The following is a 102,782-nucleotide window of genomic DNA, read 5'->3' as shown; positions in this document are numbered from 1 at the left end:
ATAAACCCTAAACGGGAAACCCTAAAACCCTAAACCCTAAACCCTAAAAGCTAAACCCTAAACCCTAAACCCTAAAACCCTAAACCCTAAACCCTAAACCCTAAACCCTAAAACCCTAAAACCCTAAACCCTAAACCCTAAACCCTAAACCCTAAACCCTAAACCCTAAACCCTAAACCCTAAACCCTAAACCCTAAACCCTAAACCCTAAACCCTAAACCCTAAACCCTAAACCCTTAACCCTAAACCCTAAACCCTAAACCACGGTAAACAGTGACTTACTTGCTTCAAGGCGATCTCTTGCCTTGGACTGGGAGGTGCTGACGGAGCTGCGGACGGACCGGCCAAAGATGCCGATGGAACTGCAGGTTGATCGGCTAAGGTTGCCGATGGGACGATATCGATTGAAAGAAGACAAGAAAGGTTATGAGACTAAATGAGAATGAGTTCATCGGCAACGGTATTGTTAAAGTATGTTACCTGGAGGAGAAACAACGGTTGTCTGAATCGGGAGAGCCGCCGGTGATATAATTGGACCCACCGGACCAGTTGCTTGTTCACCCACATCGACTGATGTACTTTCTGTTTGAGGCTCTTCCTGCTGGGATTCTTCCATCTGTGGTGCATCCTGCATTGGTTGGGGAGATGGCACTTGCTGTGTCTGGACTTCTGGAGAAGGAGAAGACTCTACTGGGATTAGAGATACCGGAGGAGGAGGGGGAGCTGCCACTTTTTGGCGTTTCGTTTCGGCCCTGGTGCTCTTGACACCTTTCCTCTTTGGCTGGCTGGACTGGGTGGCATCGGCACCTTGAAGTGTGACCTTTGCCGATGCACTGGTTTGCTGCAATAACGAACAAGGGTTTGTAAGTATAAATAAAGCCGATATAAAGATAGTCAGCGTAAAAGATAAAGATTTGACAAATTGCCTTGAAAGCCCGTGCCAGAGTAGGAGCAGCTACCGTTGGTGATGTCTGGGTTCTCCTGGTAGTAACTTTCCTGAGGCGCGCACCCCGATGCACGATGGAAGCCAGAGTGGGAGCATTGTGGCCGATTGAGGAAATCGGGCCTGATGGAAACAAGTCAATCGGCTTGCCACTCCTGCTAACCAATGGAGGAATATTGTCAACCTGCAAAAGGAATACAAGGGTAAGCTGCCGATAGAAGTAATAGTGAGAAAATGAAACGGTAGTTTGAGTTACTTACAGTGTCATCGGGAACTTCGTATTCGGGGTCAATCATGCCGCGGTATGAAAGTGCCGATCTGCAGAATAGATGCTCTTTCCATTCTGCCCACCATAACTTGTATGCCTGAGTGATAAAAGCAGCCGGAACCCATTCTGACAGATCTACATCTACATCGGCATTTGGTGGTAGTTGGGCTACTCGAGTCCACTCAAGAAGGTTGTTGATGGTTTCTCTGGGTTTTATTACATCGGCATAAGGAAGTGCAATCGGCAACTGGCCGAAAGCTAACTGGCGAGCTAATGCCGATGGATTGTAAAATTCGTAAGTCTGGGGAGAAGTTTTCGTGCTACCGAAGAAATTCACTGGAATGGCTCTGGGAGTCACAATTGCCATCATCGCCTCATTGTCCCTGTCGAGAGCTTCATCAAATGGATTGAAGGTCAGAGGGAGCATGCTATCTGGGTCATCATAAGCCAGCCATGGTCGTTCATCTCTGGCCAGACCCTCATACAGAGTCTCGAAGAATCGGCCGATCTGATCCGGATTGTTCCCTGAACCGGGTAAGACTATAACGGCTTCGCCAAAGTTCAAGGGGGCACGCGTTGCCGATTCCTCTTCACCCAACACATGATTTTCGGCTATATCTCTTGGGAAGTGCTGTGAGAACAAGTTGAAATCAAGGCGCTTATGCAGGTGCAGATTGAGCCACATATTAATAAACCACCAGGGGCCTCCCAAGTTGCCGATGGATTGGCCAAGCAGGAGTTTTTGGGCTACCTGATGAAGAAGGTGGTAAACAGCGCTGAGCAAATATCGGCCGAGAGGAAATTGGCCACCGTTAGCCAGTCTTTCTGCTGCCGATAGATAGACAGAAGTCGGTCCTGCCGATCGGCCACAGAATACAAACTTGTCCAGCCACATGTTCAGAAAGGTGGTTTGCTCCTTTATGGTGACAGGCCCTCTCCCGCGGTACTTCTGGATGTACCCTGACCAACCGCCGATAGCGCGAGTCTCTACTTTGGCACTGGGGGCAGTATCAAAAAAGTGGGTGGTATCGGCAGAAGATATATCTAGCCCAGTGAGCATGGCTACATCGGCAAGGGTAGGAGAAGCAGGGCCGTGGCCAAAAACAAAAGCATTGAGAGTGTCTGACCAAAAGTAGGATGCAGCTATCAGCAGTGACTCGTTCCTGTGCATATCGGCAATGGATAGCCTAATGCATTGGGCTAGCTTCCTCTCACTCCACTGGACTTCATAAGAATTGCTGACCCTCAAGAACCAGTCTTTCCACCCTACGGTAGGGCTGGGCCAAGAGCGAAAAGTGTCTTTCCATAGATCTACAGAAAAGTTTTCAGCCCTAAAGGGGATCCTATTGGTTTCTGCGTTGATAAGATTGGTTGGATCTGAATCCCCTAGAGGACCGAGACATTGAAGGTGTGGTTGATCAGTGGGGATGACAATTTTATTGGACAACTCCTAGTAATTTTGGGGGAATAAAAATACAAAGAAAAAGGAAAAGGGGAATATTCAGTAAGATGAATCGCGGATGAATAGGAATATACACAGAAGATGAGATGGAAGTCTGACCTCAGGGACGACGAAGCCAATGGCCATCTTGTCGTGAAGAGGACGTTGGAGGGCACCGGAGTTGATGAAGAGGAGTGCTTGTCGGAGATCTTGAAGGTTGTAAATGGCGCCGCCGCTGGAAAAGCAAAGTTGGATAGTAGAATGGTGTGATGGGGGAGGAGTACCCAAGAAGGAACTATTTATAGGACAAGATGGGCAAGGGCAAATCCGACTTATCTCTTTGCCGCATTCGAGAAGCCCGAGGGTACTCAGGTGGATATGGTAACTGTTCGCACGGTAATCCAGGGATTGTGCAGGTGATTTGACGGGAAGCGGTCATTATCTGAAGATATTTTACTGTGCGAGATCTCCTGGTCGGTCCATCGGTGATATTCTATAACGGTCATCTTGCCGATGGGCGGATAGAGGGGAGGTAACCGTTTTTGCGAATATCCTGGTCAGAGCATCGGCAGATCTTTGTAACGGTATTGTTGCCGATGTACGACCAAGAAAGATGCCCGTTTAGGAAGTTGGGGATTTCGAGGAATCTGCGGAGGATTAGGATCAGAGTTGTCCAGATTGAGGTTGTCGGTTACCAGATTAGGAGCATTAATTGCGGAGAAGGCATCATTTCTGCAGAGAATTTCGGAGCATTAATAGTTTTATACTCCGAAACTGGGGGGCATGTGTTGACACCATTTTTGGGCACGTGTCTAGGATGGCAGGATAGGGTGGCGGTACGATGCGGGTTGCTGATGAGGATGGTTGCCGATGAGGGAGAGGTTGAATGTGACTAAGTCCACAGGCAGTAATATGGTGCCGATGGCTGGATAAAAAGGTCTGCCGATGACTATGGCAAGGGGATTGCCGATGATGCGAAGGAGGAGTCCGGAAGCTGCCAGTTGTCATGTGGAGGAGTTTCGGTTTGTCACGAAGGATAGTTTTATTATTTCCTTAATTATTTGCATCGTTTTGTATACGGATTCCGTGTAATTTGGAATTCGAATTCTAATCGTGTCTGGTTGTAGCTCTTTGAGCAGGGTATAAATATAAACCCTAGGACCTTGTAATAATCAATCAAGAAATCAATCAAACACACGTTTTTACTCATATTCCAGCATCTACTTTTCGACGACTTCGTCATACTTTTTTCTTTTTATTACGAGTTCTTAGGAATTCGTCGACTTAAGCTCGGCGTGTTCTCGAGTTCCGCGTGAGTACCTCTTAGCCGTGACATCCGGGCGCATCGCTGTTGTCAGGACTAAAGTATTCGAGTTATCACCTTTGCCGATAGCAAGGTCAAATCGGCTGGCACGCCTTAACGTTTGAATCGGGTATTAGCCCTTTGTGTTTGCAGATCGGTTTTGCATCAACAAGATAAGTAGTAGTAATAGAAGGGAGAAAGAATAGAAGGCCCATTTAACAGCCCACTTTAGCCCAACTCTCTCATCTCCGCGTCGCCCCCGTGACTCCCCGTCTCCCGCAAGCCGCGACTCGCGACGCGACTCTGCCCGCCGCCGCCGCCGCCGCCCTCTCCCGCTGCTCCCTCTCTCTGCGCACGCCGTCGGCCGCGCTGCTCCTCCCCGCCAGCGACTGTCTCCTCCTCTCGCCCGCGCCCGCCGTGCTCGCCGCCGTCTGCGCACGTCCGAAGCTCCACCGGATGCTCTCCACCCCCACCGGCGCCGCCGCCGCCGCCTAGGTTCCGCCTACCCCCATAGGCGAGGCGGGGAGCTCCGATTCGCGACTAGTCGCGCCTAGGCGAGCGCCTAGCGGAACTATGATTTCAGTGATAAGTTGTTTTAACCTTATGCTATGTATTGCAGTTCACTTTCAGAGTTTGCTGTTCTTGGGTTTGAATTGGGTTACTCCATGGAGAACCCTAACTCATTGGTTCTTTGGGAAGCACAATTTGGCGATTTTGCCAATGGTGCACAAGTGATGTTCGACCAGTTTTTGAGCAGCGGCGAGGCAAAATGGTTGCGGCAAACCGGCCTTGTTGTTCTGCTGCCTCATGGTTATGATGGCCAAGGTCCTGAGCATTCCAGTGCCCGCTTGGAGCGCTTCCTTCAGGTAATTCACAGGAGGCATGTTTTTGTTATTGCTGTTGTTCAGCCATCACATCAGTGGTGACCAGTCCTTTTTTTTGCATCCTTGTTCTATATATTTTAGTTGTTTTTTATCCAACTATTTTGAAAGAAACCATGTAATTTTTGTGCATCCATACAAATCATGTTTGGTAAACTCATCCCATGTGGGTCTACAGTATTATAAATTCTCTAATGTGAGATGTTTGTTCTTCTCTTGAAACCATTTTTATAAAAAAAGATGCAGTTTTAATTAAACTTTTAATGCATCCGCGCAATTCTTTTTTGTGTGGCAATCAATAGTCATGTCATGCAAGTGTACAGTAAATTCATTTCCTTTTGGTAATGATTCAGATCTTCTGCTTGTCTGGAGACTAGAACTTGAGTTTAACTGCTTACTTGAGACTGCTATAATGATTGTTTTCCGCAGATGAGTGATGATAATCCTTTTGTCATACCTGAGATGGAACCAACACTTCGCAAGCAGATACAAGAGTGTAACTGGCAGGTTGTGAATGTAACAACTCCTGCAAATTATTTTCATTTGTTGCGTCGGCAGGTCAGCTTATCTTATTGTGCAGTTTGTTTTTCTGATTCTAGCGTTTGGTTTGCAGTTTGCTCACATGTTATTATTCCTTCTATTGTTGGCTACTATTGGTGTGGGGCTGTAGATACATAGGGAGTTCCGGAAGCCACTGATTGTAACAGCTCCTAAGAACCTGCTTAGGCACAAGGATTGCAAGTCAAATCTTTCAGAGTTTGATGATGTTGAAGGCCATCTAGGATTTGATAAGCAGGGAACACGTTTCAAGCGACTGATAAAGGACCGTAATGATCACAAGCAAGTCGAGGAGGGTATCAACCGTCTTATCTTATGTTCTGGGAAAGTAAGTATGCGTGTTTCTGAATTAAATCAAACAAATTAGTGGTTGGGGACAATATGAACCATTTTGTTGCGTTGCAGGTTTACTATGAACTTGACGAAGAGCGCAAGAAGTCCAAGCGTGGTGATGTTGCAATTTGCAGAGTTGAGCAACTTTGCCCATTCCCATATGACCTTATCCAAAGAGAGCTTAAGAGATACCCAAGTACGTGAGATTTTCCTTTAGTTTAAAATATTTTCCCTAAATGATAGTTTCCATTACCAAAGATGTTATGGAGCTCTGTTTATTCTGAGCACATTTTGAACTGTTCTTGACTGTCATGTTTGAACGATGTAGATGCGGAGATTGTGTGGTGCCAGGAGGAGCCCATGAACATGGGTGCATACAGCTACATCTCTCCTCGGCTGTTTACTGCCATGAAGGCTCTTGGGCGGGGTTCGTTTGAAGACATCAAGTATGTGGGCAGAGCACCTTCAGCTGCTACAGCAACAGGCTTCCTGTCGGTTCATGTGCAGGAGCAGTCAGAGCTAGTGAAGAAGGCACTGCCGCCAAAGCCGATCAAATTCCCCTGATGCTATGCACCTGCATACAAAACAACATGCGAAATAACAGAACCCCGACTTGCCTGTTTGCAGGAAGCTCAACATGCCAAACCTGCGGTTTTCTAAAGTTTTGCCCTGTAGGAGCTTTTTTCGAGTTCCAGTTTTGAGGCTTTTCTGCGTTGGAACCAATGACGCGTTATGAAGAAATGGATAGGTGTAAGAACCATAAATCCTTTGTTTTGCAAACTTCGCTGTTCATTCTGGCTTGTTTGTGTTATTCCGATGTTGCACACATCTTAAGATGTTTTTTTTTTGGGTGCTCTCGTGCATGTAATGTTCCGTCTGGTGTTCGTAAGGATAAGCATGTCAGTTAGGCCGTTCTCAGTGGTCAATTTTATTTCACTATTTCAATAGTGCCGCCATGTCTATATTTGTGTAAGGTGATAAAATAGAACACCCTCGATACGTGGACGCGTTTCATCAATATGGAACGAAACATTTCTAATGGAGTTTCTTGGTAAGTCATGACGCAAAGTCAATTTTCTCACAACTGACGGGCCCGATCGTTGACCCTTGGCTGAATTTGTTGCCACCACTCAACGAATTAGACACTAGGTAATCAAGATAATAAAACAAGTGAGACCAACAGAGCAACGAAGCAGCTGATAAACTTGCTAAACAGGCAACACAAACGGCAAGACGGACAAACTGGCAACACAGGAGGCTTCTGACCCTTAATAGATATTATTATGCACAAAGGTTACAGAACTTTGACTGCAGTATTCTTCCGGGTAAAAAAATACACAAAAATTGGCCTGCAGCGCACATCAGCCCCAGGCTCGACAAACAACTTTTGGCCAAAAGCCTCTTCACGATGATGCAAAAACGTAAAACCCCACATATGCACAGCGCCCACATAACCACAAATATACACATATATCAACGGGTGACACGGTACAGTGCAACGCAAGATCAACTAAGTGCAATTAAATTGGAAATTGTTACAAGCAATATGCCAGGAGCGCCAGGCCAGGAACCTGTACATACCAGGTGCTTTGAATAAACACATGCTTCCTTCATCTGTCTTTTTCTGGAATACACAGAAGAGCTGCTTATCATTGCATTTAGCGCTTCCTTCATCTGTCTCGTGACTGCTCCACTCACTGAGACTGTGCTGCATTTGCATCCATTGTGTTGTAGGTATAGTCGCTCGTGTTCAAGCCATACTGGATGGGGATGGCAGCAAAAATGTGTGAGTTAGTTACTAGTCCATCAGAATAGATAGAGACAAAGATAATCATTTTCCGGCCAAGCAATAATTTTCTGTAGTCCGTGAAAAGAGAAATTGAGTGTAACACCTCAGGTCTAACAAATTATCTTTGGACATCATAGCATTTTCATTGGCTAGTGATAGAGTGGATATACAGTCCAACACAGGTAAAGTAACACCAAGGGAATGATAACAAACTGCACGCGACAAGTCACAGTAGTAGTGCAACCACAGACCAATCGTCAATAAAATTCTTCTGCAAAAGAAGCTGGGAGTATGCTTACTTAAAAAAAAAGGGGGGGGGGGGGGGGAGAGTGTGGGACGGAGTTCTTCCCTCCCCCACTCTGCCATCCCTGCCTCACCGCCACAAAAAAGGAGAGGGAGGATGTAAGAGAGGGTGGGGATGAAAATCAGCATTGTGTCCAAAACAGCTATTTAATCATCCCAGTGATTGTACAACTTCATCCACCGATGAAATTCTATCTACCCCCACCTTTACTCAAATGTTACTATGTCTCACTAGGAATCTGCCCAGCCCTGTGAAGCTGCAGATCAAGTTCTACGATGGGTGCACTCTATCGTGGTGCTGTGTGTCAGTGTGTTTAAACTGCAGTATTTAACATGGTCATAGAGTTAGACAAACCAATAAACTGATGCCCTGTAGAGAAGCAAGAGCACTTTGACTGCAAAGATAAGCTTGACTTCTTGTTCTATTTTTATTTTGTATCCCATGCTAATAATGACCAGTAGGGTAGACATCTAGTCAATAATGGAGGTGGATGATAAGGAAACTTTTGTAGTTCGGAGATATAGAGATTTGAAGAGCGGATAAATTGAATGTGAACTGTCATAGATAATGACGTGGAGCTACTTCTTTAGCTTGAGAAAAAAAGAACTTGCAGAATACAACTATGATTTATAAACTCCTCATCAAACTTGAGACATCTAGTTGATAAAGAATTCTCAGAACCGTATAGAAAATCAACAACGTTGTTTATCAAAGGACAACTAAGGCCAACAACTATAACTACGTCAAGAAAATGAGGATTAAGATGTCGTGTGCAACAGCTGTTAGATTATTATGTGGTTACTAGTAGATTAGTTTCCATACATCTATTGACTTGATTAGAGATGAGCTAGCCTCTTTCACTATGTTCAAGGATTATTTGGTTGTTAGGTATGCTCTATATATAGTCTGCCGTGGAACAATGAAGCGAAATGAATTAGCCAGAGTCGTCAAGCTTCTCCAAGTCAGTGTGGTGGGACGATACTAGATGACAAGGCGATGTTCAGCTTGTGGCGTCTCTGGTGTCAGTAAATTCGTGTTTCTGTTGTATATATAGTCCAAAAGATAGTGTTGAAGTGGGAGACAGTTGTCACCTTGTGTCTCAATGTTGAGCTCCAGAGGTCAGGACGGGCACCTCTGGCATCAACGGTGGTAGGGAGGTAAGGTGCAGGAGCTTGGGTAACCAGGAGTGGCCTCCGTATAACCACAAAGTCTTCATCGCTGTCGTAGTCCACGATCCGGGCAGACAGCATGGCCCGTAAAATCATAGCCAGGAGAAGTGAGAGTGCCTGAAGAGGAATGAAACATATGATTTGTAATTACAAAACATGCTGACATATAGTAAAATGCAACAAGAGCATGCATTCAGTAGTGACTAGTGAGCATGAATGGTAATAGGAATACTCTCATATTATATAATAATAAAGTGGAAGAATCTAGCTGAAAGAGAATGATTGAAGGGGATGAGGTGACCTGCGTGGCGAAGATGGCAAGAGCAGCCCATTTGCATAGGTCGAGGTTATTATGGATGAAGGAGAGTAAGTTGTGGAGCTCTCCTGTGCGGTCCTCTGGCAGGTCCTGATCGATGAGGAGTATAAGTATTAGAGTATACATAAGCAAGTAAGAAAAAAAGAATTGAAATTTGTTAAAAAGAAAAAAGAAATCGAATGACTGGAACCTGAACCCAGTGCTCGTTGAGCGCGAGATGGGCGGCGAGAGCGGCTTCGAGCAGCATCATAGCCATGGCCGGGATGGTGTACTGTCGAGGGGTGTTTCCAATTCCAAACCCAAAAAAAGTAATAACATAAATAAATAGCCAAAGTAAGTAAATAAATAATAAAAATGAGAGAAGAAGAAAGTATACGTACGAAGCAGAGGCAACATCCGGTGTTGATCTCGGCTGCCAGGTAACCCGCGAGGAGCAGGAGGCAGTAGAAGAGCCCCGCCGCCATGACGAGCGACGAGAACCAGAGGTCCGGGCTTAGGAGGTCGCTGAGGTGGAGCTGGTGGTGGCGCGCCCAGCGCGAGAACATCCATGCGGCGTAGAGGAGGACGGAGACGGCGGCGAAGGCCTGGAGGAAGGCGAGCAGCTTGAGCAGGAAGCCGAGGCAGCACGCAGGCCAACCCAGGCTCAGGCTCCGGCCTCGGCCACTTTCTCTGCTCCGGCGACGCACCATCGGATCTGATGCCGCGATATCGGCGGTGTCGCTGCAAACTCCCCTCGCCGCCGTTACCCAAGCAGCAGCGGATCTGGATAGAATCGGGCTCGGGCGGCTGCTCTGCCTCTGCCTACGCTTGCTGTGCTCGTCCTCGTCCTGTCCGTCCAGGTCGGGACCAGGATGCGTTGACTTGACTGGCGTTCTGCTCGTTCGTTCCCGGCCCAGCCCGGCCCATAAACAATCCAGCCCAGGGAGGATCAGTGCAAGTGTCCGTCCTAGGGATGAAAACGGGTCGGATACGAACGGATATCGTCGATACCACATTTGTTTTCATATTTTTAGTGGAATTCAGATTTAAATACAGATAATGTCGATTTTGTCGGATAAGATATGATTGGATGTCGACATCATAAATATACGATTTAAGTATTCGGATACGGATACGGTATCAGATGTTGAATATTCGGATTCGGATACGGACAGATCTAAACCTCTCTAAACAAATTCGATCTTAAATACGGTCAGAAAATAACGTGATCCGTCCGTGAAGTCTCGCTCGGCCAAACCGGCTACCACTAACCAGCACGTGCTCCTTTAATTCCTCTCCTCGATGGAGATGCATCTGATCTGATCCATCGATCTGATCTGATCAGATCATGTTGCTTTGCTGTAGCGCCGCCGTCCAAATCCAAGGCCGGCGCCGCGCAATCCACCGTTCCATGCAAATGCACCGCACCAAATTATAAACCGAGAGATCGAGCACTGACAGTCTCTTTACGTACGTCTCTCGAGCCGGTGCCAGCCGCCTCCTCGCTCTCGGCCGGTAGTAGTCTCCACCGCCTCCAATGCAGCCGCCGGCGAATAGCCACCACCGGGGCCGGGCGGTGGCCATGCTGTGCCTTGAGGCGCAGCAGGTGGCCGGCCTGCCACACGCCGCGGAGGGCCGCCGCATCCAGCTGAGCCTGAGTACCACCTCCTCTGCTCCTGCTCCTGCTGCGGCAGTGTGCAGGGCGGGCGTGGCAGACTTCCACCATCAGGTGCTACTCCTGCACTGCGCACCCATCAACAGCATCGAAGCCGTCGCGGTCACGGTCACCTGCAGCGACCAGCAAGACCCCGCCGCCGCTCGTATTATTGCCAGTGTCACTCTCGACCTGGCAGAGCAGCTGCGGCGACGTCCCTTTCCCTCTCCGAGCGTCCTCACCTTCGTGCTCGGCGTCGGCGTCGGCTGCACTACCACTGCTGCAACAGCCGCCGCCGCCGGTGCCGTGCTCTCTCTCACCCTGCACCACAGGCTGCTGGTCACCACCACAGCGACAGGCTGCAGCAGCAGCCTGCTGCGCAACTGCCTGCGAGTAGTGCCCCTCGCCGCCGGCTGCTGCCCACCAGTGCTGCGGATCACGAAGACGACGAAGCAGAATCGTCAGCATCATCATCAGGGCCAAGAAGCGGCTGAGGCTGCGGACGACGGCGACTCCTTGTCCTCTGGCTTCATCACCATCGAGAAGGGCACCATCTCCAGGCGGCGCCCGCCGTCCGACTACCTGCTCACCACCACCGACGACGACGAGGTGGACGGCAAGCGGACGCCGGGGCCCCCCACCACGACCACCACTTGCTGCTGGTCCTTGTCGTCCTTGGACGACGACACCAAGGTGGAGAATGATTTCCTGGCCATGCTAATGCTGGAAGACGACGACCACCACTTGGACCTGGACGCGCTCATCAAGGACGCTGAGGCCGACTTCCCTCTCCCTGCCATATGGCCAAGCCGCGGATGATTGACGATCGAGAGGAGCTCCAACAGCTAGCTAGCTGCCTCCGTCCACGTGCCACGTACGTGTGCCTACATATGATCAATCAATAATCCCTTCATAGTTCCCCATTCCCAACAGCTAGCTAGCAAGAGTTTATCTATCCGATCCTACTCGCTCCTAAAAACCAACACAGGCACAGCAACGACGCAAAGCTCGCTCCTCGATTGAAGGAGCGAGAAAATGGTAAAAAGGAGTAGCTAGCATTCCACGTACGTGTCTCAACAATCTAGAACTGAATCGGATGATGTGATCGGAGTAGGAGTGTACTATATATTACAATTATTACTCCCTACGTCTTAAATTATAAGACGAGTTTGACCACTCGTCTTATTCAAAGAATTTATACAATTATAATCAAATTTAAGTCATTTTTTAAAGAAAACTTTTATTAATAAACTAAGCTATGATAAAGGAAATGATATTCTGCATATATTTTTGAATAGGACGGGTGATAAATTTGATGTCAGAAAAGTCAAACGCCTTATAATTTGAGATGGATTGAGTAGTATACTATATCATTCCATCCCATTACCCCATGCAGAGATGTGATACAAGCAGATCGAGGTGGCAATAGATTAATTAGTATCTAAATCCAAATGAAAACACCACAATCGGTGTGTGTTTCTACATGGTTTCTCCTATCTTTTTGTCAAGTCCTGTTACTTATATTGCTAGAGAAGAACTTTATGATTAGGCTTGGGCTAGGGCTAGAGACATTTCCTTCTTCCTCGACCTTGTGATATATTCTAGATAGCAGAAAATTGGAGATTTATTATGTAAACATGATTTGAAATATATTTTTGTGGGGATATGTGTTGTGGCTTGTGGGAGTGTTTGTGAGGGCTCCTGTCCATTTTCATTCATTCTTAATATGATTTTATGATACACAAGTCTCATGTGTGATCAAGAAAAAATGATATAGATTCAAATACTAGAGGTTCATCGTGTGGGGCTAACTGATTATTAGTTTGCTTTTATCTAGATTCATTTTCTTGTCAAGGACTTCTCCCCAAGCCAATGCATTTGCTTACCTAGTACCATGGCATCCAAAGCAACTCCCCGTCATGGGTGAAACTTGACTCATGCTGATGAAAGATAAGAAAGATGGAGTGGGACCACTTGTTGGAAACCTAGTGCACCACCGACTCATCACCATTGATGTTGTTGCTTACCCCATACCTAGTGAGCTTCATTGCCTAACTTGTCCCAATTGTTGTTGAGGTAATATCTACACATCAAAATTATGAGCCAGGGCATCAGGTGAATCAAAGAGCATAGATCTTTACGTGTGGCCAACACTGGACCCGGATCAACGGCTAGTCTATAAGCACACACACAAATCTCCTGCTTCGGAGAAAGGACAAAATGACAAAATTCCATCATGGTAATACACACAAGCGTGAGGATGAGAATTGTTGGGTAGTGCAGCGGCGAAAACAAGAGTGGCGACAGTGGGTTGAGTAGTTGGAGGTTGTGCGTGTTATTTATTCATTTATTTATATATGTGTCTCGATCTTTTTTATCTAGAATTGACCGAGACACAAAGGATTTTAATGAAATTTTAAAAGAATAAATTTCAATGAAAATGAATCACATCAAAAATGTTATATTGAAGGAAAATCAAGTTCCTTCCTAGAGGAAAGAAAATCAGAGTAGTGCAAAATGTAGAAAATAAAGAAATATTTGTTCTCTCTCTCTCTCTATGTTTGCCCATTCCTTTATTTTTTCCCTTAATTCCACACATCTCAAAGTAGCAATTTCTATATTTTAGAATCCTATATAGTTTTTCACTATTAACTCTATCTTATTTCTATATATATTTTTTCTATTCCTCTCTTTTGCATTTTTTTTCCAAACAGATCCAAAGATTATCAACTCATGGAGGCCCTAAGTTTATGCACAGATGTAAATGCAGAATTTTTATACTGAAGAAGGACCAAAACGTAATTTGTGTGGGTAACGGGTGAGCACGAGCAGGAATGGAGGCTGTTACTGTGTTTCCAATTCCAATTCCATGTTCGGGTTCGGCGATGCAGCTCATCAATTCCATTTCCAGCTCCAGATCGGAGTAAATCTGCTTCTGATCGGATTCGATTGGATTTGATTCCGGCTGTGTCGAACCCTAGCTTCCATCTCGATCCAATCCCAGTTCCGCTTCTTCTTCTTCTTCCTCCTCCCCGGCAGCAGAGGCGGCCGTCGTCGAATGAGTTGAAGATGACGGCATACTCCTCGTCCTCCTAGGAAAGGTCAGGGAAAGGAAGGATTCGAGGGAAGAGAGGAGGCTGTTGGGCTCCTCCTCCATGGAGGGCGAGGCGGACGGCGGCGGCGACTCCTTCGTGCTGCGCTCCGGCGTCCGCGCGGGCCTCAAGCGCGAATTCGCCTTCGCCATCGCCTCGCAGGCCGCCCTTTCGTCCTCATCCGCACCCCTCGGCCGCACCCGCCGCTCATCCCGCACGCTCAACTCATCGGCCGCTTCGACCTCCTCCGCCGCCGCCTCGACATCCTCCTTCTCAACTCACGACACCAAGCCAAAGGCCAAGCGCCCGCGCCCACCGGATCCTCCCCCTCCACCAGAGGATGCCCCCGCGCCCGGAGAAGATCATGAAGGGGCCGCTGTCGAGCTGCCCGGCCCCGTGCTCGCCTTGATGGCTGCCGCTGGGCCCAGCCCTCCGCCGACGCCTTCGACTCCGCAACCCCATGCCGGCGCGGATGCGGATCCGGCACACCGCGACAACATCATCATCCCGCCGGAGTCGTCGCCCAGGCGCATCACGCGCTCCATGCTCCAGCCCAAGTCTCCCCCTCCCACCGCTGCTCGTTCTCCTGACAATGTGGCTCCGCTCAAACCCAAACCGGAACCGCCGGAGGAAGAGGAGCCCGTTCCAGCGTTGAGGCGCTTCACCAGATCACTCTTGGTCAAGGATAAGGACAGCAACGACGACGACCTCTCAGGCACCACCACCGCCAGCAATGCCTCCTCCTCCCCTCCACTCAACACCACCACTACCACCACAAGTACCAGCAGCAACAAGAGGAATAAGAATACAAACAAGATTCCCACCAACCTCAGGGAGCTGCTCGCCACCGGCCTGCTTGAAGGTCAGCCCGTCAAGTATATCATGAGGAAAGGCAAGGTATGTATGTCGCCATACTTTCTCTATTTACTGACCCAATGTTAAATCATAAATCTGTTCCCTTCACTCTTCTTTCTTACTAAGAAATGTGAGCAAAAATAAATTCCAATGAAAAAATAATCTAAAATAGATTGCATGTTTCTTAATGATTTCATTTCATACACTTGTCAAGGTGTCAGATGCACCAAAGTAATAAGACACAATGCTGGATAGGTTAGTACTACCTTCGTTCCAAATTGTAAGCTGTTCCTGCTTTTCTGGATACATAGTTTTTGCAATTTGGAACGGATGGAGTATAAAATAACAAAACAAAACAAGTGCTTCGTCACTTCTGTGATATGAGCATGGCCTACTGCACCTGTATTGTCTTTTCGGCAAAGAAAAGAAAAGAAAAGAAAAGAAAAACATGACGCATTATGGTGAATGTAAGATGTGATCTCTATTTTCTGCTTTGGATTGGATGCTAAGATATCATACCATGCACTTGCGTTTTCCATGTCTTATTCTGTGGGCAGTATCGTGGGTACTGTAATTTTGACCAGGGATCTATTTCTCATCTTATTTCAGCGAGCAGTACTCCGTGGAGTTATCAAACGCATCGGCATACTGTGCTCATGCTCTTCATGCAAAGGCCGAAAAGTGAGTTTTCTCCTCTTCTCCAAAATCACCACCTATTTATCCCTGCTTTGAGAATTGAAGCAATGGAACATGAGTTGCAGGTTGTTTCACCTTACTACTTTGAGGTGCATGCTGGGAGTACGAAAAAGCACCCATCCGATTACATTTTCCTGGAAAATGGAAATAATCTGCATGATGTATTGAGGGCATGCACAAATGTTACGTTAGACATGCTGGAGTCTGCAGTACGGAAGGCAATAGGCCCAGCACCTCAGAAGAGAACATTCAGATGCAAAGGCTGCAAAAGTTTGTTGTTCCTCCCCCCATCCCTACGTTGCTTGGCTTTGTTAATTGCTCAGATGTTGATATATATATATATATATATAACATTTCAGGTTCATTCAGCACACTCTGCAGTGGGAAATTTGCTTTGTTTTGTGACTCATGTCTTGAGTCCAAGGGTGCTAAGAATAATAGCAGGTAACCTTTGTAACAGATGTGTCCATTCCATTTTTCATCACATTGAAATATTTTCCTGGGGTTCCAAACCATTGGTTGCTTGCCTGCTTTTATTTTAGGTCGTCCAAAGTTGGACGAAGTCCAACTTCATCTGCCAAGGTATATAAGAGTGCCTCACCAGGAGCAAAGTCTTCAAGTGTAGGAAGGCTTACAAGAAAGTAGGCATTGTCGTTTATGATAAGCATCCTTATCCTTGAATTTCTCAACTCTCATTGATCCCCTTTTTGTTATTTTATGAAAAAAAGGGATAAGGGGATGCATAAGGTTGTTTTCATGAGTGGCGTTTTACAAGAGGGCACTGATGTTGGCTACTATGTTGGTGGAAAGGTCATTTTCTTATTTTCTCTCAAATTACTGTTTTCAGCCGGTACAAATGTTTTTTTATTGACACTTGAAGTGAAATCTCTAGAGGTTACTGGATGGATATATAAAGGCATTTGGGATCTACTGTCATTGCTGCAGCACAGTGGTACGTTGGTAGTCCAGTTCAATGGAATGTAACACAACTGATAAGTCAGCCTAGTCTAATTCAATCTGTTTAATTCAATGAACAGGTTAGTCCTTCACAGTTTGAAGCTCATGCTGGTCGAGCTGCTCGACGGAAACCGTGAGTTTATTCTTGCTGTTTATTTTTTGCAGTTTATTGTTACTGTTGTTTTTTGTAAAGAGTACAATTCAAACTCTAATACCTTCCACAAACACTATTGTAGTTACCACAACATATATATGTCGAACGGCGTATCACTACATGAGCTGTCAATTTCACTCTTGAAAGGTCAAAAGATGTCAAACAGACAAAGTGATGACTTGTGCAGCATTTGTTCAGATGGTGGGCAACTACTGCTTTGTGATACCTGTCCAAGAGCTTTTCACAGAGGTAATGATGTTATGCATAGTCAATATGAGATGGTGCCTCTTTGCTTCCTGCTTAATTAAGCTACCTTTTGTTTAGGATACTGTTTAAATATATGTTCTCTTGTGGAATAGCTGAATTATTGTATATAGCGATTTTACTAATGCTTAAAATCCAGGTTTCAGACCTGAAACTTAGGCCTTGTTTAGTTGAGGAGGTGAAAAGATTTTGGGTACTGTAGCATTTTGTTTTTATTTGGCAATTATTGTCCAACCATGGATTAACTAGACTCAAAAGATTCGTCTCGCAAATTACAGGCAAACTGCGCAAGTAGTTATTTTTTATCTATATTTAATGTTCTATGCATGTGCCGCAAGATTCGATGTGACGGGGAATCTTGAAAAGTTTTTGGGTTTTGGGTGTAACTAAACATGGCCTTGCCAAAATCATGTCATAACTCATAACACTAAGTTGGATTTGTAGTCTACATGGGGGTTTCTTGTTGTATTATATTTTTCTTTAAGGGGCCATTTGAATCCTTTCATTTTGGAGGAATTGGAATCTACTTAATAGATTAGGCTATTTGGCTTGGAATTTGACATTCCACAACTTTTCCATGTTCACATAAACCTATCTCAAATTCATAGGGTGAGAGATAGAAATCGATTCTATGGATCATCATGCTATGTTTCTACTCTCCAACTTATACCATGCTCTTCAATTTGCTTCCGTATAGTAGAAATGCAACATATAAGTATCTCCCTTGTATGGCTAACAATAATATACAAATATATTTTATATAGAACAATATTAGCGTAATTAATTTGTGCCTAAATTATAATTATTAGAATGAATTCAATTCCAAAGATTCAAACGGGACAATTCTGCATTTTTATTTTTACACTTGTGCTTAAGCTCAACTGTTTCTTATTGTCGTCTTGCAGTTCTTACTTCTAACCTCTGGCGTTTAATCAAGAACTCTGTTTCACACATTTCTTTTGGTGAACTCCTTTGAACAGGGTCGCATTTCTTAGTTTTCATTAATGTGTGCTGTATTCCCTCCCTATTTATCTCTTGTAGAATGTGTTAGCTTATCTTCTGCCCCGAAGGGAACTTGGTGTTGCCGATATTGTGAGAATAGACAACAGAGGGAAAGTTGTTTGGCATATAACAACAATGCAATAGCTGCTGGGAGGGTTGAAGGAGTTGATGCCTTGGAACAAATATTTACACGGTCAATACGTATTGCTACAACACCTGAGACTGGATTTGGTGGTTGCGCACTGTGCAAGTAAGTGTTCTTCCATGGCACGGTGCTTGTATATCCACTCTGGCCTACTTTTCTTTTACACTAATCATAAAATACATGTACTTCCAATCTTAACTAAAACATTTCGTATGCCAGCAGAGCAAATTTGCCAAACTTCTCATCAAGTAGTGGTATTTGTTGTATAGGCTGGTTAAGGAAGCTAAAGCTCAGCGTCCAAGTGCTTAATCTTAAGGATGGGGACGGCCCTCCAAATGGATACCCGCGGTTCTTCTCTAGTGTAATTTAATGAACTAAATAGATAATTTCTTTCCTCATTTTTTTCACTTAGTTCATTTAGTTACAGTAGAGAAGAACCGCGGGTATCCGTTTGGAGCACCGTCCCCATCCTTACTTAATCTCTTTACTCGTTTTGAACTCTCTGATTACTTTGGCATAAATGTTACTTTCATTAATCTTGCTTTAATCTTTATTTGCCCTAGTTAATTCTGTGTTAGCACTAGTCATGGTCGTTTATGAATGTTTGGCGCTAAGTATTTACCAGTTTGTGAAAGTTGTATCATTGGTACTTTTTTTTATCAAATTTACAACTTTTGTTTTCCCCCTTGTTATTTATATATGCTTCTATTCGATGCTCTGAAGTTCCCAATTGTCTTTCCTTTCACAAATATATATAATCCATGGAGATTTTCTGTTTGAATTATTTGGCAGGCTCCATGATTTCAGCAAAAAGAAATTCAGTACCCGGACCGTGCTGCTTTGTGACCAAGTACGTTTCTGAATCATATAGTGTTGTATAAACCATGGTTTGCCTCTGTCAGTGCTGATAGTAGTGCCCTTCCATGGTTTATGTACAGTGTAACTCCTGCTGTTTCTGTGTTCTGCTTCTTAGGAGGCAGCAGTGACAGTTTGGTTTTGTAAGATAAGTCATTCATGTGTCTTTTTTGATGACCAGTGTGGTAGAGAATATCATGTTGGTTGCCTCAAGGAACATAATATGGCTGATCTGACGGTGATATTTCTAACCTGAGACATCTAGCAGAGTTTGTACCCGAAAACTAGCACCATACTAATGATTAACTTGTGCAGGCATTGCCTGAGGGAGCATGGTATTGTTCTACGGACTGTGTGCGGATTAACCAGACACTGCAAGATTTACTTAACCATGGAGGAGAACCTGTTCCTACCATGGATTTAGATGTTATTAAGAAGAAACGAGAAGTGAAAGGTTTTAATGAGGATGCTGACCTTGATGTTAGATGGAGAGTTTTAAAGGACAAGAGCTCGGATGATAGTAAACTAGTGCTCTCCAAAGCAGTTGCCATTTTCCATGTGAGTTTCTGTTGCTTCATACTGTATGTTAATTTTTTATGACAGTTGCCCATTGATTCTTTGTCAAAACTTGGTAGAATTTTCAATAAGCTATGGTCAGTTATTGTGGCTCATTATGAATAGATGACCGTGGGCCAGGACAGCCCACACAGGCTGGCAGCAGTGGACCCAGCCAAACCCTGCCGTGTGTCAAGGTGGCAACCAGGCCACTGCCCGTGTCCACATCAAGTATAGGGTTTTCCGGAGTCGGATTATTAGGAAGTGACCTGGTGAATCCCTCCTATCACCTAGCTCTCACCTGTCTCCCTGGTTGCTGTCCACGCGAGCAGTACTTGCCTCCCTGCTTCCTCTCTGCCTCGCTTGTGTTCTCTAGATCCTTGCCCATAACACCAGGATATTGTGAAATCTACATTATGTTATTAAGAAAAGAAAGGGAAACCATTATTATGCAGGATTGTGTGGAGCATATTTTTTTTTTATAAGAGGAATTGAAACATAGCCGAAATCTTGTTTTGCACATTCCCAATGGGAGAATATCTGGTGCAAACTCTCAGTGGAATAGTGAAAACCCACTCAAAATACATAGAAGTTTAAAAAATTTCTCCAAAACTCCATAGATGTAGATGAGATGGTAACATGTAACAGACATGTATATAAAATTTCAAGAATAAACTTCATGTTCATATATTGGCAGGACTTGCATTCTACCAAGTAGGGGCTTTGCATTGAACATCTCCCTATTCACCATTTCATGAGTAACTTTGAAGGCCTGCCAGTTTATTTAAGCAATTAAGCTACTATATAAATCAACAAAAAAAGTCTGACAGAATAAATCAGGCCCAACTTATAGAAGATGAAATGATTGCAGATTCTGCTTAGCAGGCATAAATTTTGTTTGTTTGTTTACAATACCTGAGATGCATCCTTTTATCTATTTAGTAGTCAGTTTTTTTGATTGTCACTTTAATGTACTATATATTGCACTTTTCTGCAGGAAACTTTTGATCCCATTATCCAGGTTTCAACTGGGCGGGACCTCATTCCAGCCATGGTTTATGGGTATGGACTAGTATCGGCCTCTTTTATTTCTGTCAGACAAATCAAAATTGTGGCAATTATATACTTTTGTTTCCAGGAGGAGTGCAAGGGATCAAGATTACACAGGAATGTATTGTGCTGTGTTAACTGTGAAGTAAGTTTTTGTCTCAGATTGTGTCTTGCTGAAAATTAATGATATTGTCAATCAAATGTTTTTTTGTTACACAGCTTGAATTTTAATATTTTTATGCAGCAATACTGTAGTTTCCGCGGGTCTTTTCCGCATCATGGGTAATGAAATTGCTGAGCTTCCGTTGGTTGCTACAAGTAGGGATAGCCAAGGTTTGGTAAGTTCGTCAAGCTATCGGATGTATTATGATTCAAGTTTTCATTGAACCATGAAGAATGAATATTTTGAGCATATGGAGTCTGAACTAAACAAGCTCCATGGATCATGCATATGTGCCCATACATAGTTGCTCCAACACCACATACGATCTGCAAACATGCTGTATTTTCTTCATAACTGCTTAACCTTTGGCTTAAAAAAAACTTGCTTAGCCTTCGAAAGATGTTTTGGATTGGTAGATATATCATACTTGATGTTTTAGTTATTGGGGAAGCGATTAGTAATTGGATTATTAATTTGAATGTAACTGCACAGTTGGGGCTTTCCTTGTTGAAAAGTCATGTGCTGTTGCTGAGACAAGATCTGAGGTATCGCAACATTGATCTTTCTTTCCTTCTGTGAACTGAGCAGGGGTATTTCCAAGCACTTTTTTCCTGCATAGAACGGCTGTTGGCATCTTTGGAGGTGAAACATTTTGTGCTACCAGCTGCAGAGGAAGCAGAGTCTATCTGGACAGAACGTTTTGGGTTCACAAAGATAAGCCAGGATGAGGTCTGTATATGTTCCTAGGTTCAACTTTCTAGCATGCCTGAGGATGATGAATTAACTTGAGGTTGTAATGATGTAAAATTGTTGAATGCTGCAGCTGCGTGAATACCTCAAGGGTGGGCGAACAACTGTGTTTCAGGGGACGTCAAACCTACACAAGCTGGTTGCGAAAGTTGAATGCTAGTTATGTGCATGGGAGGAAGAGCAAGGACATGAAGCTAAGAAGCAGCTGAATGTTTGCGTGCCTCTGGGATTGACGCAGTAGGAAAGGCGCACCCTGATCCCTTTCTTCTAAATGTTGGCGAGCATGGTGGTATTGGCATCTTGATCTGTTTCCATAGCTAAAGGTGAAGAAGATTGTGTAAGATACAAGGGACAAGCTGCAAAGGCAAAAGCCAAAGCTGAGTGAATTTCAGGCACCTTATTGGGTGGCGGTATGCGCGTTGTGGGACGCTGTGTTTGTTGAGTAGGTGTTAGCTGGGGCTGGAGTGAGATGGCGAGTTGGTGACTACATTTGTGTTCTGTTGGTGGGTTTTTCACTGCTAAGGTGACTGTTGTATCTGTTGATATCTTTCTGTTTTATGATAGTGGCAGTGATACCAGGCTGTTAGGAGTGGGGTGGGGAGGTTTCAAATTCAACGTACGTCATGAACATGTGATTCCTCTTTATTGGCCTGACTCACCCATGGATGTTAGTGTGGATGCAATGTAGACATGTAGTACAGCTGTTGTAATGTAACATAAGTATTGCTTTCCCCGCCTATTTAACATATTTAATTTGCTGCGAATTCCTAGAGGCTGGTGCAGCTTAGTGAATCGTCAAATATAATCGGTTGTGATGGATACCAGACCAGTTTGGGTTTGTTTGGCTGCTCTCCTATTCACCTCAATTTACATTCAATCCATGTATGTTGAGGTGAATTAGTGTGGAATTTAAACTTATACTTCAATCCACTTTAGAATATGATCACCTGCCAAACAAAAAGGATTCACCTCAACATACATGGATCCTAATTCGGTACCTCAACATACATGGATTGAATAGGAGCACAGCCAAACAAGTTCTTTGGTGTCTTATACATGTAGTTGTATTTTCTCTGGAAATCATCCACATGCTGCTGTGCTCTATAATGTGGAGAACTTGCAGCTCATTTGAAAGTAGTTAAGAAATCTTCGTACTTTTATGTTTGTAAATATGCTTAGCTCGTCGATGGCAGCAGGTGCTGCTGCTTCTTCCAAAAAGTATGGACGGACGGAGCATGCTATCTTCTATCTTCTATTATGCAAAATTTGAACTTGTGCAAGTAGAAACGAAGGGAGAATCAGCCTTGTACTTCTCGTTTTTGTAGGAATCTTTCTGTAATAATGTATTATTCATGTTTTCATGACAATAGGCTTTATAGGCCTGCCGATAGTTCCAAAATCTAAAAGCTAATTTACCCACAGAATACGGTTTTGCGCAAAACTTTTTTAGACATACGGTACTACAATGGACTTAGAGCACGGAATTCAAGGTACAATTATCCACTAACAGTGCAAGATACCGCTGAGGTCCTATTAGTGTTTGATCAGTATGTTCATTTGAGCTCAAATCTGTCAGTCATTCAACAATATCAGTATGGTAGCTTGAGCTCGAATATGTCAGTCATTCAGCAGTGTTTTTCTCTCAAAAAAAATCGGCGAACAATACTTACAGCCATGCTTATTAGCCAAGCCAGGCGAACAGACAGGTAGAACGAGATACCGGTTGCTTCCTGTAATCCGAAACCAGGCTATACCTAACCATGGTCAGGCCAACATTCTCTTATCAAATAGCTCAAAATGTCCACAGGGAACCATCCTAGGATGAATGCTCGAGTCAAGAGAGAGAATTAATCAAGGACGTAGCAAAAGAATACTTGCAGAGGGAACCATCCTAGGATGCACGCTGAACAATGGTTCTTGCACTTTGTTCCTGAAGGTGAAGAATTACTGGATTTTATTTTAGGAATTTTCAGGAAAGATCGTCTGAATGAATTTCAGGAAGCGCTCCGAGTAGAAATTGGGTTCCACGACAGATATTGACAATGAGTTATATTGGATGGACTTGTAAGCATGCTCAATCTTCTTCCTTATGTTGTACTCCTGCAAGATATCAATTATTCCCAGGTAGAGCACCACATCGTACACCTGACCATTGGCCTCACTGTCGTTATCCAGAACCATCTGTTCTGCCCTCGCTGGCATGTTAACCCCAAGTTGGATCTGGAGCCTGATAAAATTGATAATTTCTTGTCAACCTTACACTGTGCTGGCATTTAACATACAACAAATCATGGGAGCATGTATATAATGACAGTATACTTGCCTTGCGGTGCCTGGAAGCAAGAGATCTACTTCCTCAAAACTTGCACTTGATGATCGAAGACGAGCTCCCCTTATATGAGAACCAATGACCACATCATTTTGATCACTAGCTCGCTGAACCAAAACCAGTCCTTCAGGACTGTTCAAAGCATCCTCCTTCAGAGCACCTATATTGCTTCATACAATGTTAATAATAGGTAAAAGAAACATTACTGGAGGAAAAGGCTTTTGCAAAAAAAAGTTTTTTTTGGGGGATAGGAGTGCACATAGGATTAATTACATTACAAAGCAAAGTTACGCAGTCAGACTGTTTACATAGATAACATGGGTTTTGATGTTGAGTGGACTTGATGGCAAAAGGTTCCTCAATGTCGCATACTAAAAATTTCCGGGAGGACCCTAGGTGATAAAGGGCCCTTCCTGTACAGCTGTGTTTCTGTATCTATAAGATGGAGAAGATTGTACATGTCCAAATGTTTTATTGTGTTACATGGAATCAACACTACCAGCATGCTTTTCCAGGAAAACTCCAGAGCAATCATGTTGTTGTAGAAGACTAGAGGCATAGTGAGCCAGTCATCAGTGCAAGATCAAGCTCAGAGGGAAGAAATGAAGAGGTGATCGAGCGGTACAGTGGTAGTGAGGGGGTTATGTTTCAATAGCACTACCATGTCAGGAAAAAGGTTATCATATTCATGGGCCAAAGGGTAAAATGTACATGTAAAGATAGGCCAGCCAAATACCTAAATGCTCCTAGCTACTACGTAGGCTAGGCAACTAAAATAGCTAAGCACAAGGGTAAGGTATGTCCTAACCTCATGTATTAATCTTACTGAGAAAAAGATTAAGTACCTTCTTCCGAAAGAACAGCCAGCCTATCTGGTAGGATTGTTTGATGAAAGGATGCCTGTGTCCGTAGGCTTTGAGGAGCCCGAAAATGAACGCCAAGAAGCAAGCTATAATCCATTATTGCGTGATGCTTTAGAAATTTGCTATCAGTCTCAATTTGCCTACAGATAAAAAGATGATTACACTAAAGGCCCAAACACCCAATGATTCAATGAATACTGCCGCAATAGCATATAATTCTCAAGATAGAATGCAAAGAAATAGTAGCAATTTTTTACAAAGTTTCCTTTCTAGTTGGAATTGTCTTCTCAGGATAAGTTGTAATCGTACAGCCTCACAATATAATATTGAAATTGCAGAGAAACTTTACATCAAATGACATTTTGGGTTAACCAGTGTCAAAATTTATCAGACTTTTGGTAAGCGTAGCTGATAAAAAATGACAGCACTGGACATCTGTAGGTATGAATGAACATGACATAGTTCAGCTAGCATCTCTGGAATACAAGTTTGCAACATATTGTACAGTGACGGTGAAATTCCTAGCTACAAAGGATGTGCCTACTGGTAGAACAGTAACTACTTTGAGGTGCAATTTTCCTTGAATAACGACACAAAAATATTTATATAACAGTTACAAAGTCATATTTGAATGAAAGAACCATAAAATAGCCCTTCATGGCTATGTTAAAAGTTGCTAAAAGGGTAAAGAATCCCAGTTAAATTGTGATACATAGCTCTCCTGTGTGTTCGAGAAAAGAAAAAAAAAGGTTAAAAGTTTCTTACGCAAGCAAAGTCTCCCGCCAAGAAGGCTCGAGATAAAATGAATAGTTTAGATCCAAATCTTTCAGTGTTGTGTTCTCGTCAATTTTTACTTTGTCTGTTGAGCGGCCTAAGGATGAACCTTTCAAGTCAAACCTCCGGTGAATTCTGAGTTCAGTGCAAAACATGTTTCCCATCACTACAAATCGGAACTGCAAACACAAACAACAACAACAACAACAACATGCATTATTTTAGGATAAATGGATGGCTACAATTTAAATCAGATCATAAACTGCTCTGACTGTTTAGGAAATGAAAACATGACACTAGATAAGGAATGGTCACCAAAATGACCTTTACTGTTACTGGCTTACTGCCCATTGGGGATGTTAGCAAACCCAAAAGAAAGGAAACTTATCATATATTTTTTTTAAAAAACTGGAAAGTATTCATATTATGAAAACACATTTCGTTAAAATCTCATAGTCTTTGTGTACACCAATGTTATAAGATTTTCTAGAACATAGTTATGTCTTATGTGAACAAATTGTAAAACTTCATTTCTCATGTATCAAGTGAAGTAGCAAGGATGCATGTGATAACCTTTTGACCGCTGGACGGTTTAACCCTGTGGAGGCCAAAAAACTTAGTTATGAGTGTGTTCTCATAGGTACGGACATGGTAATAATACTCTGGAAGCATTCGTAGAAGAACCTGCAAGAATTTTTTGATAGTTTAGAACTGTTATGAACTGTCAAACAATTTATCCATAAAAAAGTTTGAAAATATTACTCCATGACAACAAGTTGAGTAACAAGGGTCATACTACATTTTGTTATGAAACAAGTTGAGCACCAGGGCCAGATAAGCTAAAAATTCTGGATCATTGAATATATCCAAGTTTTTATCAATAAATAGGAATTTGGTAGAAGATGGAACCATGGTCTATATGCTTGGTCCCATTTCTGTTTACCAAAACCATATGATCCATACAATTTACCAACTCACATAATCTAATAGGATATATTTTCCAAAACATATTAATAGGATATAATGGTATAGCTTGGGATAAGAAAATTTGGCAGGAGGCATTGCCGCATAGAAAACTTCTAAAACCATTAAATAGATATGAAAACCTGCACTTCAGACTTTCGTAGAGTCTTGATCATAAATCGATCATCCTGAGATAGGAAGAAGACACTTCCACTCTTTCCAGGAGAAGATAGCTCCCTAAGTGCATCACTTCCACAAATGGAAATCATATAATCCGCTGCATCGATCTTGAACATCTCCCTCAAATTTCTACACAGATACACAAGTAGATCTTATTAAGTTCTGAAATACAAAGCAGTACAGGTAGAGTCACTTATCAGGTGCCCAAACAAGGAAAATTTCTCATTGTTATGGTCCTAACTAAGTTACTTCAATTGTTTTTCTAAGCATGATCACTATAAGTTATTCTCATATGATCTGTAGAGCCGCATGTTCTTTTCACTGAAGTTGCTTAGGTTCGCAACCTTGATAATAGCATACCACGCAACAAACCTGAACACCATTGGGCAGTAGTCTTTCCATTTAAAATTATCAGCATGATGTGAAGGAGTAGGCCGCGATCCATTTTTGGGGAAGTTCATCCAGAAACTTGCTCTGGGACCATAATCAGAAGCTCGCACTTCACGTCTCTGAATAGGTGTAATCTTTCCAACTGTATACCTGAGTATAAATGTATAATCACATTAAACCTTCAGTGATCACAAAATCGTTCAGTTGGATATTTCAATAAGACAATGCCCTGTTGATAATAAATATATTAGAACATTCTTATACATTTTCTATACCATCGAGAAACAAACTCCAGAATGTCAAAGTTTCCATTAACAGTGAAATTTTGTAAGACTTGGAGCTTCCCTTAGTGCTTTAATTGCCCTTACTATAACCAACTATACGGTTAACCATCATTCCAATTCCTATTATGAACTCCATCTAAAAAATCACATTCTGAACAGAATTGCACTTCAAGAACTATAGAAATGTATTGCTCTTCTTCATTTTTTTCTCAAACACACAGGTGATCTTTGTTATCATTTCCTTAAGAAGAAAGGAAAAGTACATAGGGGAGGAAGAAAAGAACTCCCCACCTCCAATGCACACTGTGAGCAAGACACACAATGACACAACCAACACACCCAGAACCAGACTATCAGCCAGCAAACAAAGAAGGGGACCAGAAAAGACTACAGAAAAGAACAGAGGATCAAATATCCACTGTGAGCAACCTTACAAGGAACTCCTGGAGATCTTTGGCTCCAGACGAGCACCACAGATTGCATCACCTTCATGACACTTGGCTTGCTCTTCCACTACATTCTGACATGCAAACATGAACAAGATAATTGACACTGTTTTGTATTATGTAGCACTTGCTCTGTTAAAGCTTGTGATAAAAATGTCTGAAGTCATAACTTCTGATCAACTATCAAGTTTTCATTCCATATGTAAACCTCTCACTCCAGCACTGCTAATCTTAAGTAAAAGTTATGGGTTTATGGACCACCCAATGGAAAGACTTAGCTGTCCAGAAGAAAAGACTTAGTTGTCCAGAAGAAAGTTGTTACCTAAACTGTCAGTTATGCTCTACAATTACTTTTAGATGACAGATACTAATTTGTGCAAGGTAGAGGCATCCTTAGCATTTTGTTAACACTGCAAAGACAAATTATTCATAACTATTTTGGTAAATGGAGGTAGATACATGCAGTTCATGCACAGTAGGTGGCTTATGATATACATTCTGGAACCCTGCATATGGGTTAATACTATTTCAAGCATTTAACAACATATAATGGAGAACAATGATGAGTGAAATAGAAGTGAAGACATTCAAATATCAGTTCTCTTGGTGTCTCATTATATGCATTACCTGATTCCAAGCTGCAGACTGAGCATCAGATCATAACTCCTATGTCCTTTAATTATTGTCTGCCCAGGTTTCTTTATATCCTTCACCATTTTCTTCTGGCGACGTGATGCCTTTTTTAATGGATCCGAGAAGCTTTTATCCACCACAACCTCACTGATGAGAACACCTTGCATATATTCCCGTTCCAGTATAGGAAGGTTGGAATCAGCCTTATTCTCACAGCTTTCAATTGCAGAACTTTCATTTGTTTCACGACCAATGAATTTTTCAATGGCCGCTCCAAGGCTCCACCTTCTTTCCAGTGATACATTTCTCGAGCGAGTTTTCCCAAAACTCAAGCTTCTAACAGATGAAATACCTACAGAGTCCTGATTTCTGCTAGCCATCATGTTTGCCATGTCAAATGAGGCAGAGTGAAGGATACGAGAACCATGAATCTGACTTTCAGCACCAGGCAGTACACCTCTGTTTCTTAGACCATCGATGTATAGCTCATCGGTAACTGGAATTCCACGACATTTTGGATAAAATGTACCTTTTCCATCCTTCAACCCCCTTGTCCAGGTTCCTACATAGTAGCCAGAGTCCTTCCATGTGTAGACTCCATACCCATGCATGACACCATCTAGCCAGTTCCCTTCAAATGAATCTCCATTGTTCCATGTGAGGATTCCTTTGCCTAACATGACCCCATTTTTCATGGTGCCAACATAAGTGTTGCCATCTGCCCAGGTATAAGTGCCATGCCCTTGTATTTCTCCATGCACCCAAGAACCTTCAAAAATGTCTCCATTGGGAAATGTCTGTAAACCAAGGCCATGCTTAAGATTAAGCTTCCAGCCTCCCTTGTAAGTGGAGTTGTTTAGCCCAGTATACGTTCCTTGACCATAAATGTAGCCACCGGAGTAGTCACCTGTGTAGGAAGCCCCTGTCGGCCACAGCGTCTTGCCTTGCCCATGCCTGAGGCCTCTCCTCCAGTCACCCTCATAAACACAACCATCTGACCAGATATAACAACCTGAGCCATGTGGCATGTTGCCCGATAATGCGCCACGATAAATATCCCCATTGGGCAGTATAAGTTCTCCATCTCTAGAGTCAGAGTTTGTTTGAGAAGCATCTGAATGTTGAGCAGGCTGCAAGGAGCCCTTGTGAAGATTGTAAGGAGGCTGGGTTGTTCCAGGAATTAAGATACCAGCATCTTGAAGCTCATCATGGAGAAGAGTCGCGGGGGTGGCCATGCATACAGCTCACAGCTCGGCACAGGCTGCGGCAAGAAGATAGATGCTAGAACAGGCTGCACAAGAAGATGAAAGAAAGGGATTAGATGAGTTACAGTTGCAAGTGGTGGAAGAAAACAAAGTCGGCGAGATCAGCTTGGGTCTTGGCAGGGAGGGCAGACTATCCTTTTGTAATGAAGGAATTGCGTATATATATATATATATATATATATATATATATATATATATATATATATATATATATATATATATATATATATATATATATATATATATATATATATATATATATATATATATATATATATACAGCAAACAAGCTGTTAAGTTTAGCGACGTTAGTGTGTGTCTGCTACTAGACTAGATTGGTCCATAGGAGTAAAGTTAGGGTCATAGGAGTCTTTTCCACTCGTTGTCCTCCCATTGGTTTGGATTGAAACAGGCTGAAAAGGCTCTTGGGCCAGTTTGGTTTGGGCCCTATTAAAGTGGGCTGAACTGGTTTGGCGGTGGCTCTCGGCAAACCCTTTGCCGAGAGCCCGATGAATAGCTCTCGGCAAAGGCCTCTTTGCCGATAAAAGATGTGCCGATAGGCCTTTGCCGAGAGCTACTCTCGGCAAAGGCTTTGCCGAGAGCAAAACTGCCTTTGCCGAGCGTCTGAGGCTCTCGGCCGGCGCCAGCAAGAAGACTATCATCGGGAAGAAGAAAGACGCCGACAGGAGTGGAATCGGCACAAGGATCACTGGAACTGTCTATTCTTTAACCATTGCTGGGAGCAGAACACCAAGTTACCTACTGATGTTCTTGCAACGAGCCATCGCATGAAAAACTGCCTGTGACAAACTGTCACGAGAGATCAACGCGCTGCAAGAGAAGGAATAGATAGGATATTTATAAGCAAACATAATAGCTAGGGGTGAGAGAACCCTATAGATCGCAAGAATAGATAAGATACGGGCGCGAACGGTATATATATATATATATATGTATATATATATATATATGTGAATCTGATCCCCGTCCCCGTGCCGCCGGAGATGCGAAAAGTAAACGCAGCAGCATGCTGATGAAAAACAAAATCGAAACTATGGGATTATTCCTCGGGTAATGGATTTGAACGGAGCTGGCTGGATACAAGGGGGCCGGGCAGGGCGAGGAAGGAAGGCCGGCGCCGCGGCCGGTGGGGAATCGAAGCAGATTAGTACAGTATCTCCATCCGGGTAATGGTTGCCTCACCTCTGACCTCTGGGCTCCCGGCTGCCAGCTACCTAGCCGGCGTGGTGGTTTCTTCCGCCTCGGCCCTTCCATTGGTGCGGGTGGCTGGGGCAGGTGGACCGCGGGCAGCCGGCGAGTCGTCGGCGACGGCAGAGCGGCTGCCTGCCGGCTGGCTAAGCGCCTAAGCTAGAGAAGAAGAGAGGTTTGGGCTGGACTGGACTTGCCTTTTTTTTTTCTTCTTCCCTTCATTCTCCGGCCATGCATGGGAAAGCTGGATTGGGCTGGCCGGCGGGCTTTAATTTAATTATTTATTTACAAGAGCAAAGTAAAACAACAATCTACGTTATGCATGTGTGTGTCCTCAAAAAGAAAAATGTAATTCTGGATCTGATGGAGTACTCTCCTATATATATATATATATATATATATCTAGTATACATGAGAAAAATAAAATTACAAACTTTTGAAAAAAAAATCAAAATCAAAATCCATGAAGTAATGAAGTCGTATTGCATGTGTTCCATAGAAAATGAAAATGATGACCATGACCACGCGATCGACCATGATAATTGATGAAATGAAGAATGAAAGGGAGAAATTTTTTTTTTAAAAAAAAGATGCATGCATGCCCTTGCGATCTGGGTTGGTGCGTGGTACCGTACGTGTACGTACCGGATTGATTGATACTGGATGGATCGCCGGCCGGAACAGTACCAGCAGCTCGATCGACGATCGGATCGGAGCTAGCTTACAGAAGAGTAACAGCAGCAATAGCTTCCGATCGGTCCATCCAACACCGTACCATTCATGCATGCATGTACACAGGTAGCTTGCTACTACTGCTACTAGCTACTATACTAGTACATACATATACTCGGATACTCCTACATGCATGCATGTATATATTAAACAAATATATGCATGCTTGCGCTACTGGCTAATGCGCTAGCTAGCTGGTAACAGCCTTTTCTTCTTTTTTTTTCTGCTTTACTATCTTTTCTGGATACATATGATCAAGATCAAATAAATATTTCTTCCACTCACAGATGCTTTACGCTTATAACAATATATATAACCAGACTTTAGAATATCTGATGACTAGCTGTGGCCTTGTTTAAGGGAACTTCTTGCAGCTTTTGCTTCTCGAAAAGCTAGGGTGTTGTTTAGATGCACTCAAAAACTCAAAACTTTACAAGATTCCCCATCACATCGAATCTTGCGGCACATGCATGGAACATTAAATATATATAAAAAAGATAACTAATTGCACAGTTTACCTGTAAATCACGAGACGAATCTTTTAAGCGTAGTTACTCCATAATTGGACAATGTTTCTCAAATAAAAACGAAATTGCTACAGTGTCAAAATTTAAAAAAAAATTGGATCTAAACAAGGCCTAGATTTAAGCTTCCCAAATTAATAGGGTAGCTTTTCACATTAACAAAAGCTGCATTTTTTTTATACTAAGACTATCTCCAACAATCATCACCCAAAATACAAGACCCATTTATCCTTTGGTAGCGCTACAGGTAAAAGGTTCTATACCTATTTTTAGTCTTCTCCAGCAACGAGACCTAAAAGAAAACACTCTCTGCAAATGGGTCTCGAGGAGAGAGAATACCCAAATTTGGGTTATGCCTCTCCTGATACCTAAAATGGGTTTTCTGTATGGGTACTCTGTTGGAGGGTATAGGTATTGTGTTGGAGATCCATTTTGGATTTGGGTTCCTAAATGGGTCTCCTATTGGAGACAGCCTAAAAGCAGAAACTCCTTCAGAGTAGCTCTGTGCTCTTAGAAAAGCTACACCTTATACTATCACCACCTCTTAACTATTTAGTTTGAAAACGTTAAATTACGTGCATTTGCATATTTTTATTATTTGTCTTCGAGGACCATTATATTCTGTGTAACTTCACATATTTGTTGGATTTTATAATAAATTCATTATATATGTATATAATAATTCAAAGCATTTCATAAGTTGAGGGTTAAAATCTATTTTGTACTCCCTCCATCCCAAATTGTAAGTCGTTTGACTTTTTTTACCCCAAGTTTGACCACTCGTCTTATTCAAAAAATATGTGCAAATATAGTCAAATTTAAGTCATTCTTGAAGAACTTTTATTAATAGACCAATACACAACAAAAAAGTGAAATTTTGTACAAAACTTTGAATAAGACGAGTGGTCAAACTTGATATTAAAAAAGTCAAACGACTTACAATTTGGGATGGATTGAGTATAATTTTCTCAATCAAAACACACGTTACATTTTAGCTAGGACAGGAGACAGAACATGGGGAATACATTAGGTAGTTATTATAAAATATATACAAGCTTTGCTTTGGGTATGCACCGATACCCCCGGTACCTTTGAAAAAGAGTCACCGAGCGATGGAAAATGCTGGCCACCGGATCGATGGCTTTCCATCAAATCAAACAAATACATGCATCCACCGTACCCCGGCAGCCATCTGTCAAGTAAAAGTGTGGCTAGCTCCATGTGAATAACTAAAAGTCGTCTTTAGTGATGAAAAGTTGATTTTGACACTGAGATCGACTACAACAATTTAAAGAGCCATCTAGGTACGACCAACACCCCCGTAGCAAAGATGACAAAGCTAGTGGGAGAATATATTCATGCATGCATGTACTCCCTCAGTCAAAAAAAAAGATATAATTATAAGATCCATACCGATCAAAGTAACTTAAGTTCGACCGAGTTTATAGTAAATAATATCAGCATTTATATCTTCAAACAAGATTTATTATAAAAATATATTCTATTACTAATCTAACAATACTTATTTTATATCATGAACGATAATAGTTTTGTCAAAGTTCAAATTGTTTGACTTCTTGAAAAATAAGAATTACATTTTTTTCTAGACGGGGGAGTGTGTGTGTATATGAAAATTCTTTTTACTCCCGCTAGTAGTTACTTTCATGTTTATATTTCTAAATTTGGAGTGTTTATGGCCCGACGAAGTGTATATAGACGAAGTATATAATCATATTAAACCATATAGGGTAGTATGTATGTCAAGTATGCAAGTATACATAGAATATGTAGTATTTTAGCAATATATTAAAAAGTATGGGCTCTTTTGAAAAAATTTCACATACTAAGATTTGAAATATCTTAAATTGAGTATATAAACATACTCAAACTGATAAATTGGTATGCATACATACATAATGTGGTTTATTGAAGATTGAAGTAACTACTCCCGGGAGTGTATTTTCCATACTCCCGGGAGTAGTTACTCCTATCTTCAATAAACCACATTGTGTACGTATTCATACTTGTTTATTGGTCTGAGTATGTTTCTATACTCATATTAAGATACTCTAGATCTTACCATACGAAAAAAATCAAAGGAATCCATATTTTTTTAATATATTACTAAAATATCATTACTATAGTATATATAGTAAATATAACCACGTACTCTATATATGCATGATATATATCATCCTACATGATTTAGTATGATTATATACTTCCTCTATATACATTTTGTCCGGTCATATATATACCCTAAATTTAAAGATAGAAACATAAGATTAGTTACTCCTAGAAGTTCGGTCAAAAGTTATTAGTCGGCCAAAAGGTATGTATAGAGCATATATGTATCTAGGGCGGCTACGGATTACTTGAGATACTTAATTACTCCCTGCATTTCAATTTTTTTATAAGTCATTCTAATTTTTTTATTAGAGAGCCAAAGCATCTTATGTGTGACTAAAATTATACAAAAAATTACAAAGATTTATGGCATCAAATAAGTATACTGTAAAAATATAATTAATAAAGAATCTAATGATACTTAATTGGTATCCTAAATTTTATTGTTTTATTATATAAATTTGGTCAAACTTTACTTTGGCTCTCCAAAAAAGTTAGAATAAAAAGTTATGCTAAAGAAAATAAGTAGATACATGTGTTAGGTGTAGAATAATATTATTGTAAACCAAATTATTGTACTAAATAAAATTAAGTACTATTCAACAAATCAAGTGTCAATAGTATTTCGTGGTACTGATGCGTAGTACTGATGGGTACCGAACATGATTCGGTATTATTCAGTATTTTGTTGTCAATTTTGGCTACCAGGTGGAGAATGATATTCTACACCTAGAGTGTAGAACAACATTATCTACAGAGTACTAAATATTTTTATTAAGAGTGAAGGTAGTGTAGTTATTGGTGATGACAAACGGTTTTAGACAAAACCTAGAAGACAATTTATCTCTAAGATATCAAGCTCATAAAATCAAAATACTTCATAACATACCATAGTGTCAAGTAGGTGTAGGGTATTAAATGCTTTATTAAGAGTGAAGATAGCGTAGTTATTAGCGATGATAAACGATTTTAGACCAAATGTATAGAAGACAAGTTATCTCTGAGATGGCAAGCTTCTAAAGTCAAAATAGTTCCTAACATAAGATAGTGTCAACAGTTGATAAGTACAGAGTATACATTTCAAATCTGTGCTCGTGAAATTGAGAGAGACTAAAATCTTGTTTGGATGTATATATATTTATCTCAATTTATATATGTTCCAACACTTGTTGATTAAAAGTGAATACATATACATATAAACAAGGCCTTAGGCGGGAGTGAACAGAGACACTATCACATAGAAGGTAATTTTGGTCAATTTTACGCACATTCACAATTTATTATTAGTAAAAGAATAGAAGGAGTAAATAGAGACAAACATCACATAATTGTTTTATGAATACTTCATACATGTAAAAAAGACATTTTGAATAAGATTTGGTCAAACATCAAAAATATAAAATTATAAATATAACTTTTAAGTTGTTGAGTTTGAAAATGTGAAAACCATATGAATACATTTATCTTGAAAAATCATTTTATACAAATATACATATACCATTTTTTATAAATATTTTTATAAAACTAAGGATTTAAAATTAAAATTTGAAGACTATGTTACTATTCTAAACGATTTTTTTATAGGTATAGAGGGAATAATTATCATGATAATTTATCATTGGTAAAAACGGGAGATGAGAAAGACTGAGGTAGACCGTGGAAGCAACCCGATCTGACCTAAAAGAAGGAAAGCGAGTCAACCCAACCCACCACCACCGCCGAATCCCAAACGGAAGAGAGCACTGGGCGGGGCAGGTGGCGATTCGGCGATTCCCCTGTCACCGTCCGTCGTCCGTCGTCTCCATCCCCTTCCATTTCCGGCGAGGGTCAAAGCAGGCCTCTTGCTCTTGCTCTTGGGGGTGGCTTGAGAGAAGGAGAGGAGATGGCCGCCGCGGCGGTCTTGGCGCTGCTCACGGTGTCGGTTCTGGCGGGGGCAGCGGCCGGCGGTGATATCGTCCACCACGACGACGAGGCACCCAAGATCCCTGGATGCAACAACGATTTCATCCTGGTAAGATGAGAAAAGCGTCGTCTTTCCCCAACCCCCACCCCCACCCCCTAATTGAGCAGCTGCCCCCCACCACTTCAGTTTAGTACTGAATAGATTATCCATTTCTTCGTGCTGTATTTGTAAGGTAAAAGTGCAAAGCTGGGTCAATGGCAAAGAGGATGGCGAGTTTGTTGGTGTCGGTGCTCGCTTTGGTCCAAAAATCGTCTCCAAGGAGAAGCACGCAAACCGAACTAAACTCACGCTGGCTGACCCTATGGACTGCTGCTCGCCTCCAAAACACAAGGTGTTTTTTTTTATCCAACGGCAACTTCAAGTTATTGCAGCCTGTCTTCCAATTGCCCAGCGATTCCATCCGCTAAATGCTTCATTCTCGTTCTAGGTTTCTGGAGATGTTCTTTTAGTTCAAAGGGGCAAGTGCAAATTCACAAAGAAAGCAAAGTTTGCTGAAGCTGCTGGTGCTTCTGCTATAGTAATCATAAACCATGTCCACGGTGCGTTTTGAGCGCTGTCTCATTTCCCTATCTATGACTTGTGGCATTGCTATGTATCATCCTATTGGTTTCACTAATTCTATGATGCATTTACTGAACAGAATTGTACAAGATGGTCTGTGAAAAGAATGAAACCGATCTTGACATAAATATACCTGCAGTTCTCCTGCCAAAAGATGCGGGTTCTGCTTTACATACACTTCTTACAGATGGTAACGCAGGTAAAATGTTAACTCACCGTTATCACCAGCATTTTAATTTCCATGTGGAACATAAGGGTGTTAACAGCCCCCTTCCTTCACCTTTATGTGGACTCGTCGTATTTTGGTTGTTTGTACTATCTAAAATAACTTACCATGTACTGACTTATTCTTGTCTCTTAGTTTCTGTGCAGCTGTACTCTCCAGATCGTCCTGTAGTTGACACTGCAGAGGTGTTTCTATGGCTTATGGCTGTTGGCACAGTGCTTGGTGCTTCCTACTGGTCAGCATGGAGTGCTAGAGAAGCAGTTATTGAACAAGAGAAGCTCCTCAAGGTTCTGATCTCTATGCCGTGACACTTGCTCCAATATAGCTTCAACTAAAAATGATGTACTGACAAATGCACTTATTGTTAAGGATGGCCATGAAAGCCTACTGAATGTTGAGGCCGGAGGTTCTAGTGGCATGGTAGATATCAACGTGGCATCAGCGATAATGTTTGTGGTGGTTGCGTCATGCTTCTTAATAATGCTTTACAAACTGATGTCTTACTGGTTTGTGGAGCTACTGGTGGTAATCTTCTGCATTGGAGGTGTAGAGGTGCATTTCTAACTATCAGTTTACTTATGGAAACATAATTTTGAAATACATGATTATCATATTAGCTGCTCTTAGTCTCTTACTCTCTATTTCATGGTGCAAGTACCTTGAAACAGTCTAACTGGATGGCCTGCAGTTGGTTCACCGAACCAAAACTGCTTTGCTAGTTGATTGCTAAGCGAACTGTTGTTGGAGTTAATCCTTTACTACTTTTCCATTCTTGAGATAAAGCCTTTGTTTTTGTTTATGCAGGGTCTGCAAACATGTTTGGTGGCTCTGTTATCAAGGTACAGTGGATTGTCTTCGGGATTTGTTTCAATCAACCATTCTGTTCAAGACCCTTGACAGCCAAGCTGAATTTTTCCACTAAACAAATACTAATGTTGACTAAATTGTGGAATCTTTCAGATGGTTTAAACCTGCTGCAGAATCTTTTGTGAAAGTACCGTTCCTTGGAGCTGTTTCACATCTTACTCTTGCAGTTTGCCCATTTTGTGTCGCATTTGCTGTTCTGTGGGCTGTTTTTCGCCAGCTTCCCTTTGCTTGGATTGGGCAAGACATTCTGGTGAGTGCCACCATCTGTAGTACTCGATGCCTCCCATTTAGTTGTGACATCAACTGATTCCAGACTCCGCACTTTCAGGGTATTGCACTGATAGTTACAGTCATCCAAATTGTCAGAGTACCTAACCTCAAGGTACTCAAACCACTCTTGAATTTTGTCTTTCTGCTTTCTCTTGCTACGGCCTTTCTTGATAATAGTGGAGGTACGAGTTTTGTTTACCTTGTTGCCATGATCAGGTGGGTTCAGTTCTTCTCAGCTGTGCCTTCCTGTATGACATCTTCTGGGTGTTTATCTCCAAGAGGTGGTTTCATGAGAGTGTGATGATTGTGGTAAGCATGTGAAAGGGGATTCTGATATTTGGTGGGTCGATGGTATCCTGAATTTTGCTGGTTATAACATGTTGGTTTCTTCTGATAGGTTGCACGTGGCGACAAGACTGACGAGGATGGTGTGCCCATGCTGCTAAAAATCCCGCGAATGTTTGATCCATGGGGTGGATACAGCATCATTGGCTTTGGTGATATCCTTCTTCCTGGTCTTTTAGTTGCTTTCGCGCTAAGGTAAGTCTAGTCTGTGACCTGGGCACCTGGCTATTTTTTCATGTGAATTCGAGCGATAAGTTTCCGTTGAATTATTTGCTGTTCAGATACGATTTTTCTGCAAAGAAGGGCTTCCGGTCTGGTTACTTTTTGTGGGCAATGGTGGCCTATGGCTCTGGTAAGTTTGGATGAACGTTAGTCCGCACAGCAGGCAGAGGGATTGAACCATGGTTTTTTTCCCTTGTGGACATTAACTGGTTATTTCTTCTGTGGCCACATAATCAGGACTTTTAATCACATATGTTGCGCTGAACCTGATGGATGGGCATGGCCAACCTGCCCTTCTGTACATCGTGCCTTTCACGCTTGGTAATGAACATGGCTAGCTTGACACTCTAGTGGATGTATATAGTATGTGTAGAATGAACGTCCAAGCAGGCCATCATGTTGCCTGATGTGTATGCGTGGATGTGTTTTGTTGGTACAGGCACCTTGATCGCGCTTGGATGGAAGAGAGGGGAGCTGCCAAACCTGTGGACGAGGGGAGAGCCGGAGAGAGTGTGCACACATATGCATATGCCGCTGTTGCCGACGACCCCAAACTAACCAGAGGCACTGCTGGGTCATAATGCATACCCTGACCCTGCGTCAACGGTCGGTAAAAACCTTAAAGGTGTGCCACTGCCGTGACATCAGCTCCTTCCGGCAAATATACTAGTAACTAGTAACTAAATGTGTTGCCTGCTGGCAATATATATGGTCAGTAAGAAGTGTTTTGGTCGAGACATTTGACTGATTTGTGAATTACTAGTGATTATGTAAGCAAGTTGTTGTATTTAATGGAGATAGTTTGTTAGCTTGGTTTATATATGATCAGTTTGGGTTGCCTGATGTATATATATATATATAATAACTAGTGCAGATGGCAACATGTCTAATGTTTGTTGCCATCTGTACTGTAGCAAGCAGAAGCAGTGATAAGTACATGTACACAATTAGATGTTTTAGTTTTGCTTTAAGTCATCTTAAATTTAATCAAATCTATAGAGATTTGCTAACATTTATGACACCAAATAGTATATAATAATAATAAAACTATGTTGCATGATGAATCCAATGATATTTATTTGGTAAAATGAACATTAATGTTCGAGCGTATAAATTTGATCAAACTTTAGATAGTTTGACTTAGGATAAAACTAAAATGAAGTTTTTGGGGACAGAGGTAGTAATTTATAAATACCAAAAAGTATTATAATTACAGGAGTTAATTATCTTGGCTTCCTCCCTCGTCCCTCCCCATGTCGTCAATTGGAGTCAGCGTACGTCAGCAGCCATGGATATGATCGTTCGGTGGCTAGCTAGCTAGTGGCGAGTCAAAGCATGCATCAGCTGAACTGCTGGTGCATGGCACGGCGGCTTTGCCGGGGATGTCACCTCCTGCTCCGTCGACGGCGCCGGCAGCAGGTTGAGGTCCAGCTCCAGGTTGATGTTGCCCTCCTGCAGCAGCTTGCTACTGTCTTGGTCCCCCGTCGTCCCCGTGGCGGTGACCACGCTCTCGGGCGCCGCCGCGGCCGACGAGCTGGTGGTGAGCGGCCGGTGGCGCCTCATGTGCCCACCGAGCGCCTGCCCGGACGCGAACACCGCGCCGCATGACGAGCACTCGTGCGCCGGCCTCGTCGCCGCTGCAGCTGTGCGCAGGCTAAGCGTGGTGGTGACAGCAGCAGCAGCCGCCTCCTCCGGCCGTCGCGGCGGCGGCGGCTGCTGCTTCTTATCATTGTTGTGGCTGGTGCGGTGGCCGCCGAGGGCCTGGAAGGAGGGGAAGCACTTGTTGCACGTCTTGCACTCGTACGACACGCACACGCCACCTCCGGCCTCAGCGGCGGCTCTGCGGCTCGTGCTCTTTGGCCTGCTGGGGGGTGCCGGTGCCGGCATTACTCTTGCTGGCTCAACGGCGGCGGCGGCGGGGGGGCCCTGGGCGAGGAGGATGAGGCATCTAGCCATGTCCTCGTCTTCCTCCTCCTCTTTCTGTGTGGTGGTGCTGCTACTGTGTGAGGAGGAAGATGAAGCAGCGGGCGACGAGCAGTGGTGTCGACGTCGCTTGCTGTTGCGCTGCGGCTTCAGCTTGGCGACGGAGGCGCAGGAGACGATGATGGCGCCGCCGGTGGAGGTGGAGTAGTCCGGGACCGACATCTATGTACGTGCTTGCAAAATAAAGGTTGGAGAGAGAGAGAGAGAGAGATGCCGGCCGCTATACTAGCTCAGGCCTAGCTCCGATCGATCCACCACCAAAAATAACTCAACTCTGGTTAGTTTATAGGGATCAGGAACTGCATGCATACATGCATGCAGATATAGCAGTGCAATGAATAGGCTTCTGGTCTTCTCTTTTTATAGCAACAACCAAGAATTAACCAGAGAGCGCGCGCGAGCCATTCATTCCAACACAAACGACTACCTTTGACATATCTTAAATTAACGGAATGTTATTGCGCCATATATCACTGAATGAATATAAGTTGCCCATTATTTTTTTTCTCAAATGCGCAGGAGATTTACGTATCATTATATTAAGAAGAAAGAGTTTATAGTGCACATCAAGCATGTTAGGTGGTCAACAACTGAACTGACCTAACAAAAAGTTTCATTGATCGATATTACATAATATGGGTCAACCAATAAGCGCTCGACGTCACGTCCTATAAGTCCTCCCACAAGAGCTCGCACGCGTGCCCGTTGAACATTTGGAACAACGTGTCCAGACCCTCCACCTCACTCGATGACAAGGTCCCAGAACACATGGCGTCAAGTATCCCCCTAGTCGCTTGTTTAGAAGAACCTCGCCCCGCTTGGAGGCCGAAATGTGCATCAACGACTGGGCGGCAACCCGACTGCTCCTGGACCGGATAGGCGGGGGCCTCCCGACAGGCGTCCTTTGCCGAGGTGGGGAGGCGACCAGGGGTGGCTCCCACTGACTCGCACCTCGTCAAGAAACCTTGCAAGACGCCGAGCGGCGTCGATGTCTCGTCCCCAGTCGCGACGTCAGGCTGACCCTCGCGAGGAGGCGTCAACAGCGCCACTCCAGCGCCGATGGCTGAGGCGAGGCGACGGTCTCGCCCGACGTGGGCGTCGTCAGACGTGGCTTGGTCGGTCATCAGACCGTCCACCGGCGGTGTAGAGTCCGCCACGGACGATGATGGAGGCGGATCCGCCGTGCCTGGAGCAACCATCGTTGAAGAAAGAGCAACCTAAAGCGTGATAGCAAACTCCTCTAGCATTGGGCCCATCCACGTGAGTGGTGCCGAGCTCTTTAGTGGCTCCAACCCCGGGGCTCAGGCTCGAGGAAGCCACCGGCCTCGACGACAGTAGCGACGTTGTCGTTGCCGCTAGAGGTGCCCTTGCCGGCTTGCATCGTCATCGTCACTGACGTCGCCGGCTTCCGCCGATGCCCGCCAAGGTACCCTGCACGGCCCCCTCCGCGCATGTCGAGCTGTGGGACGCATGCTGGGGCATTGCAGCATACCTTGGGTCCCTAGCGAGGTGGTGGAAACCGCGGCAGCGTAGGCAGCGCCGAGGTAACCGGCAAGTTGCTACTTGATGAGTAGAGGACAGACAGTTGAAGCATCTCCCAAGAAGCTCCATGGGGATTTTTCGAGGCTACAGGCGCTACAATTGGCCGGTGCGAGACACAGCCGAGGTGACAGTCGGCCCTGTTTGCTATTAGTGAAGTACCTTCCGCCACCCGTTAGCGTCAAGGGCAGAGATCCATCCACGACGATGTTGGCAAGTAGGGGTGCGACCCTCCACAGGCCGCACAGGTAGGCCACACACCAGCTGCGGACGTGGCCGACCGCGCCTTCTCCGCCAACAACCTCGTCGTTGCCTTCTGGGGCCACACCAGCTCGGCCTAAGCCTGAGGCAAGGCAAGCCGTGGCGCTAGCAGAGGGAGCTGAGACCGCCTTCGCCGGACGGCGCGCGGCGTCGAGGTAGCTAGGGGTGGTGGCCGTTGATGGAAGCTTCGCCGTCGTCATCGTCCGCCCATCGACGGTGCGTCGAGCGCTCCCTCGACGCAGGCTAGAAGGGAGCCGCGGCCACCGAGAGGGAGGAGCTTGGAGTGGCTAACCTCCCAAGGCCGTCCCCGGTGAGCAGGGAAGCCACGGCGACAGCAGCCTCCAGGGCATCGCAACCAGGAACCAGCAACGTGGGAAGAGAGGTGGAAGAGGAGGTTGTGGGCCTAGGCAAGACCCCAATGTCGACAACTATGAGGGTGGAAGAAGGGGAAGGCGAGGGGGCAGGAATGGAGGGGAAGGGGGAGGCAGGAGAGGAGGGGGCGACGGCCGCAAACGCTGGGGAGGCAGCCGGCGCCATCGCCGGTGGCGATGTGGGGAGGACGGGGTTGGGGCTGCAAAGAGGTGCCTCTAAGTTGCCCATTATATAAAGACTTAAATCCGTGTAAGGGATCTAACCTTTTTAGTTAAGCTACACTCAGTTCATGAATCCATTTCTACTCGATCACACAATATAAATACTTCCCCATTCCAAACTGTAGAACATTTTGGCTTTTCTTGATATATTTGTTTTGTTATGCATTTAGATCTATACATACACTATATCTAGATCTAAAAAGTGAAAATGTCTTATAATTTGGGTCAGAGAAAGAGTAGACAAGAAACATAAGGCAACAAGCCAATCAAACTACCAAACCCCAATTTCGATTCATATTATGCCTGAAGTAGCTTTGTATAATCATAAATCTTGTCAACTATCAGGCACAACCATCATCTCAAATTCTAAATTGAATAACCATACATAACATTACTCCCTCAGTCCATTTTTAAATGTCGCTATAGTATTCATTCATGCTGTTCAGACTTCTAGAAAACATTTATATCTCTAAATAAGTTTATTATGAAAATAAATTCAACAAACTATCTAATGGTACTAATCATGTACCATAAATTTTAAATATCACCTTGTATATATTTGATCAAAGTAAGTATATAATAATAAAGAAGGTCCGGCCCTGCTTCTTGGGGACGGCTGCAAGCCCGCTGAGTCTGGGCTGTGGCGGCTGCTGGAGATGGCAAAGGACCTCGCCGGAGAGATGATTGACCCAGGCACAATTGGGTCGTCAGTAATACACACATACATGCCCACCCATGCCAGTGCTGAGGTACTGCTGCCAATGTTCAACCATGCATGTATGTAACAGCACTCAACAATAAAAATTAAAGCTCTCAAACAAAATCTATGAGCCCACCCACGCATAGCAGCATAATAAGGATCTAACAAATATCAGTTACAATTCTTCCTTTACTTACTATCAGCAGCGAAATTACAAGAGTCAATACTATTCAGCACCCGAAACCTCAAGGGTACCACAAGATCAATAATAATGTTAATGTTAACATGACTAAACGAATGAATGAATGATGGATTCCAAATTGCTACAGCTGCCTTGCTATCTGGCCGTGGCTGTGGCGGGCTACAATTTTTTGCTACAGCTACCTTGCTATTTCCTGGCAGTGGCTGTGGCAGGCTACAGATTAACGTACAACAACAGCAAATGGATTGTTATTGCTTCTAACCTAACTAAAAGAATCGATTCACAGTGTAAGGGAGCTAAGGCCTAGGTTGGACAGAGTATTATTGGTGCTTTGCACATCATAACAATCCGACGAAACTACGACGTCTTCTAGCTGTTCGATGCGGAACCCTTCTGCTCTCGCGCCACGAGCTACTATCGATCTCGCTATGGCAACTAAGAAGCTTTATTAAGTCTACCCTGGTCTGGGATTTCTCCTGTTGTTTCTTACACTTGTTAGCCTCCACCACTCTGCCCAATCTATCACAAGACGCTGGGGGAGTGTGAGCTCTGGCTCCAGTGCTTGATCTGCAGGTGCCAATGAAAGTTGTCATTTTGGAGATGAGAACAAATATATATATAGAAAGACGCACAAAAGCAACTGAATGTTACGGCGCCCTGCCATGCTAATGGAATATATACTTTTGTGTACCATGTGCATAATCATAAGCATGTGATCAAACAAATGGCAGGATGAAATGGCTACAAGTAATAACGCACATACCTATCCTCATCGTGCTCTGAGCGTGCAAGCAATACAGATTCTTCATTATTTGGATGGCAAGCAGGACAGAAGAAGGTTTCTGGAGGGGGTCCAAGCAAGTTGATGCAATCAAAATGGTACCACTCATCACATTGGTCGCATGCAATCATGGCCTTGTTATCATAGGGCTTACGGCAAATGCAGTAGAGGACACAGCGATCTCTCAGTAACTGCAATGAAATGTTGCAAGTGAGAAAATAACCCATCACCATGCATATACTGAAGAAATAATGAGACCAGTATTATATAGGTGCATGCACCTTTAGTTCCTTCTCAAAATGTACAGAGAGATTTTCCCCTTCAGCTATAAGTCCATACACAAGATCCAGTGCAAGCTCACCAGAATCACATGCAACCTGTATCATGACATAGTCAGGGGAATCAATACTGTTATTTCCATCCTGGGAAACAAATTGTAGAAGAGACCGAAACCTCACCTTCTCTGCTTTAGCCAGCCACTGCAGGGTGGTTTCCTTTATTTTACTAATCTCCAACTTGAAGAAATCCTGATCGCATATTTCTAAATGTGATCCCTGAAAATATCAGTGCAGTCAGACATATATCAGGGAAGATAGATTCATATAAATTGATGGTACAGAAATATACTGTGCTGACAATGATCTCAGGTGAATGTTTGTACCAGATCAGCTATAGGACCAATCTTAAAATGCCAGCTGTTTTTTCCCCCTTGAACAGGTGGAACAAAATTTTAAACAGCATAATTCAATACTTTAATTTCCTCTGCATTTTTTTGATGGAAAATGGCAGGAGCTCTGCCTTGCATTTAAGTAGCAATATAAGGAGAAAAACACAGTCTGATCAAGGCAGAGATGCTGCAGCTATGTACAGAACTACCTTAGCCGAGGATAAGCAAAACAGACTCAACATTAGAAAAACTCGAAAGTCCCCACTACAGGTTTCGAAAAGCACAACACCACTGTTCAATGTCTTCCTTTGCTCATAGCACCACCGTTAAAGGCGTGGACCATTCATGTTGACCTAATATGTTTCCTCTGCATTTTAGTCCTCCACAATGGTATCAGTACTGTATTACTCTCATTGGCGAAGGACCTAAAAGGGAAACTTCCACACTCCCCACAACCCTACACATTACTGAACACCTAGAGATGACCTTAAAAGACAACTCTAGTCTTTACACAAAATAAAAACTGTATTACCTCTTTATCTAGGCACAGTACTTCTTGAATCGATGTCTTTTTACCACCATACAAGAGTTTATGTATTTGTTTCTTCCACAAATATCTGCTCAACACAGACTCAATTCTGCAACTGATATAGTGATCATACAAGCCAGAAGCTGATGTTGCCTACCAAACACAATAGTGAAAAAAATTAGTTACTCATAGTAAACACCAATAGCATATTTAGTAGTTATTTTAACATGGAAATCAATTCACAATTGGAAATGTTTAAAAAAACACTATAGGCACTATGTAGGTGGTTGGGCCTCCACCTTGTGCCTAGGCATTGCAGGGTGTTTGTACTTTTTGTGGGCTGATAAGAGTAATAATACCATAGCGTATCAGAACAGAAAAAAGGAAGATATCAACTTACATCCATAAATAATATGATCCAAGTTTATCTTTCATCATCTATAATTTTTCCAATTTTTAATACATACATCAAGTCCAAAACATCTCTAAGCAGGAAAAAGCTAGACGAAACGCCTGTCAGGCAATGCAATGCAGCACTGCCCAGTGCCTAGGCATCGCCTTTTTAAACAGACCAAGACCAAAAGCTTTTCAAAATGAGAGAAGTTTGATAATGATCACCTTGAGAGCAACTAAAAGAGATTTGAATATGACAGTAAGATCTTCTCCATGATAAGAGTCTGAATCATCCAGAATTTGCATCAAGTAGGCATTCAAGATACGAGCCTTCTCGACAATTTCTTTTAGTAAATTCATTTCCTCAATCCTGTAGAATGAGTTTTAGTCAACCAGAATAAGAAACCTGAATCACAATTAAATGTTAATGTTCAGGAAAAACAAAATTACCCAGTGTATAAACCCTTTGCAGAAGAGATGAGTTCATCAAGTGCGGTAAGTGCAGGACAGTTTCCTTTGAACATCTGTATCATTTACATGAGTATTAGACTATAAGTGAAACCATCACTGTAATGGGAATTATCAAAATAAACAGTTACCTTTACAGGTATTTGGTTCTCTAATTGGTCCTCACTCTGCAAAAGTGAACAAAATGAACACATCCATTCAACTGTCATTTGTGTAATAGCAGGCAGGTTTTCCATGCAAGAATCATGGTACCTGAACAAAGAATCATGTCACCACTTACCAAAAAAGGCAAAACAGACTTGTACAAAAACAAGTGCTAATAAAAAAGATATTAGCTTTGACTAAACTATTCACACTCTTTGACTTAATGCTAGCAACTTGCATCTTTGAGCACTATCTTTTTCCATTTTAAATGATGACTTGAGCGGAGAAAGATCAGTGCTCCTACAATCTTTTTTTCTCTTTTTATGAAATTTATATAGATATATACCACAGTAGCGTTTTCTCTTCAAAAGTAAAAATAATAATAATGGAACATCCACCCAAGCAGCAGGACTTTACCAGTCTTGACAAGTCACACATCTAGATGCGAGCCTATCTCCGATGTCGCATAAGCATAAGGCACATAACCTTTTCTTCATACAATCCTCAGCATATAATGTGCAAACATTATCCAATGATCCTCTTATCTGAAAGGAGAAATAAATTGGTCAACAGTATTTTTCAAGAAAAATAAATGACAGGAAACCTTGAAATAGAAACCAACCTTTACAAGTATGGAGAGCAAAGAACTATTATTTCCATCTAGAAGTAGAGTACAGTGGCACTGATTGAGCCACTCTTCAACCTTTTTAACCTCAGCAACAACTTTATCCATCTCAGGGCAATCAAATGCAACAGACTGGCCATTGTCCTAACAAGATACAGTTTCAAAAAATAAGGACTAGCATGTAAGTGTCTTTGTAAGGCCAAAGTTCACTGTGTGGATGATATATTGCAAATCTAAAGTAACAGCACATACTCTGATACTTCGCAGCCTAGCCCACGACTGGCCTTCAGACAACATGAAAAAGCTGTTACATTGCTCTGTCCATAAACTGAAAGGAGGGAAGATTTACATTACATGAGAAAAGTACAGATGACAACTGTAAATATTTAGTATTTTGGGGTGTTTGCTTTTACTTTTATCAAACTCTTGTAATTTCGTTACTTTCGAGTAATGAAATTCGGCTTTGCCGTTGTGGAAAAAAAAGGAAGAATTTAATGACTCTAAAACATATCTGAACTGACAAGTCACACATACAGAAAGGCTCAAACTTCCATGTTTCTTCCAAAAATTCCGAGATGACTAGCATACACATTTTGGATAAAATTAGCTTACTTATGCTTGTTTACAGCATCCTCCAGCTTGGCAGTCATCATAGGATAAGGAACATCAACCTCCTGAGACAGGAAAACAAATGATAAAATAAATCATAAAATAAGTGCATAGAAAACAGAAAAGCACTAAACTGGATTTTGATGACTAACCTTGGAAAACAGAAAAGTAAGTGCAAAACACTAACCTTGAATTCTGCTAAAATGTTTTCAACATCTTCCAATTTGGATTTTGAAGATGTTCCAGAACCAGGAAGCAAAGTAAGTGCTTTTCTTAGACAAGACAATGCCCTCATCAACAGTGTAACCAAAGAACAATCTGATAAGCAAGCAGGAAGGTGGGCTGCTGCTTCAATTAATCTATCAACATCCTGAAAGATCAAATTTAGCTCTTTGCAAACAAGGACAATACTTGTTTGTGCTTTGCAGATTCATAACACAATTGTGGCTATTGAAAAAGCATGTGTCAAAGCGAGAAACAATCTTGTAAAGATAACACAGCTTAAGACAGCAAACTAAACTTTAAATTTATAGTTAAACTCAAATAATGAGTAAGAATGGGACAGCTATTTTCCCAGAAACTCACGTATAAAAAGTCCTATATTGAATGACAAATTACCTGCAACAAAGGAATCATATAGCACAGAGACAGTGCATCCAATATCCATCTTAGCATCAACAAAGAATCCTTCAGTTCCCCAAGAACCTTGAACTCAAAACCAAGAGATAATCCAATTTCTATTTCTGTGTTCATTTTACCTTGCAGCTCCTCCAATTTTCTTTGAAGTATGTCAACTGTAGAGTCAATACCATTTAAATGAAGTAAGGTTCTAAAATTGTTGAGTAGACTTAGTGAACCGCGTTCCCATTTTTCAACATTGTTGAGAACAGAATTAAGTGCTGAAGTGTCAAGAATGACTTTCAAATTTGCAGGCTGATTGATTAAATCCTGTGATAAAATGAAGAACAAAGGTTAAGTATTCCACTATAAACAATTATTCATATTACTAAGCCAGATTTTGTGAACCTTGATATCTTCAACTTTAAGAAAGTCTTCAAATGCAAGTTTATTGCAGCTTGGTCTCAAATAGGCCTGACATTTGTCTATCCACAATTTAGCAATATTAATCTCTGCTTTCATATCCAGTTTAGACGGAAGGATAACTCTTATTCCCTCTGAACACCTGCAATTCAAGAATATATTTGGTAGGGTGACATTCAATTCAAAAGCACAAGAACATATCAATTCACTTCATGGCTACTAGTACCGCATATGGTCTTCAAACTCAGAGAGAGAAGCTGATTGCTCAAGAATAAGTCTAGCCTTCTCTTCCCAGGCAGTGGCCTCTTTGAGAATCCGAGACAGATCATCAAATGGCTGCTCCTCTTCAATAGTTAGCCTGGAAGGTAAGAAACTTAAGAGCAACAAAGAGCTAGATAATCATTCTAAGAATACTTAAAGGCTAAGAAAACAAGTAAACCTACATTGAAGCTTCTTTTAAAACTTCTTCAACCACCTCCATTGGCATTACTGTTGCAAGTGTCTATTACATGCATGAATGTATGATCAAATTCAAAATCTGTCTAGGCACAAAAACATATGTTCACCCTAGACAATGGTGCAGAAACTACCAAACACACCTCAGATGCTTGCTTCCTACATAAGGACTTCTTTAGTTCTTTCTCCACAATAGGCAATTCGTCAACTGCATACGATAATAGCTCTTGTGAAAATGATCAAAACAACCAAATATCTCAAAGACAACAATATCCCGGGGGGGGGGGGGGGGGGGGGGGTGGTATTTAAGCATGCCTTTTACTCCTAGTAATTCTGCTTCCTTCAGAATGCCTGTCAACTCCTCAACAACATTGTGATAGTCACTCCTAGCATAAAGTTTTCCGAGTATGTTCTTAGCACGATTCACCCAAGAGCAATAATCTGAGTAACGTTGCTTAAGAACGTTCAGCTCTGGAATGCTAAACTTGGCACCATCTGCAGCAAGGAGGAAACCCTCCAGCTCCTGGAGCATTCACAATACAGGAATAGAACATCTAAATTCATCCCAAGATATATATATATAGTAGAAGAAAGGAAAAAGGAAGGAAAGACACCTTTAGATCAGGGAAGTCTTGGAGAAACGATTGACAACGTGTTTGCCATGATTCCGCATCTTTCCACAGCTTTGAAATAAGATCAATCTCTGGGAGTAGAACTCGAAGTTGTATTATCTAGCCAGGTTTAGGAATTGTCAGATATACCAGCTCAGAGTATGAGTTTATGCAGAAACATATGAATGTCAGAGCAAATCAGATGAACTTAAATCAAGCTGACAGCAAGGTTCCTGAAAAGGACAAACCTCTGATTTTAGTTTAATGAGGACATCTATGTCAATAATGCCCAGCTTATTCTGTTCAAGGCAATCCCTTGCTTTCTTCAACCAGGACTACAGCCAAAATAAGATGTAAAAAAGTTAAGACACTTGCTGTTTTCTAAAATGAATGTGGGATAAAATGAAGAGTATGCCTCTTATAATGTAGAAAAATATGAAAGAGATGATCCATTTTTACAACATATACCTTTGCAGAAGATAACTCCCAAAACAAAGTCGATGATTCTGTTAGCTTAACTGGGAATTCTGAAACCCTCGAGTATAATGTTTCCAATTTGTCTACCTAAGGTAACATGACAAGAATCATTGTAAAAAGAGCTCCATGAAAGAGTTGGCAGAAGAATACAGGATGCAAACTGTGTTCTGTCAACTACAGAGAAAAGTGTATGGCTGTAAATTCTAACAAGGGGCTTACTGTTAAGCAAGATGATAGCGCATTGTTTACTTCATTAATCAGCATTTTTCCTTCCTCTGCATACGCCTGCAGTAGGTAGGGGAAATTGAAACATCGCAGTTGTTTTAAGGCCAAGTACAAACTACAAATGTACCCAGGGTGGCATACCTGCAATTTTGTAAGACTAGGCTCATAGCACGGGGCACATTTCATAGCAACTAATTCTTCTATTTCCACATAATTTACTTTTTCAGAGCAACCACCTTTCAGAAAGTCCTCAATTTTGGAGAGACATTTTCTAACACCCAAGGCCCAGTTCATAGCCTCTGTTAGTCTTACTGTTATGTTCCGGACCTACGGCGCACACATTACTACAGTTAATATAAGTCATATAATACTTGAAGACATGTAAGCAAGTCACAGCATGCTTGGTCAAAGAAACATACAGAATCCATGGCATGGTCACCCCAAAGAAATTGTTCAGCTTCTTCTAAGGCAGTGGCATAAGACCTTTTCAGGAATGGCATCTGGAGAATATGTTCAGATTTTGAAACCCAATCTTCTGCAAGCTGTGCATATGATATGTAGCGACCTTTGACCTAGAAAAAAGCAAATAAAGCGTGCCTTAGAGAAAGGTAAGAAGGAAAACACAACAACCCAGATGAGCATAATATTGATCCTTTACGAGGCATATTTCAACACCAAAACATCAGATGACCATGCTTTCATGCTAACAAGAAGCATGGACTATTGGATAAAAAATATAAAAATGAGCAAACCACTCCAAGTATACTTTAGTCAATACAGAACAAAATGCAAATACTCAAAATATATCTTCTTGACAGAGCCAGTCTATTTTAGTCAATATCAAACCTTTTTAGACGGCACATAAACATCATTGAGCAAGTGTGGATTCTGCATAACATTGTCCCTTGGGGGACTAACCAAAGAGACCTCGCAAACTAAGTCCCCCAACTCTGCAAGGGTGTGTCGATAAAGTAAGCAATGCTTCTCTGGACTGCATTCACAAAGGTGCTTCCAGTGCTGGAAAAAGAAACAAACTCAATGTTACTTCAAATACTTGACTTAGATCTAATAAAAAGAACATTCGACATCACTGCATAAGAAATATGGCTCGTTAAACATTGTTACAGGGGGGAAAAAAACAGAAATACTGAGCTGAGTTGTCCAATATAAAAATAAAAAAAATGAATGAGCACATAAATATGGCATGGTTAAGAACTGAATAAGCAAAAAAGTTGCATGATAGCCTCCTAATTAATAACTGTGCAAAACAGACACACCTCAAGGCAAACATAAGAAGACACCCTACAGTTACAGGAGACTGCTGAAAGATACAGATACTGTCGACAAATAATGCATGTAGGGTCCTGCATGATAAAAAGTTTCACACTGATCAAAAGAAACAAAATGAACTTATCAGGACATAGGATGGAAATTTACGGTGCTGTACAGCTACCTCTTCACTTCCAATAAAGTTTGGATTGATCCTTGGCAACATTGGGCTAGATTTGACAATCCCATTAATCCAAAGCTCTACTCGACGTCTTCTCTCATTTAAAAAAAGCCTTTCTATTTCTCCCTTCAAATGGGGAAGCGACTCAGCATCCACACCATTCTGTCCAACATAACGAACATGAATTTAGGGTTAAGAAGCTAGTATTACACATGTTATAGTTAATATAATAAGAACAATGTGCAGCAAATTAAAATACCAATGCAAAACCTGTTCATTACAAAAAATACCTCAAGACAGTTTATGGGCATTGGCTGGTGTTTTTTATAGAGATTCACCAAATTTGGCTTTGGTCTTAGTCACTGCTAGGGATGAGTTGAAGTTGTGGGTCTTGGCAGGAGCATGAGGTATTTCGTTCCTAGTAGACCTGACACCCAAGACAGTTTAGGTGTGGTTGGTCTTGGGTCAGTTTATTTCTTGCTGCAAGGGTGATATTTAATCTGTTTGGTGCTGGAGTGTGTGGATGAGTACCTGTGGGGAGTGTGTGTTTGAGTGTGGTTTTGTAGGGATTCTCTCCCCTTTCTTAATATAATGATACTGAGCTCTTCTGCGTGTTCAAGAAAGATAATACAAAATTGTGCTTCAAACAGAGGTCTTATAATCAGGCATCCATTTTATTCATTACAACACAGGATGAGGATGTTAACATCACGATTGTAACCTTCTAGGGACCAGGGCCAAAACTAATGAACTAAAAGTTCTTCACTGTTTGACATGAAAAAATGTATGAGTCGAGAGTTAGTTTATCTTGACATGAAACAATGTTGAAAGCAGAGTACATGGCAAGAATTAGTAGATTGATGATAACATGGTACATGTATATATAGGTAGGGATACGGGCAGCTTATAGAAACAGAACCGTCCTCTCCCTTACCAGGTACAAGTCAATCTACAATACGTGCCTGACTTGGAGTCCAAGGCGCATAGCCTGGCTAACTATACCTGGCCACAAAGCCCAAGACAGGTCGTATGATAAATGTGATGTGTTGTACTCTCTAATTGTTTTTGTTAGATTATCCTAGAGTACTGTGCTAGTATCTCCTTGGTTCCTGTGTATGTGCTATTTACTCCTAATTACTCAGTTGTACGCCACCCTATGTGGCTAGAGTAAACTGGCCCCTTGGGCCTCTATATATGTGTAACTCCTCTGTAATCTCATTAAATTAATCTAAGCCAGTCGGCATTCTGCCTTCATGGTATCATAGACCTACGATCAGGGTCCCGTGCCCCGTGCCGACCCTCTGCTTCCGCTCCCCTCCCGGCGTTCGCGCCCTCTTCCCCTCTCTCTCTCGGCGTTTGCGCCATGGCTGGCACCGACGGCTCCAGCACCAGCGCCTCTGCTGCTGCCATCACCGCCGCCAACGCAGCCCAACTGCGCGACGCTGCCCTCGCAGCCGCCCAGCGCCTCGAGGACGAGGCCTCTGCTGCCCGCGCGGCCAACGACGATCGGGCTGCCCAACTCCAGCAGGAGGCGGCCCTCCTCAAGTCCGCCGCCGCCGCCCAGGATCGGGTTCGCGCCGCCGCTGACGCCCTCTCCAAGGAGCGCGCGGAGGCCGACGCCCTGGAAGCGCAGGCGGCCGAAATCCGCGAAAGACTTCGTCTGGAGGCCCCGCGCGACACTGAGGAGGAGGAAGACGAGCGCTCTGTCTCCTCTGAGGCCACTGCTATCACGCACCTGCACAATCAGGCCTGCGCGGTGCAGAACGTCAAGTACCTCATTCCCATCGTCCTCGACCTCAAATCCCCTCACTACTCCAAGTGGCGTGGGTACCTTCTCCTCGCCCTCGGCAGGTACTCTCTGAAGGATCACGTTCTCAGCGATGAGTCCCGCCCCACCGATCCTGCCTGGTATCGCATGGATTGTGTGGTCGTCTCGTGGATTTTCAACAGCATCTCCACCGACCTCCTCGACATCATCCACGCGCACGACGGCGTCACTGCTCGGGTGGCCTGGCTTGGGATTGCGGAGCAATTTCTGGGCAACCGCGAGTCCAGGGCGCTACTTCTTGATGCTGAATTCCGCAATCTCTCCCAGGGCGAACTCTCTGTTGATGACTACTGTCGCAAGATGAAGGGCATGGCCGACGCCCTTGCTGATCTCGGTGAACCCGTCAATGATCGGACCCTTGTCCTCAATGTATTGCGGGGCCTCAATGAGCTTTTTCAATTCATGGCTCAACTCATCACTCGACAGAAGCCATTCCCCCTGTTTACTGATGTCCGTGCTGATCTTCGTCTCGCCGAGCTGAACATGGTGCAGCCCTCAGCGGCCCCTACTGCCCTCCTTGCCTCCTCCTCAAGCAAGCAGTCCTCTGCAGCACCAGCCCCCAGTCCTGCTTCTCAGCGCACTTCATCAGTGCCTTCATCCGGTGGAGGTCCTTCAGGCAACAATTATGGTGCTGGTCGTGGCCGGCGTCGCCGTGGCGGGCGCAACCAGGGCGGCCAACAGGGATATTCAGGCGGCCAGCAGGGATACTCAGGTGGTCAGCAGGGACACTCTGGTGGTCAGCAGGGACACTCAGGCAGCCAGCAGTGGCCGTCCCTCTACAACCCTTGGACCGGGTCCATTCATATGTGGCCCGGAACCACACCTGGCGGCCCCCGTCCTCCTCCAGCACGCATTGACTCTCCTCAGCAGCACGCCATGATGACTGGCGTTCAGCCCCCAGGGTACTTGCCTCCTCCAGGGACAGGCTCCTACTCCCCGGCACTGCTACCTACTCCTCCGGCATGGACTCCCTGGACTCCTCAGTCCCTCGCCCAGGCTTTCAGCACCGTCTCGCTCAATCCGCCAAGCAACATGGACTGGGTTTTCGACGTGGCCGGCGTCGCCGTGGCCGGCGCAACCAGGGCGGCCAGCAGGGATACTCAGGTGGTCAGCAGGGACACTCTGGCGGTCAGCAGGGACACTCAGGCAGCCAGCAGTGGCCGTCCCTCTACAACCCTTGGACCGGGTCCATTCATATGTGGCCCGGAACCACACCTGGCGGCCCCCGTCCTCCTCCAGCACGCACTGACTCTCCTCAGCAGCACGCCATGATGACTGGCGTTCAGCCCACAGGGTACTTGCCTCCTCCAGGGACAGGCTCCTACTCCCCGGCGCTGCTACCTACTCCTCCGGCATGGACTCCCTGGACTCCTCAGTCCCTCGCCCAGGCTTTCAGCACCGTCTCGCTCAATCCGCCAAGCAACACGGACTGGGTTTTCGACTCCGGTGCCTCTTCCCACGTCGCCTCCGATCCTGGTATTGTTACCCCCACTTTCTCCTCCTTTCCCTCCTCCATTGTGGTGGGCAACGGCGCCACACTTCCTGTTATTGGCACCGGCTACGCCACAATTCCTGGACCATTTCGCCTTAACAATGTTCTTCTTGCTCCCGGCATCGTTAAGAACCTCTTATCAGTTCGTCAATTTACTATTGATAATCATGTTTCTATCGAGTTTGACCCTTCTGGTATTTCTGTAAAGGATCTTCGTACCAAGGACGTCCTCCTTCGATGTAACAGCTCGGGGCCCCTCTACACCTTGCAGCTACCTTCGACGTCCTCTGCTCCCTGCGTCCTTGTCGCCACTCCTTCGTCGTCCATCTGGCACCGCCGCCTCGGTCACCCCGGCAAGGCGGCCCTTCAGCACCTTGCTCACTCTTCATCGATCGCCTGCCCTCAGCCTGCAGATGATCAACTATGTCATGCCTGCCAGCTAGGACGCCATGTGCGCCTTCCTTTTTCCGTTTCTTTGTCAAGGGCTTCCAAACCCTTTGATTTAATACATTGTGACCTATGGACGTCACCTGTTCCAAGTATTTCTAGATTTAAATATTATCTAGTTATCCTCGATGATTTTTCTCATTTTTTGTGGACCTTTCCACTTCGCCTTAAATCTGATACTTTTCCAACTATTTCTAATTTCTTTGCTTATGCCCGTACTCAGTTCGGGTGTCACATCAAATCTGTCCAATGTGACAATGGTCGCGAATTTGACAATTCTGTCTCCCGCGCCTTCTTTCTCACCCACGGTGTCTCCCTTCGCATGTCATGTCCGTACACTTCTCAACAAAATGGAAAGGCTGAGCGCATCCTCCGCACCACCAACAACATCATCCGCACGCTTCTCATTCAAGCGTCCATGCCCCCCTCTTACTGGGCCGACGCCCTCTCCACCGCCACCCATGTCCTTAACCGCCTCCCCACCAAAACTCTAAACATGACCACTCCCTTCTTCGCTCTTCATGGTACCCTTCCCTCCTACCATGACCTTCGAGTCTTTGGGTGCACCTGCTATCCCAATCTCACAGCCACCACAGCCCACAAACTTGCTCCCCGTTCCACTCTATGTGCCTTCCTCGGTTACTCCTCCGATCACAAAGGCTACCGGTGCCTCGATCTTTCTTCCAATCGGGTCATTATCTCTCGTCATGTTATCTTTGATGAGACGACCTTCCCCTTCTCTGGGCACCGGACCACAGCCCCTCATGAGCTTGATTTTCTAACTAACGATGGGCCCCTGCCAGCTTTCTCTTCTCCTGCAGGTACATCTGTACACCCCACGCAGCAGGCCACGGCTGCGGCTGGGTTGCCTGACGATGACGATGATCCGGTGCCGCTCCTGCCCCCCATCCGGGCTGGGCCAGCACCCCGGTCCTCTCCTATGGCACAGCCGCCACGGTCTTCCCAGGAGCCCCCTGCAGCACCCCCTGCAGCACCTTCTGCGCCCACAATACTGCCCCAGGCAGCAGCCCCACCACCCACTGCTCCACCCGTGCAACCTATACCAGCAGCCTTCCACAAGCCGCCAGTCACCCAAGTTTATTCTCGGCGTCCTCCACCAGCTGCTGCTCCACCACCATCACAGCCTATACCAGCAGCCTTCCACAAGCCGCCAGTCACCCAAGTTTATTCTCGGCGTCCTCCACCAGCTGCTGCTCCACCACCATCACCGCCAGCTGCCGCTCCACGCCGCTCCACATTCATCCCCTCACCACCAAGATTTGTCAAAGATGCCCCCCCTGCCGGTGCTGTACCTATTCCTCCGGTCGACAACAATCATGGCATGATGACTCGTGGGAAGTCTGGATACATTCAGCCTCGCATCCTCCACGCCGAGGCTCTTTCTCCAATTCCCCGGACCTGTCGCGATGCCCTTGCAGATCCTCACTGGCGTCGCGCCATGGAAGATGAATATGCAGCCCTCATGGAGAACCACACCTGGGATCTTGTTCCTCGCCCCGACAAGGCCAACGTGGTCACTGGCAAGTGGATTTTCAAACATAAATTTCATGCTGACGGCTCCCTGGAAAGATATAAGGCTCGTTGGGTTCTTCGCGGATTTACTCAACGCCCCGGCATTGATTATGACGAGACATTCAGCCCCGTTGTGAAACCCGCCACTGTCCGTACAGTTCTCACCATAGCTCATTCTCGGGACTGGGCGATTCATCAACTCGATGTCAAGAATGCATTTCTTCATGGGACCCTTTCAGAAACAGTGTACTGCTCACAGCCAACAGGATTTGCTGACTCTGCCCTTCCTCAGCACGTTTGCAGACTTAACAAATCACTTTATGGCTTGAAGCAGGCCCCCCGTGCCTGGTACAGCCGTTTTGCCTCTTTCCTGCTCTCCTTGGGTTGCAGTGAAGCAAGATCAGATACCTCACTATTCATTTACCGTCGGGATACAGAGATTGTTTACCTGCTGCTCTATGTGGACGATATTGTTCTCACTGCCTCTTCCCAGCAGCTCCTCCGCCGGGTCATTGATGCTCTGATGAAGGAATTCGCCATGAAAGATCTTGGCCCTCTCCATCACTTTCTTGGCATGGCAGTTCAGCGACAAGGCGACTCCTTATTCCTCTCCCAACGTCAGTATGCTCTGGACATTCTGGCCCGCCATGGCATGAGTGGTTGCAAACCTTGTTCCACTCCGGTGGATACATGTGCCAAAGTATCTGCTGATGAAGGTTCTCCTCTTGCTGATCCTACAGACTACCGCAGCCTTGTAGGCGCGCTTCAGTACTTGACATTCACCAGGCCTGACATTGCTTATGCAGTCCAGCAAGTGTGTCTCTACATGCACAGCCCTCGGGAGATTCACCTTGTTGCTGCCAAAAGGATCCTTCGTTATCTCCAGGGTACTGTTGACCATGGCCTCATCATCCCTCGGACTTCTTCATCACAGCTGGTTGTTTATACTGATGCTGACTGGGCTGGCTGCCCAGACACACGCCGCTCCACCTCTGGTTACGCCGTATTCCTTGGTGGCAGCCTCGTCTCCTGGTCCTCCAAACGGCAGCCCACCGTCTCTCGTTCCAGCGCGGAGGCTGAATACCGGGCTGTCGCCAACGGCGTCGCTGAGGCTTCTTGGCTGCGGCAACTTCTCCAGGAACTACATCAGCCCCTTACCTCCGCCTGCATAGTCTACTGCGACAACGTCAGTGCGGTTTACCTCTCCACCAACCCCGTTCAACATCAGCGCACCAAGCATGTGGAGATCGACCTTCACTTCGTCCGTGAACGTGTTGCCATTGGTGCTGTCCGCGTGCTACATGTTCCAACCACTTCCCAGTTCGCTGATGTTTTCACCAAGGGTCTACCCACTTCGGTGTTTCAAGATTTTCGCTCCAGTCTGAATGTCCGCAGCTGCGACGTTCCGACTGCGGGGGGGTGTTAGATTATCCTAGAGTACTGTGCTAGTATCTCCTTGGTTCCTGTGTATGTGCTATTTACTCCTAATTACTCAGTTGTACGCCACCCTATGTGGCTAGAGTAAACTGGCCCCTTGGGCCTCTATATATGTGTAACTCCTCTGTAATCTCATTAAATTAATCTAAGCCAGTCGGCATTCTGCCTTCAGTTTTGCCTAGGTCGGGTTGTGATTCCATTGTGCTTTATTTATTTTTCTTCTTTAATGAAATTATACTACATAGTATTAGAGACAAAAATGAAACAATAAGAAGCATCACATGGTCACTAAAGATTTCAGTGGCTAGTAATTATCCTCAACAAATTGAACATCAAAATTTTGTATCTTAGGCGGCAAAGAAGATAAGAAGTTCACACCCTGCAGCAGTTTTGCATACATGGCAGTTGCCCAAGATGGTAGTGCTTCTTTTAGACAACCCAATAATAAGTACTATTAGATTAAGAGTTAAATACACCTAAGGTACATTAACTTATGCGGGAGTTTCAGATAGGTCCATCAACTCTAAAAGTTGATTTTAGGGTCCTTCAACTTTTTAAGTTGTTCACCGCAAGTATATACTGGTCCACGTATGCATCTAGCAATCACATGGCATGCTGATTAGGCAGTTTCCTGTTAAGGCATTTTGTCGAGCAGGTCATGGACATGCGAGGACTGTATGGACACTAGCACCATGCTTGTCAAAGCCAGCCACGCACCCCTGCCCCTACGCACACACTGCTCAGGCAACCCGCAAGCCGACAGCACGCGCCCCTGCCCCCCACACTCGGCGAACGCCGCCCCACACAAGCTGCACGGCACCAGCCGGCCGCTCCCATCCGGTGTCCTCGCCAGCGCCCCACATGCCATTCTTCCTCACCTGTGAGGGCTATGAGGGAAGGTACATCCCCACGGTGGTAGCGTGTGTGCTATAAAAAAAACTAGCAGGAATCCTAAAACGACATGGATTTAATTGGAGGGTGTGGGAACTTTCTAACCTTTGCAACCACATAGAGAAGCTCCTCATGTGACAAAACAGGTGCTTTACGGTATAACCGATATAGATCAGCCCCAATTCCACCATGAGGTAACCAATCAGCAGGGGCAAAATTTACAGCCTCAGCACAGTTCAAACCTGAACTTTGAATGATAAATTTAAAAATTTGATACATGATAATATCTGGGGAGGAATGACTGTCCTGAATTACCTAAATTGAAGCCACCATGGAATGACCTGGGGAAGGTAATGACAAAGTTTCCAGGTTCCTGAAGAAAGCCAACAAAAAAAAGAGGACGAATGAAATATACCAGCAGTCCTTAAAACTTTTCTGGGGATGTCATCTAGGTCCACGAACTACTAATTTGAAGTTTCAAATCCCTAATAAAAAACTTCCTACTCAGTGTTAATCCACCTACTTAGCATCCCTACCATCATCTTAATGTTTAACACCTTGCTAGAATACATGTCAGCATAACACGTCTTCTAAGCATACACGTCAGCATACCACACCTTGTTAGCATACACGTTATCATTGAAATGGTAAAACACCTAGCTAGTATAGCGACATGATGAAACTGCAGATTAATAGTTTGGGGACTTCGATAACATCCTTGGACAAATTTAGGGACCAGTGGCACGTTTTTCAAGAAATATCAAATCGAATACTCTAGCTTTTAGACAAAAAAAAATACTCAACCAACCTAAAACGAACTAGGCAGCATTACAAACATGAAGAAATAGGCACCCAAATTCGAGTTGAAGAGAACTCGAACCTGAGTGATAGGAATTTAAACACACCTCCAGCCAACTGAGCCAAGCTCAGTTCTTATCTTCTAAACCTAAGAAAACCCAGTGATATTTAACTTCGGTAGTTTGACATATGGAACAAAACCAGTAAAGGAATACTTGTACAATTATGCACAATCAGAATTTTAAGAGTGAGAAGAAAAAATTCCATAGCATTGAACAATGCTAAGATCATGTCAACAAACATCCATGAATACCAGTTGTAGCAGAATGTATCTGATGTGAGGAAACAAAGCTTCCACCAACCTGCATCACGCTATAAACTGGAACGTTATTTGCTCGTAAAATAGATGGATTCAGCATTGTGACAAGGTGAAAAAGCAGGTCCGGTTGTGCATCAAACAGATCAGGTAAGGCCTGGCGCATAACCTGCAGTTGTATATATTAAACATAAAATTACAAATAATATAGAATTAGCAATTCTTGCGGACAGCTGTGAGCAGGATTTTGGTAACCAAAAGCACAGTGTAAGTGGGTAACACCTTGTATGTTTTCCACCTAATATCAATGTACAAATATAATACTACAAGACAATGTATTATACTATTATTATTGCACGTCTCCTCTTTCAGAGGATCAAAGATACTCCAGAACAAATAAGCAAACTTTAAGAAACAAACAATTCAAACAAAAATGTATATAGATCAAAAATCAATCTATAACTAGTTAACTACCCCCAAGTAATATAACCATTAATGTTTTCTGATAAATAGTAAATGCTTCTAGTAGTAAAAAGAATTGAGCCCATTTTTGGCACATTTTTTTCGAATTTTGACTGTCAGCTATAATACCGTCAAAATTTAGCAACCCAACTATCAATACTGTTTTATTTTGAACTAGAGCCTATTTTCATTGATTTTTAGACGACTTAGCAGCGGTTTTTCTGCAAGTTGCCTCTTTTTTTTGGCCAACAAGGCCATGCAAAGAGAGAGAATGACAAACTCAGGTCAAAATTGAATGGTACTGATAGTTGAGATACCATTTTTTGATGATACTGGAGTTAGGGTCAAAGTTTGACAAATAGAAGAGTTGAGGGGTCAAAATGGACTTCTTTCTAGTAAAATGCAGCACAATTTGTATTGGCAAGGCGCGTCGAAATCTCTGTTTCTAGATGGGTGTGTGTTGTGTGTGTTTGGACAGGGCAGCTTTTCTGCCTCGCCCTTTGTACCTTTTCCCCTCTTAGGCTCTTAATGAAATGATACATAGCTCCTGCATATTCTAGAAAAAAATGAACTCCAATTCCCAGTTACTAAGACAGAAAAATTCAAAGATTGTGGATACAAGAAGTCAAGAACAAAATATAAGGTATTCCTACATATGTGAAGATTGATACCCGTACATCAGAACATTGCGGTTTTATGAACAGAGATATTGATGTTGTCGGCAATGATGTAATATACCTGCTCAAAGGCATTTGCTTTTGCTCCAGGCACCCCATACCAACATTTTGGCTCACCCCTGAAGCATAACAAGAATAACACATTGTGATATAAGATGAAGTGACTACATGTTTGTCAACATACAACTTCGTATATAAGATCAGAACATTTCATCCATTCATAAATATATGATGTTTTAGAATCTTTTCCTGTCCAGGAATATATGATGTTATGTGCTTTCAAGGATATTGTCTCCTGGACATAGCATTATAAGATAAACACGACAAATACTCTTGCACAGACTTCAATGGCACACCGAAGCACGCCATTGTATTGTTGACTAGGAGCTTTTTATAGTGTTTGCATGTCATCATGTGCTGCTACAAAAATGCTAGAAAAATAGAAAATCAAATGGAGACTGCATTGAATTCAAGGCTACTGGCCGTACATGACAAAGGCTCTTTATCCTGATAAAAAAAGTCTTTTAAGCATCGATTTGCATGCTCGATTACTATAGAGGAACAGGAATATGATATATGTTATTCGTGCATAGAATGATGCAGCACTGTGGGTCAAGTATAATTCTTGTGAAAAAAATTCTCAATCATCACCAGAAGTTTACCTAATGCTAATGTCATGTGATGCTCTTAAAGTAGATGAACTTTTTCTCTTCTTCTTTTCTACTGTTTGATTGCCTACTTAAACCTATCCACGCATTGCTGTGGTTAGTTGGGTACTCAAGCTTACTATCAGAAACTAATGAAGGTGCCCTCTGTCCGTGTTTTCTCAACTTTTCGGCAGCAACGTCCTTCACCGTACTTGATCACGGTGGAACTACTACTTCCAAGGTACTCCCTCCATCCCATACGTCATTCCAACTTTCTTGGAGAGCCAAAGCATCTCAAATTTGACCAAATTTATATAATACAATAATAACATTAACGATACCAAATAAGTATAATTAGATTCTTCATTAATTATATTTTCATAGTATACCTATTTGATGTCATAAATCTTTGTAATTCTCTCTATAATTTTGGTCAAACTTGAGATGCTTTGACTCTCCAAGAAAGTTGGAATGACATGATTGGAATGGAGGGAGTAACTGTGTTTCTCGTTGATGTCTAATAAGACATAAATACTGAAAGTGGAAAGCATGGAATATAGAAAATTAGTTTTCACACGAACCACTCGATGTCTTGACCTAGCTAAATGATCCTAAATGGATCATGATCAGTTAAAAAAATGGGGGCATTTCTTAAATGAGCTCTATAAAATTTTCAGAACTAATGAAATTAACCTATGAACCAGAAATAAAAAATTAAGTGATGAAAATTGCATATCTAAACATGCTGTAAGCATGAAAGCAGAGGCCCATGAGTTTTCGATGAATGGTATGTGCAGGTTTCTATGATCTGTTCCAAATTCTCTTGAACTACAGAATAAGGAAGGTACCATATGGATAACCTTAGTGTTAAATGTATTTACAAATCTACCTATCTAAAGTTCAGTCATTGGCACTGGCTTACTGAAAATGTAAGACAAACAGATTTACATGTTCTCCAAAATTAATCATAATGTAACAGCACAGCAAGACATAGATGGGACTCAATAGTACTGATTCTTACTATTTGCAACAAGCTACTTCCGCGCGGGGGGGTGGGGGGGGGGGGGGTATGCGTACCAATGCAAATAATTTATTGAATAGAAACAGTGGTCCTCAACATGCCAACAAAATGATGAAAATAGCATCCCTATGTAGAGCCACGGAACCATTACACCAGCGATTTTATCCTTGACTGTCCTAAGAACTGAGCCAGGCAGATTTGGAAAATTGTTCAAATTCCATGGGCTTGAACAGTACTTCTGCCACGTCTCTAGGTCCACAGATGATGGCACTGGATCACCGAGACGAGGAAACCCGCTCCCATAAATTGAAGTGTCCAAGTCACTCCCATACATAACCTCTAGTTCGCCTACCTTCCCCTCCACAATCTCCCAGAACTGTTTCTCAATCTGAACGCGGCTGGGATTCCTCTGCCCAAACCATCTCTTTCTCACCCTCTCGTCAAACCGCCGGAAAGTCTCAAGCAAGCAGGACTTCCTTCTTTGGATAAACCCAAAACAATCTCTATCAGAGTTCAGGCAATCTGAGCAATACCAGTTCCCTGGAGGCACTCGCTCAAGGGGCGGTGACAAACAATACAGATGCCAGCCTTTATCACAACGATCACATAGGAGCATGACATCCCCATGTAACCCGCTACTACACTGCTCACAAACTTGATCCACTTCATCATTAGACACGGTAGACGCAGCATCAGAGTTTCTTCTTTTCCGCTTCCGGACACCAGCAGATGCCTCATTGACTGCAGTAACCGCAGCATCAAAGTTCCTCCTCTTCCGCTTCGGAGCACCAGCAGATGCCACATTATTTCCAGTGATGTCACCACCACTTCCATAACGACCATGAGATGTCCCTCTGCCTAATTTCTTACGGGAGGCATTTCTCCTTTTCTGGCTTTTAACACCCGTAACCTCCTCAACCATCTCCCTGGTATCAGATTTGTTGCTCTCTTCATCCTGTGAACCAGAAACAGATGGCTGATCATCAGATTCAGCCCCTGGCTGCTTTCCATTGTTCCCATCCTCGTTGGCGAACTTCTCGTAGCCATAAAGATGCTCGTAATATAGCTGTGCAAGCACGTGCTTGGCACACTCTGATATGTGCATTGGCGCCTTGTCGTCGACAAGGCGGACCACATCGCCCCAGCGCTTCCCCTCACAGGCACCGTCGTAACCGCCGAAGCGCTTGACAGCATGGAACAGGCGGCAGAGGTCGAGCGGGCGACCATCCGAAAGAGCGGGCGACTTGGGAAGGCCCTTCCTGCGGCCCCGGCGATGTGCGGAGGAAGCCTTGAGGAAGCGACGATAGTCGAGGAGGAAGGTGTCGGGGTCAGCGGGGGCGGGGCGGGCGAGGAGGCGGTGGATGGGCTGCCTCTTGGTGGGGAAAGAGAGAGAGTTGAAGTCGAGGGCGTGAGGCGGGGACCATGACGACGGCGGGACGATGCGGCAGATGCCGTAGGGCTCGGCGAGGGGGCGAATACGGGCGACGTAGGCGAGGGGATTGGCGAACTCCTCCTCTGTGGGGTGGAAGACCGGCGCCTCAGGGACGGAGGTGGCGGTGCCGGTGGCAACGGCAAGAGGGGGGCCCTTGCCCATGGGCGGTTAGGGTTAGAGGTCAGCGAGAAATGGCAAGTGAAGTGAGGAAGAAGAAGGGGATAGCGTTGGGCTGGCTCAACATTTTTTTTTTTTTTTTTTGCCCAGTTTCGGATTGGATTGGGCCCTTTTCTTTTTCTTTTCCTCTCTCGTTACTAGATTTTTTGCAGGAAATAAAACATTACTGTAGGGAAAAATCATTATTGTAGGAGCATCTACAATACGAGAAGAGTTTTAAAAAAGCAATCCTCAGAAAAATCATTATTGTAGGAAAAATCATTATTGTAGGAGCATCCTCAGAAAAAATCTAGTACAATAGTTCTAAAAAGCAATCAAGAAGAGTTTTTCAGGTGGCTAAAAAAATTGGTAGCACATTTATTGGCTTTCCTCAATAGTTTCTAAAATTTTACTTCTGCAATATCAAATACAATTTTATATCATAAATCGCAAACTGTCTCCAAATCACCTTAACCACTTTTACTTTCTTTCTCTTTTGCACATTTAGATTGACAACTCTATTCTACTATTTATTCTTTCATCCATCGTTTCACCTCCAAATTTATCGATCGACAAGCGTGTATATCTCCACTCGATTGGGTCAATTTTCCCAAGTGCAAAAAGGTCGAGAGTTGAAATAGAGAGTTTTTTTCTTTAATGTTATCAAAAAAATACAAGATTGAAAACAGGTTTAGAAAACTCTTAGAGATGTTCTAACTTGGGAGTAGTCTATTTATCCTAAATTTTAAGTATCTTTCCAACTTAAAATAAAACTAGCAAATGTACCTATATGTTGCAACAAAGCCAAATATGTGTAGAAAACAGACTTTTGTGCTCATTGCTAGTTGTTCTAACCGTATGAGCACAAGTCATGGATTTGGGTCATATATGAGATTGGAAGGATGCGTCCCAATACGTCTTAGAATCAAACCAAAAAATACAAGATTGAAAATAGGTTTTGAAAACTCTTGGAGATGATCTAACTTGGGAGTATTCTCTTTATCCTAAAATTTAGGTATCTTTTTAACTTTAAATAAAACAAGCAAATGTGCCTATATGTTGCAACAAAGCCAAGTATGTATAGGAAACAATCTATGTATCATTGCTAGTTGTTCTAACTCGTATGAGCACAAGTCATGAATTTGGGTCATATATGAGATAAGAAGGACACGACCCAATACGTCTTAGATCAAACCATATATCAATCATCACTAGACATGAGTTGTTTTAATTGTATGATCACAATTCATGAGTTCGAGTTACATATAAGTTACAAAAAATCGTAATCTGACATGTCTTGGGGTTAAATTCTATATCGATGATCGCTAGTCGTGAGTTGTTCTAACTTATATGGTCGCGGGCATGAATTTGGGTCACATATGAAATACGAAGGACGTGTAGTTTGAAAAATAAAAATAGTAGGATAAAAGGTATTCCATTGTCTATGTAGTACGAGAAAATGTGATAAAATTTTTGCTCTTCAGAATTATATAAGTATATGAGGTATAGATATAGATTAAATTTGAACTGGAGTACGTAGAAGTGTCTATAGTATTAGAAAATAGACTGAAAAATATAAGCATGGTGAATGGGAATCCAATACACTACTAAAGTGACAGCATAAATGTTATTATCTTTCTACTAAGCAAATTTAAATTTATCTATGCATTTTAAGGGTCAAAAGTAAAATAATATATACCAATAATATATCAGAGAAAAAACCGGCTCATTGACAAGGGAACGAGAACGACGGGGCCAAGTGGGCTTGCAGCAGCGACCTGGGATCAACTCATTTACTCATGATATATATATATATAGTCCCGGTATAGTTCTCAAATTTTTTATTTCCTATTGCATCGAATTTTTAGATGCATACACGAAACATTAAATCTCCACTACTATATAATCCACCAGTTGTAAATTTAACTAAATACACCCCATAACCTACTGCTACGGTCATAAGCTACACTAAGTACACTTAAACTTAAATAATTGTACCCAAGTAGTTCTATCTTTTGAAATTAAGGGACAAGATCCATTTTAACCTCTCATTTCTCTTACTCACTCAAATCCAACGGATCATATTGCTTGGATAAAACCTCATCACTCATCCATCGTTCCCCTCTCGCGCACACCCCACGCGCGAGGCGCGACTCTCCCTCTCCCCGAGGCCACGCTGTCTTTTCTCGACGCCCTCTCTCCGCACCATTACGCCGGCAGGGACGCGCGCCGCAATGGCTGCACATCGCCAGGGAGTCGCATCGGGAGGGAGAGGTGCCGCCAGGGAGCCGCGTGCTGCTGCTGCCCACCGTCGCGGCCGCCGCCGTCTTCTGCTCCCTCTTTGCTGTCGTCGTCAACGTAGGGACGCGTGCTGCGGCTGGTCGGCCGTCGGAAGGCCGGCGTGCTGCTGCTGGTCGCCATCGCGGACGCCACTGTCTTCTGCACCATCTTCGCCGTCGCCAAAGGTCCGCGTGTCCGCCCATCTCCCCATTAGATTGCTCGTCGCCTCTTCTCCTCTAATAATGCTGCTGCTTCTGTGACCATTTGGGGCTCTGCTTTGCCAGCCCAAGTGCTCCATCATCGAGTTACCGCATTACAGGTGATCCAGATCTGATCCATTTACAAGTGTATCCTTGTGTTATGCCTACTGTGGTGAGCTGCTTTCCCAGTTAGTGGATATATGAATGGGTCGATGAAGGTTGTTTTTGTTGTTCCTGGAACTTTGATTCTTCAGTGCAGGTACCCCCTATGATGATTGTACTACATATTTGGTTATTTTTTTGTTCTGCCAATCTGAGCATGATAATTGTACTATGAGTCACACTATGATATCTTGAATCTATGCATATTTGTTCTACTTCAAGTTTGCACTCTCACATGTAGTTAATGTCCGGAATATGCTCTTCACCATTCTGAATTTTCCTAGGCATTTCAGAGGTTGGCAGGCGAATGACGGTGAATTTGTGTATTCCTTGCTCTAAATTCACCAATATGAATTTTGAGAATTGTAAGTTACTAATGTAATGCAGGGATCTCTTCTTTAATTATCTTACTGGTGATCTACCACAAAGTTTTACTGGGTCATCAAGTCTGAAAGAATGAATGAAATGATGCATGTCGTCGGTTTATTTTCAGATCCTAATGCCTCGTTAGAATGTTTTGCAGTAACCCATTCCTCTTCTTCTCAGGTATTTGCAGAACAACTAATTTACTGGTTATATCAATGTCTTAGCCAATCTCCCTCTTGAAACTCTGTGAGTAATCAGCTGTGTGAAACTCAGTGGTGCTTTATTTGCATGTTCAGTATCATCATCTCATAATGTGCTTGCCTCTAGGAAGAGATTGATAAATGTTTAGTGAACTTCTAGAATTGGCAGTGTACTACTGCTTGATATTTAACCGCCGGTACCCAGTGAACTGCGACAAAACATTTTACACACAAATATATTTCCCTAAAATGAGTAGACTTGCTATTTTAATTGTTATTGAGGATTAAAGAAGTGTAACTGACCAAGTCTTTATGCTTTATACAGGTTTCGACAACTCTATTGAGAAAACATTCAGATATGATCAACTTATTATTTTTTTAAAATCTATGTTATATTTCTATGTTTGTTCATACCCTCTCTTAAAGATGGAGCAGCGCTCCAATGGAACCAGCAGAATAGAAATACAGCAGGCTACAGTAAATATAGCAGGCATGTGTGCTTGCCGGAGGTGCGCAGAGCAGGATGGAGTTTAGGTTTGTGGAGCTCTATCGGACATCGGTGAGTAAATAAACATGGGATTTGTTTGAGAGTAACTGAACTTTCTTTAGGACCTATGACTAAATTTCTACAATACAAATTTGTTCTGGAAACTTGAGCTTTTCATGCATATTGATTGAAATAGAACTCATAATGTGTCACTTGATAGTTTATATTTTTCATGCTCTCTTATTTCTGGTTTCAATGAGGTGAACATGAACTAACATGGACTCCATGGATATGATTCACTATTCTGCATTCTATCCTTTTTTAATTTGTAGCTAATAAGGGTTTACTGTTTTACTCCATGAATAGTTTTTTTACTCAGCTATTTGTCTTGCCATGACTGGATATACTTACCATTGTAAACTCTGAATTTTATGTTCTCAAGAGGATAACTTCGGTATAAGCTCAGAGGATAACTTCGCTATTTGTCTTGCATAAACTCAGCTATTTGTCTTGCCCTCTACTCTGTCAAGTTTTAAGGATAACTTCGGTATAAGCTCAGAGGAAATTTGTGCAGCAATTGAGGAGACTTCCCTTGCTGAACGTGGTTCTTCTGATCTCAAGATGGTTTGGGTGAGTTGAGGTGAATTCATTTTTTACCTATACTTCTTCATAGTTATGTGGATTTTTTTCCCTTTTTCTAATTCGTTATTGTGTACTTCCTTATTGTGCTCCTGGTTGTGCCTTCATGCCTCATATGAATTTCTATATGATTTTTGTACATCTACAAAAGATTCAGTATATGTGTTGGTGCTCATTGTGACTGTGTAATTCCTTATTGTTCCCCCAGTTGTGCCTTGGTGCCCCAGTTTCTAAATTATGCATCTCATACACTGTACTCTGGTAGTTCCGGGCAGCTAGGAGGGTGTCTGAAGATATTGGTGCTCAGCTTGTTCTTAGCGATCGCCTAATTGAAATAACTGTATGTAGCTTATTAGCTAAACAATGGTTTATTTTAATGGTATATTGGTCTTTGTACAGTGAGCTTGCATTGCTAACTCTGCAAAGTACAAATGAGAATTTCCGGATATATAACTGAGAATCTCATGTACTTCCATATTTCTAAATTCTAAATTCCATGAGCTTTCTTATCTGGTTAAAATCCATATCCTATTCTTCATGTAGGTGAATGGGCATACTGATGGAGAAGACTTGCCTATGTTTTAATGCACTTAAAGGCCTACTAGACGATATGTTTCTACTATTGGTATTCTTGTAACTTACACCTCAAATACGACCTTACAGTCAATTTTATCGTTGCCGGGATGGAAGCCAGGTGGTGATGTGTCTTACTGCATATGTTAAGAATAAGGCATCTTTTGCAACATGCAATTTGGAATGACACATGTTTCCTCGCAGTAAGAATAAAGCACATCTTTGCCGCAATTACTGACAGTTATATATTTAATAAAAGTATTTGTCGACATAATTATTGTACTTGCAGTCGGTGAATGTCATGGATTACTCTATCCTTGTGGGAGTGGACAAAGGGAAGCATGTGTGTGGCATCATTGATTATCTGAGGCAATGTACTTGGTTGATTATTTGAGGCAATATACTTGGTACAAACAATGGGAGACATGGATGAAGACTTCTAGATATTTTGTATTATATAATATCTAGATATTGATTCTTGAAAAATAAATTGAATTTTATTATTAGTTTAATTATTGTTGCACGGTATCATTATGTATTGTTATATTTTTTAATACAATATATATATATATATAATAAATTGAGATGTTTTTTCTTTTGTGTATGATTTTTTTAATATCTTGTCTACTGGCAAACAAATTATTCTTATAAATATTTTAGATATATCTGAAGTCCGTAGCGTTAGCACGGACATTATACTAGTATAAATAAAAAATAACTAATTATATATTTTGCTTGTAGTTTATGAGACGAATATTTTAAACCTAGACAATAATTATTAAATACAAACAGAAGTATTACAGTAGCGAAATCCAAAAAATTTCACGAACTAAACAAAGGCCATAGTTATGCTATTTGTATACACTAAAACTAATTTAAGCTTTGTTTGGTTCAGAGTTATGAATTTTAGTCCCTATCACATCAAATGTTTTGATATATACATAACATATTAAATATACTATTTACGAAAATAAAAACACAACTAGAAAAATTTACGAGACAATTTTTTAAACTTAATTAGTCCATAATTAGACACTAATTACTATATAGTTATAAATGTGCTATAATATCTTTTAAACTTTAGTGTCTCCAACCAAACACCACCCCCTTAGTCTTGACGGCCTTGTTGTTACATTTGTAAATCTTAAAAGAAAATGACGGTGTGAAATAGTATGTATCAAGTTGTTCCAAAAAATAGGCATTTGTAAATCTTAAAAGAAAATGACGGTGTGAGGGGCGTTGCGAGAATCGAACTCGCGACCTCTCGCACCCAAAGCGAGAATCATACCACTAGACCAAACGCCCGGTTTGAGAATAATTTGTATTAATACATATTAATTTTGTAGTACACCCACGCCCAGCCACATCCTAGAAAAATACGTACTTTTGGGAGTTTTACGGTAGCGGATTTCTAGCTTTCCTTCCCTTTGCCTGCCTCCCATGGCCACCGGCACCGAGACTATCGCCGCCGCTACCCTCGGCACCAGGCGCCCGCGTCATTCCCGCACTGCCGCCTCCTTCCTCTCCTTCCGCTTCCGTCCCTCACCGCAGCTATCAGTCGCCGTAGCCGCTTCCGCGTCCCTCCGCGGCAAGGCCAAGGCTCACGCGGAGGGCGCCGACAGCAAGGCCTCCGCCGCCATCGACGACCAACACGGTAACTATCTCTAGACCCCCGGATCCTGTGCTACTCCTTGCTGCTGCAGCAACTAACGGCTCAAGACCTACGAATCCCCTTGGTCAGATTTTCATTTTCCTACCAAACCGATCTGATCCTTTCAACTCTAATTGAATCGAATTGGATCGTTGGACCGTCGCCGCAGCTGCTTCTGGGAGTGTAAGATTATTGACAGGGGAAACCAAGTTCAGTTCACGCCTTTCCATACTGACTACTGCAGATTGCTGTGCTTAGTTGATCAATCACTATTGAGTACTAGTACCTATTACTATTTCGGTGGTAATCATTGCGTGATAAGGACTAGTAGTACATTAGCAGCTGCCTGCTTATGAATTGAATTACTTAGGCCTCGTTTAGTTCGCGAAAAGAAAAGTTTTTGAGTATTGTAGTATATTTATAACTATAACAATTAGTGTCTAATCATAGAAGTAAGTCCGTTCATTTGAGCTTATCTGCCAAATCTGGCAGCTATTCAGAAGTGTTTTTCTCTCACAACAAATCACAACAAATCAGCGTTCAGAGCTTTTCAGCCAAGCAAACAGGTTATGCTTAAAAGATTCGTTTAGTAAAATACATGCAAATTGTGTAATTAGTTATTTTTTAATAATATATTTAATGCTTTATGCATAGGACGAAAATTTTTAGGTGAATAGTAAACAGGGCATCTAGAATGCTGCATGTACATACTCTACTCATAAACTAGACTGACCATGTTTATTCTCCTTTTTCCTCTTTTAAGTGAGTGTTCTATAGGTACATTACGACCTTGTTTAGTTCGAGAAATTTCAATATTTAGGACTCAATTCGCATGCCTCTCAAGATTTAGGACTCAATTCGTCTGCCTTTCAAAAAATAGGACTGAACATGCGAATTGCTTCAAGATTTAGGATTTCAGGCATTTTCAGTCATTTCTATTTTTTCTGAAATGTGTTCACCTCTCCATGGCACCTAAAATGACCAAAGTGCCCCTTGCATCTACCACATGAGACAGCGACGAGGCGAGCCTGGACGCGCTGGCGGCAGACGGGGTGGCCAGCCTCCAGCGCCGGCTGCTCCGGGGTAGGTGGTAGGCTCTTGGGATGAGCTTCCTCAGCCACCCGCGTGGGCGCGCCGGGCCCGCCGCCGCCGCCTCGGCGTCCGGGGACATGGGCGCCGTCTCCGAAACCGCCCTCGCCGCCGCGTCCGCCTCGATGGCCACTTGCTGCCGCCGCTCTGCTACCGTTGGGACTTGGGAGGGTGTGTGTGTGTTGGTTTGGCTGGAAAAAGATCGGGTGGTTGGTTGGGAAGACGGAAGCAGGAGGGATAGATACGTGGAGGTGGTGGGCGAGGCGACGTGCTGCCTGGATTGGAGCGGACGACGAGAAGACCGGTGGTTGGTTAGATGAAGGGGCACTTAGGTCATTTTAGGTGCCAGGGAGAGGTGAAAACATTTCAGAAAAAAAAGAAATGACTCAAAATGCTTGAAATCCTAAATCTTGAAGCAATTCGCATGTTCAGTCCTATTTTTTAAAAGGCAGACGAATTGAGTCCTAAATCTTGAGAGGCATGTGAATGGAGTCCTAAATATTGAAATTTCTCGTTTAGTTCCTACCTAAAAACTTTTCATACTAAATGTTTGGACATATGTATGCAGTATTAAATATAGATAAAAAAATAACTAGTTGCATAGTTTGCATGTTTTTTGCAAGACAAATCTTTTGAGCTTAATTAGTCCATGATTGGACACTAATTACTATAGCTACAAATATGCTACAGTACCCAAAATCTTTTTCTTTTCGCGAACTAAACAAGGCCTACATTTTAGTGCAGCACCAAGATCCTTTTCCTTTAATTTGCTGCTCTTCCCATTGATTATAAATAAAGTTAATAAAAGTATTGTTCTGCGGCTTAAGCAAGGTGTGTTCTGCAGAGTCTTGACATCTATGGTTGCACTTTATAGCATTCGCGTGCGCGGGGTCTCTTGCCATTTCCTGTGCATTCAGTATAGTGCAGCATTAGCACACCTATCTATCAGGTAAACAAACTTTGTTAGGGAGATTCTCACGGATAGCATGTGATTGCATGGTTGTTTCGGTGATGGGGGATGGCTTCCTGTGCCCTAGCTTGTTGTTTACATATGAATCCGCATACGTTCCTCCTGGGAGTATCTCCTAGAGATGTTGAGCCATAGGGGCTTCAGTACAAGGTGGACAAACTGGTTAACAGCGTTACTCAGATTCTCTTCATGCTAAATGGGAGCGCAGGTCCAAAACTGAGGCATGCTCGGGGATTAAGACAGGGCGACCCTCTGTCGCCTTATTTATTCATCTTGGCGATGGATGTGCTGAGCAGAATTTTTGACATTGCTGCTGAAGAGGGACACTTGACTCCGCTTAAAGGACGACAAGCCAGGCTTCGTCTCTCTCTGTATGCTGATGATGTCATGATTTTCACCAACCCAATTAAGGAAGGTATCAGCTGCATCATGCGGATAATGAAGGCATTCGGCGAGGCTACTGGACTAATTATAAATATGGCAAAAAGCTCTGTAGCCACAGTCAGATGTGAGGATGTCGACATGGATGAGATACTCGGTGACTTCACAGGAAGAAGAGTCTCCTTTCCTATCCAATACCTGGGCCTGCCACTCACTCTTGGGAGGATGAGAATGGTACATTTGCAATACATACAAGACAGAGCTAAGAGCAAGCAAGCTGGCTGGCAAGGAAAACTTGTCAATGTTGCGGGTTGGCGAGAGCTGGTTAAATCTGTGCTCAGCTCGCTGCCGGTTTATCTACTGACAGTGATCAAGGCGTCAAAGCAATTCTTGAAAGAAATTGATAAGCTGAGGAAAAAATTCCTTTGGGCTGGAGATGGGGAACTCACTGAGGTAAATGTAAGGTGGCATGGACATGAGTCTGTGCACCACAACCAAACGGCGGTCTAGGCATCAAAGACCTCGATCTTTTTAATCAATCGCTTAGGCTCAGATGGCTATGGTTCAGCTGGGACACCAGAGCAAGACCTTGGGAAGGCCTGCAGATTCCAATAACCGAGGAAGATAGAGCCCTCTTCAATGCAGCAACAGTGGTCCAGCTTGGAAATGGTAAGAAAGCGTCCTTCTGGAATTCAAGATGGCTTAATGGTGAAGCTCTGGCTACGCGATTCCCGCTGCTGTACAAACATAGCAAAAGGAAAAATAGATCGATGGCCCAAGCGCTAGCTGATAATATGTGGATCAGTGATATTGACCACAACCTAAGCCGCGAGATCATCATCGAATACACTCAACTTTGGGTATTGCTAGAAGACATAACACTAGCTGATTTTCAGCAAGACACCATCAGATAAGTGCTGACATCAGATGGCTCCTACTTGGCCAGCTCAGCCTATGCAGCACACTTCATTGCAAGGACTAAGTGTGAGTATGCAACACAACTTTGGAAGATCAAAGCCCCTCCGAAGTGCAAGTTCGTCTTATGGCTCCTGCTGCAAAATAGAATCTGGACAGCAGCCCGCCTGCAAGTAAGGGGATGGCCAAACGAATATTTCTGTCAACTATGTCTGAGGAATTTGGAAACAACACATCATCTTTTCTGTGAATGACCAGTGACCAGGGAAATCTGGAAACAGGTGGGGCGTTGGATTCAGATGCCGTGCTTGATGCCTGAAAACTAGACTCAAACTGAGCACCTACAAGATTGGTTTGTCTCGCTGATTGCTGAAACCCCAATCAGTTCGTCCTGGAGTGGGTTCAGCCATCATCCTTACTATCTGGGAGCTATGGTTGGAAAGAAACAGCAGGGTTTTCAAGAAAACAATCAAGACGGTCCAGCAAATTGTGCATTCTATTTGTGATGCAGTGCGTAACTGGACGACGGCAGGGAACCAAGACCTGGAGCTGCTTACTCACCAACAGTTGACATTGGTTCCTACCATTTAGGAAACTTCCTTTTACTTGTTGTCTTTTATTATTAATGTAAATCACCATTAGTTTCTCAGGGGTGGCTTGGGACCAGCCTTCTGGGTCCTGGGCAAAACAGTGATAGTGGCGCATCTTGTGCCGCTATCTCATGTTGTAATTTGCTCTTATCTCTTTCAATGAAAGCCGGTAATGGATCTTTCGAAAAAAAAAAGAATCCGCATACGTTCCCACAACCTGCTTCTCTTGTGGTGGACGCAAACCATCGTTTGGCTGCTGTGATGACTGAGACTTGACATGGCTAAGGCTAACCATTCTTCCTTTTTACAGTGCTGGATGTAGCAGAGTCGACCTGGGATGACCTCGTCCTTGGCTGCGAGTGTCCGGTGCTTGTCGAGTTCTGGGCACCATGGTGCGGCCCTTGCCGTATGATGCACCCTATCATCGCGGACGTGGCGAGAGCATACACCGGCAGGCTGCGCTGCCTCAAGCTCAACACTGACAAGAACCAGGAAGTGGCGACAAGGTACGGCATCAGAAGCATCCCCACCATCTTGATTTTCAAGAACGGGGAGAGGAAGGAGACGGTGATCGGGGCTGTCACGGACACCACGCTAGCAACAACGGTCGAGAGGTTCTTGTAGCCCACCCACAGGCTATTCGCTCGCCATCTGCTGAGACTTAGCCTCGTTTGGAGCATGTCACACAATGCAGCCTGAATCAAAAGTTGCAAACGTGAAAATGGACTATTGCACACAGGACTCGTCTAGTGTTTTTTCTTCTTATTATTATTAAAAAAAGAAGAAGTTGCTAATAATTGCTGTCGTTGTTACTAATACCACCTGTTGCAACACATGAAAAAAGGAGAAACCAAAACATCTTGCTATGCATGGGACAGATGTTGCATTATTACCCTTTGTGAAAACATGTTTGCTGACATGCTTGTCATCATCGCCCTCTCTTTCTCTCTGTCTTTGCCATCTCATTTCAGGTTCTACCGTTCTAGTGTAGTGTAACCCTCTTTTTAACTGAAAACCAACCAAATCACATCATGCATGCTTCTTTCAGCTCAAAATTGATGGCACATTTTTTCATTTGTATTATGTATTCGATTCAACCACACATTCCATACAAAGAATCATATTGCATTGTATCGCAGGACTAACTAAACTGAGCTTATGTTTCTCTCCTCGCTTGAGTTGCTACAAGCAGAAGAGGCAGAGGAAACTACTGTCCTGTAAATCACATCCTAGCTGCTTATATTGATTCATCCGGCAATCATGATTCCTGATAGGTAGCTCATATAGGCCCGCAGCTGCTCCGCCAAAACAAACTGTCTATAACCATCGGCCATGGTAGTTAAGCTCTGATATGCACGATGACAGCGCCTCCCTCACCATCTTGTTGTCTGCTTCCACATATAGCACATCTTCGAACAAGCTCTTCGCCTGCTCCAGAAGCCTCACCTTATCCCTGCTGTTCCGAGGCCGCAGATAGGACCGCTGCTGCAGTGCAGTGCCCCATCTGTAGAGAGCTGCAGTGCCATAACAGTTCCGCATCAGCAAATATATATCCAACCAAAACCACCAAACATGGCTAACAACAGAGCATTGTTGTCAAAAACCTTCTGGAGCATAAGTGTTGCTTCTCGACAATATGGCATCAAACTTATCAATTGCAGCAAGATACACCCGGTCAGCATCGACTGCGGCCTCCTGCATCAATGTTTCAAGTAAATGAAATCAGCATGAACATATTGCGAGTCTTCTTCACAAATAGCAAGGCATAAACTAACATTGCATTTTACTAGCAGATTGACGCTGTTCCTCAGCCCTTTTTTTTTTTGCCTAAGTGGATATTGATTATTGGCAGTTTGAATTTCTAGAGCATAAACAAGACCTTCCCATTCATCATAGTTGATAAAAAAATGCAGCTCATACCGGTCCAATGTCAGCAAGTAGTTGTGCCCGGAAAATAAGTGCTAGTCCCCAATTGTACAATGCCTTGACGTCACCTGAATCAATGGAGAGGGCCATCCTGTAGCTTCTGCCAGCCTCAACAAGAAGGCTTTCACATTCCTCACATACATCGACAAGAGCGGATGAAATGCTCTCTCTGCTTAAGATTCTCCTATCTACCTTCCTGGACCGTGAAACACGCTCCCTTCCATTCAGAAAAGCACCGCTGTTGGCCAAGAGTGTCCTCAGCTCACGACTAATCTTGAGCTTGAGCTCTCCGTGGAGAAGGTATGTGTTCCCTAGCTGACCCACTGCTACCAGACTCGTTGGCCTCAAAGCTACAGCTGTGGAAAGGAGCCTAGCTGATTTGTACAGCAGTGCATCCGCAGTCTCTTCGTCAGCCATGGCCATCATGGATTCCCTGGCCTTCCTCAAGATCTCTGCAGCTTCCTTGACGTTTCGGCTGAACTCCTCGCCATCCGAATCAGCAGAGGCGCCTTCATCATCATATAAAGGATGCAAACCAGCAGCATTATCGACAAAGCCGTCATCAGTCCTGTCTTGTGTTTCACTCACCTTGCTACCACTGTCGCTGTGGCGCTCAATCTTGAACCTGTAGGACCTGTCCCGGATTTCAAGCGTCCTCTCCAGCAAAGATGACTCCATGGATTCAGCGGAAAACCTAGTAGAACCACCTTGAAATGGGCCATCATTCTGCACATGGTCACGCCGATGCCTGTGCTTGGACACTAGTCTCTCCAGCCGAGCATCCCCCACCCCCAGAGTGGCGGTGGCGTCAGCACGGGTTCCTGCATCCTTGGATCCATTGTCATCCTCGTCAAACTGCAGCATGCCAAGCGGCCTTCCATTTGCATTATCGACTATAGAAGGATCAAATGCAAAAGGCTCTTGTTGCAGAGTAGAATCCACGGGCTTATTATTCCCAATTTCTTGTTGCTGTTGAGCAGCAGTAGCCTGGTTGTTGGGATTGGCCACGACTTGAACATCTGAAGTGCTGTTGCTTTTTGCAGGCTTCTTCCTTGGCGAGCTGAGGCTGAGGTCCCGCACGGCGTGGCGAGCCCAGGCACCGAGATAGTCGACGACCTCCCAGAGCGGTCCGAGCGCATCTGACACGGTGTCGCCTTGTTGCGCGGCTACTCTGGCGGCGTCAGCGACGGCATCGCGCAGGCGATCGACGGCCTGGACGAGGAGGCCCGGGCGGGCGTCGGAGAGCAGCTCGTCCCTCAAGGCGCAGGCCTGGGCATCGAGATCGGCGAGGAGGGCGGAGAGGCGGCGGGGGGACTCTGGCTGCGCTGAGGAGGACAGGTGCCTGGCTGCGAATCCAGCGGTGAAAGCGGCCGCGAGGAGGGGGAGGGGAGGTAGGCGGGCGAGGGCGAGGGCGAGCGCGACGGTGGGGAGGAGCACGAGGAGGCCATGCGTGGTGGGCTGCGGCGGGAGGGAGAGGGGGAAGGGGAAGGGGAAAGGGGTGTCGGGCGCCGCGGCGAGGTCGGCCCAGCCGTTGTACGACGACGCCGACGGGGAGGAGTAGGAGTAAAAGTAGGCAGAGGGCGGTCGGAGACAGCTGAGGCGAGGCGGGATGGATGTGGATGGAGGCGGCCTCCTCGTCCTCGTCCTCGTCGTCGACCTCAACGGCAACAAGGGTCGGGTGGCGAGGAGGCTCCGGCTGCTGGAGGTGGAGGGGGAGGAACCTGCAGCCATCGGACAGGATAGCTGGATAGGAGACAGGACAGGGATGCACTGCCAGCTGCAAGTGAAAGACCATCTGCTATCATTTCAAATCAAATTTCTCCAAATTTCGAATCACACTCTAGCATTGTTTCAAAATCAAATTTCTCCAACATTAACCAATAATAATATTATAATATGAAAATAGACCAGCATCTGTGGCATCAAATTTGCTTAATTAGATCTTCCATAAAATACTTAGATTATTTATCAAATCCGCTGGTCATTTAACAATATTTTTTTCTCAAAAAAAAAAATCTGCGAACATTATTTTAAATCATGCAGCTAAGAGCATCTCTAACGATCCCCAATATTTCATTCCCAATAAAATAATATTAGGGGCCTCCAATATTACCTTTTTATATTATTGGGGACGATGCTTTAGCAGATCGTGAAAAAACTTCCCCAACCCATGGGACCTAGCCGTCAGATTTGTCTCCTTCCTCTCTTCCTGCTGCCTCTTCTTTCTCCCCCCATTGACGCCTCTTTCTCTTATCGGCGAACAAGTGGCCGGCAGGCAAGCAAGCACTGGCAAGCAGCCATCGGGGCACTAGCAAGCAGTCAGATCGGGCCACATCGGCAAGCAAGCAAGCACCAGGGCACATCGGCAATCAAGCAGCCTCTTACTCGTCGTGCTGCAAGGCCTGCCAGAACGACACAGAGCTCGCGAACACGCAGCTGGTGGCCATGCAGGTTGCTGCTGCGCTGCGTGCCATCTCGTGTTCGGGGTGAGTGGCCTCCAGGCTACCGGCAAGCAGCACATCGGCGAGCGCGGGGCATACACCTGGGTCGTGGTGCGTGAGCGTGACCTCGGGCTGCCGCCAAACCATCTCCGAGCAAGCATGTATCTCCGGTCGACAGTTGGGGTGGGGCAGTTTGGGTGGGCCCCATCTACTTGGGGAGATGCAAGTCCCGTTTTTTAGGGGAGATGAGGTGTTTTTTGGTCAAAAAAAAAAGATGTTATTGAAGAGCTGTTGGAGCAACAAAATTGCATCGTCTCCCTCAATATGATACGTTTATGGAAGATGAGGGCTCATATTAGGGAGCTGCTAGAGATGCTCTAAGAGCAAGTATATTAATTGGTTGTAAGCTAGCTAAATGCTAAGATGAAGAAGAGAGGAAGAGCAGTCTATAAGCTTACAGCCACCTTAGACATAAGAACCAAGAAACTTTGTGAAAGAAATAAGTGAGTCATATATTAATAGTCAATAGCTAACTATTATATGAGTGGACTGAAAAAGGCTATAAAAAACCTTACATGGACTGCATTATTAGCATTGCTCTAAGCGAACAGGCTAGTTGATATACTTTTTAACAATTGGTCTAAGTAAAAGAGGCTTGGCTTAAAACAAAGCTAAAATGATCCATAAGTTGGAATAAAGCAAGCAGATTTTGTGAGATTTATCAAATGTCATTTAATTAGAAGAAAAACATCGCAACAGCACAAGGAACCAGTCAGGATCCATCCTGAATGAAGATAATCAACACAAGAGAGCTGTTTATTCCACACACGATTCACAACAAAATATATATACAACTATTAAGCAAGTCAAGCATCCCTAGCTCAGATAGATCAAAATGCACAAAAATATACTCCATATATGCAGCAGATAGTAGCAGAACAATACAATCAGTTTTTATAACAAAGGAAAATTTCCAACACTTGGAAGAAGAAACATAATACAGCCACCAAAACATACATCCTCCTAATACAACCTTATTATTACCATGAACCAGGATACACATGCCCTTCTCTACAAAATGCAATAAAAATATATAGTAATGTAAATGAATCGAGGTGCCTTAACAAATACACAGTGCATGTCTCCACCATGCCGGAAATTCACACGTTTTCAGTTTCACCACCACCGCCTCTGCAACAACTCTAAATAAGAGATTTTTCACATCCTCCTACCATAAATGATTAGATTAGGCAGCTGCAATCGGCTCAGTTGCTGCTGGTGGTGCTGCTGCAGGCACTGGTGCCACCGCGGCGGCCTTTTCCATCTCAGGGACACTGCCATTGGCAGGGGCTGCTGGCTTAGCTCCATCCTTTCCAGCAGCAGCTGGTGCTCCATCCTTTCCAGTGGCTGCAGCAGGTGGCGGGGGTGGCTTCATGTGTGGTGGGGGAGTGTGCTTCAGCTTCAGCAATATCTGCCGCATCCGTGCCATGTCTGTTGGCTTCCCAGGCTTTGGGCCCTGGATCACCACGATCCCAGGCTTCTTTTCCTTCTCCTTATCTTTCCTTGCCCCTCTCTTCTCGATGTTAGCAATCTCATGTGGGATAAGTTCTGATATCGCCTTCCAGTACTGCTTATCCGCACCAGCATGGAACTTTTCCTGGTTTGCTAGGAAAAGCTGGCGACAAAGCAGCAGAATAAGAAAATAAAAATGGCCAGGTTTTCATCTTAAAAAAGAGACGAATAGGATATACAGGGTCCCAATCATACCTTCTCCCTGTCACGGTTTTGGCCCTTGCTTGTCTCAACATTGAGCTTTCTCTTCTCAACAAAAGCTTTCTTAAACTCTTCAGCATCAACGATGATTTGGCTCCTCAGCTCCTTCTCATTCTTCTCCTTTTTCTCAAGGTGGATAGCATTTTGTCTGTTGATCATTGGTGTTAGCATACACTTTGAAGAATGAAAGGTAGAGAATACCAGCAACCATTATTTAATACTGGTTACAATGCCTATCTTGACTACCCTGCCATTTTATGCAATTGTCGTATGACCAGAAGAATAGGATAGAGTAAACTACAACAGGCAGACTGAGAGTAGTGAACATAGGTAAATAAAATAATACACAGCAAGGGACAAATAAGAACAACATCAAGGCTTACTCCCAGGAAGATTATCAGGATCGCTGATAGTGAAGAAATATATCAAACGAAACGCACAATAAACTAAACGAGGAATTGCTAGAAGGTATAAATTAAAACATGCGGATGTGCTATTCCAGGATTGAATACTGATGCTCTAGTGCATGTTATGAAGCAAAAAATAGAGTTGTTCATACACATAGACCCTGTTTAGTTCCTAGCCAAAAACTTTTCACTCTGTCCCATCGATGTTTGAACACATACATGAAACATTAAATATAAATAAAAAATAACTAATTACACAGTTTCCATGGAAATCGCGAGACAAATCTTTTAAGTCTAATTAGCCCATAATTGCTACAGTAACACACATGTGCTAATGACAAATTAATTAAGCTTAATAAATTCGTCTCGCGGTTTCCATACGAGTTATGTAATTAGTTTTTTCAGTTAGTATCCGAACACCCCTATATCCCATGGAACATCCGATGTGACACCCAAAAACTAAACAAGACCATAGCTGTTCAGTGGGCACAGCAAGCTTCTCAGCCCTACAAGGGAGGGAAAAAAACTAATGACAGTACGACCAAACCATGCACAAACAGTGAAGCTGAAGCTTTATATGATTTAACAAAGCAGCAAGGTAGCCCCACCAATGCATTTGTGTTTTACTGTAATGACAACCAAACAAACTGCATCCTAGATTCCACTAGCCCTTTTTTTAAGCATGTGCATGTCACGGTCTAGCAAATTGCAAAATGAAGTTGCAGACGCTTATATTAGTTGTATGCAGAAGAATTAGGCGTCCATCGCTTATGCAGAATTCTAAGGCAGACAACGCAACATGATAGAAAAAGGAAGCAGTATAAATTGATGTACTTGGTAACTACTGGCAGGTAAGGTATGAGGGAGACGTGAAATGGTTGATGGATCCACTGAGCGAGGATCGCATCCTATGCACTGAATTTTGAGTAGATCACCAGCGGAATTGCATGCCACTGCACTGCCATCAAGTAGTGTGTGTAGTAGCAAGTACCGACGGATTTACTAGTTGCGATGAGGTGGTGAGATCTATCAAAGGGCGCTGAGTCTAGGCAGGTCGGCGCGGCACGATGGGATCCGCCGACCCGAACCCGAGGCGTAGATCTATTGTAAGCAGACAGCGGGGGATGGCAGATCTGGGCAGCAGAAGCGAGGGGAAGGGAAGCGTTGCCATACCGGCGCCACTCGCGGAGCAGGAATCCCTCCTCGCGCCCCATCTCGGTGGGCGGCGGGAGGATGGGCCCACCGTTGGAGTCAGCGGGTGCGGCGAAAGGGTCGTCGTGGAGGTCGCCGTTGGAGTGGGGCATGCCGAAGGGGGAGGGCGCATAGGCGTCCGGGGAGGCCGGGAAGCCGTCGGCGGCGGGGGCCGAGCCGTCGAAGTGGAGGAAAGGGTCGTCGTGGAAGGGCGCGGCGGCGGGGGAGGAGGTCGGGGACTCGAAGGCGGTGGCCATGGCTGGGGTGGGGGATCTGGGATGGGAGGGAGGGAGCGAAGGAGGAGGGTGGCAGGTGGGCTGGCGTCCCGTCCCTTGATCTGATCTGAGGTGACCGAGACGAAGCAAATGGAAATGGAACCCGAGCGCAGCGAGGTGATGCTGCTGATGGAGGGAAGAAGAGGAACGAAACGCAGGCGCCGACGCCAACGACGCCCACCCACGGTGCTACTAAGAGCAATATTTGTTGGGCTGGAAGGTTTATCGTAGCCTTCTCCCAGTCCACCCATACAATAGTTAACTATTCACTATTAATACATGGTCCATTTATCTCGTTCCTATGCCTAACCTAGCTGTAAGCTTACAGCCTGCTTCTCCTCTCTCTCCTCCCTTCTCTCCTCCACCTCACCATTTAGCCAGCTTATAGCCCACTATAATACTTGCTCTAAGGCCCTGTTTAGTTCACCACTTAAAAAATTTTCATCCATCCCATTAAATCTTTAGACACATAAAAAATATAGATAAAAAATAAACTAGTTACACAATTTGGTTAAAAATCACGAGATGAATCTTTTAAGTCTAGTTAGTCTATAATTAGCCTTTAAGTGCTACAGTAACCCACATGTGCTAATTACATATTAATTATGCTTAATAGATTTGTCTTGCAGTTTTCAGACGAGCTATGTAATTTGTTTTTTATTAGTTTCTAAAAACCTCTCCCGACATCTTTCCGACACATCCGATATGACACCCAAAAATTTTTCATCTCCAAACTAAATAGGGTCAGGTCTTGTTTAGTTTCAAAAAGTTTTAAGATTCTTCATCACATCAAATCTTGCATCACATATATGGAATATTAAATATAGATAAAGAGATAACTAATTGTACAGTTTATCTGTAATTTACGAGACAAATCTTTTTGAGCCTAGTTAGTCCATGATTGAATAATAATTGTCAATAAAAACGAAAAGTAGGCAAACCTAAAAAATTCGCGAACTAAACAAGGCCTAAGGCTAGTCAAATAGCTAGTCTAGGAAAAATTTTATTGGCTATGATGATATTTTTAATGATAATTTACAAATAGCTAGGTAGATAAGGTATAAAAATAATAAAAAAATAGCATTTTCATTGACTATCAAGGAGAGAAATTAAATAGCTAGCGACTCCCAAATAGCTAGCAACTTGTAAATAGCTAATTTAGCACAATCTTTCAAAAATACCTCTCTCACGTAACTCTCCACTGTAGTGTTTATTTATTCTTATTTATATGTTTTGAGAATCATTGGAGACGTCCTAATGTGAATGAATCGTGTCATGCATAAGGACCGTATTGTATATTATGCTTTTTTGCGATAAACTTGCCTCTATTCATATCATTTCGGAGCTTCATATAAACAACTAAGTCACAAACACAAGCCGGAGTTACATGCCACAATTCCGACCGGTGTGTTTTTTGACTTGTTTGGCTAACATGTGCAACCCTACTACAGGATCTACTAGCAAATGTAAAAACAAACTCCGAAGAGGCGAGCCTGAACTCGTTTATCTTGAGAAGGATCGGTGTAATAATAAATCGTTGCATCTCACGTTTTTCCCATAGCTGAATGAGCTCCAAACAATCAGTTTCCAAGTGAATCTTGTGAAAGCCAAACTGAGCAGCCATCTTCACTGCGTCTCGACATGCTAGCGCTTCTCTCACCATTCATTTTGACAGAGAAGGATACTGACTTCACACACATCATCACCCGCTCTATAAAAGGAGGATGAAAACCAAGCTTAACCATAATGCCTTGGAGATAATCCCACTCCACTCTTATCATAAGCCTTTGCCATGTCTAGTTTGACAGCACACGCTCCAAACTTTCCTTTCTTCCTCTTTAAATAATGAATGCATTCATATGCTACCAGGACATTGTCGGTGATCAATGTGCCAGGTACGAAAGCACTTTGTTCCTCTGCAATAATATCATCTAGGAACTCCCTCGTCCTCATTGCTAGTACTTTGGAGCATATTTTATACAACACATTGCACAGAGATATCGGCCTAAAATCCTTTACCTCTTGAGGGTTCCTTATTTCCGGAATTAGCACAACCGTCGTATGATTGAGATCACTCGGGAGAGCACCACCATTCAGGAAATTTAGCACCCCTGCTGTGATACTCGGCCCCAACATCTCCCAGTGAATTTGGTAAAATCCGGCTGCCAAGCCATCTGGTCCCGGCGCCTTGCTCCCTCCCATTGCAAATAGCGCCTTCTCCACCTCCCTAGCACAGTATAGGCGTGCTAGACGCTCATTCATAGCCACAGACGTACACCTTCTGGGGAACATGCTGTAAGACAAGACCAGGAGCCAAGCCTTCACACGCCGTGAATAGGTTAATTCTTGTAGAAAGAAGTAGTTGCCTCCTCTATCTCATCTTGATTTAGCACGACGAGCCATCATCCCTTCTCAAGCGATGATATAGAATTTTGTTTTGATCTCATCCTTGACTTGGCCTGAAAGAAGGCTATGTTTCGATCACCTTCTTTGAGCCAATCCATCCTCGCACGTTGTTTCACCATAATCTCTTCTCGTGACAGCATCTTCGACATTCTTGCAATTATCTGATGTTCCCGAGCAGATGGTCCAGTGCCTATATATAGTCCGGCTCCCCTCCTCCTCCAATTCATGGCGCATCAAATTCAAAAAAAAAAATCACTGAACCAAAGATGTCTCGATCCCAGATCGATGATCTAGATTGCACCCCATGCAGCCCCGCCTGTACCTCTTCCATAGAAGTGTTGTTCCAGTAGCTGAGGACCAAGCATCACGAACCACTGACATATAACTTGGTTTACTTTGCCACATAGGCCTTGTTTACTTCTACCCAAAAACCCAAAATTTTTCAAGATTTTCCGTCACATCGAATTTTTAGACGCATGCATGGAGTATTAAATGTAGACAAAAATAAAAACTAATTACACAGTTTGATCGAAATTGACGAGACAAATCTTTTGAGTCTAGTTAGTCCATGGTTGGACAATAATTACCACAAACAAACGAAAGTGCTACAGTGTCACAAAATTTTTCGCTTCACAAACTAAACAAGGCATATTCTCTTAACAGAAATTCTTTTTCTGCCTTCTCCTACTAGTGTGGCCCAACCATTCAATTACCAGGCCACAAAACGTGTGTTCTGAACATGCCATACCTTCACCTGACGGAAGAGGTTCAGAGAGGGATCGTTAGCCAAGCCCCGATCTAGTCTGACCTTCACGTTCCTATCACCTGCTTCCTGCCTGTTGTCCCAAGTGTATGGGAGACCGATATAACCCAGGTCCGTGAAGCCACATATATACTGATACCGCATCACGAAAAGCCTCCATCTGTCTTCCAGTCCTCGCCGTGGTTGGTATATTATGCTTTGCTAGTGCCATCTCCCTGCACATTTTGTCCATTTACACAAGCATGAAGTATTGTGCATTTGCACGACTGTCCAGCAACCCCCACCAGCTTACTGAAAAGTTAATTCCTAACCATAAAACAAAAATTAAAAAAATTATATATGACTAATATACATTTTATGCTTTGTTTTTTTAAAAAAAAAGAAAAATAGGGGTTAAAAACTCAAGAATTATATTGTCTTTGGAGACCATCAAAACACGTTGTTGCATATTTCTGCTAAGAAGTTTATGCATTTCTTTTTTACATGAAAAAACAAATACAATGACGTAAGAAGCCACCAAGGACGTGAGTGACGGCGCACAACATGTACCGGTCCGTGAGAGGCTTGGGCTACGGGTTCCAACCAGCGGCAAGTCGGCAACCTCCGCCGCTTCTTCGCCGACTGCGAAAGGATCATACCTAAGCCTATGGTGAACCTTCAAGTAATGCTACGTATGTCAAGCATGCAATTATATATAGAGTATATGATTATAATTATTTTACATACTATTATAATATTATTGTAACAATATATTAAATAATTTGTGTTCTTTTGAAAAAAAATCACATGATAACCTTTGGAGTATCTTAAAATGAGTATTTACGTACTCAAATTGATAAATGAGTATGCACGTATACACAATGTGGTTTATTGAAGATGAAAGTAACTATTCGGAGGAGTAGAAAAAATGCATCCATAATAATGTATTATATGTATAAATAAATTTGCATACCACATCAATAATCGAATTTTCAGAAGTAAAAACTACCTATAATTTTGATTGTTTTGTTTTCATCTTAGGAAAAAACAAGTAGCTCTATGTTTTTGTCCGATCCATTTTCATAAAATAAAAAAAAAACACCCAGAATCCTGGCCCAGCCTAACGCGTACAGCTCTCATCAGCTAATAAAAGCCCAATAATGGTCCAATGTGCATATGTGTCCTCGATCGTACAGCACTGCTTTATATATACGAATACGATACGAGTCGACCGACCTACCCAGCCCCCGGCCGCCTCCTCTCTTGTTGACGGCAGGCGGCCATCATGTCGTCCGCCGCCGCCGCCGCCGCTAATAACTTGGCACCTCCCAAGTGGGAGTGGAACTGGGTGATGCTGGAGCGCTTCGTCTTCCGCAGGGACGACGACGAGTCTTTCCCGGACGAGAGCAAGGCGCCCATGAGGGCGTCCGGCACCACCTCGTGGGGCGCCCCCTTCCTCGTCGCCTTCAAGCTCGCCGATCCCCCTGCGATCTCCCGGCTGTACGCGCAGCTGTCGGGCTTTCCACCAGATCCCTCCAAACAGGCGACGTCCTTAGACATCCTGGCGACCCACCGGCATCTCGCCCTGTTTCGCGTCGGCACCTGCAGAGGAGGCGGCGGAGCTCTAGTGCAGGACTTGTTCATCTACGACAGCCGCAGCAGCAACCCTGCTTGTTCCTCCTCACTCAAACGACTCCCCCCTTTACCTTGCCGCACATGGATGATACCCTCATATGTCGCCGCCGCCGTCTTCTTGGTCCTCCTCCTCCTGATCACGACTGGCGGCGGCGCGTGATGACCATCGCATCCATGGGCGTCTTGAGCCGAGGCGAGCGAGAGTTTGCGGTGGCAGAAGTCAAATTTTTCTACGGTCGCCGCACCCTCCGCTCTGATAAGGTCTATGCTGACATCTTTTGGCTGCGATCATCATCTCCTGTTCCTGGTGGTGGTGCCATTGTTGACGGCCAATGGAAGTCTGCCCGCGTACCAGTCCTCGCAAGCAGCAGCAGCAGCGGTGACAAGTCTCATCCTATTACCTGGCAAGATTTCAGCTGGCAGACCGACACAGTCGTCCCTGTCCACAACCGCCTGTGCTGGGTGAACAACTACCGTGGCATCCTCTTTTGTGACCTGTTCCAAGAGCCCACCCCTACTCTCTCCTTGGTCCGCTTCCCTTCAACTGACGACGACGTTCGCACCATTCCTGCATCCTGCCGCCGGCTCTACTGCGGCGCGTCCGCCATCGACGCCGGCCGTGCGCTCAAGTTCGTCAGAGTCATCCGCCGTCGTCATGATGGCAAAGCCGCCGCCGCCGCCGCAGGGAGGACGAGGCTTCACCATCACCTGCCAAACCCTGGTGTTGGACACCATGGTGTGGAGCAAGGACTACACGGTCACCTCCGACGAGCTGTGGTCTGTCAACCCCCCTGAGCACCTCCCACGCAGCATTCTCATGTTCCCTCAAGTCAAAGTCGACAGGCCACACATACTTCACTTCCTTATCACCGACGACTTCAGCAGGTACGTCGTGATGAAGAAGATGTGGGTGGTCACCATTGACATGGACACCAGGGTTGCCCACTCATGTTTTCAGTATATCAATGGGAGGGAGGACACTGGAACTGAGGACGCTGACTTGACCCAACAAAAGTCCATGTGTCCCGACTCCTTCCTCCCCTGTGAGTTGTTCAAGTCCCTCCATATCTCAAGGTAATTATTACTCCTTATACTAGTAATTAATAATTGCTGCTGCTCTTATTAATATACGTACTGCTAGGTGTACTATTTGCTAGTTTGGATATAGTAGTATTGTTACCTTTAATTTAGGTGTCTTAATTTTATTGATGCATTTATGCATATATATCTGCAACTGTTTGTCCCCCGTTTGGAATATATATGGATTTTTTTTTCTCATAAATACTGTATTTTTCTAATGAAACTAAACCAATGAAATTCCTGCATATATATCCCGAATGGATCCCATCTCATTACCATTTCACTTAGAGCTCGTCCGTTTAATTAGTGCTCTTTATTATTATTTCTGTGTTCACCCCAAAAACCAATGAAATTCTTGCATATATCCCGAATTAAGGCCTTGTTTAGTTTATTACTCCAAAAACCAAAAACTTTTCAAGATTTTCTGTTACATCAAATGTTACGATACATGCATGCTTTACCTGTACATCGCGAGATTAATCTTTTAAGTCTAGTTACTTCATAATTGGACAATGTTTGTCAAATAAAAACGAAAGTGTTACAGTGTCAAAATCCAAAAAAAAAAGAAGTGAAGTACTCCCTCCGTCTAAGGATCATAGAAATTAATTCTTTCGTAGATGGAGGGAGTATAAATTATTACCTTCACTATCTGTTCTTGTCAATTGTTTCATATAAATATAGCACTGCTACTTTACAAAGCATCTTTACATGCTAGCCTTCTCTTGCTAACTGAAGCAAGTTTAATTTGAACATCATCCATCTAGATCATTTATGTCGCAATATTATTTATGTATTGCAGAAAGAGGGAAAATAGGAATTGAGACACTTCTGCGCACATCACGTGTTCCTGCCGATCGTAGACATGTCGTCTTGCAGTCCAACCATTTTGTTAGGCCTTGTTTAGTTCGCAAAAATTTTTAAGATTCTCCGTCACATCGAATCTTTGGTCGTATGCATAGAATATTAAATATAGACGAAAATAAAAACTAACTGCATAGTTTACCTGTAATTTGTGAGATAAATCTTTTGAGCCTAGTTACTTCATGATTGGATAATGTTTGTCAAATAAAAACGAAATACTACAGTACCCAAAAACAAAAAAATTTGCGAACTATGAAAGGCTTATCTTGTGTTCGTCGACAAAATTGAAGGACCTGTTGTTTCATGCATGTTGCGGCATAACTAGAGGGATCTTTTATTGGCTATTTTTATGCACTGTATAAACCGATAAGATATCAAGTTTGAAGCACACTATTATTTAAGTTGTATCATTGTGTGGAGCAGAGTTGTTCATCATCAGACACCGGTCGATTTGTTGATGCATACATAATATATGCAATTTATTTGGTACATGCTTTTTTTTCGGAAATTGAATCCTGTATTTTCTTTGTGAGAAATTGAATTGAATGTATATACGAAAATCCCGCATTGCAAACAGATCCCATCACGTTGCCGTTTTACTAGGAGACCACCATCTTCCTGCAGCTAGAGAATTAAAGTACTTTCACATGAATAATCATACATCAATTTCACATGAATCAAGTTCAACATGCCTTGTTTTTGTCTTGCTGATATAGATTTCATTTTTGAAGCGCCCCTGGTAAACCAGGAACTCAAATGTGATACAATACTAGTCCTAGGAGGCTAGTAACACATTTATTACATCAGATAAGTTTCAGCGCAGTAGTCTTGGAAAGCGTGGACAAGGAAGGCACGCTATAATAATAAGACACCAAAATACAACACAGGTCCAAAGGACCCAGAAACAAACGATATCGCCATCGAACATCTGACGAGTCCCAATGCCACAGGCTTAGTTGGGTGCAGACACGACCTTACTCGAACGCCACTTCGGGATCGAAGTCCGGATCTTCCTCTGTTTAATAAAGCAAGGGTGAGTACAAAGTACTCAGCAAATCCAACCTTACCCTACGGAAGGGGATAACAATATATATGCATATGGATAAATCAAGGATGAGGCTTAGTTTTATTTGCATAAAGCTATCTTTTTACACATGCAAGGTTTCATTTCGCAAATACTGTTGTAAAAGAACTCTTTTTCCACATATGATAGTATTTCTGAAAATGGGGGTTTGATCATAATTTTAAGTGTTATTGAACCCTTGTTCTCACAACACAATGGCAGTCAACCATTTATTTCCAAAATCACACTCTCTCACATGCTTTCACTCATACCAACCCATCTAGTTGTTGAAACCAAACCATAACCCGTCCGAGACCGCGGACACGGCTATCCAGATAGATTTACACTCTGCAGAGGTTGTACACTTTTCCCACAAGTAGGATACCATAACTTACACCGTCGTGCAAGCACAGATCCATCAAAGTCATTACCCTCCATAGCTAAGTAATGGCGCTCACCACGGGAACATTAAGGCCACATCTCATGATACCACAATAATTCACAAAGATCTTTTCATATATTTCCACAATTTCACATACATCACTTAGTGTCCCGTTGCACACCTGCCTCCAGGTGATTGCCATACTAACTAGAGGGATTTAGACTAAGCCTTTCCCATGCAAGGCGAGTGGTTGTGCGATAAATGAGTTAGGCAAGATGAATCATCAACTCAGTCCTTAATCGAGACACAGCGGATATCTTCACGCTTAACCCCGCAAGGTATAAGCCACAACACCAGGGCATCCCCAAAAGAGATCCCATCCGCCACATCTCCATAGTAATCACATCTATAACTTGTTCATTAACCCTTTCACAATACCCACAATTTATTTTCACCACTCACACCTTTTACTTTTAAAATCATTATATTTGATAAAATATAGCGATGAGTATCCAGGATGAGTAACAAGTCCTAAGCATACTAAATAATAATATTTCTGTCATAGTATATTATTTGTTCCTAGGTTCGAACAAGACAATTATCGGGTAATATCAATTCAAGGATGGCTATTCAACAGGTTTTTACTAAGCAGCGAAAATACTTCGTACATATATCGTACATGCAATATTTAAAACGGCTTCTACGGGTTGTGTTTAAAAATAGGATCAATATGCATCAAAGGGGATCGGTTGGACTTGCCTCCGTCGGCGTCCTCGGCAAACTCCTGCTGACAGTCCGGGTCCTCGGCGTCAAACTCGCGGTACTCGTCTCCAACGTTCTCGTTTTCCGGCTCGTTCACTCCGTCAACTAAAATACGCAACGAACGACACAGACAATAGGCACAGATAAATAATCATATAAATTCAAATGAGCTCCAAAAATCATAAAATTAATATGGGAGGTAGATCATGATTTTAGATGAATTTAGGAAAAAGAATTATTAAAATCAGAGTTAGCATGTGGCATTTGTGAAATGGCCGGAATTTAATCATGCGAAAAAGGCTAATGATGATTAAGGAATGGATGCTTCACGTGGGTATTTGTTTGGCTGGTAGTGCATGTTGCATGCATGCATGTACTATTTGGAGTTAATGCTTGGCCCACACATGCATGGTTAGAGAGAAATTAGCAGGGGTCATTAGAACTCTTCTGTATGTCATGGTTCTATTCGTGGAGTTCTTGGCAGTGAACCGGTACAGACAAATACATGGAAAAATACAGAAAAATACTACAGAAAGACAGAGAAGAGCAAGGAGATGCTCATGAGCTGCTCACCTCGTCTTGCGACGACAGTCGAGCTCGGCTTGTGCGTATGGCCGTATACGGTATACGCGAAGTGAGAGCGAGTGAGCAAGTGAGTGAACGTGTTTCTCGGGTGGTGAGAGTGAGCACCCGAGGCTGGCTTTTTATAGGCCAGAGGAGTGAGGTTATGCCTCTGGTGCTCAGCTTCGTGCCATTAGAATTGCTACTGTAGTGCATGGCTACACAGGACGACAGGACGGTGGACGGTGCCTAATTTTCATGCAAATGGCAATGTCTCATTTGCATGCACGGTGCGTGCAAATGGACGGTGCCTAATCACCATGTCCTTTGCATGCAGGTGCATGCAAATGGACGGTGGCATGCTTGTCCTGCATGCATGCATGCATGAGATATATTCATATGTGTGGGTGCACTGCTATGCTTTCTTGCATGTAAACTTGCTGGTACTCGCTGTTATTTGTGCGCGAAAATATAAATGGTGCCTAGTTGTACGTTGCGACTTGCTATCTTTTTGTACAGCAAAAGAGGCGCGGGAAAAGGCAAGAGGTGGGGCCCGCTTGCCGCGGTGCGCGCGCGAGCGAGTGCGCTCGGCGAGGGGGCCGGGCGTGAGTGCGCTGCGGCGCTGATGGTGGTGGGGTCGGCGCACGCGCCGTTGCCGGGTATCGGGCAGAGCGAGCGAGCAAGAGGGATAAGTAGCGGACATATGATGCTCATGCCATGCGGTGCAGGTTATATTTAAAGATGGATAATTAGAATGGATGGAAAAAGAATTAGATGGAGATACTATAGAGCTCAAATTATTTTATAGTTTTTGAAATATATTTTGAAAATAATTTTTAATGCGAGTGATTTTTGAATGTGAATTTTTGGGATGTTACAAACCTACCCCACTTACAAGGAATCTCGTCCTCGAGATTCGGCTGCGTTCTAAACAGGTGAGGAAACTCTTTTCTCAGGGCATCTTCTCTTTCCCATGTTGCTTCCGCTTCAGTGTGTCTACTCCATTGAACACGACAAATTCGGACTGTTGTCGTTCGAGTTTGCTTGGTGACTGTATCTAGGATTTTTATTGGCACTTCTTGATATCTTAGGTCATCTTGTAAATCAAGTGTATCTGGCGATATTTGTTCCTCTGGTACTCTGAGACATTTCTTCAATTCGGAGACATGAAACACATTGTGTATATCTGACAATTCTTCAGGTAGCCGAATACGATAGGCTACAGCTCCAATCCTCTGTAATACTTGATATGGTCCAATATACCGAGATGCTAGCTTGCCTCTGACTTGGAACCTTCGAGTTCCTCGAATAGGAGAAACTTTGACATACACAAAATCTCCAACTGCAAAACTTAACTCCCGCCTTCTTTTATCAGAATAGCTCTTTTGACGTGATTGTGCCTCTTTCAATTTTTCTCTGATTTCAGCTACACGATCTTCTGCTTCTTTTATAAGGGCTGGTCCAAGCAAGGTTCGTTCTCCAACTTCTGACCACATCAATGGGGTTCTACATTTTCTTCCTGTCGACGAAAGCTGGTCGGCAGTCTACCTTGGGGTATACCCACGGTAGTAGTTTATCGGTAGACGGTGCGCAAACTACGAACTTGATGGTGACGCAAGACACGGACAAGCTTTTTATCCAGGTTCGGCCGCCGAGTTGGCGTAATACCTACGTCCTGCGTCTGGTTGTATTGGATTGTGTTGAGATAATCCGCCCTAGGGGGGTCCCTTGCCCCTCCTTATATAGTCTGGAGGGCAGGGTTACAGATCTAGAAACTAATCCTAGTCGGTTACAATTGCCATGGATAATTCGGTATCAATTCCTATTCTAACCGACTAGAATCCTGCTTGATCTCCACGTCTTGTTTCCTTGCACGAAACACAGGCTGTCGGATCAAGCCTTGAACTCGTCTCGTAGTGGGCCAAGCTTCCTAGCTGAAGTCTAGCCGTAAGGGTATAGGGGTTTATACCCCCACAGCTAGTCCCCGAGCGCCATGTATTGTGATGTAACACACCGTCTTGAGCTTCTTCAATCAGCGAGGCTTGTCGTCTTTAATAAGCGGGAAAATCGGCCAAACAGTCGCAACGGTTCCTTGACCGACTCGAGGGACAGTTGATAAACGTCGACATCGAAGAAGCAGGTTGTTCGAAGAATGCATGGTGCTCTAAAAAAATTTCTTCCTTGGTGAAGTGTGCCCACTTTGCCTTTCTGAAAGGTTGAAGCATCAAAAAGGCAAGCAAATTCACCGCTAGGTGAAGTGTGCCCACTTAGTCCCCGAGCCTGGTAGTAGGTGACGTAGGCACGTGGTGCCAGGGTCAAAAGAAAATTCCCCAAAGTAGTTTTGAGACTGAGATGCATCGCTAGATGCATCGTACCGATGTAGTCCCCGAGCTTGCTGGAAGGCGAAGTAAGAGCCTTGTAGCAAGGTCTGAAAAATTGAATTTACCAATCCCCGAGCATGTCATGCTCGTCTGCAATCGAAGATGCCAATCGACCGGTCCCCAGGCACTTAATGTGCTGCGTAGAATTACATGTTATTATACTTGTATGATCAGTCCCCGAGCATCGAGTGCTCAATGGTCGGTGCGTGCCTTAAAGCTTTGAACCGATAGACTGAGCGACCAGTCCCCGAGCGTCGAGTACTCGGTGGTCGGTACTGTCCTTGAAGTTCCGAGATGATAGACTGGGCGACCAGTCCCCGAGCGTCGAGTACTCGGTGGTCGGTGCAGTCCTTGAAGTTCCGAGCTGATAGACTGGGCGACCAGTCCCCGAGCGTCGAGTGCTCGGTGGTCGGTGCAGCCCTTGATGTTCCGAGCTGATAGACTGGGCGACCAGTCCCCGAGCGTCGAGTGCTCGGTGGTCGGTGCAGTCCCCGGATTGCTGACTCACTGGCGTATGTGTCTTCTTACTTTTGAAAAAGTCTTTCCCATTAAAGTTGACATGACGGGGTCTCCTGACGATATGTCAGACGGATGCATGAAAAGCCGCGCCTGGCAACTGTACAACCGCTCTTTGCATGGTTTGAGAAAAGGAAACCATCAATTGGTACGAAAACTCCGCCGCATTAATTGCCTATAATCATTGTAAACTGAAACGCCGCGTCCGCCGCATGGCCTGCCCACTTCCCGAGAATACAGGAAGTGGGAGAGGTGGGGTCGCGGGTTTATAAGGGCCTAATAGGACCTCCTGTACCGCTTCTCCTGCAATTGCCGTCAAATCTTCCGCTTTCATCTTCTCCAATCTCCTGCACTTTCCTAGCTCCAGCGCACACTCGCACCTCTAATGGCGAAGAGCGATTCCAGGAAGAGGGCCGAACTGATGGCCAAGGAGTGGAAAAAATCTCGCAGCACCACAAAGTCTCTTGGTGACCTCGTCGACATGGGGCTTCTGCACGGCGCAGAGCTCGGCGGCTGGAGGGCGCCGGAAGGGGAGAGCTACCCCGACCCTCGCGCCGGTGAGATCGTCGTTTTTGAAGATTTCATCAAGAGAGGCTTTGGTGTTCCTGTTCATCCCTTTCTACAGGGTCTTCTTTTGTACTATGAGATCGGGATTTGCAATCTGCACCCGAACTCGATTCTCCTTATTTCCACCTTCATCCATCTGTGCGAGGCCTATGTTGGCATAGAGCCGCACTTTGATCTTTTCCGGTACCTTTTCTGTCTGAGGAAGAAGGGAGCAGTTGGAGGCTCCAAGGTTGCAGGTGGAGTATACCTCAACCTTCGTGATGGGATGAAGAACCGCTACCTGCACTGCCCATGGAACACCTCTTTGACCGAATGGTACAGGAGGTGGTTCTACGTCAGGGAGGAACCGGGCAGCTCCACGTTCTGCGACGTGGGGTACGTTCCCGAGAAGAGGGCGAGCTGGAGCGACCGCCCGGAGTACGACGGTCAAGTGGCGGATCTGATGAAGCTGATCGACTGGTCGCGCCTGGATGGGCTTAGCGTGGTCGGCAACTTCATTTGCCGCCGGGTGATGCCCTGCCAGAAGAGGGTGCACTCGGCGTATGAATATGCCGGAAGCGCAGACCCGACCAGGATGCGGTCGGAGATCCTGGAGAAGGCGGAGGTACAACAGCTGCTGAACGAGCTGTTTAACTTTGCCGATGGGGGCTTCACCCGTAGCAGTGATCGGGTGCAAGCCTTCAAGCTAGGACGACCAGCACCAAAGGTATGTAGCATAGCCCGTTTGATCATTCTTATGTCGTCTGCAGTTGGCTCACCTCTGTTGCTTTTGCAGGTCGGTGATGTCGACCGGTGCGTAGTGTACGCATCACTGGCACCGGGGATGGAAGATCCTGTGGGAGAGGTCCCGTCGGAAGAGGACCGAGCCCGCCCCGTCCCGACCTCCGAGGAGAGGGTAGCGGGGAAAAGGCCATTGCCGGCGAATCCCTTGCCAACGCCGGAGCTGCCGGCAGACCTACCGGCGGAGAGCAGCCAAGCGCCGAAGCGTCGTCGGCTCGTGCGGATCGTCGACGACGACGAGGACGACGAGGAGGCTGCGCCGTCGCTGGTCCGACGGCCTCGGGACCGCCCAGACGCTGCGCCGGTCGCCACTGATCGAGTGGCCAGCGACGCGGCTGCCCCGCAAGTTGCCGAGGTGGGGGCACAGGCGCCGACCGGCCGGGCGAGGAGGAGGTTCACCGCGACCCATCGGCGGTCAGACCTGTAAGTGTTCAACTTACGTATTTTGGACTCCTCTCTCTTTTTTTTTCTTTTTTTTTTTAACTTTTGTTCCTGTAGTGCGGCATCGGATGTCGACCCTGGCCAAACTGCTGGCCAGGGAACGGGCGAGCCTGCCCGCGGTTCTGGGGATGCGGCCCCCCAGACTACGGAGCAGCCGACAGCTGCAGTCGCGCCTGGGAGCACGGAGGGGCTCCCGAGCGCGGCGCCTACTACCACAAGCAGCCCGACCAGGGCTGGGAAGGCTCCCCCAACTGACTCCCCGGAGAGGAGAAAGTCTCCGACCGCTCCTCCTGCCGGGGGGAGTGAAGTCCCCCTGTCACCCCGAGCAGGAGCCTCTCCGGCTGCGGGCTCCCCAGGCTTGGTCCAAGGGATGGTGGCGCCTGGGACCACCACCGGGGGTGACGCAGCCCAGGAGGAGGAAACCAGAGCGGCCTCCGACGACGAGGTAGAGGAGATCGAGGGTCGTCCCCGTGATGGCCGCCAACACGTGTATGTGTGGCGCCAACGCGGGGATCACTTTATCGGCCATGAGGAGCTTGCCGAGTCCGAAGAGGCCGCCAGGGTGGAGCGCGCGGCCAAGCGCCTTGTTGACGAAGTCAAGGTAAGCAGCGTTTTGAGCTGCCGCGCGTTCTTTTGCCTTGTCTTCTGCGCATTCTTATATGCTTGCTTTGTAGGACGTCATGAAAACGGTGAAGTACCGGAAACGGTGCTTTGACCAGATAGAAGGCGTCATGTCCGACAACAAGGCCCTTGCCGCTGAGGTGGACCGGTTGCGGGCGGAGGTCGGAGAGAAGGTGGTCGAGATGAGCGCCGAAAAGGAGCGTCGTCTCGACCTCGCTCGTCGCCTGGCCGACCAGTACCGGCTGCAGGAAGGTTAGTCACACGCTCCGAGCAGTTTCGCATACCTGTATAGTTTGCTTTGCTGACCAGTTTAGGATTCACGCAGACTTGGAGGAGGAGGTGGCGAGCCTTCAACAAGAGAAGGAGCGGCTCGGCCAACAGCTCGCCAGTGCACAGGAATCCAGGCGGCGAGCGGAGGAGCAGTTGGGTCGAAAAGACCGGGAGTTAGCTGGTAATGAGTGCCGCCTTGTTGATTGCTGCCTGCCCTGTGCTTGTCTGGTAACGTTTCATTTCGTTTGCAGTGCTCAAGGTGAACACCAAGAAGCACCTGGATGAGCTGATCAGGGACCGGGACTCCTGGAAGGCCAACTGTTGCAAGATCTGGAAGGGAGTGTCCCCGGTCCTGGACCTGATCAGTCCCGAGCTCCCGGAGAGCCAGCCCCGCGCGCCGCAGTTGACCCCAGTCGAGAAGGCGCAACGGGCGTGGGACTGGCTCCAGCAGTTTGTGAAGGACGCCGGGGAGTTTGCCGGCGCGCACGTCCTCAGCATGGTGCGCGCCCACTACCCCCTGGTTGACTTGAGCAGGCTGGAGAAGGGGTACCCGAAGGAAGTCGGCCCACAGGAAGCGGACGAACTTCGGGGTAGTCTGCTGGATTTGTCGTCGACGGTGATCGGCGACATCAACCTGTGCGGAACGGCCACGCCTCCAGACCAGCCGAGCTCAGATAGGTCGGCCAGGGAGTTGTCGGGCGCGTCCGTTGCTGGAGATGGGCGGTCGACGCCTGCGGTCTCGACCAGCCAGGCGCCGGTGGCCCCGACCCCTTCGTCCGGGCAGCAAGGCCAGGCGGGTGATCAGCCCGAGCAGCTAGGCCAATAAAGTAGTCTGTAGGAATAGACTAGTATCTGCCCGTCAGGGTGTTTATTGTAAACTTTGTATGTAAAGTTTGTAATAAAGTTTTCTTTTTTGTCATGACTGTTGTTTTGAGCGCTGTAAGAATGTCTGAGTGACGTGTCACCGTATTTGTCTTGGTTGTCGCCAAGAGCATCCATTGCAGGAGTTTTGCTGGGTGCTGCGTACAACAAAGTATAGGCGAGAGACATAGAATCTTATTATCAAAAACTATAAGATATTTACAAAAGAAAATCATTAAAACTTTATGGATAGAATCGTCGCAGCTTGTCGATGTGCCAAGAGTTAGGCACTCGTGTTCCGTCTGGGTATGCCAATCTGTAGGACGTAGGCCGTGTGACCTCGGTTACCACGAAGGGTCCTTCCCAGGGAGTGGATAACTTGTGCATTGCCTCCTGGTTCGTTTTCCATCGAAGCACCAGATCGCCGACCACAAAGGAACGGTCCTTGACGTTCCTGTTGTAGTATCGCCTGATTGCCGCGAGATATTTTGCTGTTCGGAGGCATGAAACTAAACGATTTTCCTCCATGCAATTGACTTCGAGTTCTCTGGCGTTGTCGGCAGTCGCCTCGTCGTAGTGCTCGATTCTAGGAGATCCGAAGTGTATGTCAGCCGGCAGGACCGCCTCTGCACCGTATACCATGAAGTAGGGAGACACCCCTGTGTTTCGACTGGTCTGGGTTCGGAGGCCCCAGACTACTGCCGGCAATTCTCTCATCCATCGACCGGGTGCTCTGTCGTTTTCAGTGTACAGCCTCTTCTTTAGGGCATCAACGATCATTCCATTAGCACGTTCGACTTGACCATTAGCACGTGGATGTGCTACTGACACATATTTTATGACTATGCCTCTGTCATCGCAGAAATCCCAAAAAGTGGTGCCAGTAAACTGAGTGCCCAGGTCGGTGATTATGCTGTTCGGGACACCAAATCTGTGTATGATTTGATTGAGAAACTCCACGGCCTTCTCGGAGGTTGCCTTGACCAAGGGCATGTATTCGATCCACTTGGAGAACTTGTCGATCAGCACGAAGACAAACTTGAAATTGCCCGGGGCTGGTTTAAATGGTCCGATCATGTCAAGCCCCCAGCAAGCAAAGGGCCAAGACGACGGGATAGTCTGAATTTCATGAGCAGGTACGTGGGTCCTCTTAGCGAAAAACTGACATCCCTCGCAATGCCGAACCAGTTTTTCTGCGTCGCCGACCGCTGTTGGCCAATAAAAACCTGCTCGGAAAGCCTTTCCGACCAGCGTTCTAGATGCGGCGTGGTTGCCGCAGGATCCAGCGTGTATGTCTTCCAAGAGCTTAATACCATCATCTTGGGGTATACACTTGAGCAGCACTTCGGAGCTTGCGTTTTTCCGCATGAGTTTTCCGTCGACCAGGATGTAGTTCTTTGATCGTCGGATGAGGCGCTCGTTTTCTGTTTTGTCCTGGTAGCCTGTTCCGTCTGATATGTATTTGATGAACGGGGTACGCCAGTCACGCCCACCGGTTGCCGGAGTGGCGTCATTTATGAGCATTGCCTCGGTGGGTTGCTTGTCGACCAGGGGAGGGCTTACGCTTGGCCCATGGATGTCCTGGACAAAAATACCCCGCGGGATCTGGGCCCGAGATGAGCCTAACTTTGACAACGCATCTGTTGCTTGGTTCTTGTCCCGGACCACGTGGATGTACTCTATGCCATAGAAGTTAGTTTCCCATTTGCGAATTTCTTTGCAGTAGAGATCCATCTTTTCGTGGGTTGCGTCCCACTCCTTGTTGAGCTGGTTGATGACCAAGGCAGAGTCGCCGTAGACATAGAGGCGCTTGACCCCCAGTTCAACGGCTAGTCGTATGCCGTGTAAGCATGCTTCGTATTCGGCGACGTTGTTTGACGCCGGGAAAAGGATCCTAAGGACGTAGCGGAGTTTGTCCTTGTTGGGCGATACGAACAGTATCCCAGCGCCTGCACCGTTGATGTTCAAGGACCCATCGAAGAACATGGACCAGTGGTCTGAGACATCGGGAACGGAGGGTTCGTTGAGATCTGTCCATTCGGCAATGAAATCGACCAGGGCTTGGGACTTGACAGTGGTGCGACTCTGGAACTCCAGGGAAAATGGACATAATTCCATTGCCCATTTCACGATTCTGCCATTGGCGTCTTTATTGCGCAGGATGTCACCGAGAGGAAAGCTGGTTGTCACCAGGACTCGATGGCCGTCGAAGTAGTGCTTCAGTTTTCTTGACGTTATCAGAATGGCGTATATAAGCTTCTGTATTTGTGGGTACCTGGTCTTGGATTCGTTTAAAACTTCGCTTATAAAGTAAACGGGTCTCTGGATCTTAAAGACGTGACCTGGTTCATCTCGCTCGACCACTATTGCCGTGGAAACAACCCTGTCGGTTGCAGCAATGTAAAGGAGCAGGTCTTCATTAGGCTGAGGCGCTGTGAGGACAGGCGGTGAAGTGAGGAAGATCTTAAGCTGAGTGAACGCGGCGTTGGCTTCTTCGGTCCAGGAGAATTTTTCTGATGCTTTTAATAATTTGAAGAAAGGGAGGCCTTTTTCTCCCAGCCTTGAGATGAAACGACTGAGGGCGGCCATGCATCCGGTTAGCTTCTGAATGTCCTTGACGTTCTTCGGTGGTCGCATGTCGAGTACGGCTTTGACTTTTGAAGGGTTTGGTCGTATGCCGTCGCGGCTGACGACGTTGCCGAGCAGGAGACCGGAAGGAACGCCGAAAATGCATTTCTTGGGGTTGAGCTTCCACTTGTACCTATTGAGTGCCTTGAAGGTTCGGTCTAAGTTGTCG

The 102,782-nt window shown here is 44.4% G+C and overlaps 11 protein-coding genes and 1 non-coding gene across 17 annotated transcripts; 5 read left to right on the top strand and 7 right to left on the bottom strand.

Annotated features, from left to right (window-relative positions):
• Positions 4,555-6,663, top strand: LOC8066403 (2-oxoglutarate dehydrogenase, mitochondrial). Of its 2 annotated transcripts, none has more exons than XM_021449576.1 (5): positions 4,555-4,821; positions 5,266-5,343; positions 5,507-5,722; positions 5,800-5,923; positions 6,056-6,663. In XM_021449576.1, exons 1-5 carry the CDS (start codon positions 4,564-4,566, stop codon positions 6,289-6,291), a joined length of 912 nt encoding a protein of 303 aa, XP_021305251.1. In that variant the 5' UTR covers positions 4,555-4,563; the 3' UTR covers positions 6,292-6,663. The 2 variants fall into 2 exon arrangements, with proteins under 2 accessions (XP_021305251.1, XP_002439085.2); XM_002439040.2 differs by having other exon boundaries at positions 5,266-5,394.
• On the bottom strand, positions 6,968-10,176 carry LOC8069251 (tetraspanin-18). The gene is made up of 5 exons (XM_002437610.2): positions 9,686-10,176; positions 9,496-9,576; positions 9,291-9,395; positions 8,912-9,106; positions 6,968-7,487 (listed from the first exon to the last, which is right to left on the bottom strand). Exons 1-5 carry the CDS (start codon positions 9,992-9,994, stop codon positions 7,422-7,424), a joined length of 756 nt encoding a protein of 251 aa, XP_002437655.1. The 5' UTR covers positions 9,995-10,176; the 3' UTR covers positions 6,968-7,421.
• LOC8066402 lies at positions 13,744-22,263 on the top strand. Its single transcript, XM_021448767.1, has 18 exons — positions 13,744-14,927; positions 15,495-15,566; positions 15,647-15,851; positions 15,941-16,025; positions 16,124-16,222; positions 16,310-16,391; positions 16,474-16,533; positions 16,619-16,671; positions 16,775-16,941; positions 17,998-18,208; positions 18,896-18,953; positions 19,140-19,196; positions 19,274-19,516; positions 20,511-20,575; positions 20,652-20,708; positions 20,808-20,901; positions 21,315-21,455; positions 21,550-22,263. The coding sequence occupies exons 1-18, from the start codon at positions 14,094-14,096 to the stop codon at positions 21,634-21,636; spliced, it is 2,670 nt and encodes an 889-aa protein (XP_021304442.1). The 5' UTR covers positions 13,744-14,093; the 3' UTR covers positions 21,637-22,263.
• Positions 22,980-31,646, bottom strand: LOC8069250 (phosphatidylinositol 4-phosphate 5-kinase 9). 4 transcript variants are annotated; one of them, XM_021448769.1, is made up of 9 exons: positions 31,458-31,646; positions 28,333-29,629; positions 26,958-27,125; positions 26,549-26,714; positions 26,016-26,126; positions 25,434-25,621; positions 24,651-24,808; positions 23,800-23,965; positions 22,980-23,703 (listed from the first exon to the last, which is right to left on the bottom strand). In XM_021448769.1, the coding sequence occupies exons 2-9, from the start codon at positions 29,571-29,573 to the stop codon at positions 23,436-23,438; spliced, it is 2,466 nt and encodes an 821-aa protein (XP_021304444.1). In that variant the 5' UTR covers positions 29,574-29,629; positions 31,458-31,646; the 3' UTR covers positions 22,980-23,435. The 4 variants fall into 4 exon arrangements, with proteins under 4 accessions (XP_021304444.1, XP_021304445.1, XP_021304443.1 ...); XM_021448770.1 differs by lacking the exon at positions 31,458-31,646 and adding an exon at positions 30,814-31,121; XM_021448768.1 differs by lacking the exon at positions 31,458-31,646 and adding an exon at positions 30,807-31,120.
• On the top strand, positions 35,853-39,492 carry LOC8066401 (signal peptide peptidase-like 5). The gene is made up of 14 exons (XM_002439038.2): positions 35,853-36,206; positions 36,331-36,489; positions 36,586-36,697; positions 36,799-36,918; positions 37,081-37,232; positions 37,315-37,497; positions 37,750-37,784; positions 37,906-38,062; positions 38,141-38,194; positions 38,299-38,391; positions 38,480-38,622; positions 38,709-38,779; positions 38,887-38,970; positions 39,089-39,492. Exons 1-14 carry the CDS (start codon positions 36,078-36,080, stop codon positions 39,205-39,207), a joined length of 1,611 nt encoding a protein of 536 aa, XP_002439083.1. The 5' UTR covers positions 35,853-36,077; the 3' UTR covers positions 39,208-39,492.
• On the bottom strand, positions 39,702-40,898 carry LOC8066400 (zinc finger protein ZAT5). The gene has a single exon (XM_002437608.2). The coding sequence runs from the start codon at positions 40,792-40,794 to the stop codon at positions 39,967-39,969; it is 828 nt and encodes a 275-aa protein (XP_002437653.2). The 5' UTR covers positions 40,795-40,898; the 3' UTR covers positions 39,702-39,966.
• On the bottom strand, positions 43,888-65,631 carry LOC8066399 (lysine-specific demethylase 5D). 2 transcript variants are annotated; one of them, XM_021448524.1, is made up of 33 exons: positions 64,009-65,625; positions 62,346-62,403; positions 61,192-61,314; positions 60,347-60,404; positions 60,137-60,273; positions 52,407-52,565; positions 52,231-52,317; positions 51,800-51,970; positions 51,373-51,525; positions 51,095-51,280; positions 50,948-51,013; positions 50,720-50,815; positions 50,500-50,586; positions 50,255-50,371; positions 49,956-50,163; positions 49,784-49,848; positions 49,628-49,686; positions 49,411-49,542; positions 49,170-49,326; positions 48,762-49,091; positions 48,331-48,513; positions 48,147-48,208; positions 47,787-47,862; positions 47,532-47,678; positions 47,327-47,454; positions 46,897-47,017; positions 46,748-46,821; positions 46,523-46,667; positions 45,908-46,057; positions 45,167-45,262; positions 44,990-45,085; positions 44,691-44,899; positions 43,888-44,494 (listed from the first exon to the last, which is right to left on the bottom strand). In XM_021448524.1, the coding sequence occupies exons 1-33, from the start codon at positions 65,544-65,546 to the stop codon at positions 44,266-44,268; spliced, it is 5,703 nt and encodes a 1,900-aa protein (XP_021304199.1). In that variant the 5' UTR covers positions 65,547-65,625; the 3' UTR covers positions 43,888-44,265. The 2 variants fall into 2 exon arrangements, 1 of the variants encoding a protein (XP_021304199.1); XR_002448042.1 differs by lacking the exons at positions 43,888-44,494; positions 44,691-44,899; positions 44,990-45,085; positions 45,167-45,262; positions 45,908-46,057 and having other exon boundaries at positions 46,647-46,667; positions 46,897-46,932; positions 64,009-65,631.
• TRNAP-UGG lies at positions 71,681-71,752 on the bottom strand. Its single transcript has one exon. It is a non-coding gene; the product is annotated as a tRNA-Pro (tRNA).
• On the top strand, positions 71,834-76,960 carry LOC110431322 (thioredoxin-like). The gene is made up of 2 exons (XM_021450326.1): positions 71,834-72,101; positions 76,354-76,960. Exons 1-2 carry the CDS (start codon positions 71,888-71,890, stop codon positions 76,665-76,667), a joined length of 528 nt encoding a protein of 175 aa, XP_021306001.1. The 5' UTR covers positions 71,834-71,887; the 3' UTR covers positions 76,668-76,960.
• On the bottom strand, positions 77,086-79,810 carry LOC8066397. The gene is made up of 3 exons (XM_002437605.2): positions 77,964-79,810; positions 77,648-77,738; positions 77,086-77,557 (listed from the first exon to the last, which is right to left on the bottom strand). Exons 1-3 carry the CDS (start codon positions 79,698-79,700, stop codon positions 77,361-77,363), a joined length of 2,025 nt encoding a protein of 674 aa, XP_002437650.1. The 5' UTR covers positions 79,701-79,810; the 3' UTR covers positions 77,086-77,360.
• LOC8069249 (clathrin light chain 2) lies at positions 81,299-84,244 on the bottom strand. Its single transcript, XM_002437604.2, has 3 exons — positions 83,764-84,244; positions 82,178-82,331; positions 81,299-82,085 (listed from the first exon to the last, which is right to left on the bottom strand). Exons 1-3 carry the CDS (start codon positions 84,036-84,038, stop codon positions 81,657-81,659), a joined length of 858 nt encoding a protein of 285 aa, XP_002437649.1. The 5' UTR covers positions 84,039-84,244; the 3' UTR covers positions 81,299-81,656.
• Positions 88,901-90,028, top strand: LOC8069248. Its single transcript, XM_021448553.1, has one exon. The coding sequence runs from the start codon at positions 88,921-88,923 to the stop codon at positions 89,632-89,634; it is 714 nt and encodes a 237-aa protein (XP_021304228.1). The 5' UTR covers positions 88,901-88,920; the 3' UTR covers positions 89,635-90,028.

The sequence above is a fragment of the Sorghum bicolor genome, chromosome 10 (genome assembly GCF_000003195.3).
Source record: "Sorghum bicolor cultivar BTx623 chromosome 10, Sorghum_bicolor_NCBIv3, whole genome shotgun sequence".
In the NCBI taxonomy this organism is placed as follows: domain Eukaryota; kingdom Viridiplantae; phylum Streptophyta; class Magnoliopsida; order Poales; family Poaceae; genus Sorghum; species Sorghum bicolor.
This window is presented reverse-complemented; position numbering and strand designations above follow the sequence as displayed.

What these genes read in the sequence shown, in the direction of transcription:
- LOC8069251 (XM_002437610.2), bottom strand. Translation starts at nt 9,994, where the DNA reads ATGGTGCGTCGCCGGAGCAGAGAAAGTGGCCGAGGCCGGAGCCTGAGC. An exon ending in TCAACGAGCACTGGGTTCAG is followed by an intron (nt 9,396 to 9,495) that starts GTTCCAGTCATT and finishes CTCATCGATCAG; the next exon opens with GACCTGCCAGAGGACCGCAC. An exon ending in GCTCAACATTGAGACACAAG is followed by an intron (nt 7,488 to 8,911) that starts GTGACAACTGTC and finishes ATCCCCATCCAG; the next exon opens with TATGGCTTGAACACGAGCGA.
- LOC8066400 (XM_002437608.2), bottom strand. Translation starts at nt 40,794, where the DNA reads ATGTCGGTCCCGGACTACTCCACCTCCACCGGCGGCGCCATCATCGTC.
- LOC8066397 (XM_002437605.2), bottom strand. Translation starts at nt 79,700, where the DNA reads ATGGCTGCAGGTTCCTCCCCCTCCACCTCCAGCAGCCGGAGCCTCCTC. An exon ending in TACTTGCTGACATTGGACCG is followed by an intron (nt 77,739 to 77,963) that starts GTATGAGCTGCA and finishes ACATTGATGCAG; the next exon opens with GAGGCCGCAGTCGATGCTGA. An exon ending in CAACACTTATGCTCCAGAAG is followed by an intron (nt 77,558 to 77,647) that starts GTTTTTGACAAC and finishes ATGGCACTGCAG; the next exon opens with CTCTCTACAGATGGGGCACT.
- LOC8066402 (XM_021448767.1), top strand. Translation starts at nt 14,094, where the DNA reads ATGGAGGGCGAGGCGGACGGCGGCGGCGACTCCTTCGTGCTGCGCTCC. An exon ending in CAGATGCAAAGGCTGCAAAA is followed by an intron (nt 15,852 to 15,940) that starts GTTTGTTGTTCC and finishes ATAACATTTCAG; the next exon opens with GTTCATTCAGCACACTCTGC. An exon ending in GGTGCTAAGAATAATAGCAG is followed by an intron (nt 16,026 to 16,123) that starts GTAACCTTTGTA and finishes CTTTTATTTTAG; the next exon opens with GTCGTCCAAAGTTGGACGAA.
- LOC8069250 (XM_021448769.1), bottom strand. Translation starts at nt 29,573, where the DNA reads ATGGCCACCCCCGCGACTCTTCTCCATGATGAGCTTCAAGATGCTGGT. An exon ending in AGTCTGCAGCTTGGAATCAG is followed by an intron (nt 27,126 to 28,332) that starts GTAATGCATATA and finishes ATTTATACTCAG; the next exon opens with GTATACAGTTGGAAAGATTA. An exon ending in TGGCGGGAGACTTTGCTTGC is followed by an intron (nt 24,809 to 25,433) that starts GTAAGAAACTTT and finishes TTTTATCTGTAG; the next exon opens with GCAAATTGAGACTGATAGCA.
- LOC110431322 (XM_021450326.1), top strand. Translation starts at nt 71,888, where the DNA reads ATGGCCACCGGCACCGAGACTATCGCCGCCGCTACCCTCGGCACCAGG. An exon ending in CGCCATCGACGACCAACACG is followed by an intron (nt 72,102 to 76,353) that starts GTAACTATCTCT and finishes TCCTTTTTACAG; the next exon opens with TGCTGGATGTAGCAGAGTCG.
- LOC8069249 (XM_002437604.2), bottom strand. Translation starts at nt 84,038, where the DNA reads ATGGCCACCGCCTTCGAGTCCCCGACCTCCTCCCCCGCCGCCGCGCCC. An exon ending in CTGCTCCGCGAGTGGCGCCG is followed by an intron (nt 82,332 to 83,763) that starts GTATGGCAACGC and finishes AATGATCAACAG; the next exon opens with ACAAAATGCTATCCACCTTG. An exon ending in AAAACCGTGACAGGGAGAAG is followed by an intron (nt 82,086 to 82,177) that starts GTATGATTGGGA and finishes CTTTGTCGCCAG; the next exon opens with CTTTTCCTAGCAAACCAGGA.
- LOC8069248 (XM_021448553.1), top strand. Translation starts at nt 88,921, where the DNA reads ATGGATGATACCCTCATATGTCGCCGCCGCCGTCTTCTTGGTCCTCCT.
- LOC8066401 (XM_002439038.2), top strand. Translation starts at nt 36,078, where the DNA reads ATGGCCGCCGCGGCGGTCTTGGCGCTGCTCACGGTGTCGGTTCTGGCG. An exon ending in AATCATAAACCATGTCCACG is followed by an intron (nt 36,698 to 36,798) that starts GTGCGTTTTGAG and finishes TTTACTGAACAG; the next exon opens with AATTGTACAAGATGGTCTGT. An exon ending in TCTTACAGATGGTAACGCAG is followed by an intron (nt 36,919 to 37,080) that starts GTAAAATGTTAA and finishes CTTGTCTCTTAG; the next exon opens with TTTCTGTGCAGCTGTACTCT.
- LOC8066399 (XM_021448524.1), bottom strand. Translation starts at nt 65,546, where the DNA reads ATGGGCAAGGGCCCCCCTCTTGCCGTTGCCACCGGCACCGCCACCTCC. An exon ending in GTGACCATGCCATGGATTCT is followed by an intron (nt 51,281 to 51,372) that starts GTATGTTTCTTT and finishes TGTGCGCCGTAG; the next exon opens with GTCCGGAACATAACAGTAAG. An exon ending in ACATTTTAGCAGAATTCAAG is followed by an intron (nt 48,209 to 48,330) that starts GTTAGTGTTTTG and finishes TTCCTGTCTCAG; the next exon opens with GAGGTTGATGTTCCTTATCC.
- LOC8066403 (XM_002439040.2), top strand. Translation starts at nt 4,564, where the DNA reads ATGTATTGCAGTTCACTTTCAGAGTTTGCTGTTCTTGGGTTTGAATTG. An exon ending in GCTTGGAGCGCTTCCTTCAG is followed by an intron (nt 4,822 to 5,265) that starts GTAATTCACAGG and finishes TGTTTTCCGCAG; the next exon opens with ATGAGTGATGATAATCCTTT. An exon ending in TTCATTTGTTGCGTCGGCAG is followed by an intron (nt 5,395 to 5,506) that starts GTCAGCTTATCT and finishes GTGGGGCTGTAG; the next exon opens with ATACATAGGGAGTTCCGGAA.